At 34.7% G+C, this 144,179-nt stretch overlaps 1 protein-coding gene across 1 annotated transcript; it reads right to left on the bottom strand.

The window, feature by feature from the left end:
- Window positions 1–19,642: 19,642 nt before the first annotated feature.
- Window positions 19,643–78,959, bottom strand: Fam83b (family with sequence similarity 83 member B). The gene is made up of 4 exons (XM_026398963.2): window positions 78,516–78,959; window positions 31,384–31,548; window positions 30,579–30,703; window positions 19,643–21,953 (listed from the first exon to the last, which is right to left on the bottom strand). The coding sequence occupies exons 1-4, from the start codon at window positions 78,957–78,959 to the stop codon at window positions 19,643–19,645; spliced, it is 3,045 nt and encodes a 1,014-aa protein (XP_026254748.2).
- Window positions 78,960–144,179: the final 65,220 nt, after the last annotated feature.

Here is a 144,179-nt window from a genome sequence, read left to right on the forward strand (position 1 = left end):
GCAGAATACAGTCTCAAGCCATTTACCCAAATGGTATGCAAAGTGTTCTGAATAACAACACCACCGGAAAAATATATATTGACTTCCAGATTGACTAGTCTGTAAAACCTCCTTTACCTGAATAACAATCGCAAAGAATAAAACAATGCTAATAACTTTAATTGCATCATCATCTCTCTTGCCCTTCATCAGAACTCTTTAAGAGTTCCAATGGTCATATTATTGTGACCATTTTATATATCAATGTTTGGCAAGCTATTGTCCACAGTTCTGGATTGCCAACATTTTTTTGTTTGTTTAATGTTACATGTACTAAAAATGGCTTTCACACTTTTAAGTAGTTGAAACTAAATCAAAAGAAGAAAAACATTTTTTGACATTAAAATTATATGAAAGTCAAGTTGCAGCATCTACAAATGAAGTTTTATTGGGACACAGTTTGTTCATTGTTTATATATTATCTGTGGCTAACTTTGCTCTACAAAAAAACCCTGAGAGTTTGCAACAAAGACCCTTTGTCCTGCAAGCCTAAAATATTTACTACCTGACCCTTTATAGAAAACTTTGCTGATTCCATTTACAGATTTTGATGCCAAAGTTCAGATAATTCTGTGACCTACCCAAAACTACCCCTGCATAAGTGGTGGTGAAACCCAAATCTGGTTGATCCAAGAGATGGTGTTTGCAATAACTCCGCAGTGTTGCTATAGTTCTGTTTGTTATGAAACCAGTGAATCTCCAACATGGACAGTAAACCACATTTTAGTAACTTTCTCATCTTATTTTCTATCTTAACCATCACAGAAAGATTTGGCAAAAGGTGACTGACTGCTGCTACTTCTGTAGAATGGTGTGTTGCTGAATTTAGGGGGAGAATATTTTCTTTAGCTGACATCTACATGGCACAGTGAAGTTCCTGTCCTTTTGAAAGTGGAATGGTTGCCAACTTCCATATTACAAGCACTTCTACTTCTAACCTAACTTCAAAGCAGAACCCATATGCTAGGTTTTTGGAATTGGATGAAAGATATGGGGACTATGTCCAAGAAATAATTACAAATGATTATTCAAAATTATACATTCAGTTAATTGCCAGTAAAGAAAAAAAAAAAACTAATCTCTTCCTCCCTTTCTGGTTTCAGAAGCCAGAAATAGTGGCAACAAGAGTCAGTCTATTAAATGAATGAAAAAAATTATATTGTCAGAATCATTCATTCAGAGCAACATTTTTAATATCTAATAGCCATTGTAAGATTGACTTTAAAATGTATATACAGTATTAATTGTCACCTTGACAACATTTAAATTTTAGGTATAATATTTTTAAATGATTATAAGCCTGATTTTGTTTCTTTTCACTACAGTGATGCAGTACTAATATTCAATAATGTTATTTTAGAGTTTGTTAAGGCACACAACCAGGGACATGGAGAATTAGGAATATCTGTTTCTAAACCTTAGAAGTGATGCAAATACTATGACACAGAGGCAAATTAATCAATAGTATTGCAATTATGCATGGACTTGGGAATGATCAAATTCATAACAGCATTGCTAAGAGATGGCACTGTTATCAATATTGCCAATGGAATTAGCATCTTTAGACAGAAGCATTTGATAAGCATTTGTTTCATGGCTACCATTTTGAAAGTCTCTCATCTTCCAATTTTTGCAATGTTGGATCTTAGGATGTCTATTTTTGTATACTACTATTGGCAATATTGGTAAATGACACAGCTTGTAAGAACACTGCTTTTGTTAGAATAGAATTTGTTTTACTTACTTTTAAGTAAGGAAAAGGATAATATGTGTCGGAATATTGTATAGAATAATCTCTTGCTTAAAATTAAAGTAGGTCAGTTATTCCTAAACTGTCTATTTTTGCTTTTCAGAGTTTTTAACTTATTTTCTGGAAAAAAATACATTTCAAAACTAAGCCATTGTCAGATATTAAGTAAAGGTATAAATTTTCACCTGCTTATGTTTTTCTCCCCTCTGAGTCTCCTTGGTATTTTGTACAGATGCCTCCTACTGTAATTTTTGTTTTTTATTTTGATAATCATTTACTATGTGGTAGTACCTACTGTAAAATTTTTAAAGGCAGGTACTGAATCTTAAAGAGGTATTTTCATTTCTGGTTCTAGGAAATGCATGAGAAAGTATTAACTTGAATAAGACATTTAAATATGAAATTTTATATTTTATGGAAGGATGTGTGCTTTTGTTTGACAGATACAGGGAAAAAAGATAGGTGTCACATTGTTTCTTGTGTTAAACTAAAGGAGACCTGTCCATTTATCTGTTTATAACCTTTGATTTGCATTAATTCTTTGCAAAGTCAAAGAGAGTATGTAGTGAGAAGGAATTAATTAATTAATTTGCTTATTCAAGGAAAATGTTGATCAGGAGAAGGAGAACTTCAAAGAGAGGTAAGAGGACCAGATCTGAGAAAGATATCCAGTTTTCAAGGCAAGGAAAAGTAAGATATAATATTACAAACATTAGAGAGAATGTCCTATGTAAACACGGTTTTCAGCAGTGTGTTCTTCCTTCCATGCATAAACATACCATCCAAGCATTTCTCTCTCTTTTTCTCTGTCTTAAATGTTTATTAATCATTTAGTTTATGCAGAATATTTTGCTAGAAACCATATCTTTTGTATTTTAAGTGCCTCAAATTGATTTTAGTAAGGTGGTGTTTTAGCTTTATATTGCTGTGACAAACACCTGAGCAAATCAAATTAAAAGAAGGAAATTTTTATTTTGACTCACAGTTTCAGAGGCTTTAGTTCATGGTCACTTTTCTCCATGGTTTCTGGGCTTGAAGTGAGGGAGAACATCATGACAGGGACTCACCTCCTGACAGTGAGAAAGCAGGGAGAGGCAGAGAGAGGAGGGTGAGGGAAGTGGGGGATAAGACACACCCTTCAAAGACAGCTCCCAGCGACCCACTTCCTCCAACTGGACCCCACATCCACAGTTTCTAAAACCTTCTCAAAGCCTGTTAAATTATGAATCCTTTGATCTGCTGAGGTCAGAGCCCTCATGATCCAATCACCTTTCAAACTTGTAAATGGCTAATACTTTTTCTCTATATTTAACAAAGCACACAATTAATAATTCTAGTTACCTTTCAATATTGGCCCAGCTCTAAATACCAAAATGTGTTCAAGTACATCTTGTAATTATTATTTATTTAAAATAAATCTTAACAGAATATGTAAACCAATAGCATGTTTTAAAAGTAGAGTTCCAGCATGTGAAATCTTAGTGTCAACACAATTATTCAATATTTCTTTACTGTGATTATATGACATTGATGCAAGAAGAAAGGGGCAGACTATCAAATGACTAGAATGGTTGATCCTGTTATTATTTATGAAAAAGTGATCCTTGTGAGAAGTGCCTTATTGTCTTCTCAACATTTGTTAATATTTTATAACTTTAATTATTTTTATATTATTGCATCTTTGTTGCTAGAATTTTTTTTTTAAAAATAAGAGCTCACACTTGAAGTTTGTGGTCTTTCCTCCTGTAAGGTAGTCAGACTGAACCTACGGAGCACAGAGTTGTGAGCCAAGCAAATAATCTCCCTTTTTAATAAATATGGTAAGCCCAGAGAAAAAGAGATTCTGTTCTCAAATGGGTAGTTAAATTTCATTTTAATAATTAATGATATGCTGTGTGTGGTGGTGCATGTCTCTAATCCCAGCAGCTCAGGAGGCTTAGGCAGGAAGACTGAGGGTTCAAAGCCAGCCTCAGCAAAAGCAAGGCACTAAGCAACTCAATGAGATCCTATCTCTAAATAAAATACAACAGGGCTGAGAATGTGGCTCAGTGGTTGAGTTCCCCTAGGTTCAATTCCGAGCACCCCCCCCAAAAAAATCAATGATATAAATACATAATTCTAATTTCATTTTAAATAGCACTTATATAAAACAATATACAAGCCGGGAATGGTGGTGCATGTCTGTAATCCTAGTGGCCTGGGCAGCGGAGGCAGAAGGATCACAAGTTCCAGGCCAGCTTCAGCAGTTTAGCAAGGCCTTAAGCATCTCAGAGAGACCCTGTCTCTAAATGAAATGTAAAAAAAGGTTGGGGATGAGGCTCAGTGGTAAACCACCCCTGAGTTCAATCCCTAGTACCAAAATAAATAAATACATACATAAATAAATAAACATACATTAGTATGGTGGCAAGTAACATTGGTCTCAGTAAGACAAATTGGTGCAGAAATGATACTTTTCGATTTCTGATATACACATCATTTTATGGCTGAATGAGTAAATCTCCAAATTGGGATTAGGCAGATAAATCAACTTTGCACAAGATGAAGAGGGAGATTTTTAAGTGAGAAACTATTTTTAAGTTTAAAGATGAAGGATGAATATTTTTAAAAATAAACTCAGTCAAATATAGGGTTTAGGAAATATATGTATGTGTGTTTGTGTGAGTGCATGCAGAAAGAGTAATCATTAGTCATCATTAACTATTGATATCAACCAACTATACCTCATCAAATGTACATACATATATACACACACATATATACATATATAGTCACAAACATGTACATCAAACAAGTGCATGTGAAAGTTTTATAGGAAATGTTAAAAGAGACAAAGAATTTTCGAAGACAAGTTTTAATATTTAACATTTGTGAAATCTATTACAGTTAAATGTTCTTATTTTAATATTAAATTCTGGTAGTGCAAACTTTCCAGAAATCATTAAGGATTAAAGATTTCTTGGCATCACAAAGAAATTTAGCCCTTAATAGTCCTCAAATTGTGATTCCCTAGGCTAGCTGCATGAGCATCATTCAGGGACTTATTAGAAATACAAGTCCTTGGACTCCATTCCATAACTACTGACTCAGAAGGGTGACTCATCTCCAACTGATTATGGAGGTGAGATCCACAAATCTGCTTTAATGAGCTCTCCAAGAAATATAGATTCATGCTGAAATTTAGGGAGTCTGGTCTACATCAATTCCTCACAAAGAGGAGAGAGTTGAGATAGGTGCTGAGGAAACAGAAAAATAAAATCATAAATTGGAAAGGAGGTCATCCACAAATGCAGATACTTGAAGGTTCTATTTATTTACTTCTTTGACTACCTTAAAGAACGATTTGTACAGTGCCATAGATGCTCTATTTTCACTCAAGTTTAGTCTCCTTTTGGTGCCTGAAACGGATCCTGATCTTATTCAGAGATATTCAAGTTCACTCCTGATCAAAAACCTGGTACTCAATGTTATGACATCCATTGACAATCTCACTAACTGTATTAAGTTGTGATACTATGTCTAGATATCAAACCAAATTCCTATTTCTGGAAGAGAATAAAATATATATGCCTTCTTCTCATATTTCCATCTCTTACTACAGAGGATGAAATGTCCATTCAGCATGCACCCCTGACCACTTTCTACTATTGTGAAAGGGTGTATTAATCATTAAGCAAATTAGTCAAGAGACTAAGTCATTGACTAGGTCACTCCTCAACATGTGCAAGAATTTTGGGTGTCTGCATGAGGGTGAAATGTGGTGCAGTAGAGAGAAAGGCAGGGCAGAGAGGGACAGGACTGCAGTAGGAAGCATACAACAGCTTCCCAGGTCTAAGCTTAGCATTACTTTTCAGCCAAGTTTTGAAGGTGGTGGGGAATGCTTGCCAGTATACCAGCTTTTTCCTTATCAGAGAATTCCAGAAGGCAGGACTAGTGTGAGAATGGTCCCCATGGCCTGTCATTACTCTGTGCCAACTGATCTGAGATAACCAGCATTTTATATGTTCTACTTGCCAATCTTTGAGAACACATCTTACTCTTCATTGGTATATCCAAATGTTGGATTCTATTTTGCATCTTGTCTAAAGTCTCCTGTTATACTTCCAATATTCTGAGTTCTGCCTTCCTCTAATCATCTCAGATGAAGCAATCACGCTTCCCCAAACCCATTAGAAGTGATTCTAGTTCTTGCTATAGATCTTAGATATTTCTTTATAAATATTTACTGTTCCAATTCCTAGTCCTTTTGTGAACTATATAACTATACTCTGCAAAGAAAAAGATGATTTAAAAAATTTAAAATGCTGCACCTATAAGTTTGAGTTTTCATCCTGAACTACCACCTGGATAAAGAGAAATTGAATCCATGACAAGCTTAGAAAGTCATGAAAACCTACTTTGTAGCATTCAGCCTAAGGCAGTTATACGGTTGTTGCCATCTTGAGAAATTTTGTTATATATTATATACATTTATGACTTTATCATAAATATAGAAGCAGTATTTGAGAAACACAACCAATATATTAAAATATACTTATATTTTAATCATGTGTTTTCAAGTTAAGATTTAGGGACAGGTTTCCTTTACCATTTAAAACACATGAAAGGTTTAAATGGAGAAGACTCATTTATTTTGTGAACACTAGGGAAAAAATATAAATCTGAAAAAACTGACACTCTTGCTTTTCATTCTCATCTTTTTCCCCTTCTCTGTCTCTCCCTGGACTCTGTTACTCAGTGTAATTATTCACTTCAATTATGTACCTCAGTATAGATTACTTCAATATCTATTTTATTCTTTTCCCAAGCTGCGGGTACATACAATTAAGGGATACCTGCAACTTGTGTCTCATGGGCATATGAAATATAATACATCTGCAAATGACTCGTCCCTCCATCCCATTCAATCAAACACATACTCAACCTGCTCCTCCTTTCTGTGTCTTATCTCAGGTAAGAAGACTATGCAGTTTGTCAAGCTAACAACCCTGGAATCACTCCTTTACTTCAATATAAATACTACAGAATACATTAGCATTATTATGAAATATATTCATACTGATCATCACACAATGTACACATGAATCAAAGTATGGCATTGCACCTCCATAAATATGCATGATTGTGTCAATAAAAATAATAAATACAAATTAATGCTTAGCTATCCATGTTCTAATTCTATTTCTAAACTACTTCTCAGATTCCTTCTTATTCATCTCACAGTTCCACTGTATTTGTTCATCAACCACTAAAAATTTCTTGAGGGCTGGGATTGTGGCTCAGTGGTAGAGTGCTCGCCTAGCACAGGCGGGACCCAGGTTCGATCCTCAGCACCACATAAAAATAAAGGCATTGTGTTGTGTCCATCTACACCTAAAAATATAATAAATATTAAAAAATGTCTTGAACTACAGCAATATCTTCCTAGTTGGTCTAGGTCTCCGTATTTCTTCTCAATCCATCTTTAATATCACTTCCTAAGATTCAGTTTTATAAAAGTAATTTAAAGGTCATTCCAAATGTGAGAACCTTCAAGATTCCTCACTGCTTCCAAGATAATGTCTATACTTTGGCTTGATGCATAAGATCCCCTAGAATTTGGCTTGAAAACCTCTTTTCTAACATTTATTGCTTATTTTTGCATCCCCATAAATGCCAAGAGAAAGCCACACAAAATCTTCATTATGTTAGAACAATACCTTCTACATGTTTCTTTGTTTGAGTAGGCCTTCCCTCTGCCTAGAATATCTCCTCTATTTTATCTTCCTGGTGTAGACCACCTTCACTACAGCTACACAGATTTAGCAGAGTAGTTGTCTATGTGGGCCTCTGCTCACTAACTTGTGCTCCTGGAAGATAGGGATTGATTACACCATAGATACAAAGCAAATAATGGACATTCAATTTCAGTGGATGGACACATAAATGAATACAAGGCAACATGTAAAGTAATTATAAATAAGAAACCTAGAGATGTTAGAATAAAGATAATACAACAGGGAGTAGTGAATTATTCAAGATATACACACTTGAGTAAGTACTAAATATCTGGATAGATGCCACTTTTTTCTTCTCACTTACTGGCTGTGTGAAGGAAAATTTGGTTCTGTGCTTAAAGTAGACTACATTGCTATTTTATACCTCTGTTAAAAGCTATTTTGAAAAATTTGTCAGTAATTTCTCACATCTCATATCAAGTCAATCCCCGACATGTAACATCAGAAGGACCACTTCTACACAAAATAGAGATGGTAACTATGAAACACACACAGAAATATGTTTTTGGATCTTGGCTAATATTAAGAAATAATGAGGGTAAAAAAGTCCTGAAAATGTAAAGATCCATAATGAGAAAACACAGATATAAACTTCAAGGTTTGTTTCAAAACATTATGAAATGGTGGAATTAAGGATGGGGGAAAAGCAGGTTAATCAGGGGACAGATAGGTGTATAGGAAGTTGATATAATGAGCACCCATTAAAATACCTGTCTGCTTTTGTCAATGTTTGAAATTCTCTACAAAAAAGTTTTTTAAATATGTTTTCATCATGACCAGTGTCTACCCAAGTATGAACAATTAAAATGACAACAAATAATCATTTTTGCTATTTGTAATTCACTCAGAATTTTTATTTATCCTTTCATAGTTTTTCAGGGTCCTACTTTAATTTTAATTGAGAGTTTGCTTAAGAATGCAGAACAATTAACATTTAATGACTTGATGTTATAAGATTACAAACAAAACCCTTAGGTCAAATAGTTACAGTATTCCTCATCAGTTATTTCACATTAGGTGCAGGTCTTTAAAAAAAAATAAGAAAAGAAGAAATCAAATCAGTTCTATGATTAAGTGGAATACAAGATAAGCATTTTAATTTAATAACAAAATTAAATACTAATAACCACTTTATAAGTGTGAAATTATCATTTCAATAGGGGTAAAAAATCTAGTTCACCAGCATGAAAACTAACTGCTGCATTTTTAAAGCTGAGGTCACATTTGTGTAAACACACACCAGCCCACACAGTGGAAATGCATTTCTTGGTTCATTCCTCCACACTCAGACCTGAAAAGGGGTTCCTGCTGTGTGTCTTAGATTCCCAGTCTGAAAAGCTACCATAAGTTTTAAGTCATGAGCTGGAGAGACCTAAGTACTATACCAAGGAGATTAATGTATTTGAGAAGGATGCAATCTTTCTCTGATAGGCCAACTATTAACATTTCTGGTCTAACCCCTGAGATTTCCAGGCCAAAGGTGCATATGGGAACAGGACTACCTAATGCAACCTTGAGAGAGAGATGGATGCATGTGAGGATTGATGAATTCAAGTGCCCACCTCCACTCCCTCACCAGCAGACGCTGCTTTGCAACTAAACTACCTCTGTAGAATGGTAATGGTGTGATTCTTGATCCACTGTGACCAAATAGCTCTAAAGCAGGGAAAGTCTGTATGTTAAGCCTTGCTCTCATTACTATTTGAAGCATAAACAATTAGTCCTTTCCAGTGTGGTTCTCACAGGCAGGGGGTTACCATGTTTTCTTTCTTGTGAGCATGCAGTCTTTACATTGAACATTGAAGCGTCAGGTCTTTGAACAAGTACAGCCAAAACTAAGAAGCAGACCCAGAAGCCAATTATTTGCATTATGATGTTAGGGGAAAAATTACTGCTAGTAGATGTTTTCCCCCTAAGCCATTTAGCATTTATCAACTGTTCAAACCAAAGGTCATTTCTAAGTAGGAAAGTTCTTATTCCAACTTCTCCACTGGCCTATGTGCAATACAATTTATTCTGTTCCCCCAAACTGTGGCAGGACCTGTTTACTTGAGTGTCATTAATTCTCAGTGGGCTTGCAGACACCAAATGCCATGAGGATGTTGGTCACCCTCAGGATGGTGAAAATGGTTCCCATCAACACCAGGCTCTGCCCATGCAGCATCTCATTTGTCTGACTCCTATCCAGTGGTTTACTAGGCTGGGGCCTCCATCTGCCACACTAAGAGGGTGCACAGGCCCAGACATAGCCACAGCCACACTGGATGAACCCTCTTTCCCATTCACTAGTGGCAAAGAGAGCTCTACCTTGTTTTATATATATATTTACATATATATATATATATATATGTGTGTGTGTGTGTGTGTGTGTGTGTATACACACACACACACACACACACACACAAACACATGCTAAATCATGAACTGATGTTTATTTAAATCTTTGGCAAACCCTGAATTCTATACAATGGAATAATTCTTCATGTATCAACCTGCAACATTGCCGCAGTCCGGCTGCAGCAAAATAACCGGGGGGTGAAGAGCAACTTGTGTACATTGATACAGCAGGAGTGGGAGCCATTTATTGTAGGACAGGAGGGGTATATATACATTACACACAGCTTATCTTAATTAACATAAACTAGATACAGCAGTCAACCAATAAGGAATCTCCACACTTAATGGCTCTCTGGCATTACTTCACAAACCACTCCCTCTGGCAAAATGCCAGGCTCCATCTTGACTTGTTTACAGACCCTAACACACCATCATATGACCACTTCTGGAACCTATATTAAATATTAACCTTCTCACAAGTCTCCTAGAATTGTAAACATTGTAAACATCTTCCTGATGTTTCTCTAATCTTGCCACATGACCCCTGTCATAAAGTATGCTGTAGAAGAAGTTTCTGGGGTTGGTCTAAGCAGATAAAAATTAAGTTAAATGCAAGCCATAGACAAAGCTAAGGCAGCCTAGAATGGAAAAAACTGACTCTCTCTATATGAACAGAAATATTGTCCAAGGCTATTAAGCTGTGTCATTTATTTAAACTTGACCCTACTGTAAAAAAAAAAAGAAAAGAAAAAGAAAAAAAGAAAAAACTTCTTCCAGAATGTACATTCATCTTTTTTTTCTGCTCTGTTTAATAATCTGCTAATCTATTTTACTGACCTTTCTAGTCTTACCTTTTGATCAGTTTAGATTTGCAGCTACAGAGAAACTTCCAGTTTGAAAATTTCTCCTTAGGTTTTGGTTCTATATTCTGTTTTGTTTTTCTAATTTTTTAATTGAATTTCATTCTGCATATTCAAATATGTTTCCATTTACCAAGGTCATTTTCTTTCTTTTTTTTTCCTATGGCACAAACTTGGCCTGCTGGGATGGTGCCACATGTAAACTATGAGCAGTTTTTATGTTTTGTTCAGTGATAAAGTTGAATGCTCTGTGGTCCCACTGAGCCACCTATTTTAATGTCACCACCAAATAATTGGAGTCTCAAGCATAAGATAGCCAATCAAATATACTTGATAATGAAATGCCAAGTACACTAAGTTCTTGATATACACAAGCCATGTAGACATCTAAACAGTGACAAAAATGAGAGATTGGAAAATGTAATAGACATTCATCCACATATCATATTTAAGATACAAAAGACTTGATAAAAATGAACATATGCACTTAAACATTTGTTATAGTTTCTGTATTTCTGTATTGTTCTTTATACTATGTCCACACATGCACTTGAGACGTATACCTCATAATGTTGAAGACAGTGTTTGATATACATCATTTAATATTATACATAATGAATCAAGCCCCTGATTTATTACTCTGACATAGGGAGGAAGACATAAGGACAAGATAATTTCTAGGTGTGGAAAAGAAAATAAGTGAGTAAGCACATGAAAATGTTGACATATAGATGGTTCTTGATTATTATAGTTCACATAATATTATGGAGAAAAAAACCCCTTGCCTAAATTAGTCAATATTGAAATTGGCATGAAATTGTTTATAGCTAACCTAAAATCAACAATGTCATATATATGAAAGTCTAGACTGGTTGTAATACTAAACACGTGTTTTGTCATTAGCCCAATGGAGGTGGGTTATTCCTGTGGTAGATGGTCTGTCAGGATCCCAAACAGTTTGACTCCTCACTATGAGATAATTTAAAAACAACTTCCCAAGTTCCTTCAACATCAATAAATCTTACAATCCCTTAAACCACTGTATTTAGAATTCTGAGGAGAGGAAATGGTTCTGCCACTGTGACTGATGGGGCAGTCGCTACTCCATGCGTGTCACTGGCGGCGGTGGCAGAATTCTTCCAGTCCAGGTGGCCCCAGGGGCAGCACCTGCTGCCCGCATGCTCCGCCTGAGTTGCTTTGTTCAGCCAATCTCTGACCTCTGGTTTTATATTCCTTGTACATCATACAGAAATATTTTAAGTTAGATGACATTTAAAAATGCATTTTACTTTCAAATACTAGAAGTTTTAATTTTACAGCATCCAAAAATCAATCTTTTTGTCAAACTTGGAGGTCAGTGGAGAAAACTAAGAATTTAAAAATTATAACTACATTTGCCTAAGTAAGAAGCAACAAAGTAATTAATGCTAGGGGGATGATGAGTCCCCCCCTTTATTAATTAGTAGGTGCCCTTCTTTTAAGTGGACCCAAATTACAAAGTAGATGTCTTTAATATTTGCATAAGCCTATGAAATAAAATATTATCAGTTTATTAACAGGAAGGAAGCAAGATACATGTCTAGTATCAAAAAGTGATTTGTCAAAAAACAGAAGCAACATTCATCTCCACCCCATGTCCCCCAATCTGTGCTCTTTATTCTATTTTTATCTAATTTTATTTTAAAACAATCTTTATATTATCATGATTTGAGTGCAAAATATCTCTCCCAGATTTTTCTTCTGGAAACTAAATGAGATTAGCACTTACTTATTCCTTTCCCTGAGTCAAATACTGTGAAGGCTCCTAGTCGAAACAATACTGTCTGATTTTGCATTATACAAAACATTTTAAAAAATGTTTTGAAATACTAAATATTTCTTTCTGTACTTAAATTGGTGAAACACTCAATAGGATTTTCTTCTGTCTTTAAAAGAACAATATTATATTCTGCCTAGAGACAAAAGTGAGAAATGAAACCAAGTATTTTAGAATTCCCATTTATGGAAACATCTAATTGTGAGCTTTTACTGTAGGAGCTTATTAATTAGAGTGCTTATTTTAATTTGATATCTGATTAAGCCTTGGCTGGTACCTAAAAGTAAATTTGGGTAGGTTTGAAGACAAGTAACCAAAGAAACCAAATGTATGTACAAACAAACCTTATGAATCTAAATGAATCTGCCTGATAGTTGAAATAGATTCTTAAAAATCTTTATTCCTATGCCTTGAAAAACAAAAAGGAATTTAGAGGCAAAATATGCTAACATCAGGAAGAAAACCAAATTCTGTTTTATAAAATAAATCCCTGGTAAGAGCCTTGCTCTTATTTATTTATTTATTTATTTACTTACTTACTTACATTGACCTCTTTCTAATGAAAGTGAAACTGCAGAGATTACTCTGCCAATCACATTCTGGAGACTGTTTGTATGTTATAGATATGACTTGTATTTCCTGAGTTATTCTAGCCTGATAAAAACAAGGGAAGGAAGTTCCCATCTGTATCAGCTTTGTTGGAATTTCTGCATACCTCTGATCTCTGACCAACTATGTCTTAGGAGCCTTGAGGGAGATTTTCCCTCTTGGCTACCTCCTGGTGTCTACTCTTTTCTGCTCTGCCTATTGTGGCAATGCCTCCAACTCTTGCTTAACTCTGAAGTGGCAGATGTACCTAATTGTTGCCCAGCAAAATGTCTGCAGTTGTTGCCATAACCTTTCAACATTAGAGAGGCTGCTGTTGTAAGCAGGAAGCTGTGGTGCTCCATGCTGTCACTCTAGAACTGACTCCATGCACTATGAAAATTATTTAGAGAAGCCATTCTGTCCTTTCATTCTCACATTGCCAAAATGTGTTAGTTGACAATCTAAATGACTAATGCAAAATCGCTAATTCCTTTCTTTTTGATGCCAATTGTCTTCTAACTTAAATTTTTATAGTTCTACTTCCTTTTCCTTTGAAATGAATTCAACAGAATGTTTTTCCCCTTCACAAATATATATTCTAGGAAGATCAAGCCCTGCTGCATCTATAAAGCTGCACAGATCCTAGGGTTAAGGAGGCTGAAATTTAGATGTGGACCCCTGCTGCGTTTGTCTATGCCTTTTAATGGTAATTATAAATGGTAATTATAAAAGGTTTACTTTAATGTATGGATATTAATAAACTATTTTCATAACTGCAGCCAGAGATTTATCTATGAAATATTTATTAGGCATCTGTTATGTGTACCCTTTGCTGGGCACTAGAGTAGACCAAAGGCATAATTTAGATAAATATCCCTCAAGCAACATGTGGACTTTGAGGCTATTGAAAAATAGTCATGAAAACTTGTCAGCCTCTAAATACCCAGCCAACCTTTTTTTTTTTCTTTCTTTTTACATCAAAAATCGACTTCAACATACATACTTGGAACAAAGTAGGTCTCTTGTACTAGTGTTCAAGGAATCAATGAGCCAGACTGTTGAAACAGATTAATATGGTGGGAGAAATGCCCAACTTTTTACCCTGAGCTCTGTTAGCTCAGAGAAATTATATAGATGCCTTGCTTCTGTTTCTCATTGCTTTCAGCTCAAGTAATTCCTCTTCATTCCCCAGAGAGGACACACACATAAGCCCTTTAATGTCCTTCCATCTCTCTTAGGCCTGATTACTTCAGGATAGTGTTTGAATCCTCAAACTAATTGAATCTACTCATAAATTTCCTTTAGGGCAGCCACAAAGTGAAACCTTACCTATTTACCATCCCAGTTAAATCAGGGTTTCTTAAACATTATCACTTATAATAAATCTTTTTTTTGTCATTACACTACTTCAAAATCACATTTTCCTTTAGAATGAAAGTACTTTTAATATATAATATGTAGCATATCAATTATGTCATCATCTGTGATGTGATATATGTAAGGAATTTTGAGTTCCTTTCAGAGGGGGGGTGTTGGGATTGTGGCTCAGCAGTAGGGTGCTTGCCTAGCACATGGGAGGCACTGGGTTTGATCCTCAGCACCACATAAAAATAAATAAAGTTATTGTGACTGACTTAATAGCTAGCTTTCAGATTATAGGCTACTTAATGTTTATCTAATACAAATACATCTACAAAATATTTTACTCAAAACCAAATGCTACCGTATTTTATATAAGTTGGCTACTAAAGTTTCTTTAAAAAATATATTGTATATTTTGAGAGTAAGAAAGTAACTGTTCCTGCAGAAATAATAATAGGATGAATATAAAGGCAAGTATCTCTTAACAATGGGGATACTACCTGAGAAAATCGTTACTAGGTGATTTCATCATAGTATTGACAATACAGTGTGAACTTACATGCCTGGATGGTATTGGCTACTACCTACCTAGGCCATGTGGTTTAGCCAGCCCACTGCTCCTAGGCCACCACCTGTGTAACATATTACAGTAGTGATACTGTGGGCAACTGTAGCACAATGGTAACTTTCTATTATCTAAACATACCAAACACAAGAAAGCTTCAATAATAGGAATTTTCCGCTCCATTATAAGCTTTTGGGATCACCTTCATGTATATGGTCCTTAGACTAAACATCATTATGTAGTGTACTACTTCATATATTATCAAGGGAAGAGTATTGTCACTGAATAACAAATGCGGATAAATTTTTTAACTGAAATGCATTGCCAATTATTATATGAAATGCAGTTGCTAATCAAAATAAAAGTGTTTTAGAGAAGATTTTAAGGTTCATGGAGACATTTTAAAATGTATAACAATCTAAATTACTGATTATAGTTACTAAGAGAGTGTACTTGAAAGGAGAAATCCAGGGTATACAGGTTTAAAAAAAAAACACTGAGAATGCATTGATGTTTGTACAAAATTACTTAATATTCATTTATTGATCTAAAAACAAAAGTAAATTTGGAAGAATACTTCTTTGTAACATTGTATGTATATAAAAAGTTAACAAACAGACTCTTTGGTTTATTATTTCCTCTTTTTTGATTTTAAGAATTAAAGAACCAAACTGAATATTATGATAATTTTTAAAACAACATCACACACAAGTCACAAGTGTAATTAACATAAAACAATGGTTCTACTTTATATCCCCTAGCCACAGGCACATTAAGAATCAACAGATATTTACCAAATCGAATATTTGTGGAGTAATAGTTAAATAAGGATAGGTCTTGAATAAAGCTAAATTAGAATACATCCAGAAATCAACCCCTTTTATTGTTTATCTGGATTGCACTAGGTGTCGCCTTGGCTAAACAAGATTCGTGCTTCTATCAGTGTGGTCTGACAACATGTACCCAATATCTCAAGACACCATGTCAGAATTGTAGCATCTCCATCATAATAGAGGGACATAAAGTGTTCAGGATGCAGGGTTATTCACTCTATTCTGAAGCCAACTATCAACTAGTTTGAAATCATACCCATTTTCTTGAGTTTCTGCTTATAAACTAATATACTATGTGGAATCAAAAATTGCCTTATCAAACTTTAATATCAAAGTACATCTACATGATATTATCTTTCCAATAATAATAATATGGGGGAGAAAAAGAGAAACTGTATTGCTTGAAATTATTATGTACACAAACTTGGCTAGTGTCAGTAAAAAATGAAACTCTATGATTCATTTTTTTTTTGAAGTATTCTGTGTTTGCTCTGTCCTAACCCTGGGGAATTTATCAGCTCAGTAACTTTGGAAGGTTATTATGTACATATTCTGTCGTACAGGTATTTCTGGAGGGAAAAATAGAAGGAAAACAATCAAAGAAAAAAGGCAAAGGAGAATAAATCTGTTGTGCAAAACCCTAAATTACCTGTCAAGGTGGATGGAATAAAGCATCCTAAAAACTCCCCAATTCCACTAAGAGGAAGAGCTCAGTAACTATTTAAAAGGATGTCCCTAAAAGCTATTTGTTTCCAGAAATTATATAAGTTGCTGTACAAAATGGCAACAGACTGTTGTTTGAACAGGAAGTTTTGGTTTCTATATCATTTCAGGTTTTAAAGTCACACTGCACTCAACTTCAGGGCTTTTTATTTCATAGCTGCCTAATGCCAATTAGCTCATTATCCTCTTATCTCTGATAGATGCCTAGTCCAGTACCAATAAACAACAGAAGAGATATTGAAGTCCATCTAGTTTGGTGAACTGTAAATTCTGGACTTTAGAACGTGGGTAAAGAACTATGATCCAGAATTACCACAGTAAATTTTGCTAAGAGCAAAATGAATAATCTCTTCCACCCACTGAGCTCCAATTGTAATGCTTTTTAGTGACCTGACAGTAACCCATGAAGATCATACAATCTCTAGGTAACTGTAAAAATTAACCAACAAAATAATTAATATGTCTCTCATTGCCATGGAATCCTTTGTCCGATTTACAAGGAAATACTTATTCCAAAGGTTATTATTAATCAAGTTTTCTGCAAATATAATTGGTTACCTTTCCTGTAATAAATGAAAACTCTAAAAGATTTATTTTTATGCTATTAATTTCTTAGGGAGTATGAAAATTTCAAGTTGATGATACTCATTTTCCCAAAACAATAAAAAGTCATGTTGCAGTACTTGGGAATTTCCTTTATTATATGGGAGCTTTAAACCCTACTTTTGTGGATGATATAAAACTAAGTATACATTTTGGATTTGTATTTATAAAATGCTATTTCTGTACTGTTACTGGCATATTTCTATGATTTGTAAAAGGAGAAAGAGCAAAAGACAAGAGTTCTTCAAGAACAGCAGGGGAGCGGCCAGCAAAGTATAGTGCAGCATAGGATGAAAAATACAGGCTTTGTGCTCAAACCTCAGTTCTGCCAATTCAGTGCTATGTGACTCTCGAAAGGTCATGTAACCACTCCAGAGCTCATTTTGTCTTCTGTAAAAGGAGATTCTTACTTCACAGGGTCATTGTAAATATTTAATGAGACAGCGTATTTAACACTGAGCTTCCTGACGGGATTCACCCTTCTCTAGCCCACAGCCTACAGATCAGAACTCACTTCTGGCTCCCTTGGCTGTACTCGCACTGTCACAGGTCTTCTGGTGGCAGGAGATGACAATGGCTTCCTAGCAATTAAAACTGGCCCCATTAGATTATATTCGGAACTTAATCTCATTTTAATCCCTCAACCTCACCTATGATAATTAATTTAAGGTTTGTGTGTCCCTGTTATCTGGTGAAATTCAGCTTAACCTCTCCTGGTTGATCACTGTTAATCCTACCAGGTGGGGCAGGGCAGGTACTGAACCGTCTGGGAGGTAGTGACTGTGACGGAATGTGACAGACAGTTCAGAGCCATTGCTTATTAGTTATGTGACTTGGGACATTATCTCCCTGAGTCTCAACTATCAAACCAATCATCTATGAATATAAATATTGGGGAAAATGTCACCCACAAAATATGGTCATGTCAACTCAAGCTTCTAGCTCATGGCCTGGTCTATAGTTAAGTGTTCAATACATGTTAAGCTTTTCTTTTCCCTACTGTCACAATTTTTTTCTGTCATGTTTCTTTTCATGTGTTTAAATACTGTCATTATTTTAATTAATTTAATGTTATAGATATTAATATTTGACTGAATCTTGCATTTTTAAAACAATGTATGTCCCTTATAGTGACTTAGAAGATGTTAAATGATACATTTAAAGTGTTAGAAAAGCACTTCACATTTCTGACATGATCCATTGTTTCTCAAATTCTATACCTGTGTATAAAGAAAAACCAAGGTAAGTGTTTGCAAGGGATACGGAGCTTTGATTTCATTAAGAGAGGCAAAGAATATCATCTAATCTGAATATCATCATCAAATCAAGATATAGAAAGATTTAAAAACCAACCAGGTCCTACAGTAATGGAAAAACTAGGCCTAGTTCTCACTTTCAGCAGGGTACTCTTGTAAAAGCACTATGCTGTCATATAATATTTGGCTCACATTTTTCAAAAAGCAATTTTTTTTTCAAGCAAAACATCTCAGTACTGTTATGTTAAACCAAAAAAAAATTTAGGCAGGATATTATATTTCTGAAGTCTTTATATGTTAGAAAAAGTAGGATATATAGTCTAGGTTTCTGGCTTGCTATAAATTGACTAAATCATGATGATAGAAGATGGATAGTTAATTGGCGGGGGGGGGGGCGGCGGGGGGAGGGTAGGGCGTGTAGCCTGCCTGGATCCAAACTGGAAAGAGGCACCTCCAAGATGGTTTTTAAAAGATTAGGAAACAGGATCCTATGAGTATTGTTGTACACATGAGGCTGATACTTTGCAAACACTTAAGCAAAATCAAAAACTGTGGTGAACTATATAGTTTAAATGTTACTATTCTTTCCCAAACAATTGTACACTGCTCCACAGTAAAGCTAATAAAACATGACAAGTTATCCTGTAAATTTAAAATTAATTAAAAACAAAAAGGCTTTATCACATTTTCTTATATATTTCAACATGTGAAAACATCATAAAGACATAAAGCATCACTTTTTTATAGTATGTTCTTTTTTCAAAAACACAGACTTTGGAATGAATGGTCAAAATCTATGTACCACCTGTTCACTCAAGTTTCTAATAAAACACTTAAGATTTTTCAGATTGAAGAAAACAATTTAGTTTACATTTGTTTTCTACCATTACAATTTTAAAATAATGTCTTTATAGAGAAAGTCCATCTATAGGGTAATTAAGCACAACTAATTTTATCATACAGAACAATAACTGCTGTACACTACTATGCTGGTGAACATGTAAGTCACACCCACAGTTCTTCCATTACAGAAACCTGTGCACATGTTATAACAACTATCCACTGTGTTCTTTGGACAAGTATTCATAGCTACTTTCATTTATATTTCAATAGCTATTTGAAATTACAGCATTTCATTTGTTTTTGTGGATGAAGTTTCCAAACTTTTGCATAAATCCTCGAAACTTGTTTTCATTTGGCTGATAGGAGCGGTAAACACCAGCATTGTAATTAAGCATTGGGCTGGATCTGCCATAACTGGTACCCATTGTTGTGGATTTTATTTCTGGGCGATTTACACTGGTATTCGGAATGCTGCTTGTTGGCTGCATAGAGCTCTCGATCTTACAAAATGGCTCAAATCGACTGTAAACACGCCGGTCAGTCGAATGAGTTCGTAGAAGCTCACTGGCCTTTGGCCTTGGAGAAGAGGTTGCTCTTCTTTCAGGAACAACAGGTGCATTCACCTCCTTTGAATCGCGGTATTGGATCTGTTCAGTGTTAAATCTTGGGGCAGAGGCATCTCCTGCCCTCTCCAAGAACTTTCTTTCAACTTGACCTGGGGAAGGTATTATTTTGCCACTTTCATCTGATGGAGGATTCATCCCCTGAGTTGAGCCAACTGTCACATCTTCCTTACTCTTGTGAATGCTACCTTGAGAATTTGATGAGGAAGAACGCTTTCTTCTAGGAGATGAATCAGCTTTTGGTTCTGATTTCTTTAGTTTTTGATTCTCCTCACCTTCAGATACTAATGTGTCAGAGCTACTGCACATTCTATAAAATGCAGGTGCTTTGTTTTTGGATAGATTTTCTTTCTTTTCTGGGGTAAGGCTAAGTAATGACCTTAACTTCTGAGATCCCTTTTTCAAAAAACTTGGGGAACCCTTTACCTCCTTCTTTGATGCATGTTCTTTATTGGGTTCCTCTTTATTCACATCAAGTAAAGCAGCCATGGAAATTGATTTGGTGGTGGTGCCACTTGGAGCATCTTTCTTGATAGAGGCTTCCTCCCCCTCCTCCTCCTCCAAGTTATGGGTCACATTGTGCATACTTTTAGAACTTTTTAGCAAATCCTCTTTGGGTTTTTCTGGTTGTCTAACTCGATTCCTGGTAAGTGTACTATATACATAATGCTTACTATTTCCATGATCTAAATTGGGTTTTGAATGGTCAAAGAATGGGAAGCTGCGTCTTTTAAGAAGATTCTCTTTTTGTTGATTCTTCAGATTTTCTGCCTGCTTATTTACACACAAGGTTGTATATATATAGTTGTTTGATTCTGCATGGGTATTTGTAGTTTGGTTTAAGACTGGTGACTGGTTTCCAGGAACCTGCAAGGTATGCATTTTTGGTGCTTCTGACTGTATTGGAAGCTTGGGGATTGATTCAGGTAAAGGTTTCTCTGTCAAAATCTGTACACTTGGAGGGGTATCTGGGATCTCTTGAGGTGTGTCACTTCCCTGGGAATCAACGATAGTTGAATTGGAAGAGCTTGTTGTACAACTGTTAACTTCTTGCTGCTCAGGTAGAGTTGGTTTAAATACAAAAGAGGAGCGAAGCCGAGAGTGAGTATAAACGGCATTGGCTTTCAAATTCTCAGAGCTATCATAGCCCTCAAATCGGTCACCTAAAGCGGAGCCATTTGAATCAGGTGTGCCTTCTGAATTGTCATTTAAGTAGGATTCAATTCTCCAGTTGCGCAGGAATGATTTAGTGGTGTGCTCAAGGGTTGGCATTCGTTGTTGTAAAGAGCGAATGTGATTATCTGTCCCATTAAAAGACCTCCGCACATTCGAATTCCTTTCTGCAAGATTTGTTGTCTTTCTCTGGGCAAGCCGATTGGCAAAACTCTGGGCAGGTGTATTATGGTGGCCTGTATAGCCTCCCCGCGATGAGGAGGCCACACTGAGGCTATCTGAAGGCCTTTTCCAATTCCCAGGAGGATTATTGGTTCGATTCAGAGCCCTATTAAGCAGCAGGTATGGTGTTGTTTCTGGCTGTTCCCCAGCATAACTATGTCTTTTCCAATTTTCATTTATTTGATTGGGTTGAAACTGTCGGATTGTGTTTGGACCATTAAAGTTTGGAATAAAATGAGGTTTGTATCCATGATTTCTTATGTTGTATTTGTCATGTTCATTTAGGGCATATATCCCTCTGTTTTTGAAGTAACTAGAATCTAGTTTATGAATTTTGTCTTGTCTACCAAAGAGGTTTCTTTGGCTGGAAACAGAAGCTAGTGAAGAAACCGATCGCTGGTAGGTGCCGTTCTCCCAGAGTGCCTTGCCATGTTTCACCCTTGCCAATTCTTCCTGAGCAAATGAACTGGGGACACAGGATCTGGCATAGAGGGTTCTAAATTCTTCATCAAAGGACTCAACAAGTTGCCCTGTGATTATCTGGACCATGCTGAGGTGTGCTTTTTCAAATGACCACATGTAGCTGAAAAAAAAAAAAGAAAGAAAGAAAATTATAATTTTGCTAGGTTAAAATTATGATGATAATATATAGTTCTACAATGTCATTTAATATTAACAAAAGAATAACTTGTGTTTGTTCTGCTTAGATAGCATAGTTTATAGAATTTTTCAGTTATTTATGCCTGTAATGTAGGTATCTCCTATGTTCAAAGAACAAAGCAACTCAACTTCCGGTATTAAATCCACTCAAGAGTTTTTTATACTACTTTCCAGAAGCTCAGAGAAAAGCTTGCTGTGCATTTTTCATCTTTGCCTACCAAGATTTTATGGAGTAAACAATATTATATTTCACATATACTATCATGCCAGGGTATAGAAAAGCCAGTATTGGAGGAAAAGCTGGGAGGCCTGGCTTCTGCAGAGATATAGCCACATGAGCTTGGACCTCACTTTCCCCAAGTCCAAAATAAGGACATAGATAGTATAATAGCTACCATACCCTATGCTCCTAGGATGTAATAATGCAAGATGGGCCTGTGCTAATGCATGTATTTTGAAAGTCTCAATGCCTTCAGACTGTTATCTCTGTGGCTTACTCAGCAAGTGTAATTTAGGTTGCAGGGAGCTGTGAACAGGATTTATAGGCAGCTGCCTCAATCACTAATGGGCATACTTCCCTGTACTCAGTGTACACAGGACTAGTAACTGTAGTCCTCATAAGCCATGCCATTCAAAAATGTCAATCAGGATCTTTTAATATAAAATGCAATTTATAAGACATTAAGGTTTGTAATGACTTACAGTACTTTAGGGAACTTTCAACTCCTTTTCACCTTTAGAGGTGACAGCTCTCTTGAAATTTTCTATCAAATTTTAAATTTGATTTTTGAAAACATAGATGATATAAAGAACCACTATGCTGGAAAAAAATGCATTGCTAATATGCTATGCATATGCTATGTACATAACACAATGGGGGTTTATACAAAAGAGAAATGAGACAGAGACACATTCTACATTAAAATATCTTACTATCTATAAAGGGAAACAACAACAAACACAAATATAAAGATTTTTTTAAACCTGCATAGTAATAATTTAAAATGCACAAAACAACAATATAACACTTAAGAATCTTGCCATGCTGATATGCTCAAGCTTATCTGTTCATACTGGTGGAATGCATGGTTTAAGAATATTTACCAGCTGCTTTTTATGTGAATATGTGAGCCACCAGGATGACTTAAAAGAAATGGTATAAAAGCCAATAAATAATTTTCAATTCAATTGAAGATATGAATATAACATGTAATCAAGTAATGAAATAAATATCTAGAAAGCATGTGGAAATCCCTTAAGAGAGTACGAGCTTAGCGAAATTTTGACAGAGACTAGATACTCAGAAGTTCAGACATGAAAGACATGGGAAGACAATTTGTGTGGAAAAAGAGACATATGGAAAAATAAGGGAAGCAATAATAGCTACATTTCAGTCAAACACAGAACTAAATATATTTAGTTGGATTAAAAGAGTTATGTAAGGGATTTTGTGAAACAGTTGTGAAAGCAAGGGAGAGAAGTCTTGAAAGCAAAGCAGAACGTTGGATTGCTTAGGACTTGTTTCTGAAATTGGATAATTTACAGTAAAAAGAGATGTTTCAAGAATTACTTTTTTTTCTAGTGTCTGTTTGTAATTTGGATCGAAAGATGAGGAACTGTAGTTACTATGAAGAATAAGGTAAGAGTCTAGACTTTAGCAGAAATTGGAATAATGAGTAAAACTTGAGCCAGTAGGAAAAAGAAAGGACCCGATATCTTCATGCCATAAATAATGTCTATAGGTTATTAAGTGAAGATACCCTCCAGCTGCCGAGTTTAGGAACCTGAGAAGATATTGCTACTAGTAAATGTATGACAATTGGAAAAAGTTTCTAGGTTCAGTAAATCAGAATATTTTAATAAAAGTTCAAGGAACAGTAAGACATTTGATTGAATATGTTTAATTAGTAAATCTGAGAATCTGGAGAAAAGGGGCATTCTGTAGGGTTTGGGGACAGATTCCTGTGTTCCTCTCTCATCCTTGGTAATTTGTATTATCTAAATGTCAATAAGATCTATTTTATCAGTGCTGACCTCTTCCTTATCTCTGGAAAATTGCAATATAAAGTTGCAATTTTAATGAACTTTATAAAACTAAGATGTCATCAATCCTCATCCAATGCTTCTCTTCACACAACCTGTTTCCTCCCCAATCTTACTTATTTAAGTCAGTGGCTCAATCATCCTTTCAGGCGATCAAGATAGAAAACAGGAGCTACCTCTGATGCTCTCTTTCCCAGAACCAAGAAGAAAATCAGGTCCTAATCACTCTGATTCCCAAACCAATCACAGATCTCTCCTGTTTCCTATGACCTTAGTCTGAGGTGTCATCTGCTAACTTGGCTCCTCTTCATTTGCTTATTTTTCAATTAACAGTAGCAAAAGTGATGTATTCAGAATATAAATTGGGTCATGTCATATTCCTACATAGAATTTTCCATTTATTTAAGATGAAATCCAAACTCCTCCTTACCTGGCCTAAGAGAATACCTTTTCTACATTCTTTCCTGTTCTACCTCGAAGAGCTCTCTCTTTGTAGAAGATGTTCCTGCCACATTGGTCTTCTCTCTAGAGATAATAGCTCCGCCAGATGATGTGTCCCAGGATTTTTGTTGTTACTGTTTCTTTGAAGATACTTTCTTCCCTCTGATAGTCCCTGACTGACTGACTGACTCCTAATCACTCTAGTCAAAGTAGCCATGTTATCATGCTTTGTCCTATTTCCCTGGTCTGATTGCTCCAGTCCTCATTATTACTATCTAATATTTTATTGTTTGTTTTCTCATTGTCTTCCCTGCTCACTAAAATAAAACTTCTCTCAGCTTATTGACCTTGTTGAGGACTATATTCTCAGAATGGTGCTTGGCATATTGTAGACACTTTTAAATATTGGCTATAAACAAACACATGAAAGTATAAATGAATTATTATTTTCTAAGTCACAGAAGATTAAAAGGCAGAGATGTTTACATTTGTGGAAAGTTTAAAGGGTTTAGTTAAATTTGTTTATTAAGCATGTTTATTTCTTTTTCTTTCCTTTTTACTACTTAGAAGACAGCAAAGAGAATAGGAAACAGGTGGGAATATTCAATGTATTTTGAAGCAGAGAAATCCAAAGGAAAAGTGGTAACTGACAATTCAGAGGAAGTTTGTGCAAGTTGAGTACCAATGGGAATAAGCCATTTGGGCCAATACAAAATTTATAGATTCAATGTTGGAAGCAAAGTGTACAACAGATGGTAGGTCATTGCTATGGCTTGAATGTGTCCTTCAGAATTCATGTGCTGGAAACTTAATCCTCAAGGTCATATGCTAATGTATGTGGAGGCAGAACATTTGGGAGGTAATTAAGATTAGATGAGGTCATGAGGGTGGATGCCCATGATGCAATTAGTGTTTTATGTGAAAAGGAAGAAAGACCCAAGCTATCAAGTTTTATACCATGTGATACCCTGTACCGCCTTGGACTCTAGAAAATCCCCACCAGTGGGAATGCTCTCACCAGATGCAGCCCCTTGACCTTGCACTTCACAGACTCCAGGACTTTAAGAAATAGGTTTATTTTCTCTATGAATTACCCAGTATGTGGTATTCAATTATAGTGATATAAAACAGACAGGATGGTTATTAAAGCCACAAAAACAGGGAAATGGAGATTGACGGAAAGTCTTGGGCTTATAAGTTCCCTTCTCTTCCCTCTTTCATTCACCATTCCTTCCAACCTTTTCATCAGAAAGTGACCCCCATAAGATCTTAGCTCAGGATCTTTAAGCAGCACAAGGCAGAGGCGAAGCTGAGGCAGAAAACAAGAATTACATCAGGCCCCCATTTCCTTTTTCATTTCCTAGTTTGTTGTTGTTATAGACTATTTCTGTAATGCAGAAACAGACTGGAAAAGGGTATCCCCACTTCTGGTCAGTGCCACATCACCTCCAAATTTTGCTCCCTTCTATTAAGGGGTCATGGAAAGAGATTATTCTCAGGAAACACTGAACAGCCCTAGACCAGCTATGTATATTGACACGTGTGGATCCTTCTATAAAACTTCCAGGACCCCAGACAATCACTCAATTGAAAGTTCAACTTTGATAAATATTTTCTATGCAACTTCTGATCAGCTTTATCATCAATCATTCAGAAGCAAACTTTGGCAAAATTGAGTGGGTAAAAAATTAGTAACCACTTTGAAAAATAGAACAAGAGAGAAGAACAACCAAAAAACAGATAATTTGATCAATACTATGTACCAATGGGTGGAATAAACACACATAGAACACTCAACAAAATCAGAATATATATTCTTCTCAAATTGACATTCAGTAGGGGCTGGGGTTGTGCCACACATTCGAGGCACTGTATTCAAACCTCAGCACCACATAAAAATAAACAAATAAAAATAAAGGTATTATGTCCATTTAAAACTAAAATTTTTTTTAAAAAAATGGACATAGAATATTCTCCAGAATAGACCATATTAAAGTCAAACAGGAGTCTTAACAATGTAAGGAAGATTTGAATCATGCAAAGTACCTTCTCTGATTATAATGGAATAAAACTAGAAATCAATAGCATAAGAAAATTGAAAAGTCCACAGACATTTGTAAATTAACAGTTTTGAACAACAAATGGGACAAAGAAAGTCACAAGAGAAATCAGAAAACACCTTGAGACAAATGAAAATGGAAATTCAGCATATTAAAATTTATGGAGTACAGTGAGAACACCTCCAAGAGGGAAAGCTGTTGATGCATACATTAAAAATGCAGAAAGATCTTAAATCAGCATTACTTTATACCTCAATAAACTGGACAAAAAGAGAATAGATATAGATTAGAACAAACTAATTAGGGTGGTGGGAAAATGTCCTAGAACTTCAAGAAAGGAGAAAAAAAAAGATTTACATTAAAAGAATGGGAATAATAATTGTTGAGACTTCTCAACAGTAACTTTGATTATAATACCTTCCAAACTTGGAGGAAAATGATTCAGCCAAGAATTCCATCTCAAACTAAGCTTCAAATCACCTAGAATTATAAATTTGGGGATTTAAAATGTTCTTGAGCAAACTTGGGAGACAAGTAGAAACATGGAAACAAAAACAAAGAAAAGTAGGATTTAAGAAATCACAGATCACAGATCAAACCACCCAGGAATATGGGACATATGAGTGCTCTAATTGTGCTTCTGGTTAGAGGCCAGGTTAGACATCATAGATTGTTGTCAGCTACTCAGTATTTGGAAAAGTCATTCATCTGCTGCAAAACCTGTGTGGTCAACTGGAAAAATAGCAATAGAGATAAAACAAGAACAATAAATAAAAGCAAAAATAAAATAGCCATTATTCACTCTTAAGACATATATCTTAAATTACTCCATGGCTCAACAATGATCAATTTTGACAGAATTTCAATAATGTCATCCTGGACTTTTCATTTAGCAAAACTTGTGGTAAAACTATATTGAGACACTGGAGATAAGAAAGGAAAGTGGATGTGAATATATCGACATCTATCCTAGCTGGTGACCTAATGCTGGGTTCACAAAATCTAACTATTCCAATAACATAAGAAAATGACAAAGAAAGCACACAAACACACAGAACTATCTTTTCAAAATCCGTGATGGCTCTCTGACCATAAGGGTCAGTGGAAAGAGAGAGAGCCACTAGAATTCTTTATTCTTCTATAAGGGACACACAAGGGGAGGTTCTATGGAACATTCTATCCCCCAAAGGGCAAAAGGATAGGGATTACAAAGGAACAGGTGAGTGGAACTCAACCCCACCAGATGAGGCCTACTCCTGGAGCCTTTTTAATCCCATTCTAGGGTAATGCCCATGTTACTGTGACCTGGCACTGCCTTGCCACACTGAACACAATTATTGTTCAGCACCCTGGTGCATCAGGACTTGAAGGCGCCTGCATTCAGACAATCCTGGACTTTCCATTTAGCAAAACTTGTGATAAAACTATATTGAGAAACTGAAGATAAGAAAGGAAAGTGAATGTGAATGGGTGAGAAATACAATTCCTCAATTACTGTAATGAAATGCCAAGATACAATAATTGAAATTGATAAATGAAGAAAGAACAGTATGCACACATTATTGAAGGAATGGAATAAGAATCAGAAGAAACTAGCTCAAGGAAGTGAATAATTACATTTAGAGGTCAGAGGCAACAGTGAATACAGATAAAAAAAAAACCAAGAAATGCTGTTTTGTACTACACATCTTTTAGTAATATTTGATTTAAAAAAATTACTCCCACCCTCTCCAAACACACACGGATGTATATGAGTCATGAAGTTGGAAGTGTGGCTATGAATTCTCATACCAAAAAGTGGATTAAAAAACTCTGGGTTCCTGGCAGGGTGTTAAAAAGTAAAATTCATGGGGCGTACATAGTGATGGTATATTGGTTGTAGTATGAATCTCAAATGTGATAATCTTCATGTCTGATCAAAAATGGCACTGGAGAGACACCAACTTCAGTGAGTCTTTGGGAAGTAACTTTTATAGAGATCATAAGATTTAAGAAATAGAAGCTCATAAAATTCTTTCTTGGTTCAATATGTGGAAAATGCTTTCACAGGGTTTTATATGAAAATTTCAAATGGGAATTATCAAATTCAAGATATTTTTATACACTTTGATTAAAAAATATTTAAGTGTTTTATCTCATCAATGTTATTATCATGTTATGGCAAAAAGCCTATTGTATAAAAACTATCACCATGATGTGTGAGCTATCAGACGACAGATGTGTGACTGTGTGAATACAAATTCCAGGCCCTTCTGGCTGGGAGTTTAGAACCCATTGACATCTCACAGCAAAGAATTTTGAATTCAAGAAGCCATTTTTCAATTTGCCTCTGGGGAAAATAATGGCAATACCAGAATATGAAAGACAAAGGCTGTTTTCAAAGTACAGGAGATACTTTTTTAAATCAAATTGGTTTGTAACTATTCCAACAGAATCCATGAAAATATTGTTAACATTAAAAAAGATCTATGATAATCAGTCATGAAAAACAAAATAAAAATGGTTGACCACCACTAAATTTTAAAGAAGTATAATCAAAATGAACTGGAAATAACAAAGAGAATAAAGTTGTTAGAATTTTTAGTGAATTGCTATTATCTGTGTTCCTAGGAATTCCATGTTCATTTCCAATTATACCTCTGACCTATGATATAGATAGAACGACACAGAGTTTTTGCTTTGTATTGGTTTTGGTGATTGCAATTATCCATTTTTCCCCACATCAATATAAAGCAGCTTAGCTACATTTATCTGAACACTGGGCACTTATTAATACCTAGTGGTAGCAAAACAAAGTTCAGGTGAAATTTCCTACTGAAGACAATCTTAAAAGTCAAGTTAAATATTAAAAACACAAAGCATTAATTATGATGAACTGAAATAAGAAATCCTATTCTGTGAGTCAAATAAGCTCTCAATTTTAATTGCAATTTTAATTAAAAACTCTAAAACTAAGTGGGTCTGAACAAATATATACACATATAATAAGACTTTAAAAGGACTCATTAATTTTAAGCATTAATTGTAATTTCTGCTCTTAACAAGTGTTCACTTGGAACTCCAAACAGCAACAACAACAACAAAAAAAACTCCCTGAGCTTAAAGGGAATGGTAGAAGAAAATAATAGTTAGAACAAAGTCCTAAAATAATAGCTAAGATTAGGGATTTAGGATGCATTAACTCATTTAATCTTCGTAACAATGTCATATGAGGCAATTCCTATGAATATCCTTATTTTCAGCTCAGCAAATCAAAGTGCAACCAAATTACGTGACTTGCTTGGGGCCATCAATTTCAGTGTGGTTCCTCCTTCCTGGGATCTTTTAAGCTTTATGAAAAAGAGACCATGGACTCCCCCTTCCAACTCCTATTTATATCTACCTCTCTTCTGGGGTCTCTCTCATCTTTAACACTGAATCTGCACTGCCCTGATGACCTGGCACTACACAGATATTTGCAGGTACTTTTATCTGCTTGTTCACACAGCCTCATCCTGTATCTCATGCAGGATTAATGCCAGGATTTAAAAGGGAATGTAGACAAGTGTGCATATTCTGGATAAACCTGACCTGGATTGGGCTGCCTATCTAGTGTGATAAGATGCTGAATAACACCAAAATAAGAAAAATCTATTCAACAGTCTCTTCAAAGCAGTGAAGAGCTTCTATTTTTACAAGTAGTAGTTGTTACTTATTGTTCACTGTACAGTGTTTTCACAGGAGAAAAACTACCTGGGTAGTGTTATAGAGCTGTAGGGAACCTAAGATATTAGTCAAACTCCTCATTTTCTAGAAGAAGAACCTGAAGCTCTAGGGAATATGGGATTTGCCTAGAATCTTAATCCTTTAGAGGCAGGATCAAGAGTGAAACATGGTCTCCAATCTTCTATGGAAGCATTCCTTTCTTGTTTTTAAGAGCGAGCTAAGTCGATTGTATAAAAATTTGAAACTTAATCAATTATTTAAATGATGGATAATGCTGAAAACAAACACAATGTTCTTACCTGTAAGAGCCATACATCACTTTCTGGCAATCAACTAACAAAAATTTCTGTTCCAGTTTTCCATGGAATTTTGCCCCAGTTTTTGAAAGATAATCTTGACCTTTTACTGTCCGCACTCGAATATTCTAGAATTATATGTAAATATAAATTTTAAATTATGGCTAGAAAGGAGATATTTTGAAAAGTCAAATATATATCAATAGAAAATCTTAATAACAAAAACATTTATTTAAATTCAACTTTTAAAACACATAAAAAATTTTGAAAAAATCTCTCAAAAATTACTCAAGAAAAATGATCACTTATAAAATACATTTCAACAAAGCTTAAAGAAGCCATAGATGGTGCTTTATATTTATACAGAATGATTTTATTAATTACTTAGGATCCTATTGTGACAAATCCTTTTGAATTATAGCATCATGAAGATAAAATAACAAATTAAAATCGGTCTTCCTTTCAAAAGTCAAACATAACTGATAACTGTATGCCAAATGATCTTGACAAGCAATGCGTGCTGAATCATAGCCACTGCTCCTGTCAGTGGATCAAGGTTGTACCTGCAAAATGGAAGCATTAAATATACTAGCTAAGTTAACTAAGAAAAGCCTTATATAAGGATGTGTATTTAGGCATATTCTGAAAAGCTCCAGGGGGCCTGTCTGTGATCAATCATTGTATCACCTTCAGTATACATACATTTTTTTTTTCTTTTTACTTTTGGAATGATTAATCTTAGCATGACTTAAACTGAAGGAGAAGAAAATGATGCACAAAAATGCCTGAGAAAAAATAGAATTCTTACCCTGAGACGTTGAATTTGACAACTCTGCTTTTCAGTCATATTTAGAAAATGATTAAAATTGGACTCGTCGAGTAAAATATATACAGATATCCCCCGAGTTGATGCCTCCACTATTTCTTTGAAAATGTCCACATCTGTAAACATATCCATCACTAAAGCAATCACCTGTTAAAGAAAGGATAGGAAGCAATTTCAGATATATAATAAAAATTAAGAAATTCCTTAGTTTCAGTAAAAACTGGACAAAATGGAAAACAATTAAATATGTACATATATACATATACATAAATCATATACTAATAAGTATGCCACTTTATATAGATAAAAGATATATTAAAAATAAGCAAAAACATATATGCTGATTTGTTACAATAATAGTCTATGTTTTAAATCCATAGTTCTGGATACTGTGTTAAGAATAGACTTTAGAGCCAGGTGCAGTGGCATGCCCGTAATCCCAGCAGCTTGGGAAGCTGAGGCAGGAGGACTGAAAGTTCAAAGCCAGCCTCAGCAAAATCAAAGCACTAAGCAACTCAGTGAGACCCTGTCTCTAAATAAAACAAATAATAGGGCTGGGGATGTGGCTCAGTGGTCAAGTGCCCCTGAGTCTGATCCCCGGTACCCCTCCTACCCCCAAAAAAAAGAACAGACTTTAGGAGTGGGAGCAAAGTTTGAAATAGAACAACTGTAACAGGAGGTGATGGTGAGGACCAAGATGGTGGTGTCTGTGATGGGCGATGCTGGGTATTTGAGCCAAAAGGACTTGTGAATGGAGTACACGTAAAGAGGAGAAAAAAAAGGCAAAGGAGGTCAACTCTAAAACTTTTTGCCTCACAAAGACAGGACTGACAGCAGGTACAGTAAGTTTTAGGTTCAATATTAAGAAGGAAATTTAGGTTTGAGGGGTCTGGATATCCAAATAGAATGCTGAGTAGAGAGGTCTGGGCCAGAAATGTAAATTAGGTGTCAATGGTGTGAAGATAATTGAATTCCAGTCATCAAGGGAGAGAGGATAAATAGAAGATCAAGGAATGAATCCTGTGACACTCTAAAGTTAAAATGGGCTAAAACAAGAGAAGGTAACAACAAGGAGGCATCTTGAAATCCAAGCACAGTATCAAGGAGGAGGGTATTTGGAGCACCAAATCAGATATAGTGAAAAGTAAGAGCAAAAGCCTTAGTGGAAGGTGTCTGGGAGAGAATGGGAGGACAGACACTGGATATAACTGCAAAAGACAACTATGTTTTTTATAATTTGGCTATAAACAGGAAGCAGAGAAATGAAGCAAGACTGCAGGTCAAGTTGTGTCAGGAGGAGTTGTACTTGTTTTAAGGTGAGAAAAATAATAGCATGTATATACTACTAAAATGTTCCAGTAAAGAGCGGAAATAAATGATGCAAGAGAATGTGGGAGGGGAGGTGGGAAGAGGAGAGTTCCTGGAGCAAGGCCTTTGGGTCTGAGTGGTTAATGAGGGATAGAACCTAGTGCAAAAACAAAGGAATTATAGCATTTATTGTACAAACCAGCAAATGATCCTATGAAGTCTAAAGGCCACATACAAACATGCGGTTTCTGGTAGGAGACAGGATGTGCTGGAGACACTGGAGAAAGTGGATTTTCTTGATGTTGTGGGAAATGTGGTCCTCAACTGAGAGTGAAGCTTTAGAAAGATATTTTAGAGGTCTGAGGAAAGGATACCAAGAAGTCATCTAGAAGGGTAGGAAAGGAAATCGACTAAGAAAATAGAGTCTGGCTGCTGATTAGCATAAGGACTCACCAGGTAATAAACTTGTTATGGGAACAGTATATAAATAATGATTGTGACTTATTCTCCGGCCTTGTTCAGCTGCAGGTGTGCAGGCACGGAATAGCCAGAGAGTTTGATTTAACAATGGCTGTGGTCCTGCCATACAGTGTAACAACTTGAGAAAGGACAGAGGAATTGAAGGTATGCATAAATGACTAATCATTTAGTTAGTCATTTGGGCTGGAAATACAGTGGAAACAAGATGCTATGACTATGTTAGACAGAGAAATGGGGACGAGATCAATGAGTTGAATGTTTTTCTGGTTTTAAAGGACAGGTAGATGTTAAGGAATTGTGTGTGTTTAGGTTTAGTGTGTATCTTATCTTTTAAATATACATGTTAATATGGCCGCAGAGGAAAAAAATCTTGACTTGTATTTACTTCACATTATAGGAAATGAAATAAAATTCGCCATAAATTCATAATTTTTGAGAATGGTTTACTGTATACAGGAGGTCTCTTTGTATTATTCTTTCTACTTTTGAAACTTTCCATAAAGTGAGGTTAAAAAATAAAAAGACAAATGTTTGATAAAAGCATACACCAGAGTCAAGAAGGCAGAAATAGAAGCAGAAGATATTGTCAGATAGGGATACATAAATTAGATTAGGGAGGATCTGCAGGTTACCTTCAAGGATATGACTGGGAGTCAATGGCTAAGGTATTTTAGGAAAAGATCATCAGGAAAAGACAAGGAGGGAGGTTTATAGAAAGATCTCTTACATTATATATTTCAAATGCCAGGAATTGAGGCAAGATAAGTGTCAAAAAGAGTAATAGGAAGTAGGGTCCAAAGCCATCAAAAAATGAAAGGGAATGAATAGCATGGGAACAGGCACATGACAACATCAGGATATGTTAGAAGAGGATTGAGTCATTGGTAATATTAAGACATTTTTATTTACTATATTTAAACAAAATATTGGACCATGGTCGTATCAGGAGATGACCTTCTTCACACTACCTGTGAAAAATTTCAGGCAGACTGTCTGCAGGAAGAACAATTTCTACCAAGCTAAGTGGTGTCTCTCATTTCTTTTTTATTAATGAATTGGTATGAGGCACCAGAAGGCAGAAACTAATGAAAAAAATCTCACCTACATCGTGAAAATATCCTCAATAATATCAAATATGTGAAGTTTCAAAACACATCTACAATTATTAATCTAATGTAATTTCTATGCATTAATGAGTAGTGTAATAATATATGAGCAATAACATAAAGAAAACATTCAACACACATTTATATATATATATATTTTTTTTTCAAAACAACTTCTATTGCTATACAACATGATATTCTTTAATCTGTGTATCTAAGAATTCCTTTTTAATTTACCAGATAGTCTCCTGCAACAAATTATTTTAGACTTTAGGAATGAACAAAAACATATTACCAGGATACATAAAGATTTTTGCTTATAAAAAAGTAACTGAAGTCACTCAGCCATTGAATGATTCACATCAAAGGTAAAACAAATGACAGTCATTCTTGCATGCAGATAATACACTAAATCAGCATCCAGGAGATTTGATAATACATTTTCAACAAGTTTATCTAATGTTAACCAAGCCAGGCTGCTTTGTGGGGCTTCTATTTCTTTTTTTCCTTTTAAAAAATTTATTCTATTTTAATTATCACAAAAGCATGGAACATACCTAACTCCAATTCAGTTCCTAGCTCTTCCATTCTGCACCCCCACCACCTCTGCTCCCCTAACTCTACTCCACTGAGCCCTCTTCAATCCATTTACAGGTTTTTTTTTTTTTTATTAGTGTTCTGTGGATACAGCTGATGCCAAGACTCACCATGTAATATCCATGCATATGACAATATGGTCAGATTCACTCTATTGTACTTCCTTTTCCCCATCCTTCTTCCTCCTCCTTAATCCTCTTTGTCTACTGATCTTTCTTCTATTTTATTAAAATTATGCTTCCTTTTTTTCCTCTCTGCATTTTTTTTTATTTCCCTTTCCCCTTATTTTGGATTAGCTTCTGCTAACCAGAGAAAACATTTGACCTTTGACTTTTGGGGACTGGCTTATTTTACTTAGTATGATAATTTCCACTAAATGCCATATTAGTCTTTATTATGGCTGAATAATATTCCATTTGTATACACACCATATTATCCATTCATTTGTTGAAGGGCACCTACATTGGTTCCATAGCTTGGCTATGTAAATTGTGCTGCTATAAACATTGATGTGGCTGTATCATGGTAGCATGCTGATTTTAAATCTTTTGGAAGTGTACTGAGGAGTGGAATAGCTAGGCCACATAGTGGTTCTATTACTAGAGTTTTCAGGAATCTCCATACTACTTTCCAAAGTGGTTGCACTAATTTGCAGTCCCACCAACAATGTATGAGTGTATCTTTTCCCCACATCCTCACCAATACTTATTACTATTCATATTCTTGATAATTGTCAGGGTTTCATTCAATGTAGTGAAAAGTTACAAAAGAACTACAGAACATTTCAGGTAACATAAGATGCAGCTCTTCTTTATGGTGGATTACATTCTGGGAAGAGTAATTATTAGAAATAATGTATTCAAAATTTTATCTGAAATTACTACTTGCCCAGCTAGTTATTTAAATTACACTGTGCAGTAGACATGACCATAATGACTATTTGTAATCAAAGAAAAATATATGCCAGATTAGAATAAATGCTCTCAAAAGGTACATTGACTGATTATATATCAACACAAAACCCATTTATGTTGAATGGTTTTCATTAAACTACCACAACAGTATATAGTCCTTAAATTCTTCTCTTGATTCTATATTCTTATTTTGTTCTTGCCTGATATATTGAAATAAGTCTATTCATCATGAGACTTGGAAATTTTTTAAAAAAGATATCCTGCATCGCTTTTAACATTTGAAAGAAACATGATATTTTTAGGTAGTTTCAGAGAACGTGATTCAAGGACATTAGTTTTTACTTATTTTTCTCACAGTACAGTATTAAATTTAAAAATTCAGTCTGTATGTGCACGGTTGTTAGGAGTAGGAACACAGGAAAATGAAACAGACAACAGGGCTTCAAGGATAAGCCTTAAATAATGAATAAAGATTATTTTTAGCTATCTAAGCTGGAAGACTAGCATTGCAAAGACACACAGGCAAAGATGAGAATGAAGATGATGATAATATTTTAACAAATGTGTACTGAATTCACCTAAAGTTAAATCCAAAGATCATAATGCTTATAAGCATAAAATAAATGTAATCAGAGAATTATATAGGTTACAAAAGATCTTGAAAATATGATACATGTTTAGATTTGACCCATAGAACAATATAAATCCTGAAAAAGAAAAAATCTGGTCAAAACAGTGTCTTGGAAAAATGTGTCTAATAATAATATGCATACTGAAAATATCTAAGTTCTACTGGCTCACAAATACATTGTGAGATTGTCTAATGACATTTATTATAATGTTCATATTTGTAAGTACACTGGAAAAAAACCATTGTGGTAGAAACCAGTGATAAGAAACATGAACAGTAGCAAGGCCTTGGGTTCAGTCCCCAGCAAGATATACACTTGCACAAATGGAAACTGGATGACAAATTTGATAGAAAATGTTCATTAAATGTTGATGCTGAATACTTGCATTTCCTTAGAAATACACTGCATTATCTTCAGCATTTTATTTTCAAATCTTACATTGCTTTTCTCTTTGTAATCTATTAGGACACAAAGCTATTAGCAATATGATTTTGTATGACCTAGATATTTAATGAAATGTAGGTGTACCTCAGGTTAATGTTCTGTAGTCACACAACTGTCATTATCATCCTCAAAAAGGGATATTATATCTTTTATGCTTCATTTGAAGGGATTCAGTTTTCCTTGGTTATTGAATAGAGACAGGAGAATTTATTTTTCTCATCATAAGAAAAACTAATAGGGAATTTAAATTAAAAAATGATTAATGGAGCCTTACAATAACTGTATTTATAACTAAATTGAACGCAACTGGAAAGCTTCTAAGAATTGAGTAATAGAAAAGGGGAAATGAGGGGCTTGGGTTGTGGCTCAGTGGTAGAGCACTTGCCTAGCATATGTGAGGCATGGAGTTCGATTCTCAGCACCACATAGAAATAAGTAAAATAAAGGTCCATTGACAACTAAAAAATATTTTTAAAAAGGGGAAATTATCATTTTTAAATCTATAAAAACTGTCAAAAATAATGTGCAAAATGGGTTTCAAAAAACAAACAAACAAAAAAAGAGACTGAGACAAAGAATAAGTATCTTTGGCCTTAATTCTTGTGCAGCCTAAGTAAGACCTGATAGTTCGGTGTGCCATAAATTAAGTGGTCTTGGAGAAATCACTGGAACAGCTCTGTATATAATGAATTGATTAAAACAGAGAAGATCTCACTCTGAAATTCTACATTGCAACTGATTATGACAGCTAAAATAATATGAACAGTAAAGATTACAAACCACCATGAAAATGTATTACAGAGCTTCATTTTTATATATTAAACTATGAAAACTGATTCACCCACGACATGTTGGGGCTCATCATTCAAAACTGATTTATATATTACTAGTGGGCAACAACAAAGTTTTGATACCTGTAAGTCACAAATATCTAGGACACATAAATAATCAGCTTTCACTATTAAACAAGCAGATTAGTGCATTATTCATAACTTGCAAAAATCTGATCAATCACTACTTGGTAAAAGTGGGGAAAAATCTAGAGTATTATAATAAAAGCCAAAAGATGTAAAGAGGTATGTTTGGACAGTGGCACTAATTTATAGAACTGATACATATGGATGCAACTCAGAGAGAAACTGATGTCATTTCCCACATTCTTCGCATGACATTAGTGACCAATTATACTTCAAAATAAAGTACTTAAAAATAAAATATGCTTTTATTTTTATTCTATTTAAGTAAACTTTTATATCAGCACTGTGCAAGTAGGCTCCTTTGCTTTTGAAAATGATGTTTAGTGAAGAAGTCTAAAAGAAATTGGGAGGAAAGAAAAACAGGCTTAAGTGAAACTGTAAAGAGAGTCAGTTCTACTAATTTCAGCAATTTAACCTTCTTACATGTAATCATTTTCCCATTACTTCCCCCAAAGTGACTTTTACTGAAACTTGATCTGAGAAGTGTCTCAAAAGCTCAGGTATCAGAGGATCTAGATAAAGTAGGTAGTGTTGGTAAGAACTGAGCTCAGGAGTCCCCAAGTTTCCTTGCATTGGGATGATCAAGCTGTGTGATCACAGGAACAGTCCACCTTCCAGAGTCTCCTCAGAGCTCCATCATTTGAGGCTGGAAAGGAGAGGAGGGGTAACAAAGCAGATTCTGTCCAACCAGCTAACAATTATAATGCCTCTAACTTTGTGCAGGACTCAACTCTAGGAGTATCATAGCCACGCTCTTTAAAATAAACATTGTTCACTCACGAGTTTCAAAATTCAAATCAAAATGGATGAAAGACTTAAATCTAAGAGCCCAAACAATGAAACTGCTAGAAGAAAACAGAAAACAACTACTCAGCACAATGGAATAGGCATGAATTTTTTGGACAAAATCTCAAAAGCAAAGGAAAAAGAAAATATAAACAGGTTGACATTATATCAAACTTGAACACTTTTGCACAGCAAAAGAAACAACCAGAGTGAAGAGATAACCTACGGAATGGGAGAAAATATTAGTAAAGTGTACAGCTGGCAGGTCAGTATTCAGAATATGAAAGGAACTCCAAAACTCAATAGCAAAAAGACCAATAACTTGATTTAAAAGTGGTCAATACAAGGCTAGGGATGTGGGTCAGTGGTCAAGCACTTGACTAGTGTATGTGAGGCACTGGGTTCAATCCCCAGTACCACAACAATAAAAAATGGTCAATATAACTAGATAATCATTTTTCAAAGGAAGCCATAAAAATGACCAATAGCTATATGAAAAATGCTTAACATCCCTAATAATCAGTGAAATGCAAATCAAAAGCACTCTTGAGTTATCACCTCACTCAAGGAGAAACTGCTATTATCAAAAGACTAAAGATAACAATTACTGGTTGAGTGTGGAGAAAAAGAAACTCATACACACTATTGATGGACATAAATCATTCCAGCCATTACTAAATTGGGGTTTCTTAAAAATTAAAAACAGAATGGCCATATAATCCAGCAATCTCACTACTGTGTAGGTATACAAAGGAAAGTGAAATCAGTAAGTTGAGGAGACACCTGTATGCCTATGTTTACTGCAGCACTTTTCAAAATAGCCAGAAAAGTAAATAATCTACATGTCCCTTAACTGAAAACATATAAGTAAAACATGGTGCATATACACAATCGAATATTATTTAGCCATAAAAAGAAAGAAACCTCATCATTTGCAACAAGAGGGATGGAACAAGAGATCTTTATTTTAAGTGAAGTAAGACAGGCACAGAAAGACAAGCACCACTTGATCTCACACATATGTGGAATCTAAAAAATGTTGACCTCATAGAAGCTGACAGTAATGGTAGTGATCAGAGGCTGGTAAAAGTGGAGAGAGGATGGGGAAATGTTGATCAGTGGACACTAAGTTGCAGTTAGATAGGAGTATGACATGCTATTGCATAATAGAGAAACTATACATAGAGAATATGTACTGTGCATTCAAAATGATAGAAGGAAATTTTGAATGTTTTGAATATTTTGAGTGTTTTTTCCATAAAGAAATAAATGTTAGAAGAGAAAAATCTAATATAATTATACTATGTGTACATGTATCAAATACTTGGTATCCCATTTAAGATGCAAAATTTTGGGGTTTTTATGTATCAATTAAAGAATAAACTTATTTAAAAATTTATAAAATAGAGATAGCTGATGTAACATTAGAGAACTAGAAATGCTAATATTTTCTCAAGTGCTGCTACTAAAGAATCAGGGCTATATTTTAGTAAAATTCTAGAAACATTTGTAAAAACAGAAAGTTAAGTTTATATATTCATCAAAAGCAATCACAGACTGCTGAGAAATCATGATACATTCATAATGTTTTGAAGACAACATGCATGCTACATATTTAATATTTCAGGGCATATAGAATAGAAGGTTACAGGGTAGTATTACTTCACTAGGAATGAAGTATAAAAGTATAATATTTATTGATGTCTTCTAACTTCACTTTCACTTTATTATAAAAGTCAAATTTATAGAAAAATTAAAATGATATAAGTTTTTACAATCTATTGTCAGTATTTTAAAAATTAAAATTTTGTTATTTCTTTTATAATTTTACAGATAAATATCTATAATTTTGGATCAAAATTTAGAGTAAAAAAACTTAAATAAATTTAATTATGACTACATTTTCAGCACGTTTAGCGAGTGAGCAGTCATGCTGAGAGCCATGGCCCAGTCTGTATGGCCCCTGGCATTTTGCTAACAGTATTGGTTGACAGGCAAGGCATTACCATCGGCCTTGGCCCCTACTTCTGAGTTCCCAGGCTACTTTGGAGTTTTCGTGGGGATTCCCCAAGAGTTCCCATTGGTTGGGGAAGTGCAGGAGGAGGGATTTCCGGAGGAGATTTCCGGTGGCTGGTTCCTGGATGAGCGGCGTGGATTCAGGAGAATTCCCCGGGAGCATGTGTGAAATGTTTTCTTGCAGTTCAAAAATAAAGTTTGTTCCTGCTTCAGTGGCTCGTGGTTTGTGCCCAGCCAGACTGCGGTACAGTCATATACAAGGCAACTTGCTAAAACAGAGGTGTGTGTGTGTGTGTGTGTGTGTGTGTGTGTGTGTGTGTAAAACCACCAAAGGCCATATATTAAAAGTAATAAACATTGGTCTACTTAATTTCTTAATAGTTTGCTATTAACCTTTAAGTTTTGCATTATACTAATGCATGTAACTGTTTATTTTAACTAGTGATAGTTACAAGAAAACTTTAGAGAAAATAAATGTATGATAACTATTATTTTAAATCATCAATTTGAACCAAAAAAAACTTCTCAAAATTCTGACCAAGAACATAAAAATACTTCAAAAGAGTAGATCATTATTATATTATTTTATCCGGCTTTTAAATTTTCATTAACCATATATATAGCATATGACACTGAAATGAAAAAACAACTCAAATATAGGAAGAAATCATTAGGAAGAGAATATTCAAAAGTGGAAATTTTTAAAAAATCATTTTAGAATTATGTGAAAACTTTCTACACAAACTATTAGTGTTAAAATTAAAACAACTGAATTTTTAGAATGTACATTTTATTATTATTGGGCTAGTTAGAGCTTTCCACAACTGAGTTTATATAACCTGAGTGTATTTCCTTCTGAGGTAGGCATGGTAGACAAATATCAGATGTTCAGTAAATTTTTGTTGGGGTGGAATGCAGTGCTTACATGCAGCCTGTCCTCAAGGAGCACATCATTTTGTGAATCATTCATTCATAAAACTATAAATCAGCATAACTGGTTATAAAAAATATGACCAAACTTAGGGAACAATTACATCTAACTAAGAATTTTGTATCACTAGTACCTGAGAATAAGAAGCATCCCCACACATCTTATGAATGAAGGAAATGACACTTCTAAGAATTCAAGGTCAATGCATAGTGGATCAAAACTCTGGAGTAAAAAGTCCCTTGGAAGAGAGAATGTGCAGGATGTGATAAGAGCCAAATGAATAAGAGGGACACATACAAAAGTAGGTATGTCAGTATGAGAATATGGCAGTTGGTTCGTAAGCCAGGGAAATAAAGTAGAATCACCAATACAAACAAACAGTGCCCATATTCATCTAAGTACTATCCAGAAGAAAGTGTGGGTATCCAAAGGCATGAACTTGATCTTTCTGTAATACTGGCTTGATAAACTTGGTTTAGTTATGGCATTTGAGCCAGAAGCATTTTAAACATCACATGAGTTTTTCTTGTTCTGATTTTATGCCTTCAATTATTCTGGGGCTAACTGTGTACATATTGCTCCAAAGAGAAAATAAGCCAGCTGGATAAAACAAATCTATTAGGACACTGCGCCACTGCAATTGGTACTGTAATATGGCATTTTGTTGTCAGACATCAATGTTCCAAGCTTAGTCAAAGTGAATTTATGAATCAGGCTTTCAATTCTCAAGCCTAAGGTCCAGAATCTAGATCTTGGCAAACTGGCTATGGTATTTTGTATTTTTCCTGGCACCTCTTGGGAGATAGCCTTTTTTCAGTAACAGTAAACAGATTAAGAACCTGTCCCTCCTGCTTGGAAGTGCAAAGTGAGAATTCCAATCATCAGGGGCTTGGGACAGTTGTTGCCTTACTTGATATTTAGTGATATAAAGGAGTACCTGTTATAATAAAAAAAAAAAATAGTGAAGGACACTAAAGGCAAGAAAAAGACTCAGGTCATGAGTCCAGATGCATTAGGAAAGCTGTAGATTAGTGTTTGAGATGAGCAGTTTGGGTAACAGGAGCTGAGCCTTCAGGAAGGCTCGGAGGCAAAGCAGCCCGGAAGCTAGGGAACTGATTTTAGTAGGAAATGGAATTATATTGAGGAGGAGTTAGCAATAGAGCTAGAAAGATTATGAAGGCAAATCTGGCCCAGACAACAAAGAAGTCCTTCAATGCCAGGCTAACTACAAATTCCCAAAGGCACAATAGGGACCACTTGAAACTTTACAGCTAAAGAATAATGTCGTTAAAACACTTAAGAAGATCAATATATATGTTTGTATATATAGGATAAGTAAAATAGCTAATAGCAGGCAGAGGAATGAGATTTTAGTCCCCATCTCTATAAAAATCCCAATGTGGACAGTGGTAGCAGTAATAAAAGGGATGGAGGTGAATTAGCATCCACATATAAGAGAAAACATTCAGCCTTTGGTTCTCTGGGATTGGCTTATTTCGCTTAGTATAATATTCTTCAACTCCATCGTAATTAGAACAAATTCCTTAAATTTTTTTTAATAAAACAATTAAAAATAAGAAATGGAAAAAATACCTACTGGGAACAAAAAAAAAGGGATGGTGGTGACATACAAGATGATTTGACAAGACTTACTGGCTGACTGATGGTGAAGGAAAAAAGAGAAAGATTAAAAAGATCTTTAGGACCTAGAGACCTATATCACACAGCAAATTACTGTACCGTGATAAGAAAACTTAACATTCAACTACTAGTCCATTCATCCACCCACCCATTTACCCATCCAACTATGCATATTTCTTTTTTTTTTTTTTTTTGTGTGTGTGTGTGTGTGTGTGTGTGTGTGTGCTAATTACTGAAATTTAAACATGTTTAGGCATACAGGAAAAAATGCATGGACACCAAAATAATAAAGCAGGAAAGAAATATAGCATTTGATGCTATAAGATCGTACAAATATGCTAAGACTATGGGGATAGGAAAGTACATTATAATGGAAACATTTTGGTAGTATGTAGGGCACAGGGGAAAAAGGGAAACAGATTAAGGGACTGGCCCTGAATGCCCTTAACATACCTCCTGCTTGGAAGTGCACAGTGAGAATTTCAAGAGTGGGCTTGTATATAAATGAAAGAGACTCAGAAAAACTGCTCCATGGAATTTAGTAAGAATTTAGTGAGACATTAAGAGATCAGCAGAGTTAATAATAAGTGCCCAATCCAGGTTAAAAAGTATAACGTTAACATTTTAACATGTTGTTGAGACATTTTCCAGTAATGTTCAACAATCCCTGTGTAGAAGAAAAGGGAACAGATGGTGGGGCTAACTTCATATTGATAGAGGTGGGTCCTGACGTCAAGTACTAAGCAATGTCCAAACATACTGAAGGATTGATGCAAAGAATGTGGAGAGACAAGAAATCACCATGAGGGAAAAATTCAAGTCCAGTGGGTCTGATGAAAAGTGACCTTTTAAGGTGAGACTGGTAAGTGCTAGATTTGAAATATAATATGTTATTATGTTATTTCATACAAAATGAACTTTAAGATATGTTCTTCCCTATGGCAAGAGTTATATGGCATATGCCTTGTGAATGAATTCTAATGTGAAACATTACTTTGCTAATGTTAATATGAACATACTTGTTGGTTTCTTTCATTTGAAAGATACCTAGGAAATGTTTAGTAAATAAGTGCCCAACCACTACTTAAAAAAATTTAAAAGGTAGAAAATGCATAGATTAAAAGACAATTAAAGGACACATCAACCAAATGCAATACGGAGCCTGGACCTTGTTTGAACTTTAACGAAATGTCTGTGAAAAGATGTGTATGTAACAATCAGGGAATTTGCAACATTAACTTGTTATTTGAAAATATGAATGACATTTTCATTGTTGCTTAGGTTTAATACTCAGATGTAAGTTATGTTTTCAAAAAGCCCCATTTTTTTTCTTCCAGACAATCATATTAAGTCAGTTCAGATGAAATTAAATGATCTGAAGCACAAAATTTGCTTTAAGCCAGTTTGGGGGACATGGAGGCAGCAAAATTGACCACAAGATGAAATTATGTTCACCTTAACCAAATATCCTCCCAACAATTAAAACAATAAATAGAACAAAGAAAAACTTTCTGTTCTCATTTTAAGAGGCTGCATCCTTTACTTGGGCAACAACCATTCCAATTTGACATAAAGTATAAAATGACATAAACTATAAAGAATTAATTAACCTGACTTAAAAAAAATCCAACCTGCCACATGGCAACAAAAAGATTATTATTTATTCCATATTCATTTCCATTTGAATAAGAAATTTAAATATAAAGGAGTTTCATTAAGGTCATGAAATATTAAATAAGCAGTTTATTTTAATGAAATGAATTCATAACACCTGTACCCAATGGTCAATTTACATGTATTTAGTTTTTTATTTCACTCTTCTTTCCTCTCTAGGATTATTTCACACCACCAGCTTTTATAAATTATGTATTTTTTTAATGTGCACCATGAAACTTGAAAAGATAGCATATATTTGGTGGTAGGGAACAGTTGTCCTAAAAACTCAGAAGTATTGGAAATAATTTTCAGGAGACCATCAAACTAAAGTGAACAACTTTAGCCATATTATTTAGGATATTCACTGGATAATTACACCCCACACTTCAAGTTTCTTGAGTATTTTTAACACTTACTGATAGTTTCTCTATACAGATTAATAAAATATAAAACAGAACATAGCAAATGTTTTTCAGTTGGGCTGAAAGTTGCAGATTCTGTATTTTATTGGCAGCTTTTATTCTCAAATCTTCTAATACATGATGAAAATTTCATTGATATAATCATGTTTTTTCTGCTGGTAAAATTATAAAGTATCATTTACTTACTTTCCCATAGCAGGTTCATAAAAAGGACCTTAGTCTTCTGTGTTAAAAGGCTGTTTTGTTTATTACAGATTTCACATCTAAAAATTGACATTTTATCAAAATTGAGATTGGCCCTGTCAAATGTAGAAACAACCACATTTATCTCAAATATTTTCATTAGATTAAACCAAATTGTTTTATCATAAAAATCAAGGAATTTCCATGTCTGTATGTATCACACTTCACTGATATTCTAAATAAATGTTATTTGAAAATAAAATGTTCCATATAAATGTGTCCTCCAGCAGACAGTTAAACTATAAATCTAGGGGAATTGGAAGTTAATGATTAAAGAAGAGGAACAGAATGAGATGTGGAGAACAAAATGGAGGAGAAAAACTATATAAAAATTCCCTTGGAGCAATTCATTAAATTTGGTTATTGCAGCAAAAATACAAAATGATATTTTAGAACTTAAAGTATTTCCACACTGAATAATTTCATTTTTCATCTTCCATATGTAGGGACACAAAAAACATTAAAAAGGTACATTGATTCTGACAAGTAATATTCAAGTTGGAATTTCATGTTTGGGGGCAATTTCATGTTTGGGCCCTTCAATTTAGGTTATTTGAGAATTCCTTTTTGAAATAAATTAAATGGCATAAGAGAATTATATGTAGATGGGCATTAAAACATTTTAGATAAGTCATAGTTGAGGAAAAATTTATCCAAATTATTAAAATGTGAAGCAGTTCAATAAATCTAACTTTTAGCTTTTTTAATTGAGCTGATCAAATCAAATGCAACACTAAGCCTGACAACTGATAAGGGGCCCAAAATAATCTGTCCTCTGAGAAGAGGAGGAAAATGGTTATGTAAAATACTCTGGTAAATTTTTAATTTTAAGCTAAATTATAATTCATGAGCATCTAAAACAGACTCCAGCCTCACTTCTTACAACCGCCTTATCACTAATAATGCAGTTAAAAGATCATCTCAGTTTTTTTTTAGACTTTATGTCAAATAGCCTTTTTGCAAATTAAATTCAAACTTCTTAAGTAAATTTTAGGCATCTGTATGAATTCTAAGCACCTTGGTAAAAAAGAAACACAAGGTTAGTAATATTCTTAAAATATGAAAAAAATCTATAAAATATCTATTAAAAACAGAAAAGGGTCTGGGTTTGTGGCTGTGTGGTAGATAGAGCATTTGCCCAGCACGAGTGAGGCACTGGATTTGATCCTCAGCACCACATAAAAATAAATAAATAAGATTAAGGTAAATTGTGTCCATTCACAACTAAAAAACAAAAACAGGGGTTGAGGTTGTGGCTCAGTGGTAAAGTGCTTGCCTAGCACTACTGAGGCACTGGGTTTCATCCTCAGCACCACATAAAAATGAAAGAAAGATATTGTGTGTCCACCTACAACTAAAAATTATTTAAAAACAAAAAAAACAAACAGAGTTGGATAATCTGTTTCCTTCTTTTGTTCTTGTTCTCTCTCTCTGCAGAGGAAAATTATAGGCAAACTTCTAAGAAAAAACAGCACTAATTTCACAACCAAGAACAATACTTCTTTTCCTTTCATCTTGGTATTTGTATATTTTCACAAAGCTGAGATTATCTTATTTATATAATGTTCCAATTTATAAATAAATTGTATATTTATCATTTTAGAATAAGTATTTTCCTATTATTGCACACTGTTGTAATATCACATTTGGAAAAAAATAGTACTGCAAAACAGTGTAAAATATGTAGTTTATAGTCAGGCGTGGTGGTGCACACCTGCAATTAATGACTTGGGAGGCTGAGGTGGGAGAATCATAAGTTCTGAGAGCATCAAACCTAATTGGCACAGGAAACTGTATCATTCTGGGTCCTGGAAGGAGTCCAAATTTTCCTAAGAACTTTCATTGGTGGGACATTTATGAAAATGCTGTTTTCAGAAGTGTTAAAGAAACCAGCAAGGGAGCCAGGACTCCTCTTCCTTCAGTGTTCCATGATTCTCTGGGTAGCTCCCATGAGGCAATAGGCTCCTCACCAGAAATATAAGCAAAAGGAAGAGCAAGTGATGCCTTCTATGGCACCAGTCTGAGAAAACCAGAGAAGAGCAGAAAAGGATGAACAATACATCTACAAGGGTTGGGGCAGAGGGAAACATGCTCAACAATGTAGATCAGAGGACAAATTTACAGATATTGAGAACTAGATGAAAAAAAATAAAATCTGACAGCCAATGGGATGCAAGAATACATGAAGATGATGTAGTCCCAGTAACTGCCAAATTTCTGCACTGGGTAACTAAGTGACTGCTGCTATCAAGAACACACATAGACAGAGTGATGGTTGGAATGAATGGGTTTGACTTAGTTCTGTTGAGTTTCTGCTATCTATAGATAGAAATTTTGATGATCAGTTGGTTATCAGGGCTTGGAACTGGGGAGATAGAGCTTGGCCTCCCATTTCTAGATTTCAGATAAACTGTTTAAAAATAATTTATAGAATCCAATGTAAATCCCTTGCTACCAATTTCTTATCTTTCAGAGAAGCCCTTTTAAAACATTTTATAGAATCAATGTAAATTCTTTACAATGGCATTCAGGATCTATTGCAATTTGATTACCTTTTCTTAATTTTATTACTCACTGCATATTCCATGCATTCTGTTTGGCTAAGCATGCACATTCAAAACACCATGCTTGTGTGGTTCCTTTTATCTTAAATCCCCATCTCTCTTTGCCTATGAAAATCAAACTTATCTTTAAGGATACAGCTTACTTGCAGGTTCAGGCACCTTCCCAAAGCCTTTGCCAATTTTATTAACCTAAATTAATTGTATCCTTACTTGTGCTCCATCTACAGTATACTTGTACTTCAGTGTTTATTTCATTCAGCTTTGTTGCTTACATCCTGCATTCTCAGGGGCAATAAGCTATTTGAGAGTTAGAGTGTATGCTGGTCGTTTTTGTATCAAAATGTAACAATAAAATTTTCTAAATCATTCATTGTTGTTTCTCCAAAGCATCAACTGTAGATATTTTCAAACTATGCACAAGCACACACACACACACACACACACACACATTTTTAAATAAATATTTATGTTACATTTTGAATTTCTTGAAATTCTAGAGAGATTTCTTTTCTTTCTTTTTTAAAAATATAGTGTATTGGGGATCAAACCCAGGCCTTGCACATGCTGACAAGTGCTCTGTCACTGAGTTACATTCTTAACCATGATTTTTCTTTTCTTTTCTTTTTAAATTATTTCTTAGATAGGGAATAGGGGTGGTAGGGAAAGGGAGGGAGAAGGGGAATAGCAAGGATGATTTTTCTTAATAAAGCACCATCTCAGAATTATATGTTTCATTTGAAACCCATGGAGTTCTGGGAAGGAGCTAGGATGGAATAGACAGACATTACTGCCCTATTGACTGGTCCTCTGGTTCTAGGAATATTTTATGTATCAACACATGTATAAGACAGCTAGAAGACCCCTAAAGGTCATCTGCCTGATATTTAAAATGGCAGTATATCCTGAAATATATTCTAAATGCCAAACTTAAAAACTGTAAATAGCATGGATCCTAGTAAGTTTGGAATAATAACACTTGCATAGTGGAAAGTCAAATTATAAGATCAAACTTCTCAAGAACAGTCCTGTGTGTTGGGTTAAACATGTACTGTTATTTCTGTGAATACAAATACACATAAATGACATAAATGACAAAAAGCAAAATATACAGAAACTAATATTTGTATAAAATCACATAGTAAGTGATAAAGCTATGATTCAACCTACTTTTCTTGTAGCTCAGTACTCAACTACTGTTCCACATGACCCCAGTCCCCTGCCTGAATCAGGGGGATAATGCATATATAACAGGGTTTCTAGAATATAGTGGCCATCTTTATTGGTAGAATATGACTCTAGATGTATGGTTAATGCCCCATTAATAATAAGTGGCAAAGAATAGTTGAATGCAGTGTTCCAGTCTTAAAATATACCTTTACCATGTTCTAAGCCCTGTTTCAAAGTTCTGGCCATCTTCATGAGATTGTCAATGAGTGAAACTAATATTAAATACTATTTTTTCCCTATAGCCTATGGTGAACAAATCTGAAGCCAGTCTAGGCAGAATTTTAGTCTGTAAGGCTCAATTTCAAATGCATTAAAATTCATTATAGATGTGTTTCAATGTGTGCATAAATTATATGATATATCAAAGCTATAATTAAGATTTTTTCTAAAAATATATACCTAAAAAGTGATTACTTGAAAAATCTCATTAATTTAAAAATTCTAAATTCAATAATCACAATAAATAAAATGTTCAACAAACTCTAGATAGGGCAGAAGGGTGGGAGGGAAAAGGAGGGGGCAGGGGGTTAGCAAGGATGGTGGAATGTGATGGACATCATTACCCAAAGTACATGTATGAAGACACAAATTGGTGTGAACATACTTTATATAAAACAGAGATATGAAAAATTGTGCTGTATATGTGTAATAAGAATTGTAATGCATTCCACTGTCATTTATTTTTTAAAAAAATCAATTAAAATTTTTAAAAAGTGTTCAACAATGGTAATATGTATAGGGCACTGAAACAAGATATATTTCAGAGTTCTTAAAGGAGCTTTTCTCCTTGGAGGAAAAACCACACTTAAGAAGCAATATTCTGGGCTGGGGATGTGGCTTAAGTGGTAGCACGCTCGCCTGGCATGCATGTGGCCCAGGTTCGATCCTCAGCACCACATACGAACAAAGATGTTGTGTCTGCCGAAAAAAACTGAAAAATAAATATTAAAATATTCTCTCTCTCTCTCTTTAAAAAAAAAAAAAAGAACCAATATTCACAATGAAAGAACCTTGCTTATCAAGGGGTCAGAACTCCAACATAATGGTGCATAAAAGAAATTCCTCAGTTGTTAATAATGAAATTGAGGACAGGCTGGGGATATAGCTCAGTGACAGAGAGCCTGCCTAGCATGTGCAAGGCTCTGGGTTTGATCATTTGCATCACACACACACACACACACACACACACACACACACACACACACAAAACAAAGAGAAAGAATTTGAGGGGCTGGGGATGTGGCTCAAGCGGTAACATGCTCGCCTGGCATACGCAGGGCACTGGGTTCGATCCTCAGCACCACATAAAATAAAATAAAGATGTTGTGTCCACCGAAAACTGAAAAATAAATATTAAAAAATTCTCTCTCTCTCTTCTCTCTCTTAAAAAAAAAGAATTTGAGAGTTGATGTGTCACTAAATACAATTCCCATTTGTAGAATACTCTTCGTCAGCATTTGCCAGACTACTTTCACATCCACAAAAACCTAACAAGGAAGAGATCTTCATTTGGTCAACAAATGAGGGGGTAATAGATGTGTTTTATTTCCCAAGTATTATGCCCACTTACTGTTTTCATCTATTTTTGGTCAAGGAGAGCCTTAAATAAGTAATTTTTATTTTGTATTTCTTGGATGAATATTTTTCTACAATAGTGACCTATATCACATCTGTTTCCTGCCCTTCCTTAAAGAAAAATCATATGGTGACTTATTCATGCTAAATGTGTTAAAAAATATGCATGGCCTTTGGTCTCTTACCAAGCCAATATAAAAATTGTTTCATTAAATGTTAGCATTAGGGCTGGAAATGTAGCTCAGTGGTATAGTGCCTACTTAGCATGTGTGAGGTCCTGGGTTGTATCCCCATCACTACATTATAGATTGAGTTATTTCAAATCTTGACATATAATCTAAAATTTGGTTAAAACTATATTGTTTATATGGAAACTTATATGAAATAGAAGAAATTCTTATACTGAGTGAAGATATAAATTAAATCAACTCTGATCTTGGAGATGCCATCAAACTTTGATATTCTATGATTTTGTTTTTTTCAAAAAATTCTTAAGACATTCCCCATGAAAATATTATTAAGACCTCTTTTCAACATTAGTTAGCTCTTTATGAGAAAGCTAAAGAAATGTTATATAGAATTTTGAGAACAAAACTCAGTTTAAAGCCAAGAGAATAAAGAACTGAAGAGTAACAGTGTTGGACTTATCAGAATGACTACTAGCATTGTTCAAAAATTTAGGCCTTCTGATTTCTTTTACACTTGCATTTTAGCAATAGTGAATAGTTCTTTATGATTCTTTGTTATTTTTCCATAGTATTTCCAAACCATTGAGATGTATAAGTAATATCTATAAAATGACACAAATTCTTAAATACTATTTGACTGGATCAACAATGATAGGAAAATATTCTTTGGTTTAATTTAAAATATAATGATTAATACAGATAATAGCTTTTCTATACTAAACAACAAAAAGGCTGCAAAATGTTTCTAGTATTTGTATTTTTTTTACAGTTAACTGCTGTTCATAGAGAGGTACATGGAACAATGGATTCAGAGCACATATTTTAAAGTAGGCTTTCTCCATATAACTGTAAGGAAGTTTAACTTTGATGGTAGTGTTCATCTTGAACACATTACAATAATAAAACAAAATGAATTGAATTTCACTGCAATCAAGGAAGAATGTCAAACTAAAAGTTTCACATTTATATGTTGGAAGAAAAATACTATATCTGGCTGCACCTATGAATGTAGACTCCTATGTGTTGTTATTCAGTTGCAATATATTACCAGGATTTAAATATAATTCTTAGCCACATCCTCTATCCATCAAATCACCATTTTTAAAATCACCTGTTAACTTAAGGAATACTCAAAATTTTGTCTTGGTGTAACTAAACACTATATTATACTGGACTGAGATCTAAGTTGAGAAAAATAATTAAAGTTTTCTTAATTTTGATGATAAAATATGAAAAACATGGATACCAAAGCACCAACTTAATTTAGCCCATGTATGTTATCTGTGGAGAATCACTGTTACAGATTCTAGTTCTTTTATCTGTTCTTAGTGGAATAAATGACCTACTTTATTTCTAAATTGAACAAGACATTTTGTATGTTATGCGCTTTTGAAAACTCCATTTAAACAGAATTTAGATTCTCTATAGAGGCAGAACAGGATGATTGGTTAAAACAAAGAATTTTCTTCATTTGTGATTTTAACAAGGATTTCTTTTCTTTCTTCTTCTTCTTTTTTTAAAGAATAGTAACTGCACTGGGATGAATGTAAAAGAAGGGAGACTAGGAAAATACATTTAAATGACATGATATGGAGACTTTTATTCATAAAATAAAAGAAGAAAGATCACAGCTAATGTAAATAGGGTAAGCAGAGGCATATGGTTATTACACAGTGGAGAAAAAATCCTGTTTATGAATGCAAATTGGGGAAAAAACAGAAATGGACAATTCACAAGACACAGAGAATAATGCATGATGAAAGATCATGATTCTATGGCCAAAGCCTGTTTTTATTTTCATTTTATTCAATTTTCTCAAGTCCACCTCTATTGTTTATATTCTTACAAATGTTGAATAGAAATGAATGCATTCCTCTGGCTAATATGAAAGCCACTATAGAGGTATAGAAAGAATCTAGCATGGCTTCAAACTACTGGACAGTTTTAACTTTTTCTACAGCAAATAAATGCCCCCTGGCTCCTCTTCTTCACCTCTTCCTCTCTGAAGAATGGAAACAGCAACAGCGAAGACTTCCCTTGGAGAAGCACCATACTCCTCCTCCTGTCTGCCTCAACCACCATGGCCGAGGCCTTGGGAAGCACTTCCATGCCCAGCCAGAATAGAATATCTTTCTTTTGCTTTACACATAATTGACCTTCCATTCTTTCTCTCCTTTTTCCTCTGCTCTCTTCTCTTTTCTCTTCCCTCCCTATCATATTCTCTGTCTCTCTTCCCCTCCCTCCTACCCTCCCTCTCCCCCTCATTTTCCTTTTTTGGTCCTTGTTATATATATTTCCCTTAATCTCTCTTTTCTCAGTATTTGCCACCCAACCTTACCTGCCAACCATGGCTGGCATGGCTGCAGCCAAACTATGCTTCTAACTATTTCCTGGTTATATGGTTCTAGCACTACTGTCATCAAACTGACCTCAGTCTCTGACTCTTAGTCTAATCTCTTTGGAGCACTCATAGAATAAACAGTCAAGACCAGGGTAGGCAGAGGTGGGGCTATATTACTCTCTATTTAAAAAGCACGTATCTTGAGTTTACATTCTATGCTAGGCATAAGGAGAAGTATTCACCAGGGCTGCAGAGGAGGGCAGGGCATATGGAAGACTGTTTATCTTAAATGCCTTTAGAAAGGGGTGGAGTGACAGTGATATAGATTAGAAGAGTACTTAATATTTGGACAATAGTACTTGTAGATAGAAATGGTAGTATCTATGGATTCCCTCAACAGTGTACCTTAGGACTCTTGGAAGATAATGGTACTCACAGTTTTTGAACAAGTTTTTTGCTAAGGTGGACTTATCTGCCTGCATGTCAGCATCCGTATAAGCATCACCTCCAAACATCATTAAACCTGTGAAAACCAACTACTTTGTAGAGTTTTCTAGAACAGAAAAATAGTATTTCATTTGTAATTTTTAAAAAACACTTACTCATTATTTAATCAAGCATTAGACAATATCTAAGCAAACACATAAAACTATTTGGGATTAGTCCAAGGAGACAAAGTTAGCAGCAAATAGTCTTAACCAAAATGAGAAGGACAAAAACAATCTAGGACATACAGGACAGTTTTCAATCTAACAAAAAATGCTTCCTCTAGTCATTTCCAGATAAATCCTGACTCAACTCTTCAGTAAGAAGGAGCTGGCCAGTGAGGTAAGAACCTACCCCTGTGTGTGTAATATAGAGGCATATAGAAGAGCCAGGGGCAGTAGTGCATTTGTATAATTCCAGCAACTCCAGAGGCTGAGGCAGGAGGATTGTAAGTTCAAAGCCAGTCTCAGCAATATAGTGAGGCCCTAAGCAACTTAGGAAGACCCTACCTCAAATTAAAAAAAAAAAAGGCTGGGGATGTGGCTCAAGTGGTAGCGTGCTCGCCTGGCATGAGTGCGGCCTGGGTTCAATCTTCAGTACCACATACAAACAAAGATGTTGTGTCTGCCGAAAACTGAAAAATTTTTTTAAAATTCTCTCTCTCTCTCTCTTTAAAAAAAAAAAAAAAACAGGAAATAAAAAGGAGTGGGGATGTGGCTCAGTGATTAAGTATCACTGGGTTCAATAGCCGGTATACTTCTCCCCCCCCAAAAAAAAAAAAAAAACAGAAAATAAAAAACAAACAACAAGAGGATGAGTGAAAAACTCATTCAAGGTGCTTTTTGAAGGATGACTTTAGAATGGTTAAGAAGGAATGATTACATTAATGGAGTTAGAAAATGAGAAAATAAAGACTAATATCCAATAGAAAAATGATTAAGACACATATATGTAGCCGTTAAACATATAAAAAGATGTAGAAGACCTCAAAGCAGAAAACTGAAATTCAAACTATCGTGTTTTACCTACCATCTTTTCCAAAAAGCAATGGACAACACTCAATGTTAGCAGGTGGTGAGAGAAATGGGCACTTACAGGAAAGCTCAGTAGCAGTATAAATTGAGTCAATGCTCTTGGATGTCAGTCCAGCAATGTTTTTTACATATAATAGGTGAATAAACCATATCCTTCAATAATACCAGCCAGTTCTCTGGACTTACCCTGAGGAGAAAACCTTACTCAAATATATAGAGATATATGTGTTTTCTGTAATTGCATACATTTGTAAAAAAAAAAAAAATGGGATTGTCCAGTAAATAACAGGGCATCACTGTTATGGCACACAATGTAGAATTGAAATAGGCCCAGTTTAAAAAACTATGTTAAATGTGAAACCATTTATTGAAATAAAAATAGAAAAAAACTGTAATAATGAAATTATCATTTTTATTATCTTCTATATATTGCCTTGTGATGTAAGAGTATTCGAAGTATAATTAGTTCTACTTTTCTGATTACCCAAATAAGTTGTTCTAAATATTTTGAAAATAAACTGCAAAAATCTCATCTTTCACATTGGGGGGTCAAGTCACTTTAAGTCATTTTTATTTTATTTCAAAAGCTGAAGTTAAAGAACCACTGAGGTGCTTGTTCACAGAGAGAGGAAAAAGGAAATAATTAGCACTCCTCAAAATTTCTTAATAGGAATTCTTTTTGCCTTAGTTATAGGTATATAAAATGTTGGGCATTACTTGTGGAATATTAGACATAAAATGAGAAGAACAATCTGATTCATATAGAATAAGTGGTGGATTTTTCCTGGTATTCTATAGTCCTTTTCTTTTAGGACAAACACTAAATTGTGGGAAAATGTCAAAAATAAGAACAGTAAGACAATTGAGAAGGGCATGAGTTGTTCCTGCCCCTCTATCCACACTGAAGAAAAAACACACTGGAAACACTATGATCTCAGTAGAGTTGAAGACGGAAACAGGAGAACTGGACAATTTGTAATAATGTATTTCCCCAAAAGAAGAAATCCATGTAGTACATGGTGGACCTGCAACAGCTCTCTCTGTGGAAGCTGGCAGAGTCAAAACAATGGAAACACAACAAAAGATGACTAAAAACAAAGGCATCATTTATAGATCTGCAAGTGCTTCTTAAATGGATCTTGGGGCATTTGGGGACAGAGCTTTACTTTTCCCAATTCACATCATGAATTATCATTGCTCTCCCTTCTCAATACATTGCAGCTAATTACCAATGTCAGAAACAAAACACTCAAGTTTAGGAAATAATATTTAACCCAATAAGTCAATCCCTGTGCTACAAGTTAGATAAGAAATAACTGCTGAAAGTGACTCAGTTTTATGATAGCAAATCCACAAATTATAACTGAAAATGAAATCAGTCTTATCGTCCCTACATAGGGAGGACTTAGAGATGGGGACACATCTGACTTCAAATGGCTTGAAAAGAAGCAAAGAAGGAAAAAACAAACATTCAAACTAGCTACCTGTCATACAAATGCTACATCTGTCACTAAATAACATTCACCTGTCAGAGTTACAGTGCTTAATCACCTAAAATTACTGCTCTGTAAGTCTGGTTAATAAAAATGATGTGTATGTTAAATACTAAAATATCTTCAAGGACATCCCAAGGAAGAATTTAGAAACGCTGCCACATAATTTTAACCAGAAACTGTTATTTCTTTTATGTTTCAACATTAAAGGAATGAATAAAGGAAGCAACACTATTTTTAATAATAATCTCTATAATATTTGATTAGATTTTTATATTATAGCAATGCTATGTCACAAAATTTTAAAATTTTTCTTTCAATAAAGATGTGATTTGTTATATATTCTTTCATATGACAGGAAATTCTTTAACACAGTGGCTTCAGGGAATAAGATTATGGCTTCTATTTGCCTTATTAATAACAGGCATTTACCACATTTGTTCAATAGGGTAACAATATATGATTTTTTTACAATCATGAGAAACAAGGTAAGCCTGATACAATTTTACTTATTGATATTCATTATGGAGCTAGGTATGTATCAAATTCCCCTATTTCAGTGTTTATAGTGTAGGAACACATGGTCAATCTATTAGGAGGGAACAATAGCACTCAAGGATAACAGTGCAAAAGTAAAATTAGCTTAAAGTGTATTCTAAAATGCATTATCTTTAACCTCCAGGCTTTTCTAGACTATTAAGAATCGTCATTTTGCTAGACAGACAGATAACCAGCTATTTGCACACATGTCAACAACAATCTATATAGTTCACAACACAGTAAAGTATTCCAGTATCAGAGTAGTTATGTTTATTGAAAAAAATTGAATTTTGATTTATGATCACTTTAATGTCTATATAGACAATTATAGTTGCTTTAAATGTTGAGCATTCCACTGGAAGCAATCACTTATTAACTATACATGAATATCTAGTTCTTGTGGGTCTGTAGCCACATAGCCCAGCATTTTTAAGTGGAATGGGATGGTCCATCACACTCCAGTTTTGGCATTTCTCACTTTCCTGTTAAATGACATTATTTGAAGCAGGCCATCATTTGACTGTGAGTTGTAGAGTCGACTGAATATTCCTAAGTAAGGCAGTGGATATCTCTTTCGTGCATATTTACTCTGTGTGTGTGTGTATATATGTGTGTATTCTGTCATTAACAAAATCATACCTGTAGCTGATCTTGATTTATTTTTACTCATTGGTCACCAACAATTAACATAAAAAATAGAATCTTTGGCACCAAAATTATTTCTAATAAGTGCTTCATTTTGGATATTTAAAAATATAAAAGTCATTTTATTTTTGATATTTTTGAACCTGAAACAGAAATCAGCTCAAATAACTCTGTCCTTCAATGGTACATACTTTGATGCCTCCCTATTCTTCAGAGATAGCACAGTCCCATCAAGTAAAAGCCCACATGACACCTGGTGCTTCCTACTGGGGAAAAAGAGAATGAGCATCTGAAAAGGACCCCCAGAGATTCTGACATGCTGGTATGGAGTTGGGTGCCTGACTGCTCACTCTTTTTTCACTCCATCCTACTGAAGACAATGGTCTCAAATTAGATCTAAAAATGGCTCTTTGTTCTTGCTTTCATGTTTGTGTCTTGCTTTCATGTTTGTGTTTTTATTTATAAAAAGTTATTAAAACCAGGAAAGTCCAACCAGTAAGTGCAAGTGTGCTACAATAATAAAAAATCCACTAATAATTTCAAATACATAATTATATTGTATATATCTAACATGAGTTCTGGCAAAATCTTAGGTGCTAAATGTAATGCTACATTTTCATTCACCTATTCTATGATATAAACTATGTAACTTAAGTCAAATTATTCTAATTTACTTCATCGTTTCTGTTTCTTTTTGTCTGTTTTAATGTGAATCCTTTCATTTATTTAGGATTAAAATGTAAGTTCTGGATCATTTGTACTCCAGGAGCCCAGCTGAACTTCAGTCACCAAAATGTGAAACTGAGCATCTGAGAAGCGTTCTTCTTGACCACATCTCCTAGCTACTCTACTGCTCTGGTCATATCATGTTCATGCATCCCTTACCACTGAATCCACAAGAGGACTACATTCAGATTGGCCTTTGGGAACGATTAGGTCATGAGGAAAGAGCCTTCATAAGTGGGCACAGTGCCCTAACAAAGGCTCCAGAGAACTAGTTGGTCACTTGAACACTGTGAGGACACAAAGAGAGGGTGGCAGTCTGTGAACCAGGAATGGATACTTACCAGACACCAAATGTGCCAGTGCCTTCATCTTGAACTGTCCTGCCTCTAGAACTATAAGCAATACATTTCTGCTGTTTATAAGCTTCCTGGTTTATGGTATGTTGTTATAGCTAACTATACAGACTAAGAAAATGCCTATTTTGAATCAGGCATAGAGTTGCTGCATTGACTACAATAAAGAATCATAAAACTAAATAGAAAATTATCTTTGCTTGTGGTTTTCTATTTTATTTTGTTTTATGTAATTTTATTTATTTATGATGTTGCTGGGATTGAACCCAAGGCCCCACACATGCTAAGCAAGCACTTTACCACTGAGATACACCTTCAGCTCTTGAATTTCTTAAAGTAAATGCTTAAGAAAACCTTGAACTTATAGTCACACAAATGTTATATGTATAATGCCCTTTTAAAAAGTATAAGAAAGCCTTTCCAATTCCTATTTTATCAATTTACACCACTAATTTTGTACTTCACAACATAGAAGACTCCACATTTGTATTTATCATTTTTATTTAAGAAATAAGCTGGGTACTTACTGTGTGCTAGGAATTTTAATGTGTACAAAATTAAGCACCTCTCTTGAGGACTTCTTAGTTAGAAAGATAGGCAGACACAAAAACGAGACTCACTGCACGATTGAGTGCTACACAAAACATGCCTGGAGAGGAGGAATGCTAAAGCTGAGCTCACTGAAAAAGTTCAGGGAATGTCCAACAGCAAAGACATGAGACCTAAATCCCCAAGAGGAAAACACAGCAACACTGCAAGAGAATGGAGGATGAGTCACAAGGTCCATGAAGCAGTCTAGAGGAGACTATGCAAGCCTTAAGTAACGCTGCAGATAGAGAAGATAGGACCAATTTGACATGCTGGTGACCAAATCAACAAGTCTTGACAAATATGGGACTAGGGCAAGGTAGAGGGGAGAGGAAGGACTCACTCCTTTGAATGAATGGTTAAATGGTGATACTATTATCTTGGTGGGAACATATAAATGCTAGTCCATGGAAAGCAGAGTAGCCATGGGAGTTCAGCTGGGGAAACATTAGTGTGGGGTCTCTGGGGCACTCTGGAAGGGATGTCAGAGCTGGTGATGCTCAGTTGGTAGAGCACTTGCCTAGCATGTGTGAGGCTCTGGATTCAGTCACTAGTAATATAAAGCACATGCGTACACACATAAGACAGTAATAACAACAACCAACAACATACAACCCTACAACTGGAAAACAGTAGTCATTAACTGGCGGCAATCAGCAGTACTTCATTCTTTCTGGCCTTTGTTTGAATTTTCAACACATATCAAATGACAAAAAGGCCAGCCATTTCCACCTCTGAGTCCCCAAAGAGTGTGGAGAGTACCCAATCTGCTTCACACAGCACAGACCTAGAGAAAAATCTCCTGAGAGATCCTGTTATACCTGTACTAATGCTGGGGCTGGTGGAGAATTGCTGTCTGAGCTAGAGATAGTTCGTGGGGAGAAAAGCACCCAAAAGCAGCAATGGGTAGGATTCAAGGGTGCCAGATGTGCCTTCCTCCTCTCAGGCGTCAATTCTAAGGGTGACGGCAAAGAAAACTATATTAGATCCTTGGAAACCCCATATAAGCTAAAATTTAAGCTTAATCAGCCAAAAACAGGAGGAAGAATATATCATTAGGCATTCCAAGAAAATCTGAGCAAAAGAGGAAATATGTTAGTTATATACAAGCAAGAAGTATAAGTGTTAGAATCTTAAAAATTTTGATGGTGCTAACTAAAAACATAATAATTCAGTTATTTTCCTTATGCATTCAGGTCTTCTCTTTGGCCTGAATAATTGATTGAAAGAACAACAAATTTCTTTCAATCTTAAGATTGCTGATTAGGAAATAGTTCAGTTACTACTCCTATTTTATAGTAGTCTAACCTCTACCTCCTTGCTAAAAAGCAAGATGGTTATGAACTGGCATGTGGCCTGTTTCATTCCTGTACTGGATCTTACTGCTGCTCACATTTCTGTTTTTACGGTTTCATTATCGTATCAGTCTAGACAAAAGTAAAGAGAGTGACAAAGAAATTCTATGATATGAATCTACCAAATCAAAGACTGAACTTTTGGCCTGATTTTCATAGCTAGAAATTCAGGTTTTTGTGTTGTTTTGCCATTTTTCCAGACATCTGCAGAATTTTTCAGATGAAAATTATTAGGATTTCTGTCAAAAACTCTGATAAAACTATTTTGATTCCCCTGTCCTTATAACCTAATTCTAAGGAATAAAATAAAATAACATATAATTAGCATTAGAATGTTTGACCTTATTTAAGGGCTTTCCTATTTGTGACATTTAAGCTACTCAGTGCAATTAAGACTTTGGTTATCAGCACAGAGATTATAAATACTATTAAGATTAATCATCATGCCCTTGAGTGTTTTCCATCTGTAGTGTCCCCACTCTCCAGATGACTTGGTTTTTGGTTTTTTGTTTGTTTGTGTTTTTCTATTAGGCCATAACCACTAGCTGGTAAAGCAGTACTCAATATACTAGAAAGTAGTAAGCAGTTTAATGGATCTCAGAGAAAATATATAGGAAGGAATGTAGCAATGAAAACAGGATCCCAAAAGGAAATACAGAGATAACTTCTAGCTAACTAATAAGAAGACTGCATGAAAATGTATTTTCATACTATTTTGCATTCCTATTTCATAATGGCCTCCAAGAAACCTGACTTGGCTCTACTATCCAATTATATTTAGTTTTCAACAAATATAATTTGATTTTTATTATACAAGTTCCTTCCAAGAATTCTCGATAATAACACGTATAAACTTAAATCAGGTAAATTTTCCTGACAGTTATAAAAATATGACTTTAAGTACCGAAATGTTTTTTTTTTTCATTTCATTTTGTGAATTTTAAAAAGAAAACACTTTAAAATATAGAATATCCTTTCCTGACTTCTAAAAAACACTATACAGAAATCACTGAAACTTGATGTTATTTAAACATATTGGAAGACAATGGTGAAGACTGTTGACAATGACAGTCACTCTATACTAGGGTCTTATCAGCAGAAACAAACATTATGAACAATACGTGCAGAGTGAACACTAGGAACATGAATTTCATGGTTATTTTTGAATTTGTGATGTCGTGATATGTGACTCTGTGTTAAACTCACAAGTGGAACAACTGCTTATAGAGGTAAAAATATAGAAAAGGAAAAAAACAAGGTAGTAAACGCCAGAATCATAAATTGGTGTTATTTTCCCAAATGTGAAAAAAAGATACAGTTAAGAAGGGAAAGGGCATAGAGGAAGGGGGAAGGAATGGGAAAAGGGAGGGACTGCAGAATGAAACTGACCAAATTATGCTATGTTCCTATATGAACATACCACAGTGAATTTCAACTTTATGTAAAAGGATAAAGCACCAATAAAAAATAAATAAATAGGGAGAAGGAAGACCAGTAGAGTAGAGGATGGGAAATAGGGAGAGAGAAAAGGAGTGGGAAAAAAGGAAATACTGGGGACTGAAATGGAGCAAACTATATTCCATGCATGAATGTCAAAATGAATCTCATTATTATGTATAATTATAACATACTAAAAAAGAATTAGGGCTGGGGTTGTGGCTCAGTGGTAGCGCACTTGCCTAGCATGTATGAGGCACTAGGTTTGATTCTCAGCACCACATATAAATAAATGAATAAAAAAAGGTCCATCAACATCTAAAAAATTAAAAGCATTAAAAAACTTGTATTACAAAAATAAATGCATACATTTCAAAGAAGTAAAAAATGTATAATACAACTTCATGCAAGACTAAAATGACAGACTGAAGCACTTTGAAGTGGCATTGAATCTACCTCTCCCTCCACTGGACCAAGAACACAGCTGTTCAAGCTAAGCCAACCTTGTTCTATCCAGGTTCGACAGTGATGATTTATTCCAGATCTCCTTGTAGTGTTCCTTTCTCACTGATTCAAGTTTGGGATGTTACTCTTTCATTTCCTTTCTGAATTATAAAATCTTTAAAGTCCCTGGCCATAAATGAGTTAAAACCTAAGCTTTGGAGTCAGAGACATTGGTTGTAGGCATGGCTGCATCACACTCTGACCTTGATCCAATTACTTAACTTGGTGAAATCGAATTTTCTCTATCAGGGGGAAAATAAAAGGAAAAAATAATACTGATCCCACAGTGGGTTTTCTTTGGGGGTGGAGGGGGTGGGGGAGTTGGGATTAAACTCAGGGACACTTAGCCACTAAGCCACATCCCCAGCCCTTTTTTAATATTTTATTTAGAGACAGGGTCTCATTGAGTTGCTTAGTGCCTCAATTTTGCAGAGGCTGGCTATAAATTCAAGATCCTCCTGCCTCTGCCTACTGAGCTGCTAGGATTACAGGCATGAACCACTGCACCCAGCTTATAGTGTTTTCAAACATCACCTGAAATACTCTTTTCGGCAGGTTGCACCATACCTAGTCCATAGTAAAAGTAAAGCAGTAGAGCTGAGATTCAAAGCCAGGTAATTTGGATCTATAGTTCTTGTTCACTGCTACTGACCTATATTATCCTGCTTCATTCATTTCTGCATTCTGAAGGCATGATATTAGATTTGTATCCACTTATTCTAATATTTTTCTAAACAAAGTCATCCTATATCTGTATTCTGAATCCCAAAGGACCTGTTACTCTTTCCACTATGTTCTCTACTAAACTAAAAATTAAGAATCTAGCTTTGTAGTCTACTCCAGTAAGAAAAATGCTAACTTAAACACCAGATGGTTGAGGACAAACCCCTGTAGAGTTCTATTTCTTAGGTTCCCTAAGACGACACATATTCTTAATTCAAATCTCTTCAAATATGTTCTCTCAAATACAGGACACCTGCATGGGCTAGATTGTGTTTGTGTATTTTGTATGGCATGTGCATGAATTTTCTTGGCAGACTACATGCACATGTTAAATTACAGAATGGAGATCAAATTTTCCCCATTTATCTATGAGACTGTCATTCTAAACAAAATTCCTCAGAATTCAAACAGACCACACAGAACATATGACCACTTCCTATTGGCAAAGTTAAAAAAAAAAAAAGAAAAAGTTCCTAGGAATTACATTTGCAAATTCTTGGTAGATTCACTGCTTCCTGTATTCAAATATGGAACACTGGGGAGAGCCACTTAAATCAACAGACATTACAGTTATCAAAAACTATGCTACCTATATAGTACTTGTGAGATTAAAGCACAAAAGACAAATAGATTTTAAAATCTCTGAAATATTCACTTTCAGGAGATGAGTCAATAAAGGCATTTGAGCAGCAATTGTTAGAGATGGGAAGAAAAAAAAGAGAGAGAAATTAAACCAATGGTAAGAGAACTAAAGGGGGACACTACTGAGAGAGGTAGAGGGATGAAGGGATACAGAAGGGCTGCTGGTGTGGCTTTGCCATGTACAGAAGAATAGCGTGGGCGACACCAGGTTAGAAGAGGAATAAGTGAAATTCAGACTGCAGGGTTGGGAGGAAGGAGAAAAAATAGTGACACTTGATGGAAGGCGCCTGTTAAAGACATGTAATGGTTAAAAGGTTAAGAAAGAATGGTGGCACAAGAAGATGACAGACGGGATGGAGGCAAGAGACTCTCTAGAGGAATGTCATGTTGAAGCAGAGAAGAAAACATAAATACAAACTAGAGGCATAAGGTTAAAAGAAACAGAACTGCAGGGAGCTCAAGATCACAGATTCTTTCCCTTCTTCAAAGGAAAAAAAGAAAAAAAAATTACAAGAAAAAGCAGCAAAAACCAAGCATCTGAGGAGAAAGGATGGGGAAGTTTAAAGGAAACCACCCTGACTAGCCTCAATCGGGATTTACCCAGAGAAAGAGAATGAAGAGGTGCTGTCTTCATGTTACACCACAGGACAGGATTCGGAAGGCACTTTTAGGGGGCCTTTGTCACCTTCTCCTTGGTAGTATCAAGAGAACACAGTGAACCAGGGGTTACAGCAACTCAGCGGCTTCTTCGGTAGTAACCAGGAAAAACAAAACAAACAAACAAACAACAACAACAACAAAACCCAAAGGGATATTTTCTACTTCTCGAGTTGAGAGGGAGATTTTCACATGTGCGTACACTCTTTGGGCCACATTTTCTGCAGTGTTATTTTTAAATAATTATTTGCGTCCTCAACTTCTTTGATCTTACCCTAAAAAATAAAACAGTGTGGACATATGCACTAAGGTGAAACTAAGCCCTTGGATATCTGTGACTCTGAGCCCTAGGGATTTGGCTGCTGTGAAACTATGTAAACAAACCCTGAAAACTCTTGATAGAATCCAAATTGGTCTACTTTTACAAAAATATCAAAGGCAGCAGACAAAGCAATCTTTTATTTTGGGAATGAATTGCACATATTTTTTTGAATAGGGTTATTAACAACTGAAATAAAGTATTTTGAAGACTTAACTTAGAAATAAGAGGACTCAAGGAGCACCTATATTGTTTCAACTTGATAATGATTTTGAAGGAAAAAAGATCTAATGAATGCAAGCTAAAAAATTTCAATATTACACTTTCCCAAATCTGTTTTCTAGAAGGAAATTATTTTGAAAAAAGCAATCATATATGATGCTATAAAGTTCTTATATTTAGTTCCATTTATGATTGTTTTCATCTTTATATTCTAAAACTAACACGGCATTATTTACTGTTGGTTTTTTCCCTCACTATTCCATAAGGAAAAGCACTACAAGTTAGAAAAAAATCTTTTGAAGGCCACCAAATTTAAGTTGTCTAAGTGACATAAGTTCAAGTAAGGTGAATGTGTAATTAAAACATGCTGACTTCATAAAACCATTCAGAGGAAATTCTGCCAAAAACAAAGCCACCAATCCCTGGGAATGTCACCTCAGGCTGCTATAAACCTGCTGGCCTTGCTCACTAGCAGGGACAAAGCAGTGGCAGTGAGGGTTGCAGGGCACCAACTGGTTTTAACAGTTAAGTTTAACATAAATAGCTAAAATGTAAAAATTCTTTATACATAAAACTTTTTATACATAAAAGTTTTACATATATATTACATATACACTAAACTATTAAATTATACATGGTTGTGTGATACTTAAAATGCCATTTAAAAATGTACACAAAGAATTAAGACTTTAAAAGTAGGAACGCATAAACCTTGTTAAGTTTCTCATAGAGTCAAACATTGCAAAGTGAGGAACAGAAGCTGGTTACGTTTCTTTACACATGCAGACATTCCTCCATTCTTACAGGTATAAAGCTAGTTACACGCACATATTCCTACATGTACATAATTTTTAAGTAGTCATATTTTAAACTCAGGGATTTAACATATATAGCTTAGACAGAAACGACTTCAACAGGATAATGTTTGAAATAATAAGTTTCATAATGTGCTCTGAATGGAGAAATGTTGGAAAATAAGACACAGGAAGCAAAAAATGAAATACAAGACAGTTTCTACTCATGAAAATATCTGAAATGTGCAAAACATAATAGCCTTATCTGCTTCACTGAATGAGTAATAGCTGTATTTTAGTAATTAAAAATAAATTTGAATAATTTGTCTGAACATTAAAATATTGGTGGTTTATTATTTCTGTGTATTTTAACTCCTTTAATACATACGTGAGATGTATAATTTTTCTTGTTGATTTTATAAATATTTTCTCATATTAATTCATTCAAAATGAAATGAAATGATCTCCTGCTTCAGACCATAATAGCTTGTACTAGATCAACTCTTTCACTTAAAATAATAAGGACAGAAAAATACCTTAAATAAAGATAGCCAGGACTTGTAGGGACAAGATCACAGATAAAGTCAGATTTTTTCTTGGCCATATTTTTACTCACAAGTTTACATTTGCAAATTCACAGTGCAAGACACTGAGGTGAAACAGTAAACCGTAGTCAAGAGCTTTTCATAAATCTCAAAAAGCTAAAGAAGACAGGCCAGGCACAGTGGTGCATGCTTGTAATGCCAGAGGCTTGAGAGGCTGAGGCAGGAGGATCGCAAGTTCAAAGCCAGCCTCAGCAATTTAGCGAGGTGCTAAGGAACTCAGTGAGACCCTGTCTCTAAATAAAATACAAAATAGGGTTGAGGATGTGGATCAGTGGTAGAGTACTCCTGAGTTCAGTCGCTGGTACCCCCCACCAAAATAAAAGGAAAGATAAAGACAATAAAAATTGGAGTCTAGAGCCACCAAACAAAAAGTACCTAAGGATCCCTAATTACAGAGAAAAGGAAAGCAAGATAAAGTACCACCAAGAAACTGTGCAGTTACTGCTCTTATGGCATTTGCCAAAGTTTGAATTGTTCAATGAGCAAAAAGCAAGAAAAAAGAATAAAAGGAAGTCACTGAGAGGGTAAGAAGCTTATGAAAATCTTTGACTTTCAACACCAGAGAGATAATACTGGAGTTTAGATTCTCCCTAGAAAGACAGACCCCAGTACACAGTTCAGGCTTTTATATGAGACCCCAGAAGAGTTACATGCATATAGAATAAATGGAAGCTCGGAAAAGACCACTATCCCAACATTAAATATCTTCCTCATGAAATCTCACTCCTTCCCTTCCTATTAAATATCCAACATTCATTCATTCATTCAGAATATTCCAGGCTTATGAGAGGACTAAACCAAACCACCAAAAACTTACCAAGAAAAGTAGAGGGAGGTGGAAAGAGATAAAGCAAAAAGCCTCCTGTGTCCTGCTTGTGGGTCAAAGTTCTCTCCCTCACATTCCTAGGATCAACCCTAATAGTGCCTGTGGTGGTGGGAGAATTCAGCTGGTTGGCACAGTGCCAGTCCAAGTGTTCTAACAGGAAACACACCTTGCAGTTTAAAGTCCAGGCTCTTCTGAGCCCAATGCCTGGGCTCAAATTCCAAGCCCCCCATTTCCTACTTCCAAAACTCTGGATAAATTACTTAACCTTTTTGTTCTTTGCCTCTGAAGGTGGAAGTAACATGATATAACAGAGTCTTGGAATAGAAGTCGAAACACCTATCAGTCCTTAAGGTTACTAATCAGTTGGGTGACTATGCATGGACTTTTGACTTTGTCAATTTCTCTCTGCTCATGTGTAAAAAGACAAACCACAATACTTTCTTGCTGTTTGTTTGTGCATTGGTTTTGTTTTTCAGTAACTGCTCTAAAATTTCAGCCAGTTTAAATATGACTATTATGACTCAGATACTGATTTTTTTTCATGATTATGGATTTTCTTCTATGACACATATTGGATTGATATTTAGCCAAATGGCAATGTTTTGCCTTTCACATTTATTTACAAGTTTAAAATATTTCCTGTGTTTGAATTCATGGGGTGAAAATAAAAAGGTGATTATTATAAGAAATTAATATAGCCTAAAGGAAAGTTTTGGCATGTGAAGGAAAATGTAGACTTAACCATATTTTTCTCCCTTTTAAAGTTTCAAAAGCCCACAAATTAGTTGGTAGCTAATACATATGGAAAAACAGTTCTGAAGGAATACAACCATGAGATTTTCATCATATCAGCACTGGTATACCAATGGGTAAGAGATAGGTGGAGGCAGCAGTAATCATGAGGATTATGTTGTCACTGATAATATTGACAGTTGCCAGCCTATGCTGCAATAAAGCACAGATAGCCTTCTGGTCAACTTTATTATTGTTTTAAATCTCCTACAGAACAAGAATCTCCCTTTATTACTTGCTTTAAGGAAGGCAGCTCCCACTGCCCTATTTTGGTATATCATCACATTTCACTACAGAAAACCAATTATTTTACTATGGGAAAAATCATAAATGAAAAAAAGTCAGGAGGCATTTTTTTATATTATACACAATATGTATATATCAAGTACATTACATATTATCGTTATTTTTTCAGAGACTTACATAGAACCTTAATATAAAGACATAACCAACAAATTTGGGTGCACACAAATTTCTCTATCCATCTACTCTCTCCATCTAGTTAACTAATATGGAAGAAAATTTCTAAGATTAGCAGTAGTTATTATTTCCACTGGGGACTGTAATTGAATTTTATTTTCTTAAAATTTTTCTGTTTTTTTTTTCATGTTTTCCACAAGGAGTATAATTTCTCTGATAACAAAAAGTAAACCTTAGATATATAATAGATTTGTTGGACTAATAAGTAGATCAATAACTACTATGAAGATACTTTATATGTAACATATTTTTTCTATTTTGAATTTCAAGAGGTGTCTCTATCATCCTCTGATACCTAATGAGCAAAATGATGGAAAAAAATTTAGACCTTTTTAATATGACAATCACTTGAATGATACTAATATATTCATAGCACCCATTTGTATGATCAAAGAGTATCTTTCATAAAACAGGGACTTTGTAGGCATATAGAGAATAAAAGCCAGTGTATACCATTCAATAATATTGTAAAAAAATATTTTTGGATTTAAAAATCAGACAATTATATCTTAAAAATAGCTGTAACACCAAAAAAAAAAAAAAAAAGACACGTTCCTTGAGACATGGGACTAAGCAGTTACATTTCCCTGTGGTGGTAATAAACTGAAGACATCTTCATACTCCAGGAAGACATTGGTTTTCTATTGAACTTCAGCTGGCTCCAGCCCATTAGTTTGTTGGTGATTATTATCCCAGCACTTGTTATAACCTATTTTGTATTTTTCTCAACTTTTAACTAATCAAAATATTAATTTGTCCAAGGACAGGTTTGATGAGATCATTGTCACTCAAACACAATTCATGACTTTCTGATCTCTACTTTCACAAAGTTATATCAAGGAATTTTCATAATTTTTCCCTAATCCACCTGTTATAGCATCCCTTGAATTTTCTTTTTTGTTTTTTCCTACCTGATTGTACTTTTTTCATATTCTCTGTGGTCTGAAAATGCTAAGATCTCCACCAAGCTCGTACTTTTCAAAATTTCTTCACCAAAGCATGTGTGAGGCCCTGGGTTCATTACCAAGGAAGGCAGGGGGGGGGGGGTGCGCGGTGATGGTGGATCCCAAAAGGGCCTCTTAAAAATGTGACCTTCTATGTGACACCTTCCCAGTTCAAATACTTTTACTCTACTGGCCCAGAACATAGGAATTTTTAAATTATTGTCTGTAAAATTGCTTAAAAAGACTAAGTGATGGTTCTACTTCTCAGCAGGGCATATGATCATTTTTATCATAAGTCCTGGGTCAGCATCTAGTCACACTGTTTATCCATTCCACTGAACCTGAATCTTATGCAAGTTATTTCCAACTCTGTCTCTTACCTAGGCCCACATGGTCAGGACTATTCTCCAAGTTAGTCACTGTGTTTATGTTCTAACGTGAACCCTTTTCTCTTTATCTAGACATGTCTACAGCCCAGGTCACAGAGCCTGAGATTATGTGGCAGCTACTCCAAGGATGTGATGAAGTGCCGACTTGAAGGTCTCTCCAACCCAGTCTCTTGTCTTCCTGATCCCATCTCTCCGAGGCCTCTAATGCCAACTTCAAATGACAAAATAATCATTCCCAGGTGTTCCTGCCAAAAATGTTGGAGACATCTTGTATTTTTCAAGTTAATTCATATCCCACAATTCACTACCTTCAAATTATATCCCAAACCTGGCTATCACTACAACTATCTTTACTAAGACATTACCCTCTTCACTTGAATTATTTTAGTAGCCTCTAATATGCTGCTGACATATGCCTCTACAGTTCATTTTTAATCCCACAGCCAGAGGCATCCTTTTAAAAATACAGCACAATTAAAATTGACCATGACTCTCTTTTGCCCAAAACTGTTCAGTGGATTCCCAATTTACACAGTTCATAAGCCAAGTTCTTCCTAATGGCCCATGAGGTCTCCAAAGTCTGGCCTCCTGATAACCTCTTTGAACTCATTCACCCTGTTGCTCTATTTGTTCCAGCAATTGACCTCTTTGCTCTTTCTTTATCAAAAAAGAATCCATATTTCTGCCCTAAAGCTTCACCTATGTCTGGTCTGTTCTGACCAGAATATATGCATGGCTCATTCCTTCTTTCTTCAAATCTTGGCTCACATGCCACTTTCTTAAGGCCTATGCTGATCACACTATTAAAAATGGCAAACTACCCCCACCACCTCTCCAAATTTCCCTTACCCAACCATATTTCTATTTTGATTCGTTTTTCTCCACAGCACTCCTCATTTACCATGCTTATTATCTCTCTTCCCCATTTGTGTGTAAGATCCAGTTGAGAGCTCTTGGGAATTTCCAGAACTTAGAACAGTACCTGATATATAATGGGCACTAAACAAATATTTGGTGAATGAATGAATGGCCTGGGCCATTTAAAGCTCTTAAGTCTAGCCAAAGCCTAGCCAAAGTTCAAATGAACTCATCAGAGGTTAAAGGACAACGTCATTGTTTGGCTGGGTTTTTCTTCCCTCTTCAAATCTCCCCTATATTTTGAACTCACAATACCTGTTTCATTTTAAAGTACCTCCTGACATTCTGTCTGCATTCTGGGTGTTGATGTTATCTACTTAACATAATCTTCTTCCAGTTCAGATCAATTATATCTGAGTTTTTCAAGATCATTTGAAGACTGACCAGTTAAGACTCCAGTAACTGATATAAAGGTATATACCACAAGATGCTTCTGTGGTAACTGCGGAGACCAGGCAGAACCCTTCAAATACAAAATGTCAGTCTAGTGTTGCAGCTTCCATTAACTCAACAAGGCTCCCATGGCAACCTCATTACCTAACTCTCATCAAGAGGACCATCAGGTGAAGGAAACCAACATCCTCATATTCCCATGAAAATGAATTTTTGACAAGATGCCTCCAAGTGTACTGAAAGTCTTAAGCTTATCATCTCTATAATATTTTTATCAAAAATGCCCACCCATCAGGTAAAGTGTTCTCCTTTTTGTCCATTTTCCTTCACTCACTGTTGGACAACACCTGCCCTCTTTCCCTTTGCAGTTATTTTTTTCTGACTTAGACCTGAAAACACCTGAGATTGAAAAACTGGAAAATTCTGTTCCTATGGAATTTAGATGTTATAAAGGCAACATGAAAGCTCAGGGTTTTATGATAATGTTTGAGATAACAATTAGCTTTGCCATTTCAACAAACTACTATAGGTACATCATCAGAAAATTATTTCACATTTCAATTAGTAACTGGTTTTTATTTTAAGCCTGAGACAGGAAAGAAAATGAGCAAACATAAATAATCATAAAAAACAGACTTTCTACTTCAGAGATTCCTTCAGAGACCTACCACAGAAGATACAGCTAAATTTTGACCATCATCAATAACATTCCCACAGAGTCCAAAAGAAAGATTGCATACAGGACTATTTTGACAAAAAAAAACAAACAAACAAAAAAAAATTTTGAAGAACCAAAATTGTGAATACATAAAATGGTCTTAAAAACATTTCTCTTAGTCAGACAAATCATATGCATTCCTAAATAAGTCCAATATTTGTTTCTTTCTAAGTATTAACTAGAGCTATGGATTAATATTAGCAAGGGAAAGTTTCCCCTGTCATCTGTAAATAACTCTAAAGCTAAGATGCCATTTTATTTTATTTACTTATTTATGTATTTTATCTTTTGGTACTGGGGGGTCTGAACATAGGGGAACTCTACCACTAAGTTACAACCTTTTAATTTTTATTTTTCCTGAAACAGGGTCTTGCTTAGTTGCCCAAGCTGGCCTTGAACTTGCAATTCTCCTGCTTCAGCCTCCTGAATGGTCTATACCACTGTGCCCAGGTAAGTTGCCATTTTTTAAATGAAAACCTATTGAAAATAAAAGCCATAGTTGATTTTTATATATTACTTAAAAAGTACTGCCTGAAACATATGAAGCTCATAAGTTACTGATGATTTTGATATGCAATTAAATTGAAGATTTTATGTAATTTTATCTTCATTTTTTATACCATTCCAAAGTTTTGCTTCAACAAGCCTGAAAACAGGAAGAATATTACAAAAGCAGAATTTTTTTTAAGGTAAGAAGGCTAAATAGGGCAGGCCATAAATAATATTCTTCATGGCCTTTTGAATTCTATTAGAAATTTTCAGTAAATAATACATTATATAAACTAAGAGATACTTAAATGAACTTTTACCACCAAGATAGCAAGGCTATAATTACTAAGAACTTCAGAAATTCACAAAACCTTGAAATCTTTCATAAAAATAGAACTCTTGCTACATTATCTTTACTTTAAAAAATAATAAATTTTGTCATTTTTAAAGTACTATTTAAAAAAAAAAAAGATTTTTTTTTCTCCTACTCTGTAAAGTATGCACTACTCCTTTAGCTTTCTGCCAGAATTACGGATCTTTCCTGGTCTTCAGATCTTTAGGTAAGAAAGTAGGTTTGGCAAGTTTTTTCTTCAATACCACTTCTTTTACAAAGGAAGAAATCTTTTTGCACAATCTGAATATAAAATAGATATACTGAAGCTATCTTCATAGTAGGTCTTATTTTCAAATGTAATTGTGTTGGATCAATTATTCCCCCAGTTTGAACCTTCTAAGCAACAATGTTTGAAAAATGTTGTGCTGTTCTGCAATTAATATACTGTACCTAATCGTTCAGATACTTTCAGACATATTTGTTTAAATCATTTCAGGAATGTTCACATCATAAATGTAGCTGGCATTCCTAGTAAATCCTGAAGTTCGTCAAAGATTGTTCTCATTTTAGAAGATGAAATTCCAATTCAGTGAAGCAAAAATATAAGCTGATGCAAAGATAAGGGTTGCAAAAACAACTTTAATTTGACAGAATTGAGAAATAAGGTCAAAGAAATAGGAGGCAGTGGAAGGGATGGAAAGAGAGGTCAGTGCCATCTAGGATGCTAAATATGTGGCAGGTGTCATGTTGGAAAAGTCAGCCATTTCATCCAGTCCTCACATGGATTCTTTGGAGTACTAGCATCTCCATGTAACATGTGGGAAAAAATAACTCAGAGGCTGTATTTGCCAAGTCTAATAAAATGAGCTGAGATTTAAGCTGAGTCCAATATTCTGAGCCTTCAAATCATTGCAGCATGTATTTATTAAATAAGAGTATTATTTAAATTGGGGTAATTAAAATTTTAAAAATACTATTTTTCCCCATAAAAGTTATCAAGTAAGTCAAGGAAGCATTAAAAACTGTCTTACAATAAGGTTAAAATTTCTCTTAATGGTACCTTTTATATTCTCTTCTCCCCTTAAGTAAGTGCATTGAAAATAACATACTTAGTATCACCAGAGTGAGTGAAAATAGTAGAAGTAGCAAGTGAGGGTACCCCTAGAATAATGTGGAATGTGTTATCTCTCTGGATAGCACCGGAAGTTTTGCATAGAAAGATTTTTCCCATATAGGCAGAGCAACAGTTGGCAGTACAATTTCAACACGTTGTCTCTCTTCTCTCTCTCCCCTCTCCTCTGAGTCCATCCCTCTATTTTTCCCTTCCTCCCTAATCTCCACTACCTCATCACCCTCCCACCTTTCCTTCTCAGACACACATACTCAAAAGTAAATATGCATTAACATATAATGCACTTTATTCAGAGAAAAGATGTTCAATTTAATACCACAGGATAGTGATGTCATTAAATCTGACTAGGTGAAATATACTTCCTGGAAGAAACTAATTTTGACTGAAATTCGAAGAAGGAAAGGGGAGAGAGATGATCCTGGCCTAATGAAGGCAGTGATGCAAAACACATAAATGACACTTAGCTGGCCAGGACATGGTTGCAAAGTGATGTGGATGGAAGTAACACAATGCCACAATGAAAATCATTCAGACAACAAACTGATTCACCAAGGTGTAAAACATTATTTTAAGCATGATTAGAGATTTGGATAAAGATGCTAGATTTTTTTTTTAAAAAAAGAAAACACCAGATGACTACTACTTCCTATCTTTTATTAAATTAATAAAAATACTTGGGATGGCACAAAGACTTGTTCAATGCTACTACTTATTGTAGAGTTCTGGTGAACAAGCCTATAGCTCAGTACTACTTTTATACTACCAGCTGAGACCCCCACATCTTCTATTCACCTTCTCTTTTGCAGCTACGGGCCCAACAGATGGTTAATATTGGCTGTATTACTAATAACTCCCAAGGCCAAACAGACACACCCAGGAACAGTGAGTCAGGGATGAACCAAGACCTGAATGGGAGTGATGTGGTATACAACACCTCAGGAATCACTCTGCCCTAATTCTCACTAGACTTTTGCTTATGTGTCTCCTTGATTCCATATTTCACAAGAGTAAGATTCACATCTCAGAGAAGAAGCCAGGTTAGAATTAGGAAACAGAAATGCAAATAACATTCTGGTTAAACATCACATACTCAAAATTACCAGAAGTTATAACTTTGCAAATATATGCCACTGAGTGGCTAAAAAAAATTACTTTAATGAAAGATGACTTTTTAAAGTAATTAGAGGGGATGTTTTCATAAGAGGAGTTCACAGTAATTAAGAATATATGCATACATCATCTTGGGAACACTTCTTGAGAGACAAGTAATTACCTGGGAAAACTCTTGCAAGACACTTTCAGACTTTATGAAGCTGACCCAAATGCAACTGTCAACCACACAGTGAAAAATAGAAAGGGGTTAACAAATTTCCAGTAAATTAAGATATGTTCCTTTAGGGCAGAAGTAAGATAGTATCTATAATTGAATTTTTTTCTAAGGAAAATTCTCAAACTAAGCAAATTCACCAAAAAGAAAAAAAAGAAAAGAAAAAAAATTCTTTTCTAAATAATTTCTAAGTAAAAGCTGACAAAAATACATAAATTTTTAAAATTTAGATTTTTAACTTATAATAAAATCATTTATAATTGTAAAAGGAAAATGATTCAGAGGTCACATAACTCAAGCTAGAGATAAGAGTATACTAGTGAAATTAAGAAACAGAATACTGACAGTGTAGCTCCATGATGGAGCACATGACCCGGGGTTCAATCCCCATCAATGAAGGGGAAAAATAATTAAATATTCTCAGTACAGACAGAAGAGATACTTTTCCTCCTTTTCTCAAGGAACTAGAAGGGTAACTTGGTGTTTATGATTGACCAGATTTCCATTGTTGGACCTAAGCAGATTGCATTTGGATCTTTTCATTACATTTTTTCCCATAATATGGCATTTATTGTCATAAATGCCTGATCTCAATCGCAATCAGAGCAGCAGCGACAGTGTGTTTAAGTTCTTTTCTAAGATTGCTTCCGGGGTTCTGCTTTGCTGTTTGCTAGCCCTACTTGTTTGGCCTCCTATCTACAGTTTTACAATGTTGATTACCAAAAATATCTCCCTGAGAAATCTAGTTTATCCATTAGACTCTACCTTATTTAAATACTTTTTGAAAAAAAGATCAACCTTTTATATGGCCATGATAATTCACTGAGTTGCCAATGAAAAGAATTTATCCTCTGAAAATGATTTAAAACCAGAAAGTTTATTCTGATGACTAACAACAGGCTTCTAACAATTATGAGAGATTAGAACAGACTATGACTTTCTGTTGAATAAATGGCAGTAATGAAAATCACTTAATCTTAAAAGTAATGTGTTCTGACAAGCTTTTATTCCATACTGTTTGCTTTTATTATTTAAAAAAAAATTATAGACTTTGTCCAGATGTAGGATAAATAATCTGAATTTTTTAAAAATTGAGTCAATAATTTCCCCTAAAATACTTTATCCTGTAAAAATATTTAATACACATAGTGACATATGAAGAAACCTGCAAAATACTTGAGAAATAAGCATTACATGTGTATACAGCCAATTTGACTTTAATATTTACTGCATCTGGGTAGATACTCGCATATTCCCCAATACTTTTGAAAAACAGCAATAACAACAAAGTGATGATCTATTATGATTTCAACTGTGATATACTTGATTTATAAGACCAAATAATATTCTTTTTAATTCAGCTTGGATATGTATATATAAAATGAATAAAATAAAATTCTCTTTCCTCTTTTATGCACTCTAATTTTATAGAAGAGAAGCAGAACACTACATTGTTTTATAGTATGGAACTTCAATTTCCTCTGTTGCTAATTTAAGTAGGAGTTCTCAGTAGAAAATGACCAGGTAGAGGATATTACTTTTAGAGGCTTATTAATACACAGGGCCACATTAGAAAGAAAAACACATAAAAAGGTCATAACTAATATTTAGTTTTAAGTGAGTGTTATCCTCAAAATATGATATCTCCTGCATTATGTCAACTAGACATCATAAAAATGCAGTGTCCTAAAGGAGACTAGCTCTGGTGTAGGCTGATATGTGCATACCTACTAAGTCACCTGAGTGCAGTCTTAAACTGTACGGGTAGGTTTCCAATTTTCCCTCAACATTGAGATTGAAATGCATATTATGTCCCTAACAGAAGTTAACAAAGTTTGCCCTCAATATGTATTTTGTATTTAGAAGTACTCATATGCATTCTTGAATTTTCTGTTTTTAAAAAACTACAATTGTATACTTGGTTCACAGAACACAAGATAGTTTTAAAAATATTAAAGATTCAATTTAGAAAATTGAACTGACAGTTTACTTCATTCAAACAATATCTGGTCATCTTCTGTATGTCTGATTCTATAGCTAACTTTTAACAACTAAAAATAGATTAGTCATTTCATTAAGAAAATACTGCTCAAGGAGTTAACCTAGCTAAAAGACACATTATCTGAGTTCAAAAAATCTGGAGGAAATATCACTTTACTTTTGTGAAGCCTACCTTTGACATTAGCCTCAGAACACTGTGTCTCCAGAAACTGATAGAATTTTAGCAGTCTGTCTTGCAAACTGTCATGTTATTGAGGACTCCAAGGGCCCTCTATTTCCATACTCCATAAACTATATTTTTTCAAACATTTCTGTGTCTTTCTGAGTAGAAGAAAGCAGTGATATATATGTGCCCCTTCTAAGGTCCCTTTCAGATCTAAGCTTTCATATCCAAGTCTCTGTAACTAATATGTACTTTGTGATTTTAAATCATCATTTTTTTGTTAAAACACTTTAAAACTTTAGTTGTGCTTGGGAAATCTGCTGGATTCTTCAAAGTGCCTTTATATGGTGCTCAGTACAAACAAGAAAAAGAAAACCACTGAAAACAAAATCAACTTCCAATAACTTTTACTGATAAACTGAGTATTTCTACAGCTTCTTCGGAGCTCTAAAAAAGGATCTGTGAGATTTATAAGCCAATATAAATATTTGATAAAGAGCACTAAGGACCTGAAAAGCTAAGTACCTCAGAATATTACTTTAGAATATCACATTATCATGTTGATTTTTATATTGTTTCCATATAACTCAGAAAACAGATAAGTGAAATTATAGTTTATATAATAGCATAAGCCATATCCAGAGCAACAATCAGTATTTAGTCTACTTTGTCACAATAAAAAACTTGACCGTATCCACCAATATATTTCTTTTTTCAAAAGTTAAGAAATCTTTAAGTGCTTTAGACTTATAAAAGTGTCAAATTATCTTATTCCCAGTCCCCAAACCTTAATATTCAAGGGCAGAAGGCTTCTTGAGTATGTTATGAAGAGAAGGAAATTACCCCGTTAGCTGGGCCCTATTGCCTCTCTCCCAAATGCATGCATTAAATGGGAAGTGTATTCGTAGGTACACTTCCTGAAAATAATCGCCATGGCCTGTATGTACAGAAATCCCTTTATTAACATACATATCTATGTACTCACTGTGTTTTTCTACATATCAATTTTTTTCATTTCAAAATAAAAATATGATTACCTTTCTTGCTTCTTTTATCATCTTCCTAATAGTTTCCTTTATTGTAAGCAGGTGTGCTCTTGGCGGATGAAAGAGGAGATCTATATGGGTGCCCCCTAAGAGTCCAGGCATAACATATGGCCAGCCTAAATCAAGATTTGGAGCTTCCACATCAGACTCAATGGGCCAGTAAGTCCCTGAAGATGAGGTATCATCATAGGAATTATCAGTACCATGCGCTGCACTTTGTGCCACCTTCTGAACATTTTTCAAAATGTAATTGATTTCTTCCTCAGCTAGGAAGTCTGCAACTCGTTCCTTTGAAAGAAATTCTTGGTATGCTTCTAATCCATGTTCAATCAGGGTATCAACGGCCACTCTATACCATTCCTTATAGTGAGGTTCAATGTAGTTGTCAGATTTACACTCCTCATTCAGTGAGGAGAGCATCGATGAGGTCTCCATGCTTGCAAGAATATGACAATGGCACTTTCAAATGTCCATTTGCGAGAGGTTTCTGAGTGTTTGAAAAAAAGAAAATCAAGATCAGTCAGAACTCTGTATTCAAATACCTTATTAAACATGTCGACTACTATTTTTACATCTATTCATTTACATTACCAGCAGCTCAAACTGCCATGCATTTCATCTCCAAAATGACATTAATAGCACTGCAATTCATATATCCCTTACAGTTAAACACATTTCTTTTAAAAACTGTCATTTCATTTTCCTTTTTCAAGGCATCTCTACTTCCAGTTTCTCATCTAAGATAATACACCTGTTTTCTCAATACACTCAGAAATTCTCAACTTAAATCTGGGACCATACATGGTAGTTATCAGTTTCTACAAGCCCCTTTAAAATAGAATTAAAATACAGTCCATGTCTGAATAGCCATTAGTGTAAGTCACTACTGAATACTTGTTATGCATATAATAATATGCTAAAAAATGTAAAAAGCACAAAACACCTGTCTTCCAGGAATTTTACTAATTAGGTGAGGTGGGCTGGCAAAATGCACACAAAAAAAACATTAGTTATCATCTTGAACAAAGTCACTTATTACTAAGAACCAAAATGAGTATGCATTCATATTAATTAATTAATGCCTATATCAGTGCTTTAAGAACAAAAAGCAAGTAGAGATAAGTATGGAGTATAGGAGGTATGAATAGCCTTGTGCCAGAGGGAATTTCAGTTCAACCAAGAGCTATGAGTAAGAAGACGATCAGGTGACAGGAAGAAACATTTTCATTCCATGTAAGGCTAAAAACATAAGCAACCGCAGAAAACAGAATTGAGCATGTGCATTAAGGAATCAGGGGGGAAATCTGGTATGCTGAATAGCTTTCTTTTACCAGGAGTAAGAGATAAAGTTTAACAGATAAGATGGAGACAGGTATAGAGGGACTAGGAGATCTTTCAATTCAGCAAAATTTATTTTTCAAACAATTAGTCTGGCAGTGGCTGGGGACTGGAGCAGAGATACTTAGCTCAGTCAGTGTTCAAATACCTGGTAGAAAGTGACACAAATATTCAAGAGAAGGTTTAAACGAAAAAAACAAATCTGAAATATAGTGACTGAACAGTGTACAGGTGGGAACTTTAGGACATCAAAGATAAATCAGAAATTTCTCTTAGGAATCAAAATCTACCTATCCAAACTCATGCTCAATCCCATACAACGCTCACAAAATGTTTTTCATCCAATCATTCACTGAGGACTTCACTGTGTGAGATACTGGAGTGGACATTATCTCAGATAAGAGAATTTTCAATCTTTTGAAGTCATGATTTCCATTATGAGGTTCAAACAAAATATAACTCTATGATGTACTACAAACACTGATTTGACAAAAATTGGCAGAACCAGGCTGGCCTCCAAGGGCAAGAGGAGGAGCACCTAGCTCATCTGTTAGTGTGTAAGCTCTGGTGTAGAAAGATAAAATTTATTTTATTACCTAATTAAAATTAGCGTAATCTGTTGACAACCACCAGGGAAACATGCTGAAACATGTACGGGTTTCTCTGGCATTGCAAGAGGTGCTAACTTGTTCCAAACCACATTTCATTCAAATTCAGTGGTTTTTCTACAGGGGAGATTTGCCCCCAGGGGGCAATACCTGAAGGTGTTTTAAAATGTAAACACTTGCAGGGAGGGGTACTCCTGGTAAAACTCCTGTCCCAGGAATGTTGCTGGTGTACAGGACAGACACCCACAATTAGGAATTATCTGGCCCAAAATGTCAACACAGTCAATGATGAGGACTCATCACATGGCTCACCTCACACACATGTGCTATGGTGTTTGTCAAATGTTCATGCTGGAAACTTGTCGTAGCTATTACAGTATTGGCAGGTGTTGGGTACTGTGTGAGGTAAAGCCTGGGGAAGGTGATTACAGCACAGTTGAACTACCCTCATGAATGGATTGAGGTCTTTCTCTAGAGACTGGGTTATTTCTCTTGAGATGGGATGACATGCCATGGGAATGAGTTAGTTTTTGTGGAATTGAATTCCTTACCACTAGCCTGGATTGTTATAAAGCAGGTCAGCCTCCCCTCTGCCTCTCACTCCCACACATGCTGACTTTCCCTTTCCACTTCATCATGAAGGGACACAGCATGAAGAGCTCAGCAGAGCAGGTACCAATGCCATGCTTTTGGATCTTCCAAACTGTGAGCTAAATAACCTATTTTCTTATTAAAATACCCAATTTGGGGTATTTTATGATAGCAACAGAAAATGGACTAAGACAACATGATATCTTACTAATTCATAACATTTTCAACATTAAAGTTCTCTTCTGCACGTAATGCTCATTGTTAACAAAGTTCATGATCATTTGACAGAATCAATCCATATACTTATTTACCTTCCTAAGATTTAGTGTAGTTTTCCTTTGATAATTCCATCCCAAACTGGAAGAACAATCGTTACATACAAAAATAAATAAATACATAAAAAAACACACTATTATTTGTAATTATTAAAAGTGGTAGGTTACTTACTGGTCATTCATTTTTTAAAAAATCCAAATTTTCTGACTGAGCACTTATTTCTTAACTTTTATATTTTAACTATTGATTTCCCATAATATGTAATGTTAAATGCCTGTTACCTAATTGGAAGTTAAAGTATATACAATGATTTAAAAATTATTTTCATTTATGAACATTACTTACGCAAATAAATATTCTGCAACTCTAAAAAATGCACTCTTAAACTATGTGTAAAATCTAATAGTCAATGCAGGTGCCATTAAACACAATATAGGAAAATCATAGCAACACTGAGCATTGAGTTAAGACATTATGTACAAGAGTTAAGAAATAAACACATATGGTATTGGTCCTGTTGGTAAGGCTGTACTCTAGACATTGTGTAGAGACACCCATTTACCATAAGAGCTGTTTACAAGGGATTCTTGTGAAGGGAACATCCAAAAATTAATTTTAATGGAGAACAAGAAAGTAATAGAACTTGTGTACTTTCACTGAAAATTTAGAAGGCTTATTATAGGACAAAATTAGGTGTTGCTTTGAACTTAGAAAACTAAAGTATCAGTTTACTAATAACTATTTAAATCATAAGTAGAAAATATATTTTCTTTTAACACAGAGTTAATGACTAAAGAAAAATATTACCTCACTATGATAAATAGTTGAACAGACCACTGGGCTTATCCACAAAAAAAGTGATATATTCTGGGTTGGAGGAGGAGGAAAACAGTCTTAAGAAGACATGCCTCAAAAACATTGTAAACTGAATTTGATACAGTATCTTTAGGGTCACTTTTGGCAAGTAGAAATTCCAAAAACTACATTCTTTAAATACAAATAATAAAGAATGAGTCCTAGAAAAAAAGAAAAACATGCACTTCAATTCAACTCAGGGACTTCATTGAAAAACACTTTGGCAGTTTCATTTATAAAACTAAACAAGAAACTCCACAAACATTATAGCAATCTCATTCTTAGGATTCACTAAACTTATCTTTACTCAAAAATTTATCCAGTGATTTCACTGAAACTCTATTTGTAACGGCAAAAACCTGGAAACAAGTTAGAAGTCCCTTAATATTAAACAGTGGTATACGCATATTTTAATATACCATTCAGGAATAAAACAGACTGCTGATCTGCTGATCCATCCAACAGTCTGGATTAACCCAGATTAACCTCCCTCTGGGGAACACAGTGATTAAAAACAAACAAACAAACAAACAAAAACACAAATCCCAAAGGCTATGTGTTGCATGCTCCATTCTTGAGATCACAGCAGTACAGAATGGAGATCAGATTAGTGGTTGCCAAGGAAGAAGGGAGGGCTGTGGCGGGGGAGAGATACGTGTGGCTGCAAAAGGGCCACAAGAGCAATTTTTGTTGCATTTTTTGATGGTATCAATGCAAATATACTGGCTGGGATACCATATTACCATTTTGCATGATGTTATCAGTGAGAGTAACAAAGAATAAAAGGAATCTTTCTCTATTATTCCCCTCAACTGTGAATCCACAAGTATCTCAAAAAATTTAAGTAAAATATCATATAGATACAAAATTTCACAAAGATTGGGGGTGGGGGAAGAGGCAGAGACACAGACCAGCATAGAGGATGACAGCTTATGTAGGGTAGAACTGTCAGATTCAAATCCTTCTTCACCAGTTACCATGAAGCTCTCAGATAAAATACCTACACTTCAACAAGACTCAGTTTGGAGGAAGAAGAGTAATAGTCTTCACCTCACTGGATCATTCTATGGTATAAATGAAGGAATGCAGTTCAGGTGCTTAACTTTTAATATTACTATTCTGCTGTTATAACTATTTTACATTTTCACAATGTTACATTATAATTACTATGAAGATTTTCACAATGTTATAGTACAATTGCTTTGCAAATAGAAGAAATTTTTTTTAAATTCAAAAAAGGTAAAATTTTTGTGTCATACCCTTAGCAATGGCATACAATTTGGAACTACTTTTTTATCTGCAAATGCCATAAAACAAAACTAGTTATGGGTTTGTTTGTTTGTTTAGTTTCTGGTCTGAGAAGATATACTGAGAAGACTTCTGAAATAATAAGTTAGTGGAAAAATGCTCCAAAGAGAAGCTACAAATTTCTCACAAATAGCCTGAGGCAGGTCTTTGAAAACAATGGCAAAAAGGATAAAAAAGATACAAATATTGTTGCAGTCCCTTCCTCAATCTATCTTAGGCTGTTTCTCTTCCACTACTGAATCCTATTAGGACTCCGAATTGTGCCCCAGCAAGAGGCACTGAAGTCATTCGCTACCTGCAACGCTGACCTTATTTGGGAACAGGGTCTTTTGCAGATATAATCAAGTTAAGATTAAGTCATAATAAACTAGAAAAAGCATTTCAAATAAGAAAAAGTCAGTTTCACACTTTTGCTTTGCTTCAAAACAACTGCCTTATAAAATCATAACCTATGACCCACAACAGTTGAAAGTCACAGATCTCTTCTATTTTCAATTTTTTTAGCTGCCAAGATAGTGTTTGTCTTCAAATTTGATTACCAGAAATTTAAAATGACAATTAAAACATGAAAGAAGATACAACTAAATTAAAAATTTACTATAATACTCTAGCTGTCAAGTACAAATTGATATCTAATTTTGACTTCCAAACTCATTAAGAGTCTAAGCTGGCATGAGATGCATGAGAAAATGTTCCAAGAACAGAGATGACAGTCATCCCCAGCACAATTGTCAGCAGACTGAAGAATGCATGACTACAAGTCTACATGGTGCACTCTGTCACCTGGTGCTGGGTACAAACTCATGCATGGATGGATCACCAAAAGAATGTTATGGTACAATTGCCTTAAAAATAGAAGTAAGCTCATGGAAAAAAAAAACAGACCTATATTTCTCCAATTCATTTTACAAATCCCAAGTGGGAAATCCATTTGCTCAAGATTTATTGTTTCTTAATTTCCTAGATTTTTAAATTGTAAAATGATAGATTAGCAATATCACTTTCACACCAATATAATTTCAGGGTTTGTCTATATTGGCTGTCATTCAATACATTTACCATCCCTAAACAAAACTCCAGAAATTTCTGGTATCACATGGAAAAGGTCTCAAATAAATGTTAATGACATTAAAACATAATATTTCACTGTCATTTGGAAGTATATTCCTATAAACAAATTCTTGAGAAAATCTGTTTACTGACTGGGAAAGCTAATGTTGGATGGTCAAATTATAAAGGATTTCTCAATGCATGGTTTAAAATGCAAGTGAAAGTAAGGTAAATTACTCTTTTACTGACACTTAAATTATTCTTGAATTACATTTTATCATAATATCAGCATTCCGGAAGCGACAGTGAATGGGACATGGGCATCCTGATAGAGCTGCTGAGCTAACGTGTGCCATTCTGAGTCTGAGCTTGATCAGTATAGATAATAATTGTTTGGATGAATAAATGGAAATGCACTGGTAAATGTGTAGAAGAACAAATATTTCTTATATATCAGAATAATCAAAATGATGTTAATGTAGTGAGATAATAAACAAACATAAACAGCATTAAATTCAGCTAGGAGAAATTTAAAGGTAAACTATCCACCAGGTGTGGTGGCTCACGCCTGTAATCCCAGTGGCTCCATAGGCTGCAACAGGAGAATTGTTAGTTCAAAGCCAGCATAAGCAACAGTGAGGCTCTAAACAACTCAGTAAGACCCTGTCTCTAAACAGAAAAAGAAAAAATACAAAATAGATCTAAGGGTGTGGCTCTGTGATTGAGTGCCCCTGAGTTCAAAGCCCAGTAACATGCCCCACCCCCCCCCAAAAAAAACCTTAACTATCCAAGTACAGGATTATGCAGGTATGGAGCCCATTATGCAATGACACTGAGAAATCCAAATGTTTAAGGCAGAAAGAACACTAAGAGATATGCATTACAGTAGTTTTCAATTATATAAAGTAGAGAGTAGATTTTTAAGGACCCAATGAAAAATTGCAGGTTGGCTCAGTGACACTGTGGGTAAAACAGCATAGCATTTGACTTCTGTTTTGCCTATTACTGATTGTAAGACCTCTCAGTCCTGTTATATAAGGGTTTTAAATCTCATGTTCCTCATCAGGAAAACGGTAACACTATTGACCTCAAGGGTTTCTATGGATACTAAATGAGATGTAACTACTCAACTTTGCATTGGTTATTTTAAAAAAATGCAAAAACAAAAAACAAACAACAACAACAACAACAAAAACTTGTGAGGTACTAAGCCAAGCTAGTTTTATTGAATAAAATAAAAAAGACCCTGTTCTTTTTTGCTTAAAGATGCTGGGTTTTTTTTGTTGTTGTTGTTTGTTTGTTTGTTTGTTTTGTTTTGTTTTTGTCTGCCAAAAGAGATGTTCAGAAACTTCAGTTGGAGATGAGGAGGTAGTTAGGGGTGTGACAACAAACTGCCCATGAACCCTCTCCCAATTTTTTCCCAGTTGACTTTCAAAGTTCACCTTCATTTTTGTTTTTTTTTTCTTTTTTGCATTTAATAAAAAAAACCATTTAATTAATGAAACAATATATTAGGTTATAAAAAATGAAGAAAGGAAGAAAAAACAATGTAAATTTAAGATATTAAACATTTACAGGTGAGGAAGCTGATGTCCAGCAGGGGACAGACTTAAAGTAAGATAATGGCCCATCCTGGGTAAGAATTCAGGTCCAATAACTGCCATTCAGAGTTCTTCCAATAATCCCAACTCATGGCAGGGTCCAGTTGCCTCCCTATTATTAGGGTATAAACTGTGAAGCTGCTCAGTGGCAGGGCTAAACCTTCTTAGGTTATTGCCCTTCTCCAGTGTCACTCTGTGCTCAGCCTAGAATGGCCATGTGATCGAAACAGAACGAACAAGTTAACATGTTACTAACCTGTAAATGCCTGCTGTACATTTGTTTGTTTTTGAAATTAACTAAACGACATTATACACACCATATTCAAATCATACAAACCAAGAATAGCAGAGGAGAGTGGCATATGCCTGTAATTCCAGCATCTTGGGAGGCTTAGGCAGGAGGATAACAAGTTCAGAGCCAGCTTCAGCAATTTAGTGAGGCCCTAAGCAACTTAGAAAACCTTGTCTCTAAATAAAATATAAAAAATGGCTAGAGATGTGGCTCAGTGGGTAAGTACCGCTGGGCTCAATTGCCAGTAACAAATAATAATAATAATAATAATAATAATTATTATTATTATTATTATTATTTAAAAATAAATAAAAACCAGGAATGTCAAAGCTTCCCTAGTAGTTTCACTAGCATTTATAAATGCTTGTTATGATGCTGTCTGTGTAACAAGCAGGCTACAATACTACAAAAAAGCAAATTATAATGGGAGAAAATTCATCCAAAACAAAAGGAAAACATGCACACAGAGAATGAGGGTGTTCTATTCCAATGCTGGTTCTACAGGAGACTTTTAAAACTTCTTTTTCACTTTTCTATATTTTACAAGTATTTATCAATTTATTTCCTTAGTTTGCAAACGGAAAAATATTTTTTTTTTCAAAAAGTACCTGAATAGTTAATTTTGACTTTAGAATAGTCACCTCTCTTTATGCATTAAATTGATGGTAATTGGTGATCTGAAATCCTATATGTAAAACAGTTTAATACTCTTACAGAGCAGCACACAAACACATACAGAATATGAAGAAAGTAATGCTATTTAGTATTTTCTCATAAAAAGAAAAAAAAATTAAGACTTTGTACATAGCTGACACAGTGTCCACCCACCTTGAGGGGTCTTACTGAAGCCATTGTAAGGAGATGCTGCAGTCATCCCAGCTCCTGTCATCAATCTTTATTTAGAAGCTTTTATTTAGATGCACCATTTACTCTCCCCACTAGACTATGAGCTCTGGGAAGGCAGTGATTGTGTCTATTTAGCACAATCCTGAATATTTAGCCCATAATTGGTAAGTGATAAGCTACAGTACTGCCTTAATAACTCAAGGTAACAGAATAAGAGGTGATTAAAGTATGATAGCCAGAAAATGTTGAAGCATCCATTTAAACAAAATTAAAATATCTGAACTTTTTAGGATTTTAGCACATATTTGTTTAGGTTAAATGGAGGTTAGTTTTTTGGTGATAAAAAATGCTACCCCTTTATCAAAGGCAAATGAAGGAATAATTAGAAATGCATTGAGTACTGTAAAAGTAATTCAGTAAGTTGATAGATCTATATTTAAAAAAACAAATATTAATTTCAAATGGGAACTTTGTCAAAAGAATAGAGATATCAAGTATCTTTAGGGGATTTCCCCTGAAAATTAGTTATTTTTCATTTCTTAATTATGTTAAAGTAATTTCACACTCTCTGTACATTTAAATTAATCATAATGAAATAAGGCTCTAAGTCTTATTGTTTCAACAAGAGAAGTGATACAAATTAGCTGTGAAGCACGACTCATTTTTCTTGTGCTTCTGGTGTTGGTTTTGTTTTTACATATACTTATTTCAACGGGAAGCAAGGATTAGTTGGGTGTTCAATAATGATTATGGAAGTTTGATGTTTCATTAAGGTGAAATTAGAGTGAACTCCTCATTCCAGAGCAGCCCCTGGGAAGTTGACAAGACTATATTTTACAACTTGACCAAACAGAGCAGAGTGGAGAGTTAACTTTATCTAATAAATCACACAGCTATGAACCCAGATTATGATTTCAAAAAGAATATATTATCTCCCTACTCAAAAAAATAGGAAAACCTGCAACGGGATGATGTTCTTTTCTTAAAAACACTACCTGGTAAGGAAGTGATTTTTACATAGTAACTCTTGTTAGTGCCAATGGTGTCTGAAAATCATTGCTGAGATAGTCTGAGTGCTGGGGTCTTCGAAAGGCTAAGAATTTCCCTCAAATGTCATGAAAGCATTTAAAATTTCCTCACTGTCAAGGTTTGAACATGGGAGCCTTGCTCTTGTCTGTCTTCACTCTTCCCCAGAAGTCTCTCCTCTAGTCTAAGATCCATGGAGGCTCACAAATCTCCAGATCCAGCTGGTTCCCTAAACTCTGGACTCACATATCCAGCCAGCTGGTGGATACCTTCCCTAGATATCAAGAGAGCTTCCTTATTTACATTTAACATCCCCAGTTAATTCCTACCCCAGGATCTTCCCACTGGAAGTTCCATCTGCCTGGAATGCTCCTTGTTTCCATTCCTTTCTGACCTCCCAAGATTACTCCTGTCATCTCCTTAGAGAGGTCTTCCAGATCACCTATCTTAAAGAGCACTCACCCTCACTGTGGTGCTTACTCCTCCCATCACTTCACTTTATTTAAATGACAATCTTCCTATGTGAAATAATAAAGGTATTGATTGCTTGCTCGAATTACCTCACTAGAATGGAAGCTCCTTAAAGCTTCAATTGGTTGGTGCATTCTAATTTATCTGTGCCCTCTCACTGCTATCCTGATAAAGCCTATTCTCTCATAGGGCAAGTACATTCAGTTCTGCTCTCAGCATGTACTTATAAAGCAGAGGTAATCAGGGATCTGTCTTTCTGGCCTTTCCTCTGCTTCTCCTTAGTTCACAACACCCATCCACAGTTTCCCAAATGCCATAGTAAATAGGGTTAATGATCTTTCAACTTCAGTTTCAGAAACTTAGTAAAAGTTTATTGCAAAGATATATTTAGACAAAAACACCCCAGGTAACAAGTACCTCATGGAGTTAAATGTTAAACATGTGCACTTTTGTCCCACCTTTTGCATCTATTTAAGAAAATAACAAAGTCATTCTTGGTGCATGTTGACATTTGTAGAACAAATGCTATAGGGAAACATAATAAATATAGACTCCAATATGAACCCTTAAAATGGTTTTCCACTTTTAACAAGAGCAGTGTACTCATCTATTAAAAAAAAAGTGAATATGTGTAAATAATAAGCCTTAAGAAAATACACTTTGCTTAATTATGCTGGTGATATCCATCAAAAGTCAAGGTGCTATATTTGTAGTGAAAGAAAAGTAATCTCAGACTATTAAAATAACTTTAAAAACAAAATAATTTTGTGGAAATTGTATAGGTAGAAATAATTTATGTAATTAGAATACCAAAAAATATTAAATGTTACAATATATCTAGCCTTGAAAGACTTTTGTTGTAACTTGTGTAAAGAAGCCAATAAATAATCAGAATACCTAAAACAACTCCAGTGTCTACCAGTTCTTTATTAAACATTTCCCTGAGGGCTCCCTCTTAATCAAGTTTGCAGACACAGCTGTCATAACTGAAATAAAGTGTTTTCATTTTCTCCTCAGAAGCTCCCCCCCCAAAAAAAAAAAAAATCTGACTGGGAACTAGCCCATTCTTGTTCAATCTTTCATTCTTCTCCAAATAATCTTCTTCATTGGCTCCTCTCCTGTGTTTATAGGGTCCTTGCACACATGGTAATTAATAGACATAGGACAAATCCATCTTTTAAATGTATAAAATGTTGCTGGATTTATATAAATGTATTTCTGCAGTTTGTGGATTATGATGAACAGCAACCTGGGATCCTGAGAGTGGGGCTACCCTGGGAGACTGGAAGGTAATGTTGAAACAAAGCTGATGCTAGTCACAGATGCCTAAACCACACCTACACCAGAGAGTGCACCTGGAGCTCCCTTGTTTCACTTTCATTTATCCTCAAGGCCTATGTCAGTGTTACAGTGAGGGAAAAGGGAATGGTTTGGCCACACAATAGTGTACCTAACACTGGCTGTTTTCTGCTCTGCACATTTTACCTATGTGTGTGTAAATCTTGCTCTTTTTTTCACTCCTTTGCAGCTCAAAGCTTTAAATGATTTCAAACGCAAGCCTCTTCTCTTTGTATTTCAATTTAGCTTACCCCAAAGACATGTGGCTAACACTTCTCAGTTCCTACCACATTACATATGCTTATGTGAAAACCCCCCTTGGCACCCTTCCCATGGTGTCATGATTGATTATGTCATCTAAATTAATCAGCCTTTGCTTCAGTTTTAACAATCCACTATACAAATAAGAAACTTACCCATTCAAAATGTACACAAAATAAACTGAATTATTTGGGGGAGAATGGCATGAATGTGCTATTACATTAAAATAAAAATGCTGATTAGTCTAACTCAGATGATCAATGATTTTATCAAGTTGTGTGTATGTGGTACCTCCATACACCTATTTCGCATGTTCAGGGGCCCATGTCTCAACTTTCTTGAATCACAATTTGGATCCAATGATGCTGGAGAGGTTTTACTCTTTTTCTAAAATTTATTGTTCGAAGTCTTCTACATACAAGGTTTAACAAGATAAATGGGAGTAATTTTACTCTATAAACAAAATATAGAATTTCAGTGTAAAGACCCTGCATTAATAACAGGACTCTGAGTCATGGTTCTGAGAACAAACCTAAGGTGACTGACATCTCAGATAATATATTTGGATCTGAGCACACATGAATTGGCCTACTATTGCATAAATCAATGCTTTTGCAAATAAAGCACTTTCTATGTTACTTTCAATGTATATAGACTTTGGTGGGGTTTTTTTTGTATGTGTGTTTTGGGGTTTTGTTTGTTTGTTTGCTTGACATGAACAGAAAGTATAGATACACACTATAATTTTAATTTTGTTCAGTACTCTTTTCCTACTGACACATTTTAAAAAGAAAGGTTAAATTATATGTACAAGTGTCCTTGTACTCATTTCTTTTGACCTTTGAATAGCCTGGACTTTTTTACATAGACACTGACACTCAGAATGCTTTTCTCTTGATAATTTCTGTTTAATCCATCAATTATCAAACATTTCTACTTACTGCATACTGGAGCTGTCAGCTTATCATATCCTTTCTATAGTATCATTTTTTTTCTTTTCACTGCCTTATTTATACATTTACTTGAATATAATAATATAACTTGAACTTATAAGTTCCAGGAAAATGGAAAAATTATAGAGTCCTGACTTTACAGATATTTATCTCATAATGTGAATATAACTGAAGCAAAGATGGAACCCACTGAACATGTCCAAAGAAGCAAATCTTTAGTCTCCACCAGTTGATCATTGTAATCATGTTCTATTGTGAAATAAAGAAATAATTCTTAAATATATAAAATGCTAGAAGTATATTACTGAATACTATAATTCATTGATAATATATTTTATTTATTAAGGAATAAAATCCCCCATATAATATATGTTTATTATTTAACTTTCCATTGTTTTAGTTTTATAGATTTTTTTAGAAGCGTACAATATTTTAAGGTAGAACTTTTGTCCATGTGGGTGGGGGGTGGGTGCTAGGGATTGAAGCTAGGGTTTTGTGCATTTGAGACATGAACTCTACCAACTGAGCTATAATCCCAGAAATTGAAATGACAAAAATAAAGAACTATAAATAGGTGAGCAGAAAAACAGACATGGGAAAGAAGGAAAAAAGAAATGAATGAATAGAAAAATAAAAATGAATGAAAAGGGAGGAAAATGAAGTTAAAAGAAAGTAATAAAAGAGAAGCATCAAGGGGATATAGAAAGGAGGAGAATGAACAAGAAGGATCAACTAGGGGATGGATACAAAGAATAAGCAAGGTCACGAAATATGAAAAGAAAGAAAGGGCTGAGAATGAGGGGAAAAAATTCACAGGGGGACACTGTCAATTGCTACTATAAAAACAACTTGGCTATTCTGCACCCTTTTGTAGCAAATAATTCAGAAGTTATGTTATTTGAGGAAAATACAATTATTTTAAAACATCAGGAAACAGCTGCTGAATGAGTCAGATGAGACCAAATATTTGGGGCAACGTGCTGTTAAGAATTAAAGTCATCATCGTTTGCACATGTATATATATATATGACAGCCCAGACAAACACCCCAGGTTGAATGGTTCTATCACAGCCACTGGGATGGAAGATGTCATTCTTTAGTGTTTTGAAAATTGCCTTTTCTGCCCCCAGTGGATAATGTTTATACATTCAGAGAAACAGCCTGATATTAACTAGAGAACTAAAACGCTTTGAAATGAAAATACGACAATAGAAGTGAAAATAATGAGCTTCCCAGTGATACTATGGGGAGACCTTAGTTAACATTATGTTATGGTACCCTCAATAAGAAGTGATCACAGAGAATTTCAGAGCAGAGTGGGACAATGTAGCTATTGCATACTCCAAACTTTTCACAATAAGAGTGGAAAACCTGAGAGGCTGACAGAAGTATTTTGTCCAAAATCATGACTAACCCAGATCTGCTAATATCCAATTTCATAAATAATTAATAAGCATACAAAACATAGGATAGGGCCTTCAGAAAATATGAAGGAAATAATAAATCTGAGAACCTGCTGTATTTATTTCTGTATATATTTATAATTATTTTTAGGTCTATAAATTGGGATCTTCCTGAGGTCCAGGAACAGAATCTTGTTAGCTTCCTAACCATAGTGGGAAACACACTGCTTGGCATCTCATGGTGAATTACTCTGTTTAATGAATAACTCTGTTTAACGAATTCAACTGTTCAATGCATAAAAGAACACAAGTTATAGCTATTAGACATCGTTATTACAACACTTCTATAAAACTCTCTTTAAAATAGGTTCCTGCCAGTAAGACAGAGAATACACTTTACCCTACACCAGTATGCATGAGAGGCAGATCATTACTAGTTTATCTTCCCCAGAGATGGGGAGTCCATAGAAAACTGGACACACAGTTCAAAATATAAATTGCACAAGCCCGTAGGGCATGTCTGATCCCACATATGAGGACAGTGCAAAAATAAAACAAAATACAAATTGGGTAGTAATTAGATGTTCCCAGAGGAAAAGTTTCCTCCTATCAACCACAATCATGTAATTCAAGAACTTCCCTACACAGACTGCCCCACAAATATCCCTTATATCATCTCTCTAACCCAAACCATCCTCCATAGCATCAAACCAATAAAAAACATCTTTGACTTCCCCAATCCCACAGCTCCACTTCCAGTGTATGTTAGTCCTCTGACTCCTTAAGGCACCCTTCTCCCTGATCTCGAGCAAACAGACCCCACTCTACTCCATCTCCACACATATTCTTTTTGCTGGAGTCTCCCATTTCCCCTAGCTCCTGTCTCAGCAGATTACAGCACTCAGCCTGCCAAAGACTAGCAGGGCTCACCTTCCTGGGAATCTTTTTCTACCCTGTGTTCTGGGATCTCTCAATATAGTGTTCATGCCTGCCAGCCCACCTCAAAAGGAAGTAAGTTCCCTCTGAAGGCTCCAACATATTTTCTCAGAGAAATGTTAGTGGTTTTGATTTTGATGGAGTTTAGGTGCTATTTGAACAAAATTTTATCCAGGGTATCCTTAAAGATAGGCTCTACCTAGAACTGATTCCATGAGGAGGGATATATTCTGATTTTCAAATGATAAGTTCACCAACAAAGTTCTAAAACACATCCCACTTTCAGATTATAAATCAAGTGAACACATAAACATTTAGAATTAACACTAGCATTGTGTTTAACAGACCTGAATTGTGAAACACGCCTGGGACACTCACATTTTGCAAAGGGATAAACATGTAAACTTACCTAACTAGATAGACAAGGAAAACTTGTAATTTTACAAATAATTAGTTAAATTAAGTGGGGCCTTTTTAAAAGATGTAAGTTTTAGAAGAGATCTCCCTCACTGGGATCACAGTTTCACCACAAAATTCTGCAGAGGCAAATGTACAACGATGTTACACCTTGGAAACTCAGTATGGTTTAATGTAATTGAATGGGACGCTAGTAGTTCGGTTGCAACAGGTTAAGATTGGTCAAGAAAACACTCAATGAAAGAACCTCCACTGTAAATTGTGAGGGGATGTGGTAGCAGGAAGGCATATAATAGAAATAATAAAATTAATTAATCCACCCCAAAGTTAGTTATAAAGTAATAAACTCGAGAGCATAATCACAAAAGACATCACTGAGTCAGCATCAGAGGTGTGGTTTGTCTCCATCGCAATCCCTTTCAGCAATTGTTCAATTGGTGATGCTTCCCACAATAAATTCTGAGCATCTGCGGTCTAGGGCCTGCCAGCTTTAAAAGAGGTTCCACCCATTCCCTCAGGCAGGCTCTGCAGGGTGCAGCCAACACCCTTAATGGATGTATACACCACGTGTGCCCTAACCCCAAAAGCTAGGGAGTGGAAATGGTTGGCAATCTGCAAGCGTGGGGACTTCTACCATTCTGGGAACTACAAGAAGGCAAGAAAACACCTCCCTACCCTTGTTTCATCCTGTTTCAGGTCATTCTCCTTAGTCATTTTGAAAAACCAAAATATCAGGCCCTCTCTTCTAAGTTTCTTTCATCACCTGTCCCCTTTCCCACTGCTTGTCAGCACTGATTCAGCATCAGTCATAGATTTCCTTGGGGCCCTTGTGCTTGTTGGGATGAGAAAGGGAAAGAAGGGAGGTGCCTGCCAGTAAGGAGGCAAGATATTTAGCAAGGAGAATTTGGAAAGGAGTTGTTGGACATTATAATCTAACTCTGACTGGTTTCCAGGGGCATGTCTTTTACTTCATGTTCTGATCACTTGAGTTTTCATCCCCATTTCTGGGTCACAGACCTGAAAACCTACAACCTAATCATACCAAGAATAGTCAACATGCTGTCCAGTGCTCCACAACTCCCAGTATCACTCCTATAAAGCACTATTGTCTCTTCACATACCCATGATTCCAAGCAATAAACACAGGCACATTCTCTGCCTGCTTGTACACCACACACCATATACAGGCAACAACACACAGAAGAGGCTAAAGTCTCCATGAACCTCTCCAGGAGTAACCTTCTATAGTCACACTCTCCCCTTAAGGTCACCACAACCTACAGCAGTGGTTCTTAGATATGGTGTGGTTTGTCTCCATGTGCACAATCTGCTCAATTCCTTTCAGCAATTTTTCAGTGATGAACTGATAGCTCTCCAGAATCACCAGGAGAGCTAGTTGAGACTCCAGACCCTGACTTAACCAACTCCAGTTGGAAAAGCATAGATCTCTACCAAGCTGTGGATAGGAATGGGATCTTATGCAAATAAGAGATTTTGTGTAGAAAAACTCTGTTTTCCTTCTCAAGTTCTGCTCTGCACTGGAGATCTAAAGAACACCTAACACAGCTCTGCAGCTCAAGCGTCCCACTTTTTCCTGTACCCCTCAACCTTCCCACTTCCACCCTCTATTTTCTTGCACAAGGCTCTTCCCGCACCCTCTCTTCCCACTTCCTCTCCCGGTCCTTCTTGCAGGAGAAAAAAAGAGGAAACCAAGCCTGCGTCCACCGTGGGCGGCGCCTGTCCCCGGAGACCCAAACCTACCGCGCCAGAGACAACTTTCCAAACTTTCCAACTCACTCCCTCCCGCACGGTAATGAAAGCAAAGTAGAAAGGACACGCTGCACCCTAATGAATTTCCAATCCCGTGCGCGCTCCCCAGGGAGAGGCCTCTTTTCTCTTCCCTTTGGATCGGTGGGCAGACCCGGGTCCCAGGGTCACCCGAGCCTCCCGCCCCCGAGGCCCGCGGGGGAGCCCGAGCCCCACTTACCGCCAGGAGCGCCCCAAGCGCGCGCCGCCGCGCCTGCCGCACCGCGCCCGCCACCGCCTCCACCGCCACCGCCTCCACCGCCACCGCCACCGCCACCGCCGAAGGTTCACCTCCCAGGAAGCGGAGAGGGCCCGGGAGGGGCCGGCAGGGGGAGTTACCTGAGAGCGTCAGGTCGGCGGAGGGAAGCTTATCCTGACCACGCCTTCTGGGGGATAGGTGCGGAGCTGAGACCGGGCGGGTGTGCGGACCAGTTGCAACAAGTCCAAAGTCACGTCACACCACAGCCCGCACAGCCAGAAAGCGCTTCGGAACCTGTCTGAACTCAAAAACCCAATCCTCTACCCACAAGTAAAAAACAGTCTTTCTTTCCTGCTCGCCCGCGGGACTACGAGGCCCTTGCAAGTCCCCACACTTGGACTAAGGCAGGCAGAGAACAGAGAACATTCACCTGGGAATAAGGTGAACCTTGGAGCAGGGCTGTGGTGCTGCCTGTGGTCCAGCCTGAGTTTGGGAATGCCCTGGAGGAGACCCGCAGGTCCTAGGGTTAGAGCAAGGGACAGACTATCCTCAAGAGACTGGGGCAATTCAGCCCTCTACAGATAATCCCAGTTACCAATTCCCAATGCAATCCCTTCAGAAGGACTTGAGGGTTCCCCGATTTGAAAAGAAAAGGAGGGAGAAAAGTGCAGGGAAGAGTGCTTGTACCTTCACTTTTTTATATATGAGATGAACTTCAAATATCAAAGATTTGGTACCAACTTTCAACTTTGCTGGGAGGACTTGGGAGGAAAGTGGCACCATTTAAAATAAGGAAGCTTGAGTGGAAATCAGCTCACTTCAGATGGACTATTGTGGAGCAATGTTATGGAAGTAGAGACATTACAATTTTTTTAAAAATACAGAATAAATAATTATTTCCTTGCCCACCTCTCAATAAATGTCATGTTTTAATAATTTGTATAATCAGTCTTCAAGATACACTCATTTGCAGCAAATATTTTAAAATGCACCCTAGTACCAGAATGTATGAAATGTAGGGTCATAATAAGCATATCTTAAGCTTCTGGTAGGATTTTTAAATTATCATAAAATAAAATTGACCCTTAAAATTACTTTTAGAAATATTTTTCTCAGAATAAAACACTTGGAGAAAATGCTAAACTGTAAGGATTTAAGTTAGGTCCTAACAATGAGCTGATTTAGACTGTAGGATGAAATTTACAGTCTAGATACTGAAACATCTGAGCCAAGAATGCAATAAGGAAAAGTAAAAGCAAGTTTGAAAATAGTGCACATCTAAGCTTTCAGGTTGCAGTATTGTGAGCTCTAGTTTCCTTTCTCCAAAAATAAATAAATAAATAAAAATGTAGAGAAAATTGTATTTTTCTACATACCTAATTTTTTGTTTGTTTCTGGTGATTTCCATTTCTCGAATCTTGATATTTTGACAATTCTGGTCTTCACTGTTGATATGCCATCATTTGACTCAGTTTTTGTTCTGTGTGACAACTCATTTACTGTTATGCTTCTTCAGCCTTCAAAAATAATTTTCAATGTTTCTTAAAGATGCAATATTTATAAACATTTGAGACTGCCTTTGTAAATGTATGCTTATCCTACTTTAAAAATAACAGCAAAGATATTTAGACCAAACAAAAAAAAATTAATGGACCACAGGAAGTCTAATTTTATTAATATTTACATTTGTGGTTAAGTCAAGTGAAATCACAAAGAAGGATATCTATTAGAATAGCCATTATTAAAAATAAGTAAACGAGAGGAAAATATAAGTGAAAAGGGAGAAGGCTCTGTACCATTTGTTGTCCATTTTTGGTGAGATGGAGAAATATATAAAATTGACCTCAAGTCTTACAGAACTCACAAAGTAGCTGAAAAATGCTGACCGAATTCATAAAACTCTTGGAACTTGAGTTTGTCCCTGATTGATGAAAATACTTATCTGGAGAATTAAATGGACGTGATTAGATACTGAAAGAGTAAAGCTAGAGGCAGGAAAATAAAACTTGCAAATCCATTACTAGATTTGGACCTGATCATAGCATGTTTGTGGTGGAAGTTTAAATTTAAAAATAACATTTGGAATGATTTTCTCATCTACAGTATTATTTATAATCTAAGATTGTTGTGAAAATTATGGATTAGAAATACCATATATAAAACATACCAACTCCAGATATGTGTTAGTATCATAGTATATGGCCACTACTATTATACTAAAAGTCAGGTTGTGAAGAAGAACCTTTATTTCAAGCTGAAGAATACGGACTGTGTCTACTGACACTGATACAATGACTTATCTAATATTTGGTGCCCTTTGGCATTAAATTCTAAGGAGTCACTAATAGTGTTTATGCCCAGCTATGATATGAATAGTATAACAAGGGTGGGAATAGTACAATTGGAAAGGAGGAGAACAAATTTGAGGACCAATTAGAGTGAAAATTAATATTACTTGAGTCAGATTTGATGTGGAAGATAAATGAAAAGAAACGTATTTTAAAAGTGGGTTTTTAATCTGTCAAAAGTTAGCAGTAGAAATAAAGTGGCCATACTTCTGAAAAAAAAATAAAATGAATTACAGTAGATGGGATAGAAAGAGAAGATGGGGGGGAGGGGGATAGTAGAGGATAGGAAAGGTAGCAGAATACAACAATCATTAGTATGGCATTATGTAAAAATGTGAATGTGTAACGGATGTGATTCTGCAATCTGTATTTGGGGTAAAAATGGGAGTTCATAACTCACTTGAAACTAATGTTTGAAATATGATATGTCAAGAGCTTTGTAAGGTTTTGAACAACCAATAAAAAATAAATTAAAAAAAAAGAAGAAGGAGGAAGAGGAGGAGAAGGAGGAGGAGGCAGGATGGGGGACATGTAAAAGATTGTTTTCAAATGTTAGGAAGTTCTCAGTAACTATACTTACTCAGAAAAAGATGGTAGAAAGGAAATGTTAGAGAATAGAAAGAACAGTGTGAAACCAGCAAGGTCTAGATAGGATAAGAAGGGAGATGCAAAACTCTAGTATATTCATATGAAAAAACTATACCTGATACATTCTTATGCTATGAGTTTCATTTTTAAAACAGATAGATTATACTGAATCAGGAATTAGGATTTTGCAGGAGATTCTCAAAAAGCAATTAACAGAATGAGTGAAAAGATTGTATTTATGGTTACAGTTCTCCCAAGACTGTCTATAAAGAAAACAAGGCAATCTTCATTGCACTTTTACCCTATTCACACAATTTAGTATGAAGTCAAAGAACAAATCAGTAAAAGTATAAAAATTATATTCAGCAGAACTTTATTTACCTTGAAGGTGGTTCAAAAGGGTAATTTATGTGCTTAAATTACATAACCTTTAATTGAGAAACAAAACCTTTATGGAATAGTATAGTATAGAGAAAATGACCAGCTGTTCCTCGCCCCACATTCTTACCATATTACCTCTGAAAAAAGCAACTGGGGGGAGCTCAGCTGTCAACAGAGAGGAGCAGAGTCTTTACAGAAACTCCCATGAATTAAGACTTTCGTTCCGTTTTATCTAAGTGCATATATGTTGTACTTGAGGAAAAGTAAAACAGTCGTTTGCAAAAGTCAACCTGTATCTAAATATTTTAACAAAAACAAAAACAAAATCCAGAGAATAATATGCATATGCACAAAAATACAGATAAAAATAAAAGAGAACTCAGAAGATAGAGTCTAAAACTTGTTAGGAAGGAAGCAAGTTGTATTCTCTTTAAGCTTTTTTTTTTTTTTTTTTTTTTTTTGGTTTTAGCTGCTTATTTTGTTTTTTAACAAAAATATCTTCCTTCAAAATTTCTTAGAAATATGATTGGATTCTAGACTTCACAAAAGAACTGGTTCCTTTAAGAGCTCTAAAACATGTATGTTTTTAATGCAATACAGGCAATAGCTTCTAGGCATGCAAATAAATCTATGGATAGAGGAAAAATGTCACATTTAACATAAGAAAATCGATTTTTCCCAAGTACTCTGAAGAATTTAAGCAAAATATTTGGTAGTGTTGGCAAAACCTGTATTGGATGAATCATCACATTGGTGAATAGTCTTATTATGACAATTCATGTAAAACTTCCATGAAAATTATTGAATGAACATCATAATCATTTTTATATCTACATATTTAAATTGTTGCATAAAGTATTATATAAGTTTCATTAGTTCAACATATATATTGAGACTTTTTCTGTAGGGAAGGCATCATGTCCGACACTGACTGCTTAGGACAGAGGATAAAAAGATTAATATAGCAAATCAGATAATGTGGCTAAAAATCTTGTGTGTATCTGATTTTGTGTATGTAGGTGTTCATGTGTGTGTAAAGATGGGACAACAAATACTCTTTAAAAGTCCAGAAAGATGATATGAGCATTTGTGCAAAGAGATGTAGAAACAAATATAATTACCTAGACTTCAGTACACATGTAGATGGAGACCTTTTCTCTAGTGTTTCCCCCTATCATTGTTTCTTTAAAAGGACAAGAAATACATAATTACATTTAGTCCTTCCTCCAATCTTCAAATTTATGGTGTAGTGGTGGGCAAAATTTTCTTAATCTGCAAGCATCTGTTAAAGTTTAGGTAATTACAACAAATTATTTTAGGTAAAGAGGAATAAAGTGACTTAATTAAAAGAGCAGAAAATCATGGTCCTTCATTTTTAATAGCTTAAACTAGATAGATCTCATAAATGCATTTTCTCCTCTCTTTCTTATGGGCAGATCAAACATTAAAGCATTAGGTTGCTTATAGTTTTTATAAAACACAAAAGTTTTTATCAGTTTAATGCATAGTAATGCAACTAGGTAGAGGGACTGGACATGGAGTGAGTTAATAGAAGACATTTGATAGGATGTACTGATTATTTTAATTATTTAATGTAAAACATACCTATTAGTCTTTTGTTACCAGTATTTGATAAGACATGAAAATTGTCACCTTTAAATATCTTTTCTGGGCTGGGGATGTGGCTCAAGTGGTAATGTGCTAGCCTGGCATGTGTGGGGCACTGGGTTCAATCCTCAGCACCATATAAAAATAAAATAAAGATGTTGTGTCCACTGAAAACTAAAAAATAAATATTAAAAAATTCTCTCTCTCTCTCTCTCTCTCTCTCTCTAAAAATAAATAAATAAATAAATAAATATCATTTATATTTTAAATATTAAGTGTAGCATCTGAAAAGACATTAACTATTTACCATGGTTATGGATTTGGATGAATAGCTATCTTCAAGATATTTTGTCACAGTGATACACAGAAGTTATGATTGCCAACATCATTGACATAATCATAGGCCCCTTTGCTACCCTGTATTGTATTAATTATGTAGAAATACATCAGCAGTGATCACTCTCCTTGTCGTTAGAATCACTCACAATCTGGACTACATTTCAAAGAGGTCAGCCAAGGTCTGGGATATAAATTGTACTTTTATAATTAAGAGAAAGAGAGGCAGAAACAGGGACAGGGCACACAAACAAAGAAAACAGAGCAGCCGTGAACAGCCAGCACCAAATGCTTTTTCTGGGAGGCCTAATTAGAGATGTTGCAACTCTGCATCACAGTCTTCCAGAGGTAGTGTGTTTATTTCACATCACACCTTTACGCACCTCTTCTCAGTGCATCTTCAGCCTGTGATGTTCCTGTGTTCCTTCTCTGTCTTCTCTCTTCCGGTTAACCACCATTCAAGACCCTTTTCAACTCCTTCACAGTCTAATTCCAGCTTTGAGTGGTGTGGGCTCTTTAAAATGCATGTCTTAATCCCCTTACTAACTCTTTGCCAACAATATGTGACCTTATTACAAACCCTTTTACTGTTTTTCTGATCTATGATGGAAGTTTTCTGCTATATCTTAATCTCTTCAGGGTCTTATCTTCCAATCAGATCAGTGGTTCTCTCAGTGTACCAACCCATAGGGGACACTTGGAAATTATTACAATGATGGAGGCCTTCAATAGTATTTACAAGACAGAGAATGACAATGACCTATAATGTGCCCTTCACAATGGAGAAGTATTTGATGTCTGGGGTAAATAGCAGCTCTTCCAGATATAATAAAGTTTATAAAACATCCATTTATAATTATCTAAGTCTAGATCTTCATTCTGTTTTACAGATGTATAAAGACATTTTAAGCAGTTTAAACAAACTGAATTATAGGAACCCTATTACAATATATTGTGCTTACTTTAAACATTCATTAACAATCATTCATCCATTTGTATAGTATATCATTAACAGAAATGGCTTCAGAGCTACCAAGTTAGCTCATCAGTTTCTATTTGCATCCATAGATCAAACATCTGATAATTTTTTCATGTCTTTTGGTAGTTGTAGGTGAATATTTAGAAACTACAATTAAAATTGTTTAAGTTACTTTTATTTCTGTTACACTTAGGGCATGACATTTGTTTTAAAATGTCATGTTTCAAATATATATGTAGATTAAATTATATTATCAGTAAGCTCCATTGAACCACTATTTAATAAGAGGTCACGAGAAAATATTTTTTTTAAACCAATAAGGGGCATCATAGTCTGAGAGTTGAAAACTATTGAATGAATTACATGCGTTCATGGGAAAGAAAGACTGAAAAGGAAGGAAAAATGAAGTGAAAAATTCGAATTTATTGAGTATTTCTGTTTTGCTAGAAATAGTGTTTGAGATTCTAACATATATTGAATACTCTGCAGGACTAGCCCAATGATTAACACAATCACTAAATAATGAAAGAAGAAATAGTTCAAGAGTCTAAAACATTTATACCCTAAGTCCTCAATATGTCCTTCTCTTAGGTGGGCTGGCTACCTACCTAATTTTCTACTTCCCCTGTTCTCTCTCTCACCTCCCTTCCCCAGCATCCCCTTCTCTTGCTTTCTAAACTCCTGCACAATCAACGTCCTGTAAGTTGATCTGTTTGGCCAGGATATTTTCTTCCTCAGGGCAATTGTACATGTGGTCCCTTCTGCCTAGAAAATTTGCCTTTACCTTCTTTTCTCCTCTCTCTCCCTGAAGAAAACCTCTCTCTGGAACTGTTTCCTGTGATTTTCTAAATATATGTTCCTCTATTTTGCTCCATATTACTTTCACTCAACAACACTTCATGGAAACCCCTCCATATGAAAATGGAGAGATCTAATTGATTATTTTAATGTGTGCATAATAGTCTTTTGTGAGGACTTACTATACTGTATACGTGTCATTCCCTTATTGACTAAAATTTTCTATGCAGACTACTTTTGTACTATTCACAATATTGCAATAAATATGTCTGATTAAAAATACATATCTAGGGCTGGGGTTGTGGCTCAGTGTTAGAGCATTGCCTCACGTGTGTGTGTGGCACTGGGTTCAATCCTCAGCACCACATAAATAAACAAAATAAAGGTATTGTGTCCATCTACAACTAAACATTAAAAAGAATACACATCTACTATGAACTAACTCTTCCTTCAGAGATAACTATCCTTTTCACAGGAAAGCTTCCTGACTTTTCAGACCAAGTCAGCTCTAGATTTATAAGCTTTCATGTATTTTTTCTTCCTTAAAATTATTATAATTCTAATTTTAGGTTTATTTGTGCAAAAGACCAACTCTTCTGCTTCCCAAAGAACACCCCAGGGAACAAGCATCTGTTTCTGTTCACCTCTGTACCTTTACTGCACAGTAGGTACATAGTTGGGCTTGCTATATATTTGAAGAATGAAAAAGGGAATGAATGAAATAAATTAATTCATAAAATGTTATATAACTAAGAGTATTCTTTCTTTTACTCTTACCAAATAACATTTGCATTCTCTTTCTCCTTCCTTCTCTCCCTCTCTCTGTCTGTCATCCTTCAGTGGCTGTAGTATTCAAAAGTGCAAATGTAACAGACTGTGAGCTTCAATGGATTCAACATCTACATTTCTAAATATTAATTTTCCAACACAAAGATGGCATCTCCTAATTACTACTCTAATCATTATAGTGAAGTTGCTCATATTTAAACTAAAAACAAAAACACTTTTGAACAAGGATTTTTCTGTCCCATATTCTAATCAAAATTATATTTCTCTAATGGAGATTCTATGGGAATCCCCACTAAACACTAAAGTTCATTTAAGCTGATATTCTCTAAAACTCTAATTCTGCTTGAAAATGTAGGCAAAAATAAGATCCATACTCAGTAGGATTATTAGTTGGGGGGAAAAAAAGAAATTAAGGGAGAGTGTTCAACCAATGGGGGAAAATATAAAATCTTATAGGATGCTACTGCTAAAATAGGTTTCATTGCTACTTGTCAGTAATAATGAATATATTTTTCTAATTTAAACAATCTATTATGAAAAGTATTGGGGAAATTAGATTATCTGGAATGAAACATAAGAAGAAAATAAAAATCTAGATAGAATAGAGCTTGGAATATAATACAATAACTAAGTTTTGTCCCATGTTTAAAGCCAGGTGATTTTAATTCAAACCCTAGTTTTATTTTGGATTGGCCATGACCCTTTAGCATAGCTACTTAAATTCCTGTGTCTCCATTGCTATATCCCTAAATCTGACATAATTATAATAATACCGACCTTCCTCAAAGAGAGGTTGTGTAGCTTAGAAAACCTGCAATTATCATACAACAGTCCAATATTACTATGGTTATCATTACTGCAGACATTCCACACCTATTTCAGGCATCAAAGCTAAGACAAGTTTTAGGATGACTTTGGTCATTTAAGAGGCAAAATTCCATTCTGGTGGCTTACCTTGGATGATAATGCTCCAAAGAGATTTCAAATAACAACCCCAAATTAAGTTTTTACTAGCACCACCTATGAACTAGGGGAAAGAGTTTGTCTTAAAATAAGCCAATAAGATTCCTTCTTGGAATTTACAGACAAGTTCTGCATATGTTTAGCCATATAAAATCGACCTGGGGAGTAGCCATACTTAGTTACGTACAGGAGTCAACTGGTCTACTAAAGAGGAAGAGAACACAAAAACAAAGGGAAAAGTAGAGATAAAAGAGGAAACTGAGCCTTCATTGCCTTCTGCTTCCTAGGTCCAGTTTCTGTTGGGGACTTGAATGTCAGCTTGTCCTTAGGCTCTGGGAAATGCATATTATACCCTTTCAGCATGTTTCTCCCTTCCTACACTTGTAAATATCAGCTGTTTTCTGTTACTTTTGGTCTAAAGAATTTTGTCTACTAACCTATTTAGTTAGTAGCTAATAATAACCCCTCAGAGAATGAGGAAGTGGCTGTCAGGTAAGGATCAGGTCCGTGGAAGGTTTTCCCATCCCAGAGGGGGAAATTGGTAGTCCCTGCCACACCACAAAGAAGCACATAAAGCTATTATCTGTTGGCTCTTGAGACTTAGGCAGGGTGATTACCAGGATGAAACTTCAATGAAAACAGCAACAAATGTCTGTACAGTGGGAGTATGCTGTCTGCACCACTAGATTTTTAGTTTCACACCAGGTCATGCTCCTTTTCTGAGCTCAATTGTAAGCATATAAAGAAAAAGCAGAGGCACTGATTGGAAACACTTCAGGCTAGGAAAAAAGATTTCACCATGAACCAAATGAATTGAAGTACATGGGTTCTACAGTTGCTATAGGTAAGATAGATGAGGACCGAAAGCTCCAGGATTCTAATAACAAACCTGATCATCCTCTCTATCCCAACCCCAATATCTTTAAAACAGTTGTCTAACTTTTGTTCTGGGAAGTAGTCTGGTCATTACATTATAAAGCACATTCCTTCACTGCATTTTAAGGAGGAAGGGCAGGATAGGGTTATTGTAATAAAGGCTCCTTCCCCATCCATTGTTACCCATCAGCAGTGTGTGGCTGACTTCAATCAGTAGAGGAAAATGGGAAAGATTGAACACTAGCAATAGATCATCACACTACAGGCAGGGAAGCTTCATGTAAAATAGGACTTGGGGAGTGTCCTCACCGGCAGTGTTATAGTGTCTTTTTATTTTAATAGCAAACTGAATCACCCAAAATGAAATCAAGAGCAGCTCATGAGTTTTAAAACAGCATGAAACTCTAAAGAACAATGACTCATGATAACCATTAGTGGGGAGAGTATTAGCTACTTGGGTCATCTTCCTATGCAAATTGAAACATGACAGGAAGTAGAGTGATGTTTGCGTACTCATGCTTGTGTGCAAGCACACACTCACAGAACCTTCCTCATACTCTTCTTGGGGATGGCTTTTAATGGCACTGCACAAGGAAAAGGTTGAAATTTATTTGATAAATGAATCATCCTTTTCTTCCTCCACATTGTTTGTCCATGTGATAGCTATGGTTAAATCTATAATCACAGTATATGATGCGGTAAGAATCCATGCCCGAACAAATGGAGGATGAACTATATAAAGAACAAGCATCATTGAGGGAAAATAAGCCCAGATTAAAATGTTCCTCCATTGTTTTGGCTGGCCAGTATCTTTTTCCTTGAATGCCATATTTTCCTTAGGTCTTCTGGATGCAATGGGGATGGGGACTATAATACTCTACCCACAGAAACAAAGATTCAAGCATGTGCTATAGCCTACCACATTTTACTTGGAAAAATAAATAAATAAATAAAAGAGCAGACAGGTTTCTCAAACCATCCAATAGGGCCAAGCAGAGATTGTGTCTGAATTACAAATCCCGACACTAGTAATACTATTTTTTTCTTTTTAAACTTATCATGGCCATGCTAAATATATAATGGATAGTACAATAAGTATCCATACAAATACCAACTAGTTTAATAGAGAACTACCAGTGGAGACAAAGTTCCTATGTACCCCACTGCAGCTCATTCTCCTATGGTCCTACAGAGGTCATTTAGTCACCCCAATTTGGTGTTTTTCATCCTTATCTGTCCTGATATATATTTTTTGCATACATATATCTCTAAATGATAGGATTAGTTTGTAGTCTTTGAAACTACATTAATATACCACACATTACAATTACAGAAATCGAAACATCTTTGCATAAAGATCCCTAATTTGGAGTAGGGCTCAATTCCTAACTGTATGGAAGAATGGTATTTAAAGGAAAGTGAAGTGAAATGAAGTTATGAAGAAAAATAAAGTGTGAGTGTGGGGGATGGAAGGGAAGAAGGAAGGCAAGAAGGAGAGAGATAAAGGGGTGGGGAGAGAAAGATAAATTACTTGAGTTCTGGGTTCAGCCAGGTCTAAAACCATCAATCCGGTTTCCATTTTAAATTTAATGTGACATAAAATGGACTTAGTCTTTGTGGCCCATGTTTTAGCTTTTCATTGCTCTGATCAAAACACCTAACTTGAATAACTTAAAGGAGGAAAGATGTATTTTGGCTCATAGTTTTAGAGGTTTCATTCTATGGTCAATTGACCAGCTCCATTGTTTCTAAGCTCATAGTGAGGCAGAAACATCATGGCAGGATGACATATCAGAGGAAAACTGTTCACCTCATGTCAGCCAGGAAGCAGAAAGGGAGAGTGAAAGCTGTAGGGACAAAATAATAGTCCTCAAGGACACAATTCAAGGAACCACCCATTTCAACTAGGTCTCACTTTCCACACCCTTCACCAGCTCTCAGTACTCCATGCAGCTAGCAATCACTTCTCTGATAAGATCAAAGTCTTCAGGATCCAACCACTTCTCAAAGCCTCACCTTTGAACATGACTGTGTTGGAGACCAAGCCCTCAACACATGAGCCTTTGGGAGACAATTCAGATCCAAACCAATATACCCATAGTACTAATACATAAAATGGTATTTTGGAAGGGAATACTGCAGATAATAAAATCCTGAAATAAGAAATTGTCTGAATCCCGATGTAATTGTAAGAAGTTATGATCTCTGTATCTCTGGAAGAAAAGTTGGAGGTGTAAGTGTGTGTTCCACAGGTGGAACTTTGGAGATCTCACAAATAGATGAGAATGTGGGCAAATATTGGCCTCCAGAAAGAACCTACAAGAAAAGAACATGCTTAAATTTTCAATAAAACAAGTTGAAAGCAGAAAGAACAATACTTAGATTTTCGAATAAAGCACAATACAGGATTCTGAGATGCCTGAGAGCTAAAAAATGGTGCCTTGCAAATCCTAAAATGAAACAAATGATTTCTTTCAAAGGAAAATTTGGAGTAAGTGAAAACATGGAGTCGAAATAAATTAAATCAAGTAAGTAAAAAACTCCACAGTGAAAATTACAAAAAAATTAAAAGTTGGTCTACCATATATGATACAGCAATCCCACCACTGGGTGTATATCCAAAGGAAATGAAATTAGTATGTCAAAGAGACATCTGCACTCCCATGTTTATTGCAACACAGTCCATAACAGACATGATAAGGAATCAACCTACATGTTCATCAGCAGATGAATAGATAAAGAGTACATGAATCAGCCACAAAAAAAGAACTAAATCCTGTCATTTGCAGCAAAATGGATGGAACTAGAGACCAGACCTAAATAAATACCACATGTGTTTCTCTCATACATAGAAGCTAAAACATTTGATCTGAAATACAGTAGTGATTACTAGAGGCTGAGAAGTGTGGGATGGAGGAGGGATAGTGGGAGACTAGAAAAGTAGTAGCAAAACACAAATGCAAGTATGAGTTCTAATATTCTGTAATTGGGGTGCTTATAGTCCACAATAACAATAATGTACGTAGTTATGTATAAATATAAAGAAGACGAGCTTAAAAACGCCACAGGTGAAGAAATGATAAGGAGATAAAAATGCTAACTACCCAGATGGGATTAGTACACATTGTATACATGCATTAAACATAGCATTTTACACTATAAATATATATAATTATTGTGTATCAATTGAAAGAAAAAACTAAGAATTGTACTCAGGAGTAGTTTAAGACCTGGACTTCATATTCTAAATACTTCTTTTTAGAAAGTATTTATTTTTTTTAGGTGTAGAAGGACACAACCCAATACTTTTATTTTTATGTGGTGCTGAGGATCGAACCCGGGCCCCGCCAGTCCTAGGTGAGTGCTCTAACGCTGAGCCAAATTCCAGCCTCTAAATACTTCTTAATGTCTGTTCCCAGACTGACAAAGGCAATTCTATTTCAGGTCATAGAATAAAACACTACCTACTAGGAGGTGTAGCAGGACAGAGCAGGGATGAACTCACCTTACTGTCATCAGTAGAGGGTTCAGTGGAAGCCACTTATTGGCCTCAAGAGATCAGCAGAGGACTCAGGGCAATTATTAAGTGAAAAACAATGGAGTTAGGTTTAACTGCTCTTGATCTAGGATATATTAGGATATATACTGCTGATTATTATCCTGTGGAGATTTCATAAATAAATTTACAAGTAAGAGAGTGGGCATTTTAAGAAATTTAATTGTCAGAGAAATTCTCAAACCTGGAAAATAGAGATCTGTTATTGCTCAACCATTAATTCAACATTCAGTTTATTATAACTACATCTACAGAAAACAGGCAGTCTTAGTAATTACAGTCCTGCAGAGGAAATCCTGCCAAGTGCTCCTTATAGACATAGCCATAGAGGAAAATGGTCCCTGGCAATTCTCCCAGCACTCAAAGCAGTGAGGTAGATACATGACATGAAATTTACTCTACAAGTGAAGTGGATATTCTTAATGCCCCTTCCTGTAGAGTTTGACTTATGCTAAGGTTCACATAGTTATTTGTTAGTTTTTATTCTCTACCTTTTCATAAGTACATTTTATTGTGTTTATTGTATTTATCTTTTTATTGTAGTTATCTTTTTCTCCCATCCACCATCTTGGTAGAATGTAAGTGCCAGGAAAGTTAAATAAATCATGGTAACCCACATCCGGATGTGATCAAGGAGAATGCATATCAGCAGATGTGTCATCTGGAGATAATAGGAATTTACTGCCTTTTGGAGAGGAACTGAGTATATATTTGGTGATGTTTGGAATTATTATGCTAGGTAGAGACATAAAACAAGTGCTTATCATGTGAATGCTGGGCAGGTGGGATTGAAATATAACAGTGGATTGAAAAATATTCTATTACATCTTCCACTTTTGTGGAAGTCTTTCCCCATTCATGTGGTTGCAGTAGAGGTGTTGATCACAGAGCACATACTTAGCCCACCTACATGTCTTAGCTCAGATCTATGCCTTAGCTACCTATATACCCCAGCCTTAAATGTAAACATGTGACATGGGCTTGGCTTCAGATAGGGTTATCTTTTTCTTAAATAGAACAATTGGTTTTGGTGGGCCTAAAACCCAAAGATCAGGCTCCTTCAATTATGGAATAAGTATATATGTTTGTTGTTATGCTTAACTTAGTTGGATCATGGATAGTATAGGATAGCTGTGAGCTGTGGATATATGAAAAGAAATCCTGCTGAGAGATCAAGAATAGGATGTAATCAATCTTTTTTGCAGTCCTAACAGTAATCGTCCTTTCTCTGGAAACTCTCAAGCATCATGAGGAAGGGATGGCCATCATTTTAAAATTATTAACAACTCCTCCCTCCTCAATGCTAGCAAGATGAGGAGAAGATTTCTGAACAAAGGTTATATGATCACATATTCTCTCCTATGTAGAAATGGGATTAAGAATGAGTGAGTTACTTGTGGCTTGCAACTGGAACTACCACAATTAAATTAAGGGGCTGTGACAATGTTATTCCACCTTAGGGACAAAAAGCAGGAAAACAATTTACGCAGAGATGAAAAAGTGATGCAGGTGTGCATAATACACAGAAGAAACTTAAAAAGAATTTTGATGACCCTCCTGGTTCTAATCTCATTGTCTTCTGGAGCCCAGTGCCATTCCAGCCTTATGTCTCTATAAATTCAATGACACTCCCTTGTGTGCTTATACTATTACTAGGGGGTTTCTGTTTACTCATAACTAGATGTTTCTAAATAAAACATCTGTGTAGTTACAGTAGTAATTATGATGGAGTTAATGAAATAATGTTAGCTAATATATACTGAATGTTTTTGTACACGAAACATTTAATGTTCACTCACTATAACCTCCTGATGTTAAGTGAAAGTTAATATTATATATGGCAACTTAAATAAAAATTACTCACGTAAGTTATTACAGTGAAATAAAGAATTGATAAACATTGAGTTACTTTAAATTAACTGTAATATTATAATAAACTTGTAATCAGAAAAGTTAGGAATAATACCAGGAAGGTAGCAAGTTCTCTTCTTTGTACTGGTTAGTCACCATTGTGATATGATTGTGATAAAGAGGTGAATATCAGCCATCAGGTGGCATTTTGAACCAGTCTGCAGATATTATTTCATCAAAAAAATTTTCTAAAGATTAAAAAAGTGTAAAACAACAATGAAATACCCAGTAGCCCACGGATACTGCCCGTTTTAAGTTCTCAGAGAAAATCTTGTGAACATGTTCAAAGGGATAACAGTTAGTGTACTCTGTCTTCAGTACTCAGATTTTGTTTCCCCTGATATTTTTCTTAGTGGAAGTTCTTACTTTAAACTTTAAACAAATGCTTACATGACTCAGACAATTTGATGTAACATGAAAGAACAACTTTGCTCCTAGCTGAACAGAACCCAGGTGGCTGCCTAAATAAAACATGCGGAAAAATATTAACCACAGGGAGTCTTGCCTATGACAGACATGACCTACCATAATGCAATTTAACAGACAGGGCAGGGTTAGAAAGTGCTGAATCATGGGATCTCCCACTGTACTCTGTGTACTCTTATGTACTGCTGAACTCACCAGGGATTTTCAAGTAAACCCATGTAAGGTGGATCCAAGTTTGAACTGTGTCCAGGGATGACTTGTCTATGATTCAGAAGGCTTTCCTTTCAATGACTCTTCACTTGCATAATTTCTTGTTAATGTGTCACAGATGGTTGAAATGCATTTTCACTGCATTGCCATTTGTTTTGGGGCTTCTCTATAAGACTGATTTCCTTAATATCTGAGAATGTGCCAGGTTTATGCGCATAAATCCATGTATGTACTGGATTCCATCTCCTATCACCCACTCAAAGAGAGGACATGGTTTCCTCTCCCCAATGATTCAGACTTTCTACTGATCCTCAAAACTGAATCTTACTCATGAACGTATAAACATGGTATCACATTTCCCATCCAAGGAAAATGAAAAACTCCCATTGTCTTCTGAGGCCCTCATGTCACTCTCTGTCTCTGTAATTCAACAAAGATTCATTGTGTGCTCATACTATTGCTACCTAGGTTCTACTGACACACATCGGAATATTTCAGAATAAAATAGCTGTATGGTTATAATAATTATTATTTTCTTTCTCATTGTTCTGATGTTCTTTACAAGGAAGGCACCAAAAAGAACTGTCTATTCCAAGAGTCTCTAACACCTATCTTTTCCTTTATTAAGTCCATTCTATTGAAGTTATTTTTCTCACCACTCATTAGAACAAGCTCTTGACAACGCTATCCATGTCATTCACATTGCTAAACCCAATGCTCGATTCTTGGGTGTTATTTAACTTTACTCATTGGCAGCATCCTTCACCAGCGATCACTTCATTCTTCTGTACTTGAAAACTCAAGAGAACTCTCACCTCAGTCTTGTGATCTCTTCCCTATCTATGCTTTGTCCCTTGGTGATCTCAGATAAGTCCATAATTGTAATTCAAGCCCAGTTTTCTCCCTTAAACTGTGGAAGCATTTTTCGAATGTTTCCACTTTATCTCAATTTGAAAACGTGATACCATCCAAAACTAAGAGAACAAAAATGAAATTTTGTTTAGGCCCACCTGCCCTTCAAAATCCAAATAAAACAAAAGGCTGTCCCACCTACAATCTTCCTCAACTCAATAACAATGACTCCATTTTTTAGAAAATTCAGATAAAAACAGGGACACCTGCTGAATTCTTACTTTATATTTAATCTACATTTAATTCACAAATCTTGGATTATTTTCTAAAATATATTTTGAATCTCACCATTTATCATTATTCCATTACTTCTTATTCCTGGTCACTTCTTACTTGGACTATTGCAGAAGTTTTCTAACTCATCAACCTGCTTTCAGCTTTGCTTCTATGTTCATTAAACCTAGGTTTTGCTCTGCTTAATTAGAATGCACAGTAGTGAACAAAGAAGATAGAAATTTCTTGGAGATTCCATAGTCATTAGTGACATAGGTGTCTTCTATCTCACTGTTTTATCATATTAAGAGAATTTTTTGCGGGGCACACCTATAATCCCAGTGGCTCAGGAAGCTGAGGCAGGAGGATCGTGAGTTCAAAGCCAGCCTCAGCAATGGTGAGGCACTAAGCAACTCAGTGAGACCCTGTCTCTAAATAAAATACAAAGTAGGGCTGAGGATGTGGCTCAGTGGTCAACTGTCCCTGTCATCAACCCGCATTACACCCCCCAAAAAATTTACTTCACAACCTATGTTGACTCTAGCTGGGCACCCATCCAAGGGACAAGGAGGGAGGAGGGCATAAAGAAGAAATCGATCTCACTTTCTAGGGCCTATTCCTGAAAAACTTCGAATAAAATTTCTACCACATCTTATTAATCAGAATTTTGTGTAACTAGATTATACCCAAATAAAAGAGAAGTGGAGAAGTATGGAAATCTTCCCATCCATGTGTCAAGTGAAGAATTTTATACTGATACCAGAGAATAAAAAGAAGGGAGACATTGAGAAGTATTTAGCAGTTTCCATCACACTTTCCTATAGTGTGTTCTTCATCATGTTCTGTTATTTCAGCAGGAACAACCATCCAGAAGCTTAGTTCCCACATGACTGAAAAGAGGCCCTCAACTTAATTATTGGAAGATCCTCTTAGTTGGTCTCCTTGCCTTCATCTATTTTCATAGAGAATCCATGACAAATATTTAAAAATATATCTGGTCATATCATTCTTCATCATAAAACCTTTTAATATATCATCCCACTCAGAGTTATATATTAAATTTCCTTAAAATAGCCTACATGGTTGTACACAAATTCACCTTTGGCTATCTCTCTGATTTTATTGCACTTACCTCCAATTACAAAATCACATTTTCCCTCTTGTAGTTACTCATATATTTCGATCCCACCTGGGTGCCTTTGCCTTGCCATTCCTTCTACTGGAATAATCTTTCCTCAAGTATTCATATGGTTTATAGATGTGACCTTATCAGTGAGATACCATTCTTAACCACTACTGTAAACAGTACCTCTGATCCTTACAATTTTCAAAGAAAGGATGAATTCCTCAAATTGCTTGTGTCTAAAAATTAGCTTCAAATAGTTTATGAAGCAACTTAGTTTCACTTTTGCTACCTTCCCCACATCAAACATCGTTACTGTCAATTCATCAGATCCTCAATCACATTATATGATAAACACATTCTAGTCACTTATTTAAGTGATCTCTCATTAATAAATGTGTTAAATCCAGCTGTCCCACAATAAACAATGCTTCAATAAATAACCTTGAACTTAGTAAATTTCACTTATGTGTATGTCCTAAAACAAAAACAAATTTATAATTATAAACACTGAAGAGGAGGCAAAAAAAAAAAAAAACAACAACTGGAACTATTGGACATTGCTGATGGGAAAGTCAAATGTGCAGCTACTGTGGAAAACAATATGGAAATTTCTCAAAAAATTAAACATAGAAGTATCATATGATCCAAGAATTGTGCTTTGTTCTAGGTACACACACACACATACACACACACACACAAAATTAAAATTGGGGATTCAAACAGATTTGTATACTAATTTTCATAGCAATGTCATTCACAATAGCCAAAAAGAGGAAGTAATTCAAATGTTGACAGATGAGTAAAGAAAATGCTATTTAAATTGGACAATCTTACTATAATAAAAAATAATTTTAAACCATATATTTGTATTCATAATCTCTTTTTCTTTAGAAGTATCAATATATTATTGTCTTATGTTATACACTTCATCAGTGGTACATTATGTCTACCTTAAATGATTTTTTTTTCAAAACTATTAAGAATCCATGACAAATATTTTAGTTCCTGTTTTGTTCAGATATAGCAATGCATTTTTTTTCAAAAAGCTATATTTTTTTCAGAGACTACTATTCCAACTATAATGGCCACTATTTTTTATCCACAAGAATATTGACAAACATTTTTTTGTGAAACTCAAGCTTTCCATCTTTTATCTTAATGTTCCAGAAAGTGATACCTGGAAACTATTTGTATATTTTAGAAATTATTCCTGGATAATTTTACTAAAAATGACATGCACCAATGTATCTAGTACAAAGTGATCAAATAAAAGAGTAGAAAGTGCTTGGAAATTAAGAGAAAGTCAGGGAGATTGATGGTGTCAAATTATAAATCTTGTAATTTCTCTGGATATTTTGTCCCTCGTGATATAGGGAGATGCTAGAGAGATTTAGCAAAGTACTTTCTGTGAAAAGAATGTTTGACTGCACTGCTGGAAGATTCTATGGAAGGATAAATGTGAAAGCAGTTGAACCAGTTAGTCAGCTCATTCATTGTTTCAAAAAGGTGGGATAGTTATGTGCTGCATAGTGGTAGCAGCAAAGATATTGAGAAATGGTTGGATTTGGAATGTTTCAAAGTCAGAGTCGGTGGGATTTTCTGATAGATCGTCTATAAGATGTTAGAGAAAGAGGAGTCAGGACCACTTCAAGGTTTTGCAATAGATCTATGTTTGGAAGAAGTGGAGATTAGGTAAATATGGTGGAGCCAAATAAAAGACTCTTGAGTGCCAGGTGGAAGAGTTTGGACTTGCTCCTGTAAGAATAACAAAGTCACTTTAGGTTCCTGAGTAGGAGAATAACATGATGCAAGATGTGCTATTGGACAAATTGCCTGTCAGCTGTGTCTAACTAGACTGAAAGGAATGACAAGGCAGGACTGAGGAAACAGGACCTTGCTGGTTTCTACATGAGTGTGGGAGAACTTACTCCTACTCTCTTCTCCTTTGGTAATGGAAGCCTTTATAAGCAGCAATTTCTTTTCTCTTTCAAACAAGCTATTCAGTTCTCTATGGAATCTGCAAACATAAGAACATACTAGAGTTAGCCTGTTTGATCACACACACCCCAGAAAACACAAATGTATGTGCACCTCTAAATTGTCCACATAAGGCGATGAGCAGTTTGGTATAAACTCTCAGCCCAGACCTTGGTGGAAATGGATCCTGGCTTAACTACTTGTACTTGTCCAACCTTGGGTATATTAATTAATTTTCTCATGTCTCAGTTTTCTCATCTGTGAAACTAGTTTAAAGATAGTACTGATCTCATAGAGTCAAATTGAGAACTAAATCAATATTAAATTTTAAATATTTATAATTCTACCTAAGATATAGCAAGTTGTTCAATAAATGTGAGTTCATTTTTCCAGTACAGTAGAGAAGCAGGATCTGGGGAGGATGGAAAGAGATAAAGAGGAAGGACTGGAGAAGGTCATCAAATTATGGTTTTGAGTACATATGAATATGTCACAATGAGTCCCACTATTATGTATAACTATAACACACCAATAAAACATATATAAAAACAAATTAAAAATCAGTGTAGACTAAATTTTTAAAATGTGTTTTTATTTAATCTTGGTATGAATTGATTAGGGCCTATTGTAGGCAATAGAGGAAATATAATTTTAAAAGAATAACAAAATTTGATATCTGGAAAGAGGAAGAAAAGTGAATGATAACAGTAGGAGTCTAGAATATGGGTATTAATGATTAGGAAAAGAAAGCATCCTTATTTTTAATATTTTACATAGGCAAATTCCTATGAAAATATTTTTTAAAAAATGATGACATAAATTATATTTATAATTAACATGATTTTTTCTGTAACAAAATTTATGTGATTTCTGTGCTTATTGTTAAAAGAGAACAAAACCTTCAAGGAGCACAAACTATGTGTGATCACTTTCAAATGTAAATTTCTAGGAAGAGAACTGCTCACCATTGTTATGAGACTCTGCTTTCTCTTCAAAATGTCCCAAATAATTTCTCTTAGATTGAGTTCCCATTCTTAAAACCAAGCAGATTTACAAATTCTCAGAATTTGTGCTGGCTTAATGATGTTGTTTGGGTTAGACATAATTACATGATTTAATTCTTTGTATGATTTTCAAATAATTGCTGACCATGAATATTTTAATCTTCATTAATAAGAAGAAAAAACAATAATAGAGGCAAAATCCTTGATTTTTGAAAAAAAAAAAGTTTCCTAATGAATTAAAACATTTAGACATGATAAAGGAAATTATAACTTTTGAGAGTTTCATATGCTTACTATTCACTTGAAAGTCTTTCTTTCTTTCTCTCTTTCTCTCTTTTTGGTGGTGCTGGGGATTCAACCCAGGGCATTGTGCATGCAAGACAAGCACTCTACCAACTGAGCTATATCCCCAGCCCCTGAAAGCATTTATTTCTTGCTGTTTGTATTTGGCAAAAATAATGACCCTCAAAGACATCCATCCATGCCCTTATCCCCACAATCTGATTATGTGTTACCTTATGTCCCAAAGAAGTGATAAAGAAGCAGATGGAATTAAGACAGTGGATTTTCTGACTTTGAGATGTGGAGTTTATCCTGCATTATCTTGGTGGGGGTGACAACATACTCATGAGGTTTAGTATAAGAGGGAGAGGAAAGAGAAACACAGAGTAATTGCAATGTGAGAAATACCAGACCTGACATTGCTGGATTTGAATACAAAGGGGAGGATGGGCCAAGGAATGTGGGCAACTTCTGGAAGCCAGAAAACAGATTCTTCCCTGGAGCTTCCAAAAGACACAGCCCTGCTGATACTTTGATTACAGCCCATGAAACCCATTTAAAACTTCTGTGTACCAGTGACTTTCTATGCTACCCACATCTATACCACGTTTTATGATCATTAGATGACCTTTTTAACATTGCAATATTACTTTTAGCACCTACTTTAACCTTATTATTCCTTAGATTCCAGGACCACAAAGAAATATTTAGACACTTAGCCCAAGAGTAAAATTAGATTTTGTTTGCCAAATGAACATGTTTCATAAATTAGAATATTTCTGTAAAATATTCTACACATCAAATTATGTGGTTCATCTGAGTGTCCCAAAGCACAGTCTATAAACATTAGTGAGCATTAGTATCTCAACTTTACAAAGAAAGAAGAAAAGGGATTATTTACTATATTAGAAAAGACTTTCTAGGCTATGTTTGCTATCTGCATACCAGCATTTTAACCCCTATTCTATATCACTATTCTATACCAAAATATACAGAATATGTTAAGCCCTAAAACTCATAGGACATGATCAAGAAAGCCTAACCACTGTTTCTCATATAGACAGGGTTATTTATCTCTGGAATGTTTCCAGGCTTATTTTTCATATACTTAAACATATCATAAAGAGAAAATAGCTTCCAATGTTTGAGTCATTAGTCATAATAGCACCACTAGTATCATGGAAAGGTCTCATAGCTTAGATTATGTACACCAGTTGAACCTTCATCTAAACGCTTCTAGTAATTGAGAGATTTTGGCTAGCGTACAAACTTGTTCTTAGACAAAACTACCAAATAAATCAGAAGGGACTTATCTTTGACAGGCAAGTGGTGCAAATACTTAAGAACAAAGAGAGACTGATGTCTATTAGTGTATTTGTGTACATATATATAAATTTTTAGTTAAGGAGAATTTCTCTCAGTACCTTTGGTGAGAATACAGACCTATATATAACCATGAAACATCAGGACTAATAATTGGGAGAAATCTAGTATTTTCAGAATAAAACTTGAAAAAGTAATTTAACCATTTATGCAGTTAGACACATGTTTTATATGTGCACATCCATCCTACTGCCAATCACTTCAAAATATTTCTGTATGAGATTTGTAATTTAGTTCATTGTGAGAAGAATATTTTTAGACAAACTGATCTTATATAATGTAACTGAATAGGAAAAATAAAAATCTCAGGGACCCTATTCCAATACATTTTAAATAACTCATGATGAAATATCCATTGCCAAACTGAATTCTAAGATTTCTATGCCATAATTTAATTATCTATAATGTTTTTTTGCTTATAAGTGAAACTCAATCAGAACCATGTTTTAAAGAAGTTGAACTTATCCATTACGGAACAAAATATGTAAATAACAATATCTTAATTTTTTACCGTATGCAAGCTTTATTAATAATAAAAAAGAATAAATGGGAAAAATACCCTGTATCTTTGCTGATATAACAATATTTAATGTGATAGGTATCATTTTCTCCCCTATACCATATGAAGACCACAAAAGTGGTGCTATTTTTTTTCTTTTCCTTGCTTCCTTCCTGTGCCTGGGAATTCCAATACTTCCATTGAATAGACGTGGCAAGAGTGGACACCACTGCTTTTTTCCTGGTTATAGAGGAAAGGTACCAGGCATGGTGATGCACATCTATACTCCCAACTACTTGGGGGTCTGAGACTGAGGACTGTGAGCTCAAGCCCAGCCTTGGCAAAAAAAGAAAAAAAAATAGAGGACAAATTTTCATTTATTTTTACTGTCAAGTTTGATATTACCTGTGAGATTTTCCTATTTGGTCATTATTATGTTAAGGTAATTTCCTTTTATTCTTAGTTTGTTAAAAAACCTTATCATGAAAAGTTGAATTTTAGCAATTTTTTTTTTTCTGTATTCACTGGAATGATCCTATGGGTTTTATCCTTTGTTTTGTTGATGTTGTGTTTCACATTCATTGATGTTTCATGTTGAATCATTCCTGTATCCCATAAATAAATCTCACTAGGACATGGCATGTAATTCTTTTCATGTGCTGTTTAATTCATGATAATGTATGTAGAAAAACCCAAAGCTTCCACTTATATAAAAACAACAACAACAACAACTGAGAATCTGGGCATCATGGTACACACCTGGAGTCCCAGATACTCAGAAGACTGAGACAGATCCTGGCTCAAGCTCAAGTTCAAGACCAGTTTCAGATTTTACTTCATAATATAGTGAGAGTACATCTCAAACCAAAACACAAAACCCCGAACAACAACAAAAACCCAACAAACAGAATAAATGAATTCAGTAAAATTGCAGGATGCAAATCAATGTAAAATGTTGCTAATAACATGAGATGCATTTTTTCAAAAATTCCTTCTTCAAAAGCATAAAAAAGAATGCAGTACTTAATAAGCCTAATTGAAAATATAAAATACTTCTGCACTGAAAACTGCAAAACACAGATAGATGAAAAGCACTAATAAATGGAAACAAATTCTCTTTTCCTATTTCAGAACAATAAATATTGTTAAAATGACCATACTCACCCAAAGTATTTTATAGATTCAGCAAAATCCTACCAAAACCCCATTGGCATTTTTATAAATATTTAAATAATCTTAAATTCATATGAAACCACAAGGACTATGAACTATCAAATCTTGAAAAGAAAACTAAAAGTATCACAATTTTTGATTTCTAAATATTTTACAAAGTTACAGTAATCAAAACATTCTGATTTGGGCATAAAGACAGACATTGCAGACAAATTGAACAGAAAAAAGTCCAAAAATAAGCTCACAAATATACAGCCAACTGATTTTCAGTAAAGATGTCAATAATACACATGAGAAAATATATTCATAAAACTAGCTATCCACATACAAAAATATGAAATTAAATTCTTATGTTTAAAAATTAAACTAAGAATGTATGGAAGACTTAATCATAGTTCTTACACCCTGTAAAACTAGAAGAAGACTTAGGGAAAATGGTCCATGACATTTAACAATAATAATAATTTCTTTGGAATGATACCAAAACATAGGCAATAAAAGGAAAAATAAACAAGTGGAACTACATAAAACAAAACTCTTTATGTACAACAAAGGTAACTGGAACAGAATGGAAAGGAAACCTATGGAATAGAAGAAAATATTCACAAACTATGTCTGATAAAAGGTTAATACTATATATATATATATATATATATATATATATATATATATATATATATTTATATTCCAGGGCAATTCACACACGCACATGTACATACTCAATCTAATTTTTGAAATGTGCAAAAGCCTTGAGTAAACATTTTCCAAAGAAGACATATGAAAGAATGATAAAATGACCCTCAATCTTACTAGTCAAGGAAAGTGCAAATTTTAACCAAAATAAGATATCATTTTACACCAATAGGGTGGCTATTGACAAGCAAATTAATGGGTTCTAACAAGGCTGTGCAGAAAATTGAACCTGCATAGACTGATGGTAGGAAGATAAAGTGGTATTAGTGCTATGGCAAAGTGTGGTGTTTCCTCAAAATTTAACAAGAGAAAAATAATTTAACCCACACACTCAACTTCTGGTTGTTAATCCCAAAGAATTTAAACTTGGATCTCATCTCAAAGAGATATTTGCATTTCCACATTTGTTTTAAGATTGCTCACAGCAGCCAAAAATGTGGAAATTATCTAAATGTTTATGGATGGATGAATAAAGAAAATAATATAATAATATAACATGGGTGAAGCTGGAGGACATTGTAACAAGTGAGATGAGCCCATCACAAGAGGACACATATTACAACTCTATTAAGATGATGCATATAAAATAGTCAAATACATAGAAGCAGAGAATAGAATGGAAGTTGGTAGTAGTTGGGTTGTTATGAGGGGGAAATTGGCAGTTGCTCTCCAGGAGATATAAAATTTTTGTTGTGAACAATGAATAAGCTCTAGAGATATTGTATAATGTACAACATTGTGCCTACAGTTAACAATACTGTATTGAACTTTCAAAAACTTGTTAGGAGAATAGATCTCATGTTAAGTGTTCTTACTAAAATTAAATAAAAAATAGTGTTACATGTTTTTGAGTTACCTAAATCAAGCTAAATACAGCTGAAGCCACCACTATTAACATTTTCTGGAAGCTCCTTCTCTGTCTCTGAATTTTGTACTCATGTTAGAGTCATATATTTATTTAATTCAGAAAAAAAGGTCAGTGGTTTCCATAGCAACCTCATTTCCTACTCGATGCGGAATATCTTGACAGACTGTCTGTTGGCTCTTTTCAATGTTGAAGTTGCATCTAAATGGGGAGACTTTCCTGGTTTCCCACCAAAACAATAGAACCAATTTATTTGGATAGCTCTACCTGTGGCTTTTATCCCTTAAGTCCACGCTCCACATTGGAACCCATTGCTTAGGCTTCCAGGTCATGCTGTTTACTTAGGTTCCCCAGTGCTCACACATACCCAGGCAGCTACTTTTTTGTTTGTTTGTTTGTTTTAAGATCTTGATTCCTATAAGATACGTTGGAAATAAGCTTTCTAGAATTATTTATGCCCCTAACAGAACTTTGTGTCTGGGTACTCTTTTCTGCCCTCGAGGGACCCTCTTCCTATGCCATTCCCCATATATATTCCTCAATTACAAATACTATGCTGAAATCACAATTTCCTTCTGGACACTATACTTGCTCAAAGGCTGTTAAGAATTACCATCAGGAATTTAATATACGTTTGCAACCTTTTCCCAGGACTAAAGCATAGAAAGTCTTTTTCCCCTGACATCCTCATCCAAAAGAGAACCCACATTTTGAAAACAATAACTGGATACTCTCTTGAGAAACTAGGGTGACTGATTTATTTTTGAACAGCCCATAGCAATGAGAATTAAACTTTCAATGCATTATCAGAAGAACTTGCTGTGTAAAATTCTCAATAAATCATTATGTTATAATCACCTTATAAATTGTCTGTCACCTCTTGATGTCATATATTGAAATATTTTTTTCCAAGTATCATTTCTAACAGGAATGGACAACCTGTTTTCAGTCTTTTAATATAATAAATAAAAGGGTGATTTAAATTAAGATGTTGATAGGAAGAAATGAAGAGGCCATTTAAGAGAGAATGAAATGCATATAGAAAAGTCTCAGGACCTGTTTAAGAAAAACAAGTAATACAATATAATAGTGTAAAAGTTGTATAGGTAAATAGGTGGAAAGGAAATAAAGTATGTTTTTCCAAAAGTATATTTAATCTCATGTGCCTAGAAAAAGAATAAAATCTTGTGTTTTGAGATTATTAATGTTAGATCTTTATTTTCAGATGGTTATCTAATTGGTACATGTAGCACTCATGTTTCCTAAGTGAACTGGTTGAACCAATAAATAAAGCCTTTCATAAGTGTTCAATTTCCCAGAATGTAATTTTTTTCCTTTATCATACTAGAAAATTTTCTTGGAATATTTTAGTTAGCTCTTCATCATTGTGACAGAAAAACATGACAAAATCAGTTTGGAGGAAGAAAAAATTATTTTAGCTTACAGTTTCAGAGATTCCATTCATGGTTGGCCAACTCCATAGCCTTGGGTTTGAGATGAAGCAGAACATCATAGTGGAAGGATATAATGAAGGAAAGCAGTTCAGGACTTGGCAGCAAGGAAACACACACACACACACACACACACACACACACATACACACACACACACACAGAGAGAGAGAGAGAGAGAGAGAGAGAGAGAGAGAGAGAGAAACTCTGCTCACCAAGGACAAAATATAAACCCCAAAGGCAAATTCCTAGTGATCTACTTTCTCCTGCTACACCTTACCTTCCAATAGTTACCACCCACCTAATCCACATAAGTGGATTATATTTTACCTTTCATAATCAAATTATTTCACCTCTGAAAATTTTTAAATTGTCTCACACATGAGCTTTCATGGAACATATCTTTTCAACCATAACATGCTAATCATAACATGGAATAATTATTGTAAAATAAATATAAAAAGTATTCTAAAGGCTACTTTTAAATGCAGTAGGAGGATTAGTCCAGGTGATTGTAATTTCATTTCATCAGTAACTGGGTTACAGTAACAAAACCATTGCTTTGAAATAAAAAAATTTCGGGAATAGAAAATGAGCTTATTTTGTTACTTTGGAATATAGGATATTGAGAAGCTATTTAAGACCAGTCAAGCCAGCAATAAATTCCTATGTTTCAAAAAAAGTGAAATAAGGTTAAATTATTTAAAAAGTATTCTATATTTTAAGTAGAATTTACACTAACATGATAATAGAAAAATGGCTTATATTTACAATGCTTAAGAGGTCACAAAACATTTTCATATAATGTTCTTGCATCATAGTCATATAATTTTGAAAAATGAACAGAGATATCTTTTATAGATGAATAAAAGAAATCTCAATAAATAGAAAATGCCTTAACAAAGGTCATATACTCAACTAGGGCAAAAGCTTGGTATTTAGTCTAGGATCTTGACCATTTGAGCATATTTTGTTGTTCTTTTAGACAGACATCGTATATGCTCGATTCAAATGTAATTAAATTTAATGTGATGCATTTAATGACAACAAATAAGAGCTACTTAATTATAAATTATTGACCATTTAAAATTATTATCTAAAGAATATTGATATTTTACTTGTATTAATATTACTGAATTTACCTTTATTATAGTGTTATATGATGGTAAATTAAGAAGCTAGATAATTAGTATCTCCTGATAAATAGTAGTATCCCTTCACTAGTTCTTCAACATATTCACTCACATTACACAGTTCATTAGTGGAAAAAAAATTCTCTTAGATGATATAGCATCCAGATGGGGTATAAAAAGCTGTACCAGACAATTTTTTTAAATCTCAAGTTCAAAACTCTTATTGTTATCTATAGAGGAATCATCTAGATTGGGAATGAAGAGTGATTTTTATGTAACATTCAGTTCATGCCGCTAATAGTTTTTGTTGTTCTTTTGTCTATCTCTTTTTGAATTTGTGGGAAGCCATTTTGTAGTGTCTCCTCTTCCTTCATAAATGACTCTGTTTGCTTCCAAATATGCCATTCTCTGGGTCTAGTTCAGACCTTTTACGAGAGTTGTCAACCATTCAGTTTCTTCAAATATTACATCATGAAGGTGAAAGGGGTTTGATGTAACAAATGAATGCCAGTAAAGTTGAAAGTAGCTCTTAAGGTGAAGCAAGAAGATCTTCAGGTGTTTTATCTCAGTGAAAGTGAAAGATTATTACTCAATTACTTTCTCATGAAGTAGCCTCTATATCTTTTTGGCTTTCATTTGTATTTTAAAAGTCAGGCTGGGGATTCAAGATGGTGGACTCGAGGAAGGTGACATTTCCAGTGCTCCATTGCCACATCTATAAGAAAGCTACTCTTTTGAGACCTACAGGGAAAATGAAATCCTCAAGATCTAACACAATTATATATGTTGTGTGATATGCTAACCATCACCAACCAGAAAACTAGTGGAGAAAAATAATAAAAAAAAACTCATTTGGATAAAATATTTAAGAAATTCATAACACACTGATATCCCAGAAAAGTTTTCCAAGAGAAGGTTGTGTCCTAAAATGCTCTCAAAGAATGGAAGAGATATTCATTCCAATAGATGCATAAGAACCAGAACAGCAATACAAGAAATATGGAAAAACAAGGTAACATTATCCTTCCTTAAATTCATATGTTATCAGCACCTGACTCCAAAGATAATGGAGAAAATACCAATAAAGAATTCAAAAAATATATAAAATAATGGATGAATTGCATGAAAACAACTGAATTAATTAAGGAAGTCAGTATAGGGTATTAATGAGAAATACAATAAGGAGGTAGAGATATTGATAAAGAAACAAATTGAGATCTTGAAAATTAAAAGCAGAATAAAGCAAACAAATGTTCAGTTGAAGGTCTCACTAGTGGAATAGAACATGTTAAAGACAGAATCTCAGAGCTAGAAGGCAGTCTTAAACGTTCAGGCAATATCAATGAAAGAATAAAATTAACCATGATTAGAATATGTATGAATTCGGGGACAACATTAAGATAACTAAATTAAAGAATCATTGGAATTGGAGATGGTTGTGAAATTAGGCTAATAGCATGGGTAACTTCTTCAGGAAAATAAAAACAGAAAAATTTTCAAACCTTGAAAATGAGATGGACATTCAGGTACAGGAGGTATTCAAACCCTAAATAGACAAGATTAAAAAAAAATCTCTCTGTGAAACAATGAAAATGCCTAACATACCAAACAAGGATATAACTTTTAAAATGAAAACATCAAATCACACAAATCACATTTAGAGGCAAGCCAATCCAAATTACTTCCAATTTCTAAAATGGAGGAGGAAAATAATTGTCCACCAACATTGCTATATCCAATGAGTCTATCCTTCAGAATTGAAAAGGCAAGGAAAATATTTCAAGATAAGCAGAAACAAAGAATTTATGAGTACTCACCTGGCACTACAGAAAAAAAATTAAGAAATATTCTACACAGAAGAAATCAAAAACAAATTCCATGCTGAAGTGGTGGCACATGCCTGTAATTCCAGTGAGTCAGGAGGCTGAGGCAGGAGGATTGCAAGTTCAAAGCCAGCCCTAGCAACTTAATAAAGCCCTAAGCAATTTGGTGAGACCCTGTCTTTAAATAAAATATAAAAAGGGCTGGGGATGTGGCTCAGTGGTTAAGTGCCTCTAGGTTCAAAAATATGCAAATTACCATCAGGACTTTAATACACACTTGCAACCTCTTCCCAGGACAAAATCCTCTAGGTTCAAAAATACCCTGGTACAAAAATAAAATAAAATAAACAAATTCTGAAGCTCACAAATTGACAAATCTCTTTTTTTTTATTGTTGGTCGTTCAAAACATTACATAGTTCTTAATACATCATATTTCACAATTTGATTCAAGTGGGTTATGAACTCCCAATTTTACCCCGTATACAGATTGCTGTATCACATCAGTTACCCTTCCATTGATTGACAAATTGCCTTTCTAGTGTCTGATGTATTCTGCTATCTGTCCTATTCTCTACTATCCCCCCTCCCCTCCCCTCCCCTTCCCTCCCCTCCCCTCCCCTCCCCTCCCCTTTTCTCTCTCTACCCCTTCTACTGTAAATCATTTCTTCGACAAATCTCTTTAGAAGGATAGTTGGAAGGATAGCAACAGGAACAAATTAAACATTAGGATAAATTTAAATGACAGTGATTTTAAATATCTCTCATAATAACATTGAAAATAAATGGTTACAGTTCTCCCACTTAAAAATATAGACTGGCCAAAAATATTAAAAACAAGATCCAACTGGAGGCATCAAAATATCTGACTTAAAATTATTGCAGAGCCTTAGTAACAAAAACTGCATGGTACTGGCATAAAAACAGACACATAGACCAATGGTACAGAATGGAAGACACACAGAGACAAATCTACACAAAGTCATCTAACTCTTGAGAAAAGTGCCAAAAATATATATTGGAAGAAAAACAACCTTTTTAAACAAATAGTGATGGAAAAAAATTGTTATTCATATGTTGAAGAACGAAAATAGTCCTAGTACAAAAATCAGCTTAGAATGGATCAAAGACCTAAAAATTAGGCCAGAAAATATGCAAATCCTAGAAGAAAATGTAGGGTCAACACAGCAGCACTTAGGCACAGGCAACAACTTTCTCAACAGAATGCCTAAACCTCACTAAATAATGCCAAAATTAATAAGTAGGATGGTGTCAAATTAAAAAGCTTCTGCTAGCAAAGGAAGCAAATAAAAAAAATGTAAAAAGAACCTACAGAATTGGAGAAAATCTTCGCTGGCTACTCTTCTGACAGAGGATTAATATATAGAATAAAAAATAAAAAAGTCAAATAACCAAAAAAGTCAAATAACCCAATTAATAAATGGGCAAATTAATTAAGTACACTTCTCTAAAGAAGAAATACAAATGATGAACCAATACATGAAAAAAGTTAAATAGCATTAGCAATTAGAAAAACACAAATGAAAACTATATTGAAAATTGCAGTAATCAAGAATACAGGTAATAATAAATGCTAGAAAAAGGAACACTTTCACTGTTGGTGAAATTGTAAATTACTACAACCTCTATGGAAGTCACTATAGAGTTTTCTCAAAAGACTAGACATGGAACTATCATATGATCCAGCAATAGCACTTGTCCATGTTTATCCTAAAAAAATTAAAGTCATTATACTATAGTAATTCAGGCATAATCATGTTTATAGTAGCTGAATTCAGAAGAGCCAAACTATAGAGTAAGCTTAGGTGTCCGTCAACACATGATTGGATAAAGGAAATACACACACACACACACACACACACACACACACAATGGAGTTTTATTCAGTCATAAAGAAAAATGAAATTCTGTAATTTGCAAGAAAATGAATGGAACTAAAGACCATTACATTAAGTGAAATAAGCCAAATTTTGAAAGTCGATTGTCTTGTGTGTAAAAAGTAGACAGAAATAAGAAAAAGAAAGGTGGGCTTTGGGGATTTCATTCAAATCAAAGAGAGTTTAATAGAATACAGGGACCAGGGGTGCTAGGAAGTAATATTTGCCAAATTTTACTGTTATATTATGTGCATTTATGGATATTCAACAACAAATCACATCATTATGTATAACTATAATGCACCAATAAAAAATGTGGATAAAATAAACAGACTCACCTTACAGACAAAGATATACACAAAAGCTAAAAGTAAAAGAGTGGAAATTAAAATATTAAACAAATGGAGACCTTAAATGAGCAGGAGTAGCTACATTTTATCAGAAAAAGCAGACTTCAAACCAAAATTCATAAGAGAAGAGAAAGAAGGACACTTCATATTGTTAAAAGAGAAATCCAACAAGAAAATATAATGATAGAAAATACTTATTCCACAAACACTGGCATACCTGATTACAAAAATTAGACATTACTCAACTTAAAGAATCAGGTAGACCCCAGACCCCAGTACAATAATACTGGGTTATATCGACATACCTCTTGCATCAATAGATAAGTCAGGTCATCCAGACATAAACTCAGTAATGACAACTTAGAGCTAAAAATATAAATCAAATGGACTTAACAAAAGTTTATAGAAAATTTAATTAAACAGAGGCCAAGTTCATCTTATTCTTGGCTGTTTATGTAGACATCTCCAAATATACCATATTTTAGAACACAAAACAAACTTACCTATGCAAATAAATCAGAGGGAGACAGAAGCGAGGTGCAGAGGCAGAATGGCTAGATGGATAAATGGTTGCTCATCTGAGTTGCTAGCTTTATTTATATCAATAGGTTATATTTGGTCACAATATAAGATGTTTTGCTTATGATTAGACATGTGATCTGGCACACTGCAAAATATTTCAACCATGGGAAACAGGGCTCCTTTTACCCCTTGGGAGTTTGCTCACTGGAGGAATGCTGCCTTATGCATTTCCATGGTCAGAACCTCTGCATACTTAGTAAAAAATAATTGAAATAAAATAATTTATTGTATCTGATCTGATCATAATAAAATGAAATTAGGCATCACACACACACACACACACACACACACACACAGAGAGAGAGAGAGAGAGAGAGAGAGAGAGCCTCCAAAAACTGTATAAATACATACAGATGAAACAAGGCTTGTTTGAATGATGAATGAGTGATAGAAGAAATCATGAGGGAAATTTAAAATTTTTTAGAACAAAATGAGAATAGTGATACAACAAATCAGAACTTCTGAGACACTGTGAAGGCAGTTCTAAGAAGAAAGTCTGTAGAGTAACTATATAAGAAAATCACTATGATCCCAAATGAACACCTAAGGAAACATCTCAAGCCCATTTGGTAAACAAGAACAAGCCAATTCCAAAACTAATATGAGGAAGGATATAATTCAAATCAAAGCTGAAATAAATGTATAAACAATAAAATGATTGATAAAATAGTTAATTCTCTGAAAAATGAAAAGAGATCAATAAATCCTCAGCCAATGTAACCAAAAATAAAAAAGTGAAAACACACAAATTAATACAATTAGAGATGAAAAAGGAAAAAAGCGACCATCAACATCAAATAAATCCACAGGGTCATTAAGGACTATTATTCAACTGGAAAACCTAGAAAAAAAATGAAAATAATTTCTAACTATACATGGCCTTCAAAATTGACTCAAGAGGAATTAAAAAACTGAAACAGATCAATAAATAGCAATGTGATAAAAGCAACAATGAGAATCCTGACAAAAACAGCAACAAAAAGCCTAGAACCAATGGATTTTTAGACTTTTAAAGAATAATTATTATCAATGCACCTTAAATTATTCCAGGAAATAGAAAGTGGTAGAACATTTCCAAATTAATTCCACAAAACCAGGATCACCCCAATCTCTAAACCAAATAAGGACAGAGCAAGGAGAGAAGTGTACAGACCAATATCCTTGATGAACTTAGGCGCACAATTCCTTAGTAAAATATTAACAAATTATATTCAACAACATATTAAGAAAATTATACATCATGACCAAGTTGTTTTTTCCCAGGGACACAAGGATGTTTTAACATACACAAATCACATATTCATCTCAATAAATGAAGAGAAAGTCTTTGAATAAATTCAGCATCCATTCATAATAAAAACATGGAAGACTAGTGATAGAAGAAACCCATTTCAACATCATAAAGAGTAAATTAAGTCAGCCAAAGTGCAGTGAAAAATTAGGAGGCAGTGAGAGTTGAGATTAACATACGTACTACGTGAGCATAGGTGTTGAAGCTAAGATATATCAATTAAACAGTACTTAATATGAAAGAGATAGCTACACACTAAAGAACACTCTCATAAAAGAAGGAAATGCTTAAATACATCAACTCAGCAAATGTGTGAATACAAGCCCCCTGAAAACATGAGAAAAGAGGCAAACAAGTGTCCTCCCAAATTAATAATCCCCCAACAACAGCAACAACTAAAAATAAGGTATTGAAGGTTATGAAATTTCAGAGAAAGATTAAAAGCAATTGATTATTAAAATGATTCATGAACTCTAAAAAGATCTAAGAAATAAATATAGAAAGCCAATACCAATGTTAAAAGTCCATTTCAATAAATAGAGACTCTTAAAAAATATAAACAGAACTCTGGTAATGAATGACAGGATGAATCGACTTCACTAAAAAGTTAAACAGATTAAATTATTTAAAAACAATACTTCAACTCTCAAAGATGGTGTTTATAAACTTGAGCACTCAGTATGAAACAAAGAAAACAGAAAGAAAAGACCATGAGCAGAAAATATATAAATATTCTGGAATAACATCAAGAGCCCAAACTTAACAGACATTGGGGCAGAAGAGGGCATGGATATAGAGACTAATGGCATTAAGATCTTTTTAAGTGAAATAATAGCAGAAAAAATTTTCAACCCTTAGGAATGATGTTGACATCACATTACAGAATGCATATAAAATCCCAAATGGAAAAGATAAAAAGGAAACTCTCTAATATAATCAAAATGATTAACATAGAGAACAAGAATAGAATATTCAAAATCACAAGAGAAACATATGAGATCACATTAAGCTGTAAACCAATAAGGCTTACTTTTGAATTTTCACTTTGGAATCGGAAATTCAGGAGAATTTAGAATTAATTAATTCAAGCTCTGAAAGAAAATAATTGCCAACAAAGATTGACATACCTGGCAAAGCTGTCATTGAGGCTCAAAATGGAAAGAAAATCTTTCAATAATAAGATGAAATTAAAAGATTTCAGGATCACTAACCGATCAGTGAAGAAAATACATAAAGAAATACTACATTGCAAAAACTCAAAATTAAACCCAGAGCTTTTTAATGAATGAAGCATACTAGAATAGCAGTTAAGTAAATGGAAATTAAGACCAAGTATAAAAAATAAAGCAAAATGGCAAGAAAAAGTGAACTTTTTTTATAACAATTCTAAATGTAAATATTTGCAACTTTTCAATTAAGACATAAACTGGAAAAGTGTATAAAAAAAAAAGACCCAATTATGTGCTATTTTCAAAAGACTCATCTTATAAAGACATCCAAAGCCTGAAAATGAAAGGATGAAAAAAGATGTTCCATAGAAGTGGAGTCCATAAACAAACAAGAAGTAACTTTTTAAAAAATTTCTAACAAAGCAAAAAGTAATTGGAAGTAAGGTCACTACATACTGGCAAGGAGAATGATCAAACAAGAAGATATAATTTATGGCCCTATGTAAGTATACCTAATTACACAAAATGTTTCTTGAGTTTAAGTTCCAGATAGTCCCCGGTACACTAACACTGGGTGATTTAACTACACCCTTCTCACCAATAGACAGTTTATGCAGACATAAAATCAATAAAGATACACCTGACCTAAATAATACTATATATCAAATGGACCTAACAGATATCTATTGAATATTTTATCCATCAAGAGCTGACTTAACTTTATTCACTGCAGTATATGGGACATTTTTCAAGACATACCATATTTTAGGTCACAAAATAACTTTTAGTAGAAACAAATGATATGTATTCTCTATGTCTTATCAAATCATAATTGAATTAAATTAGAAATTGATAGCAACAAAAATCATAAAAAAACATAAAACTATGGACATTGTGTTTTAAATGATAAATGGATCATAGAAGAATTGAGAGGAGAAATTTAAGAATTCTTAGAATCAAATAAAAATCATGATAAAATGTATCAAACCTTTGGGACATTATAAAGGTGGTTCTAAAATGAAAGTTTATAACATTTATGCCTGCATTTTTAAAAAATAATGCCAAATAAACAATCTAATGCTACATACCAAGCCCCTATTAACTCATCAAAAGAGAAGCCACAAGTCAACAAAATTAGAGCTGAAAAAGGAAATACAACTGGAGATATTTCTGCAATCCAGGGAATAGTTAGGAACTATTTTGAAAACTTACATTCTAGTATATTGGAAAATCTAGAAGATATTGATATATTTCTAGAAAAATACAACCTACATCAATTAAACCAAGAGATTATAGAAAATCTAAGCAAACCAATACAAATCAATGAGATTGAATCAGAAATATAAAGATTTCCAACAAATAAAACTCAGGGCCAATGAATTCTCAGCTAATTTCTGAAAGATCTTTTTTTAAAATGATAATACTCTTTAAATTATTTCATACAATAAAAAGTTGGGGAAAATTCCTGAATTCATTCTATAAAGCCAATATCACACTGATACTAAATCCAGATAAGTACATATTAAGGAAACAAACAAACAAAACAAACTACATATCAAAATCCCAAATGCAAAATTCCTGCATTTGTCAGCATTCCATCACTGTGACCAAAATACTTGACAAAAACAACATATAGGAGAGAAGGTTTTGGCTTATCGTTTCAGAGGTTCAGTCCATGGTTGGCAGACTCCATTGCTCTGGGCCCTCTTTTTGGCAAAAACTCATTTCAAAAAACTGTGGCACTGGAGTGCTGCTTTGTTCACGGTGACTGGGAAGTAGAGAGAGGAAAGCTCCAAGATGAACACTTTCAGGGCATGCCCTCAGTGACCCACTTCCTCCAGTCACAGCTTACCTATATATAGTTGCCACACAGTTCATCCACTCAAACTAGGATGGACTGATGAGCTTATATCTCATATGCAATCATTTCACCTCTGAATATTTCTGCCTCAACCAGGAGATTTGTGGGGACTTTTATATTCAAACTATAGAAAACACTGAATAAAATATTAACAATCCACATTCAAAAGCACATTAAGAAATTACATACCATGATCGAGTCGAATTAATCCCATCAATACAATGTTGGTTCAACACATATAAATCAATAAGTGTACTTAATTGAATTAATACAATCAAGCACAAAAATCACATTATCAAATCAATTTATATAGAAATAGCCTTCAACAAAATCCCAAACACATTCACGATTAAAAAACAAAACAAAACAAAATAGAAAACTAAACAACTGAAGAAAGAAATAATAGGAACTTTCTTCAACATCATAATTTCTATATATGGCAAACCCAAAGTCAACATCATACTGACTGAACAGAGAAAAACTGAACTCATTTGCTCTGAAATTAGTAAAAAGACAAGTATATCCCCTCTCACTCTCCTTATTTAATATAGTTCTTCAAGTTGTAATCAGGAAAAGAATAAAATTAAGGGAATAAAAATAGGAAAATATGAAGTTAAACTATCTGTTTGCTGATGACTTGATACATACATGGAAGATGCCAAAAATTCCACCAGAATACTTTTAGACTGGATATGCAAATCCAACAAAGTTGCAGGATACAATATTAGTATACACAAATTAATAGTTTTTCTATATTCCAATAATGAACCACTGAGAAATAAATTAAGAAAACCATAACCTTCAAAATAGTCTCAAAAATAAAATTAAATAAAATACCAGGGTATAAGTTGAACCTAGGAAGTGAAAGATCACTATAATGTAAATTATAGAACACTGAAGAAAGAAATTGAAGGGGACCTTACAAGATGAAAAGACCTCCTATGTTCATGGATAGCAGAATTAATATTGTTAAACTGACCATATTGCCAAAAGCATTATACAAATTCAATTTAATCCCCTTCAAATACCAATGACATTCTTCAAAAAAACTAGATAAAAGAACATTTCTAAAAATCATATAGAAGAATTAAAGACCCAGATAACCAAAGCAATCCAGAACAATAAGAGCAAGGTTAGAGGTATCACAATACCCAATATCAGCTATGGTGACAAAACAACATGGTATTGGCATAAAAACAGATATGAAGACCAATGGAATAGAAGACACAGAGACAAATGCACATACAAAGAATAATCTGATCCTTGAAAAGGCGTCAAAGATGTAGGTTAGAGGAAAGCAGGCCCTTTTAACTTATGATGCTGGGAAATCTGGATATCCATATGTAGAAGAATGAAATTTGACCCCTGTTTCTCATCCTGCACAACAATCAGTGCCAAGTGGGTCCAAGACTTAGGAATGTGATCAGAAACGATGAAATTTCTAGAAGAAAATATAAGGGCCACACTTCGACATTTTGATGCAGACACCATCTTCCTCCCAAAGCTCAAGAAATAAAACCAAAGTTAACAAGTAGGATGGCATAAAATTTAAAATTTTCACACCACAAAGGAAATAAATAAAAAATATTTTAAAAGAGCCTACAGAACTCGAGAATATCTTTTCAGCTACTCTTTTGACTGGGTATTAATAGCCAGAATATATAAAGAACCCAAACTTATTACCAAAATATCTAATAACCCAATCAATCAATCAATCAATGGACAAAATATTTAAAGACACATTTATCAAAAGAATAAATCCAAATAGGTTAAGTATATGAAACAATCTTCATAATCCTTAACAATAAAGATGATATAAATCAAAACTACACTGAGATTTACATTTTACTACAATTCAAATGTAAATTATCAGTAATACAAATAATAATAAATACTTCTGAGATTGTAGGGGAAAAGATACACTCATACAATGTTGATGGAACTGCGAATTATTACAACCACTTTGGAAAAAAGTATAGAGATTCTTTAAAAGACTAGGAATGGAACCACCATCGAAAAGATGTAAAATCAGTCAATTATGTGGATACATACATACCAATGTTTATAGCAGTGCCATTATTCACAATAGCCAAGTTATATAACCAGCCAAGCATTCCTAAATATACGAATGGATAAACAAAATGTGACACACACACACACACACACACACACACACACACACACACAATGGAGTTTTACTCAGACATAAAGAAAAGTGAAATTTTGCCATTTACAGGTAAATACATAAAATTGGAGAATGTGAGGCTAAATGAAATAAGCCAGACTCAAAAGTCAAAGGTCAGATGTTTTCTCTCACATGCAGAAGATAGAGAGTATGGTGGGGGTTTAAAAAAAAGTGGGGGAAGATGTCAGGAAAATAAATGAAAGATCAATAGGGTACAAGAAGGCGACCAAAAGGGAGGAGTGAGGGAAGAGCATGGACATGTACTGGGGAATGAAATATACTATTTTTTTTATGTCTGTGTACAAATATAACACAATGAATCCTATAATTATAAATAATTATAATATACTACTAACAATAAAAATGACAATAACAAATACTAGAAGGGAGATAGGAGTAGAATAGGCAGAAAGGGGAAGAAGAAGGAGTGTGTGGGGAATGTGATTGAACAGATTATTTTGTGTGCATGTACAAATGTCCCATAATGATCCCATTATTATATATAATGTATCAATTAACAAATAAAAATTACGTAAAAAATACATAAATAAAATATATTATCAACATCTTCTTTTATATTGCTTTCACAGGGAAGCATCCTGACTTCTGTACTGAAGATATTTTACAGACACAGTTCATTTTTATAGAGCTATGTTTCTCAAAGGTGATGAGAAAACCACTCAGACAGTGGCTATATGTTGAGTGATTTGTGCTTGTTGAAATATATTGCTCACAGGTGGGAATGTAGCTCAATGATGGAGTGCTTGCCTAGCATGTCTGAGGCCCTAGTTTCAATCCCTGGCACCTCAAAAAGAAGAAAGAAAAAATACAGTAACCTAGGCATCATCCCCAGGCTGAATGAATCAAAATTCATAAAAAGCATCTGCATATTCACAATGTCCAACTTGTGTGCATTGACCTGAGAGATCCTCTTCTGCCTCTAGCAAATATAAATATAGTGAATATCAATAGGTAAAGATTGTTATTCCTATAATTTAAGGATATTACATTAGATTTTCTCAATATATTCCAAGTGTACAAAAATTCATCTAATTTTCCATGTTAATAAATTCAAGTAAGAAATTGATTTTTATATGAGGAGTTACAACCATTTTACTTTCAGGTGATAAAATCTTTAGTAATGAAGTGAACAAAAATAGTGTATTGATTACTGTGGCAGAAATCTGCCTAATGAATAAAAATTCTTATTTAGTAAATTTCTGTTATAAATGGGCTAATATGTGTACCTTATTCATATTTGACTGGGATAAAAGGTCAACTAAAAGGGAAGCTTCATTAAAAGTTAATGATTTGTGCCAATCTTTTTTAGACAAGGTAATAAATAACTTGGTCTAAACAACTACTTTTATTTTACATGAAAAATGATCCAGTGCTTTTAAATGTATGCAATTCTAGATGCTCAATAATGAAGTTGTTAAATTATTGAATGCCTTTCTTTCAATTACATAATATATTTGATATTCAACTTCAGCCTTTTTAGTAAAATCACTAATAAATATTTATTTTATAAGCAAATGTACAAAGGTATACTTTTTAATGAGTTTAAAATACCATTCAAATATCTAGACTTCTAGTTAACATTCTCCTGTAAACAATACCATTGACCTGGATTTTTTTTATACTTTGAAAACATGTTTAGTAACTGCTTTTGTAAAATTCATGTAACATCTCATTCTAAATCTTTTTATTATAATTTGAGGATTCCATAATAATATTTGTATATTTACTTCAAACAGGTATACTTGATATTTAATTTATTTAATTATACTTGATATTTAATTTATCAAGTATTTGTGGGATATTAGAGTTAGTAAGAAATTTGACATTGCTAACAATATATAAATCAGCCATTTTTTTTGTTTATTAATTTTTGTATTATTAAACCTCTGCCTATATTTCCTAAAAATAGCTATTCCCAAAAATCCATAGAAAATGATGAGGCAAAGTAAAAATGTCTAAAATAACACATGAAGATATCGAGAAGCAGGTAAAATAAACACAGAAGATAAACTATACAAACCAGGAATGAAGTTGTCTAATTTGTTTTTGTATATTCTTACAGGAAATACATTAAATAATTTCCCCTAAGTTCTAATAAGTTAAGGATTTAAAGAAAAATCAGATACAGAATTTATAACCGTATACTTAATGGTGAGATGTAAGAATATGTAGAAGTGAGACTTGAGAGAATTTTCTCACACAACAGCTTTTAACAGCAGGAACAATCTAATATTTTTCTCATAAAGTACCTCAATATAGAGCAATACTCTAAAGAGAAATGTATTTGTTTTACTTTACAAAGAGTCAAATGATATGATTTTGTAATAAACTTTCATCTATTTAGCAAATAAAAATATAGAATTTACAGTTCAATTTAAATTTCAGATAGAAAATAAGATATTTTTAATATATGTTTATCTCAAATACTGGTATTGATTTGATTCACTTGAACATTGATTGAATGACTGATGGACTGAATGGCCTTCATTGCATCCTTTATATAAATTACTGCTTTTAGATGAGTTTTTGGTGATCATGGACATATGATCTGTTCAGTCCTATAGCTCTCCAAGTTTGTTTAACACTTTGCTATAGCCATCTTAAAGTTCTTAACAATTCTTGGAAAAGACACTTACCGTGTTTTCATTTTTTAATGGGACTTACAAATGCTATTAAGTTATCTAGTGACAGTGAATTGAGGCTATAGTTCTTGAACTGCAGCTCTTTTAAGTTGCTTGTTAAGTGAAGTACCAAACTGCATCCACAGTTAATGAATCTTCAGGAAGATTTTCAGTCTTCATAGGAAATTGCCAGCTTGAGAAAGACTACTAGCTGAATGAAGAGCTTTTCCAAATACATATGGAGGTTGGGCCAGGAATTATCACAAAGCCAAAAGAAAGAAGGAAAAGAAGTGATTTTTGGAAAACAAATTTAAACAGAGGAATTGTTACCAAAATTTTGATCCTTGTCCCAGATGCCAATCTAATAAGAGGATATTATAGTTTTGAGAACAAGGGAAAAGATGTTTCATTGCTTTGCTAGCAAAGCAGACACACAGGGAACTCCTATATCAGAGGCTGTGATTCTGCTCAACAGGGGGAACAAGGGGTTTTTAAAGAAGTGATTCAAAGGCTGCATTTCAAGTGTTCTCTGGAGTTGTAATTTCACTTGTTAATTTGGGAGATAGTCATTTCTGGTATCTTCTGTTGCCATCCACAAAGTTTGAATAACTTCCTTCTTTGGTGCGTTTGTGCTCAAGAGCAGATAATTCTTCCTAGGATGGGGAAGAAAGGTACTTCTGTTTCCCCTGAGACTAGTGGGGAGAGGAGAGAGGAAGAAAAAGAAGCATGTCCTTTTAAAAATAAATCACACTGGCAGTGCAGCAAGGGCTGTTTTCAATAAAGCATAAAGTGGACCACTGTTACAAAATTAAGAGAGGAATAGAAGTCACATGCAAATTTCACAGAAATATTCCTACTTTGAGAAATCTATTTCTAACATTCCCAGATTAAAAGAACTACTTTAAAACTATGCTGTTTCCTCCAGACAATTTCCATCATTTTTTAACTTCCCTGATGTTCTCTACCTTGTTAACAAATTGCTTTTCCTTCTCCAGCTTCTTAAAGTGAGTGTTCCTAGTGCCCAGATATTAGCCCTGTGCTATGGTAATAGTAAGTCTCTGCCTGAGAGAATCCATTCCCACCATTCTAGTCCTTATTAGAATGTACAATAAGACAGAGCCATCCAAGCATGTTTTTCCTTTTTATCCCTCACACAAAGCACTGTGCCTGGCTGAGTGCAGTGGCACACACCTGTAATCCCAACGGTTTTTAACACTGAGGCAGGAGGATTCCAGTTCAAAGTTCAAAGTTCACTCAGCAAAAAGTGATACACTAAACAATTCAGCAATGTCTAAATAAAAAAAAAAAATAGATCAGGGGATGTGGCTCAGTGGTCGAGTGTCCTGAAATTCAACCCTGCCATACACACAAAGCACTGTGCCTTTGCATATGGCTGTACTGAATAAAATTGTTGAGTAAATGGATATACTCCAACTGTTTCTACTAATATGCATAAGTGTTGAATTTTAGTTCTCTAGCCCTGATCTCTCTAAAATCTTCAAAAATGGGTTTCTAAACATTTATAGGATATATTTAAATGAGCATCCAACCATCTCTTCAAACTTAAAATATCTTCAATTAACTTTGGGAATTCTACCAATAATTTTTACAGTTCCCTAAAGAAAACTTGATTTTCCCTCGATTTCTCTCCCTTTCTGGCTACTTGAAGTCAGAGAAAAGCCTAGGGAGACAAACATGAATAAAACAATTAAAATTCAATATGATAAATTTAATTCTGGGAATATTTTCAAAATATTAGAGAAATAGAATAAATAATTGTTTTCTAGGCACAAAAGGGCAGAAAGTTACTTTTAGGAAATTGATCTCAATAACTCAATTCATGAGGTATAAAACTATTTTTTTCCAGTTATAAGGAGGAAATCAGTGACCATAAGAATGAGTGATTATGGGGGGATGAGCAGAGAGTGATGGGGCACATTTGGGACTGACATGAGGCTGTAATACTATTTTGAGTTTTCATTTTTTTATAGTTCTGGCTAATTTAAAATAACCACTTTTTTCTTGATTATAAAAGCAATGCACATTCCTCATAAGAGGCTCCATTATCTGGCAGATGGACTCACAGCATCCTCCTTCCTTGTCTCAGTTGTCTTTGAACAAGATAACCCCAATCCTTTCTATAAAACATTTCATGATTGACCTTGCTGAAAGTCATTCTTTGTGTCTGTCTCTGGTTTAATTTTACAGATAGGGTAGATGCTATGGGAGAACCAGATTGACCTTAGCTAAGGTCTTGATTCACAGTCCTGCTGCTTTACTAAACTGTCAATGCCCATAGAATTTGCCACCAAAGTTTCTGCTAAATTGATGTAAAGAGGGGCTTGGTGTTACTACAAATTTTAGAAAATCCCTCTGGTTATGTTAATATGCAAAGCATCTGAAAAGAATTCCTGAATATTTAACTGACAGTTCCTTCTTGCCTCAGAAACAACAGATCATTTTTTTTCAAGAAGCAGACTATTTTTAGACAAATTCTATAAAATATTTTCTTCCTAAAAGTTAAAATTGGCCTTTTACACACAGAACAACTTCTACTCTGTGGCATTAGAATCAGTCTACATTTTTGTTTGATTTTTTTTTCACATGATAATCTATTAATTACTTGAACATTTGCTAATATAGTCTCCCTGAGTATTTGTTTCCTGTACATATGGAATTTTAAAAAAAAAGTAGAACTGTCTTGTTTTTAGCCTAGCACATCTCTGGGTTGAGACTGAGCCTGAAACATTCCACAGCTCTGACAAATTTACATTTCTAAATGCCTTACATTACTGAAAGGCATGGATTGCAAACAGACTCAGATAGTTTTGGATCACGCTACAAGTCAGAAAATGTATTTTTAAAAATTTATTTATTTATTTTTTAATTAAATACAGAAACATTTGGCCTATATAAAAGTGACTGAAATGTTTTCCAATTGGAATTATTGGTTTTTTTTTTCACTTTACATGAGTATTTGAAGTAAAAATACAGAGTAGAACTACTATAATATACTACACTGTAAGCTAGTGTAGTAAATATGAAATACAACATTTGTGCTATATATTATCATGTAAGTACTACAAATACTTGTCTATTTTGGGACACTATTTTTATGTTAGCTGGATTCAATTGCAATTACTATAGGAACATTAAAAAATCCTCAGTTATCAAACAACATATATTAACATTTTCTTTGATAATGCCAACCCTTCCCACCAACCTTTTGATAGGTTTTCTAGTTTAGTAATTACATGTTCAGTCATATGTGGACATGCCCCTTACTTTAAGAATGAAGAATAGAAAGGGTCTCAGTTATCTGAGTGTGAAAAGTCTGACTACTTATTCTAGATCTTCAATAACCTGTTTAAAATGCCAGAGCTGAGTAGAGCCCTATGAACTACAATCACAGTCCTCTTCTGATTTACAGTAGCTGCATTGATCATAACACAACTTGTTCTCAATTATCTGCACAAAAAAGCCAAAGGGATGTCAAATATTCAATACTATATATGATCAGCTACCAATTTATCTTTCTTTATTACACATGTCTCCATAAAACAGATTGCTTATTAGATCAGTATACCAGTATCTTTTTAAATGAAGGCTAATTCTTTATTTTTATTTTTTAAAATTTTTAAAATTTGTTCTAATTAGTTATACATGACAGTAGAACACATTTTGACACATTTAACACACATGGAGTTCATAAATGAAGGATATTTCTGCCGGTATACTAGACCATTTCCTCTTTCATGGTACAAAGAAGCCTCTGTTTAATCACAGAATCTTTTTTTCTTCCTACATAAATAATCTTCTCAAATATTCAGCACAAGCCCTCCCTGTCTCTTCTATGAAACTTTCCTTGAATGCTAAACTTCATAAAAACTTGCACTTTCTTAGGATATATGTTGCCTTTATTTTCTGTAGTGGTAGCATTAGCAGCAAAAAACCAAATAAATAAGTAACAACAACAACAACAGCAATAGTTGTATAATAACAACGATCATTTTACCAAGCACACAACTAGGCTTATTTTTAACCTGCATTAACAGATGAAGAAACTAAGACTTAAATAGGCTCAGCTACTTGCCCAGTATGACTGCACTGGTATGGAGTGAATTCAGGTTTCCTGATCTGTCTGACTCTGTAATACCAGGCCACCTTATCTCTATGATCTTCTTGATCCTGAATACATCCACTGTCATTTAACTCTTTCTTTCTTTCCTTCTTTCTTTCTCTTTCCTTCTTTCTTTCTCTTTCTTTCTTTCTTTCTTCCTTCCTTTCTTTCTCTCTGTCTCTTTTTCTTTATTTATTTCTTTTTTCTTTCTGTTATGGTACTTGGGATTGAACCCAGGGTCTCATGCATGCTACCACAGAGCTACATTCCCAGCTCCCAGCTTTTGCTATGTTTGTTAGAGTTCACTTTTAACTTGCAAAGTAGTAATTTAGAGCAATTCATCCTCATAGTAACATATATTAAAATTAACTATATAATCCAAAGACTACTTAAAAACCTAAAAGAACTCTAAGAATGCTGTAACATTTGCTACTAAAGCCAATTTACATGTGTTTGTATTCAAACAGTGTCTCCCTTTCTTTGCTGGAATTTAATCACATCCATTCTAATTAAGGGATTGCAACCAGATTAAGTCTACATCCTTGAGAAAGTGAGAATTGGACACAAATGAGTGTCACATGAGTTGGCATATTTCTCCAGGCTACTTCCTATGGAAGTTTCTACTTCCTATGCAAAGCTCTTTCCAGAGCCTTCTGTGAATGGTTTGGCTTTCTTACCATTATAGTTTCCAAGTGACCCTCATGTCTGCCAATGGCCAATCTATATTGTGCCTCTGTATACCTTGCCCTTTTCATGTAGACTTTGTTCATTAGTCCTTATAAATATAGTCTTTCTGTGCTATTGTGCATTTGGGAATGTACTCTTTTATCAAAGGTATGATTAAGGTATATGTTAGTCACTGTGGCCAAAATACCCTATTGGAACAAATTAGGAGAGTAAAAGTTTATTTTGGGTTCATGATTTTAGAGGTTCAGTGCCCAGTCAACTGACTCCAAGGCAAAAATATCATGGTGGAAAGGTATGGTGGAGGAAAGCTGCTCAGCTCATGGTACCTAGGAAGCAGAGAGTGAAGGAGGAGCAAGGGACAAAAGTTAATCCCTAATGGCATGCCCCCAGTGACCTGCTTCATCCAGCCATGCCCTACTTCTCTGTAGCTACCAGAGAAGTAGGACATGGCTGTAGTTCATTCAAATTATTAGTCCATCAAATGAATTAATCCACTGATGAGGAAACAGTTTTCATTATCCAATCATTTTACCTCTCAACATTATTATACTATATATCATGTTTCTAACACATGAGCTTTACAGGGGACATTTTATACTCAAACTATGATGAGATATTTACTAATGTGTGGTCTGTCTTCGGGCTCCTCATCCTTATTGTGGCAACATGACTGAATTTTATCAGAAGCCAGATGGAGAGAGTGATTAAGCCAAAGAGGAGACCTAGATGTAAGCATTTCTGACACTGTAACAATATTTCTGAATATTTTTGACCTTCTTAAAGAAAATCCTTCTTAAAAATATTTCTGTACTTTTACATCTTCTTCAGTCAAACAAACTGTTTAGCTTTAGTAAGGGCCCAACCATGTTGACTCCAAGTCAAGGCTTTTGATAGTGAGCAAAGAAAGAAAGGAGCCTATCTCAGCAGTATTGAAGATATGAAAGAAGCAGTAGGAAGGCACCAAGGACAGAGTTAGCTAGAGTCTTTGCACTCA

This window comes from Urocitellus parryii, chromosome 8, assembly GCF_045843805.1.
Source record: "Urocitellus parryii isolate mUroPar1 chromosome 8, mUroPar1.hap1, whole genome shotgun sequence".
Classification (NCBI taxonomy): domain Eukaryota; kingdom Metazoa; phylum Chordata; class Mammalia; order Rodentia; family Sciuridae; genus Urocitellus; species Urocitellus parryii.

Excerpts from the sequence above, each read along its gene's own strand:
- Fam83b (XM_026398963.2), bottom strand. The coding sequence starts at position 78,959 with ATGGAGACCTCATCGATGCTCTCCTCACTGAATGAGGAGTGTAAATCT. Across the intron at positions 31,549-78,515 it reads TGATAAAAGAAGCAAGAAAG|GTGATTGCTTTAGTGATGGA; the intron begins GTAATCATATTT and ends TTTCTTTAACAG. Across the intron at positions 30,704-31,383 it reads GTCAAATTCAACGTCTCAGG|AATATTCGAGTGCGGACAGT; the intron begins GTAAGAATTCTA and ends ATATAATTCTAG.